At 36.3% G+C, this 144179-nt stretch overlaps 2 protein-coding genes and 1 pseudogene across 2 annotated transcripts; all 3 read left to right on the top strand.

Annotated features, from left to right (window-relative positions):
* Positions 1–40967: 40967 nt before the first annotated feature.
* Positions 40968–108697, top strand: LOC128574126 (ankyrin repeat domain-containing protein 26-like). Its single transcript, XM_053574808.1, has 10 exons — positions 40968–41025; positions 57278–57371; positions 73316–73344; positions 73430–73511; positions 77845–77918; positions 83813–83979; positions 92747–92780; positions 93235–93376; positions 105777–105900; positions 108525–108697. The coding sequence occupies exons 4-10, from the start codon at positions 73451–73453 to the stop codon at positions 108559–108561; spliced, it is 639 nt and encodes a 212-aa protein (XP_053430783.1). The 5' UTR covers positions 40968–41025; positions 57278–57371; positions 73316–73344; positions 73430–73450; the 3' UTR covers positions 108562–108697.
* LOC128574125 (protein lin-54 homolog) lies at positions 62836–65144 on the top strand (annotated as a pseudogene).
* LOC128574186 (ankyrin repeat domain-containing protein 26-like) lies at positions 108606–132306 on the top strand. The gene is made up of 7 exons (XM_053574842.1): positions 108606–109442; positions 110335–110487; positions 117774–117844; positions 118194–118287; positions 119288–119361; positions 119695–119779; positions 132100–132306. Exons 1-7 carry the CDS (start codon positions 108606–108608, stop codon positions 132304–132306), a joined length of 1521 nt encoding a protein of 506 aa, XP_053430817.1.
* The last annotated feature ends 11873 nt before the right edge of the window (positions 132307–144179 follow it).

Here is a 144179-nt window from a genome sequence, read left to right as displayed (position 1 = left end):
CTAGGTGCTGGCTAAGACGCCAGAGATTCAGCTGTGGCAGCTGGGAGGAGAGTGTGGTGGTAGCCGGGGTCCAGGGAGAGGTGCGGTTTCGTGCCTGTCCCCGGCGCCTGGGAGGAGACGCCCGCAGTTCTGCGCTGCTCCAGTTTCCCTCCCCAGAGCAAGGTAGGGGAAGCGCCTTAGCCACCCAGCCTGGCCCTGGACGCGCCGTCTGGCCAGCCTCGTGCTGAGGCGCCGCTGGCCTGACAGTGACAGGCGTTAGTAGCCCCCAGCGCGGGTCTGCCACAGCCCGCCCACCGCCACTTCCTTCCAGGAGTCTGGAGCAGCCGCGGCTCAGGTGGGAGCCGCCAGCTGGGCGGGGGCGCTGGGCGGGGGGCGAGCGCCCCTCGTCGCCGCTCCCGGGGCTGAGCTGTTGCCGCCTCCCGGAACATGGCACTGCTGGAGGAGCGTGTGCCTGCGAGTGTGCGCGGCTGGAGAGGGCGCGCGCGGCTGGAGAGGGCGCCTATGGAGTGCGGTAGCCGGACCCAGCAAGGCGGGGCGCGCTCCCGCCGCCAGTCTAGGTGTCGGCGAGGATGCCCGAGACTCATCTGCGGCTGCTCAGGTCGGGAGTGTTGGAGGTAGCCGGGATCCAGGGAGAGGCTTATGAAAGGGAGAAGAAATTGTTGCCTTAGTAGTCTCACATCAAAAGGAGAATGGCCGCGCTGTCTTAAATGCGGATGTGAGCTAACAATGCTGCATTGGGCAATCAGCTCTCCGCAGTGGTTTTTCTCCTGCCCCTGCAAGTGATGATGAGGCGTCAGGTTCTTAGATCTGATTTTGAGGAGTGATGTGGAATGACCCTTCCTTGAGAATCCCAAAGCGTTGAATAAAGGGTTGTACAAAGAGGTTACCGAAGCCCGGCAGCTGGAAGATGTTTTAATAATAACAGTAGGAAACTGTTTAGGATGGGAAGTTAACAATATTGCACTAGTTGAAATCGTAGGAAACAGTTAAAGCAGTGTAGTCACCAGGTTTGTAATTTCCACTGGGCAACCATGGCTAAACTGCTAACTGGAGTGAAACGTTTTGTAGATCCAGTGATATGTAACTCTTTGGGATTATCTCTAATATTGAAGTTGGAATGAACATGTTTTCTCAGTCTGTATTCCTTTTTTATTTTAAATTATGAAGGAAGGCTAATGAGTGAAATAGGTCTTTTAAGGTAAATTAACTGCTTATTTAAAACCTACTCAAGTAGGCCGTTAAAAATCTTGGGCACCCATCTGTTTCAGTTTCTCAAATCATACAAAGGTTTTCCTGGAGATTAGCTGAGAACTAGGAAAGCATGTACTCTATTGGTGCCAAATGACATAAAAGCAAAATGAGATAGTGTCAACTGTCTAAAATGAAATCCTTATATTTGTTGAGAAAAATCTTTAATTTGGGTTAAAAGAAAAAAACATTTAAAGATTATAAATGTTTCCTGGGAGATTAAGACAGGGGAGGAAAGGTTTTACCTCTTAAGGATCTTGTATAGTTGACAGAAAGCACTGACGAAATTTCTAAAGCTCTACCGGCAGCTTGACTTAGGTCAGGCTTAACTATTTAAAGTTATGTGTTCTATTTTAGAGACAGGCAAGATGTTAGGATGAAGGAAAACCGGAATGTTGAGTGTATTCGTGGAATGAAAATTAAACTACAGGATACCTTTAATATTCTCTATCCCATATAGTTTTTATAGTAGTTGTTAAGAATTAGTTTTTGTTGGACAGTTTCATGAACTAAGCAGAGCTGAGAAAGGAGAAATATCTGGTGTATTCCATGAAGAATATTTGAGCAGAAGTAAAGAGAGCAAAAATCTTTAAATGGGGAAAGAACTTGGTAGCAAAAAATATATTATGCAGTCTCTGGCATTGGTTCTTTATTATCTGAGGAAAAAAGCCTCAGTTTATTTGGAGCCGTGTCCAACTTGTGGAATGAATTTGAAAGGAAGATGTTTTTGTTAAGTTGTCGATTTTACCCATTTTTCCATAGAAGTAGGTCAGAAACATAACATTCTTCTGAGGTAGATTGGAGAACTGGTAGTTGAGATATTTGGAAAACACTTTGTTGGAACACATTTTGAAGAATAATGGTAAAAATATTTGGTTTTTTTTTTGGTATTAGTTGACCCATAAATTTTCTTTAAACTGTTATGTTTTGAGAACACTTTTTCAAACTAAAAAGAATGGTTAGTGAGATTAGTCATTTCCATTATAGTCCCTATGAGATTTAGACTGTTTTCTGTGTATAAACTTAATAATATTGAGGTAACATCTGTTAGGCGTGAAGAATATATTTGATAATTATTTTTATTTATTTATTTATTTTTTTTTTGTAAAGACAGAGTCTCACTGTACCGCCCTCGGTAGAGTGCCGTGGCGTCACACGGCTCACAGCAACCTTACAATAGGTTGCTTAGGAGAGCTATTAACACTATTGTCTGACTTGGAATTTGTTACCAACAATAACTGGCAAAGTAGCCTGTGTGCTTGTAATGGGTGCAATCTTGTAGATTTATCCTTAGGCTGGAAGGGGCCTCTTATTTGCTAATCCATTTCCTTCATTTTACAGATGAGAAAATAAAGGCCTGATAACGTGAAATCACTTACAGCTAGTATGTAGTGAAAGCAGTCTGTAGTTTAGCCTAGAGATTTCTTTTTGGGAAGATGCTTATTTGTTCCTTTCCTTAGAAGTAGCTTTATGGAGTTGTGGAAAGAACCCTGAAATATCAGTGTAAGTGAGAAGGCCAGGTTTTAAATTCTTGATTTGTCACTTCCTAACAGTAATTTTTGACATAACATGTTAACTTTCAGAACCTTGCTGCCTTTATCGACAAAAGAAATTTTCCTACATAATTTATAGTGTTGTTGGTTGGAACAAATGAGAAATCACACTGTAAACTGTAAACTTTTATGTAGATTAAAAAGCAGTGATATTTTAAAAATACAATTCTTATAACAGGGTGTGTAGATTCCTAAGTTTTTGCTTAGCCCTAGCTTTATTTTTTTCAGCATCTGCTATTTTAGCAGATAACTCCCTATAGATACATTTTCTGATCCCTACTTAGTTCTAATTTGAGTAAAGCTGCTTATGAACATTTTAAATATTGCAGTTAGAGCCTGACTTCCCCTGGAGAATATGAAGTTTCTTCATCTAGCATTTGAAAGCATTCTAGTATATATTTATGCATAATCTTCTTCTTTAACAGACAGTGGCTTTTTTGAAAGTAATAGTGAAAGTACCTTGGTCGCAATGTTAATTTGTCTCTTGTTAGTTTCCAGATATGGCAATAGCAGGAGGTAATTTCCTTTATAAAGTCAGCTTTGAATAGTTCATATTAAGGTTATCTGGTAGATCTAAAATATATAGAAATGTAAAATAGGGGTTGTGTTTGCTTTTGCTGTTTTAGAATCTTTTACGGCTTTAAATTGATAATACTAGAAACCAATATATCAATATTGTAGTATTGCATAGATTATCAGAGTTTATCTTTAAAAACAAAGGTCATGATAATCATAGATACTTGCTGAGTACTTAGAATATGCAGTACTCTGTTTTAAGTGAATTATTTTAGATAATTTTTTCTAACAATCCTGTAAAACAGATCAAATTATTCTAACATGGCAAAGGAGACACAGGCTTTGAACAGTTATGTGATGTGTACATATCAACATATTCATACAGCTAAATAAGTAACAGATGTAATTTCTCTTCTTAACCACTGCTGTGTCAAGCTAAACAGCTGGTTTTAAAGAGTTTTAAGGCAGTGTTTCTTAAATTTCAGACTTCATGAAAATATTTGCAGGCCAGCTATTCTACTTCATGTGGGTGGTCAAAAAAGAAAAAGGAAAAGACCTTACGAGAGTCATGGAAGATAGACCAGCAAGGCTTTTTATGAGATGCTTATATATTTGTTGTGTTATTGTTTTTATATCATCAAAAGCAAATTATTTTCAGCAGCTAAAGAGCTATAGTTGTTAATATTGTAAGAGGCTATGCTAACATCACTTTGATATTCATGTCATTGTTCTAAAGAGATGTACTTTGGGCAGCACCTGTGGCTCAAAGGAGTAGGGCACCGGCCCCATATGCCATAGGTGGCCGGTTCAAATCCAGCCCTGCCAAAGACTGCAGAAAAGGAAATAAATAAATAAAAAATAAAGAGACGTACTTTAATTATAGGGGCTAAAGAAAAAAAGATAACTAACCAACGTGATTTAGGACTTTATAAAGGAATAGATCCCAGCAATAAAACATTTGCGTTTGTTCAGGTTAGAAAATATCATCCAAGACCAGCTTTTCTGATTAGTGAGACCCCCTAAAATTTTAAGAAATTTGAATTCAAACTGAAATTCTTAGAAAATTTAGTTTAAACATGGAAATGCTTCCAAATCGAGGCACATAAAGGAGGTAAATTATGAAGCTACAAACTTATAGGGTAGAAGTCACTTCTTTGTCTTTGTCTTGTAAAAATTCTAAAAATTGTGTTTTCTTTAGCCAATTCTTTAACATCTTTATTGCATTAAAATTGTTTCACAATATGTAGTAGTATACCTTTCTGGATATTGGTTTGTATTTAGTCCATAATTAAAGAAAATATGACAAATATTAGTACCCAACTATATTTCTGTTTTGTTTACCTCTTCTGTAACAAAGTAAGGTAGAAGTAAACATTAAAAACATTCTTCATACAGCCTTACTAATTAGTAGTAATGGGGAATGATGGTAAAGACAGTGACATGAGGAACTTAAAATTTCACAGAATATTTTCTATCATAATTTGCACAAGAATATCAGAATTAATAATAGAACTTTGACTGGAATTCCAGTGTTCTATACTTACGTCTTGCAATCTTTCATTTAGAATAAATCCTTTCTACCAGAATTTAATTTTCATTACTTGGAAGTGACTTGGTGATCAAGGAAGAGAACTTTAGTTGAGCTTCTGTACACTAGGTACTGTTAGATACTTTAATACATATCATTTTAATATATGATAAGAGCGTGTTACGTATCTAGTTAAGAAATACTTTAAAAATTGTCATCAGAATATTTCCAATGCTAGATGTTATTATTCAAGAACTAATTTTAAATTTATATATTATATGAACATTAAGTTGATTATGTTCAGAAATTTTTTCTCAAGATCAGCCCATAGTTTAGCCTTCAGAAATTATCCTGTCTTCCAGTATTTATGAAAACATCTCAAGAAGGTAGCCGGGCATTGTGGCATGCGCCTGTAGTACCAGCTACTTGGGGGGCTGAGGCAAGAGAATTGCTTAAGCCCAAGAGTTTGAGGTTGCTGTGAGCTGTGACACCATGGTACTCTACCGAAGGCAACATGGTTGAGACTCTGTCGCAAAAAAAACAAACAAAAAAAAAACAACAAAAAACAAACCTCAAGAATGAAGAATAGTATTCTTTAAACTGCAGTTGAACAGGAGCAAAAAAAATACCTTTTTATCATGTTTCTGTTATATTTGTCTTCATGTTATTGAAGGTAAACAAGAATTATTGACAGCAAATTGTCTTACTCATCATTCTTCCTTTCTTTTGTCATTTTTTTCTCCCTCATGACTCCTCCTACTCCTCCTCTTTCAGGTCTTAATGTTTTAGTGCTTCACAAACCCCCAGTCAAAATAGATCTGTGCTTACACATTTGTGTTAATTAAATTTAAATTTTGCCATTTTTATTTCACATTTTAGGGCTTTTACCTTTAATTGTCATATGAAGGTATGTGACTGTAGCTATAGAAATTTGAGTCATTTGCTAATATATGGGAAATAATTATTTGCATTTTCCCTTCTATGATTTGACACTTCATATCCTTTGGTCATTTTTTTCTCTTTATTCCTTCTTACTCAAAATATCTAAAAGTAGCAATCAAGAATTTGAACAAATAACATTTTACAGTTTTTACATTGCAAAATTAATTATGCTATTGTTACAATAAAAAACATAAGTTAAAAAATAAATTTAATACTCCAGCTTCTTTTTGCATAATCCTTAGCGATTATTAACCTTTGCATGTTGCAAGTATTTTTTCTTACCTTTTTCTTTTGAATGACAACTTTTATAGCACCATTGCCACTTCACAAACCCTCGAAGGATTTGACTTTCTCCATGTACTACCTTATTGGGGTGATTGTTCTTTTAAATTCTTTCATAATTCCATTGACACAGTCCAAGAGTTTCCCCTGCCTATTGCTTTTGTTGTATACTTAGATATTAGGGAGGAGGCAGCAGAAAACACTGAAAATCCTTTGAGCATAGAAGGAAACATGTAGTCTCACACTTTGAGTTATAGTCATTATGAAGTCCTAATAGATGGTAGACACATAATTACAAATATTCTGTAGTAGATAATAGTTTTTCCACATAAATTTTCATTGGCTCCTTGCAGTTATCTTTGTAAAGTTTACCTTATTCTTGTTTTGCAGATGAGATTCCAGTTAAATCATTTAAAGTTACACATACCTAGTGAGTGGTGTTTACTTGGGTCTTTTCCAAACTGAATCTTCAAAGGTGATTAAGAGAAGAAAGGATTAAATCATGAGCAAATTTAAAACTTTTAGGGAACAATACATACATCATTATGATTATGAATTTTTATAGAAAGTGAGATATCTTGAATTGTCCAGTCTGAAAATATAATGGTGGCTAGGGCGTCAGCCACATACATCAGAGCTGGCGGCTTCAGACCTGGCCTGGGCCTGCCAAACAACAATGACAACTACAACAACAAAATAGGTGGCGTTGTGGTGGGCACCTGCAGTCCCAGCTACTTGGAAGGCTAAGGCAAGAGAATCGCTTAAGGCCACGAGTTGGAGGTTGCTGGAGCTGTGACACCATGGCACTCTACTGAGGGCGACATAAGAAGACTCTGTCTCAAAAAAAAAAAAAAGTGATGGGCTTTTTTGAATTCAAAAGTAATTAGAATTTTTTGTCTTCTAAATTCTGAATTTTCCAGTTTTGCCACAATGCACAAGTATTATGTATATAATAAAGTTTTAAACACCTCATAATTAGCCATTGTTAAGGAATGTTCTGCACCCAGCACTGCATTTAGTTTTGTTGAGGCAGGTATGTGGGAAGGTATCAACAAAGACAATATTATAGTTTGTCTTATTAAGGTTTCATACTCAGGGTACAAAATATAGACATATAAGAGGGTAATAGTATTTTTTAATCATCCAAATTGCTTTTTAGTTGATATAGAAGGGAACCATGGTAAGCCCTGTGAAGACATGGATCATGTCTGTCTTTTTCTCTATTCCATCACATTGTGGATGGTCAGCACGGATTTATAAATGAGAATGAGAATCATCTTGATGCCTATGACAGGAGAATGGTCTGTCATAGAGGATGAACTGGGAGAAGAGAAGGATAGCAATTGAGAAGGGCCAGAATTACTAGGGTGAGGGACTTATGATGTAAATGAATTTCAAAGGTGGGAAATGATGTATTACAAATTTTCTTAGAAACTAATTCTGGAAGTTATATGGACTTTAAATTTCGAGATCATTGGTTCTTTGATTTTAAGGTTTTAGTGTCCAATTATTTTTATTTTATTTTCTTTTCGGAGACAGTTTTATGTTGTTGCCCTCGGTAGAATGCTATATGGCTCACAGCAACCTCCAGTTCTTGGGCTTGGGTGATTCTTTTACCTCAGCCTCCCAAGTAGCTGGAACTACAGGTGCCCACCACAATGCCCAGCTATTTTTTTTTTTGTTGTTGTTGTTGCAGTTTGGCTGGGGCTGAGTTTGAACCCACCACCCTCGGTATATGGGGCCAGTGCCCTACTCACTAAGCCATGGGTGTCGCCCTAGTTCCCAATTCTAAGCACATATCTGAAGAAGACTTTCTCTTCTTGAATGCAGCTTAAAATCTGTTAGGAAGAGGTAATTTATTTATTTATTTATTTATTTTTGAGTCTCAGGCTATCATCCTGGGTAGAGTGCTGTGGCATCACAGCTCACAGCAACCTCAGACCCTTAAGCGATTCTCTTGCCTCAGCCTCCCAAGTAACTAGGACTACAGGCACCTACCACAATGCCTATTTTTTTGTTGCAATTGTCATTGTTGTTTAGGAGGCCCGGGCCGGGTTCGAACCCACCAGCCTCAGTGTATGTGGGGCAGCGCCCATAGCTAAGTTGGTAGGGTGCCAGCCTCCCAAGCAGCTGGGACTACAGGCGCCTGCCACAACGCCCGGCTATTTTTTTTTGTTGCAGTTTGGCCGGGGCTGGGCTTGAACCTGCCACCCTCGGCATATGGGGCCGGCGCCCTACTCACTGAGCCACAGGCGCCGCCGGTAATTTCTTAAAACAAAGATCCATGAACTTCTGTGAATATTTTGAAGTAATACTGAAGATTTTAGGGGGTAAATATATATTCAGGGCAAAGGGCCTACACATTTTGTGCTCTAAAAAATAGGTCTTGCCAAAAAAAAGGATAAGAATCATTCACTGATTTGGAAATTTAAGTTCAGTTTTTGATGTAGAATTCTTGCAATCTTAAAATAGTCCAAAATTTCTTATAGCAGAAACAGTCATTTTCCTTTATATATCTTATGTAAGGGAAATACAGACATAGATTAAGCTGTTTCATATTTGCCTCCTCAGTCAGATTTGCTTTTCTTTCCCTAATTAAAAACAGTTTTGTGCTTATAAATCTGGAATTATTTTAAATACAAAACCAAATATACATTTAACTTTTTTAAGTTGGTGTTGGAGATTTCAGAATACTGACCTTTTCATGCTGCTCTGATCTGGTCCCTCACCTCTTAACCATATTTCTGCTTTGGCAGGAAAACAGTCTATAATTCAAAATTGCTCTGGCAGACAAGCTATCTGTGGCACATACTGCTTAAAACCACTTTAGAATGGAATGCCTTGGAATATGCAGTTGTCATTAAATCTTGTGTGTATAGTAGGAAGTAGATTTACATTGGGGAATGGAGATACAAAAGTGACACAGCAGATCAAAAAAGTACTAAAGACCTGGTAGGAAGTCATGGTAGTGACTCTAATTGTAGGCCCTAATTGAAGCAGTGTTATAACTTACATGACAACATTGTTGGGTCAGGGTGGAAAAGGTGTGGTATACAAGTTAGAAACAGCTTAACACTTTCTTTATCATTGCTTTCTTGTAGGGTACTGAATTCAGCTGATTTAAAGAGTTAGGTAGAGTTTTTAGTTCATAGAGTTATTGCAGAGGCAGTGACTGTCATAAACTATGCTGGTTTTTAAAGAAAATTCATGATCTGTCCCAATATCGGTTATTTTATGTATCACTTTTAAAATTACTCCCATTATCTAAGCAATTACATATCCTTTCATTTAAGGCTAAATAGTGTGTTACTTATTTTTAAAGAAACCAGCCCAAGTGAAATAGGGCCCTGTTTCTTTCTTTTTAATTTTTTTTTTTTTGTTAAATCACAGCTGTGTACATTAGTGCAATCAAGGGGTTCAATGTGCTGGTTTCATATACAATCTGAGATATTCTCATCAAACTGTTCAACATAGCCTTCATGGTATTTTCTTAGTTATTGTATGTAGACATTTGTATTCTGCCATTCTAAGATGCACGGTAGGTGTGGCCCCACCCATTAACCTCCTTGCACCTTAACCTCCCCACTCTGTTCCCCTTCCTTGGCCCCTTTCCTCATAGTCTTGTGCTATACTTGGATTATAGCTTTCATGTGAAAGCTAGAATTTAGCTTCACAGTACGGCTGAGTACACTGGATACTTTTTCTTCCGTTTCTGAGATGCTTTACTAAGAAGAATATGTTCCGGCTCCATCATTGTAAACATGAAAGAGGTAAAGTCTCCATCTTTCTTTAAGGCTGCATAATATTCCATGGTATACATGTATCACAATTTGCTAGTCCGTTCGTGGGTCGATGGACACTTGGGCTTCTTCCATGACTTAGCAATTTTGAATTGGGCTGCAATAAAATTTCTGGTATAGAGTCTTTGTTATATTGTGATTTTTGGTCTTCTGGGTATAAACCTAGTAAAGGAATTATAGGATCGAATGGCAGGTCTATTTTTAGGTCTCTAAGTATTCTCCAAACATCCTTCCAGAGGGAGTATATTAGTGTGCATTCCCACCAGCAGTGTAGAAGTGTGCCCTTTTTTCCACATCCATGCCAACATCTCTGGTTTGGGGAATTTTGTTATGTGGGCTACTCTTACTGGGGTTAGGTGATATCTCAAAATAGTTTTTGATTTGCATTTCTCTGATGATTAAGGATGATGACCTTTTTTTCATGTGTTTCTGGATTGTGCATCTGTCTTCTTTAGAGAAGTTTCTCTTCAAGTCCCTTGCCCACCCTGACATGGGATCAGGTGTTCTTTTATTGCTAATACGTTTGAGTTCTCTGTGGATTCTGGTTATTAGACCTTTATCGGAGGTAGAACCTGCAAATGTTTTCTCCCATTCTGAGACCTGTCTGCTTGCTTTACTCACTATGTTCTTGGCTGTGCAGAAGCTTTTTAGTTTGATCAGGTCCCAGTAGTGTATTTTTGATACTGCTTCAATTGCCTGGGGAGTCCTCCTCATAAAATATTCACCCAGGCCAATTCCTTCAAGAGTTTTCCCTGCGCTTTCTTCAACTATTTTTATAGTTCCATGTCTTAAGTTTAAATCTTTTATCCAGTGAGAGTCTATCTTAGTTAATGGTGAAAGGTGTGGGTCCAGTTTCAATCTTCTACAGGTTTCCAGCCAGTTTACCCAGCACCATTTGTTAAATAGGAAATCTTTTCCCCACTGAGTGTTTTTAATTGGCTTGTCAAAGGTCAAATAATGGTAAGTAGCTGGATTCATCTCTTGGTTATCTATTCTGTTCCAGACATCTACTTCTCTGTTTTTGTGCCAGTACCATGCTGTTTTGATCACTATCGATTTATAGTACAGTCTCAGGTCTGAAAGTGTGATTCGTCCTGCTTTATTTTTATTGCTGAGTAATGTTTTGGTTATTCGAGGTTTTTTCAGATTCCATATAAAATGAAGTATTATTTTTTCAAGATCTTTAAAATATGACAATGGAGCTTTAATAGGAATTGCATTAAAATTGTATATTGCTTTGGGTAGTATGGACATTTTAACAACGTTGATTCTTCCCAGCCATGAGCATGGAATGATTTTCCATTTGTTAACATTTTCAGCTATTTCTTTTTTTAAAGTTTCATAGTTCTCTTTGTAGAGATCTTTCACATCGTTTCTTAGCTATACTCCCAAATATTTCATCTTCTTTGGCACTACTGTGAAAGGAATAGAGACCTTAACTGTTTTTTCAGCTTGGTTATTGTTGGTATATATAAAGGCTACAGATTTATGGGTGTTGATTTTGTAGCCTGAGACATTGCTGTATTCCTTGATCACTTCTAAAAGTTTGGTAGTAGAATCCCTAGTGTTTTCCAGATATACGATCATATCATCTGCGAAGAGTGAAAGTTTGATCTCTTCTGACCCTATGTGGATACCCTTAATCGCCTTTTCTTCCCTAATTGCAATGGCTAAAACTTCCATTACAATGTTAAAGAGCAATGGAGACAATGGGCAACCTTGCCTGGTTCCTGATTTAAGTGGAAATTCTTTCAATTTAACTCCATTCAGTATGATATGGGCTGTGGGTTTGCTGTAGATGGCCTCTATTAGTTTAAGAAATGTCCCTTCTATACCAATTTTCTTAAGTGTTCTGATCATGAAGGGATGCTGGATATTATCAAAAGCTTTTTCTGCATCAATTGAAAGAAACTTATGGTCCTCATTTTGTAGTTTGTTTATGTACTGAATTGCATTTGTAGATTTACGTATATTGAACTAGCCTTGAGATCCCGGGATAAATCCCACTTGGTCATGGTATGTAATTTTTTGATGTGTTGTTGGATTCTGTTAGGATCTTACGGAGTATTTTTGCATCAATATTCATTAGTGATTTTGGCCTATAATTTTCTTTTCTTGTTGGGTCTTTCCCCGGTTTGGGGATCAAGGTGATGTTTGCTTTGTAGAATGTGTTGGGTAATTTTCTTCTTCTATATTTTGGAAGAGGTTCATATAGGTACTAGTTCTTCTTTAAAGGTTAGGTAGAATTCTGATGTAAAGCCATCTGGTTCTGGGCTTTTCTTTTTAGGGAGATTTTTATTTAGTTTTGCTATTTCAGAACTTGATATAGGCCTGTTCAACATTTCCACTTCGTTCTGGCTAAGTCTTGGTAGGTGGCGTGCTTCCAGGTATTGGTTGATTTCTTTCAGATTTTCATATTTCTGAGAGTAGAGTTTCTTGTAGTATTCATTAAGGATTTTTTGAATTTCTGGGGGTCTGTTGTTATTTCATCATTACCATTTCTGATTGATGAAATTAGAGATTTTACTATTTTTTCCTGGTTAGGTTGGCCAAAGGTTTATCTATTTTATTGATGTTTTCAAAACACGAACTTTTGGATTTTTTGATGTGTTGTATAAATCTTTTGTTTTCAATTTCATTTAATTCTGCTCTGATTATGGTTATTTCTTTTCTTCTGCTGGGTTTGGGGTTAGAGTGTTCTTCCTTCTCCAGTTGCTTGAGATGTCCCATTAAGTTATTAACTTCCTCTCTTTCAGTTTTCTTGAGGAAGGCTTGCAGTGCTATAAATTTCCCTCTCAGGACTGCCTTTGCAGTATCCCAGAGTTTCTGGTAATTTGTGTCTTGATTGTTGTTTTGTTCCAAAAATTTGGTGATTTCCTTCTTAATCTTGTCTATAACCCATCTATCTTTCAGCATAAGGTTGTTTATCTTTCATGTTTTTGTATGGGTATGCAGGTTCCTGTTGTTATTGAGTTCAACTTTTATTCCATGATGATCTGAGAAGATGCAAGGAATAATTTCTATATTTTAGAATTTGCTGAGGTTAGATTTGTGGCCTAGGATGTGGTCGATTTTGGAGTATGTTCCGTGGGCTGATGAGAAGTATGTGTATTCAGTTTTGTTGGGATGAAATGTTCTGTAGATGTCTGTTAAGTCCAGATGTTGAATGGTTAAGTTTAAATCTAAGATTTCTGAACTGGAGGAAATCAAGTTGCTCATGTCAGAGTTTCTCTTATAAATTGAGGTGCGTTCTGGTTGGGTGCATAAATATTAATAATTGAAATCTCATCATATTAAGTATTACCTTTAACAAATATGAAGTGTTCTTCCTTATTCTTCCTTATTTTGGTTGGTTCAAAGCCTGTTGCATCTGCGAATAGGATTGCAATGCCTGCTTTTTTCTGCTTCCATTTGCCTGGAGTATAGATGACCATCCCTTCACCTTGAGTCTATATTTGTGTTTTAATGTAAGATGCAATTCTCATATGCAGCAGATATCTGGCTTGAGTTTTTGTATCCATTCAGCCAACCTGTGCCTCTTTAGAGGACAATTTAAACCATTCACATTAATTGAGAATATTGATAAGCCTTTTGAGAGTCTGTGGACATTTTTAATCCTTTTGAGACTGTGGAAGTTGGAATTTGATCAAAATTTTCTGGGTGGGTTTACTTTTGTGGAGAAGGATTACGCTGGTCTTTGTGGAAGATAGGTCTGAGAATATCCTGGAGAGCTGGTTTAGTTATGGCAAATTTCTTCAATATGTGAATGTCAATGAAGTGTTTAATATGTCCGTCATAAATGAAACTCAGTTTAGCTGGGTATAGGATCCTGGGTTGAAAGTTATTTTGTTTTAGGAGATTAAAAATCAATGACCATCTTCTTCTAGCTTGAAAGTTTTCAGCAGAGAAATCTGCAGTTATTCTAATATTCTTGCCCTTGTAGGTGATGGTTTTCTTTCGTCTGGCTGCTTTCAGAATTTTCTCCTTCATCTTAACTTCAGTGAAATTGAGTATGATGTGTCTGGGGGATGTCTTGTTTGGGTTGAGTCGTGCTGGAGTTCTGGAACTGTCTGCTATCTGAATTTCAGAATTTCTTGGTATGTCTGAAAAGTTATCCTTCATAATCTCATGGAGAAGAGACTCTGTGCCTTGTGAAGCCACTTCATTGCTTTCAGAGATCCCTATAAGGCGAATATTGATTTTCTTCGAATTATCCCAGAGCTCTCTGAGACAGTGATCTGTTTTTGCCTTCCATTTCTCTTCCTCTTTGAGAGTTTGGGAGCATTCGAAAATTTTGTCTTCAATGTCAGAAATCCTTTCTTCTGCTTGTTCTATTCTGTTACTGAGGGATTGTACTGTGTTTCTCAGATCTTTGAGGGCTGCAACTTCTTGTCTCAATGTGTCAAAGATTTTTTTTGTCATTTTTTCTTTGAGTTGGTTGAATTCTTGAGATATCTTTTTGTTACTGGTTGGAATTCTAATTCGATCTTATTTGCTCTCCAGATTCTGAATTTGATTTCTGACATCTCATAACCCAATTTTTTTTTTTTTTGAGACAATCTTATTTTGTCATCTCTGGTTAAGTATCCTGGAGTCATTGCTGACAGCAACCTCAAACTCTTGGGCTCAAGTGATCCTCTTACGTCATCCTCCCAAGTAACTGGGCTACAGGTGTCCAGCTATTTTTAGAGATAGGGTCTCACTCTTGCTCAGGGTAGTCTTGAACACCTGACTCAAGCAGTCCACCTGCCTCTGACTCCCAGAGTGCTAGGATTGCAGGCATTGAGCCACCATGCCTGGCCCACTATAACCCTATTTTATCATATAGGTTCACTTTTGTGGAATGTTGAATGTGATATACACATGCAAGGTCAGACAATTAAGTTCGCAAACTCGCCCACATATCTAATTGCCGAATGTCACTATTGTCACCAGGTAGCCAAAGGGAGTATTTTGACAATAGCACTTTTTCTAGGACAAGTTCACGAACTTAATTGTCTGATCCCATATAACTAAAGCACATTGACCATTTATAAAATGTTTTTACCTAGTATAGTCTTTTGAATTATTTGCCATGCTCGTGTGGAACTTTTAAAATAGACCATAAAAATTCCTTAAAGACTTTTAAAGAGCATTGTTTTAAGGATGTTGTTGAGGACAGCTTATTGTAAAGGATTGTGGATGCTTATGCTTTTGTCTACCTCTTTTGCATGCTGTTGGTTAAATTTTGTGATTTTTTTTTTTTTTTGTATAGTACTCATTTCTTGGTGTAGAATGCAAACAATAGATTCTTATGGGAAATTGTTACCAAATTGCTGCCAGAAGACACTGTTATGAAAATTAACCATTACTTACTTTGGGAAAATATAATAAAGGAAGCATGTTCCCTTTTCATAGACTGAATTCTCAGTTGAATGTTTTTAAGTAGTTGGTGGGGGGTTTCATTTACTATTTCAGAAGCATGGCCATTTTGAAGCCTTTTTACTATTTTTTCAAAGGCACTTTTAAAATGTGAAAGAATGAAACTGGCCTGTTTAAGTAGGAAATACATAACTGTTTATATCTGATGGTTCTTTTTTGCATGTGGGGAAATTGCAATAAATAAGTCTGTAATAAGTAAAGCTTTCATTTTTGCTTTCATAGAAAAGTATTTGGAGTGAAATTATTCTAAACTTCCTAGATTAGAATCAGAATTTTAGAAGGAGAGGAGATCTTAAATGTCGTCTAATATAATTTACTTTCAAGAAGAAGAAACACATAATGAGAACTGATGCAGGTCAACTGAATAGTCAGTGATAGATCTCAAAATAGAGTCTTGGATTTCAAGCTCCCAGATCAAATCACAGAGAAAAGTTATGGTTACTTTCCTAGCTGAATGACCCTTATGGACCATTGAAATTGATTATTGTGATTTGGTATTTTATTCTAGTTGCCTTTTTTTGGCATATCAATTTTGGTAGAAGCATTTTTGCCCCTAAAACAGCTGCAACTTAGTGGAAGCTTGAACCAAAATAAAAGTTAGGAACTCCCATTCTTTGCTCACAGTTATCTCTTTAAGATGTAAAATTGTTTGGCAAAGTAGAGGGCAAAATTTGAATATTTTATATGCACCAGATACTCTGCTATGATTTCAGTTACTTCTCATAGCATTATGTGTTGAACTTTTATCATTTCATTACACAGGTATAATGAAATTAAGTAATATGGTGTTTACTGTGAAATACAGTTAACCTGAAGTGCATTTTTTTGTGGACTTCTGAACAAAATGGCAGACTGGAAAAGCTCCCTTCTTTTTCAAATACAGTAGAAACTCTGTAAGTTGACCGCCCAAGGGACTATAACAAACTGGTCAAGATAGGGAAGACATTTTGATCTTCCATTGAGTACACATGGTGCATTCCTGTGTATGAAAATTAGGGTCAACTTAAGGAAGTAGTCAGTGTAGACAGTGATCAGCTGCAGAGAGAGGTTCTACCATATATGGAAATACTAGATAAAAATAAAGCTAAATGTAATAAAAGAGTGATCTGCAGATGTATGAAATGAGAAAGAACTCCTAGCAGAAAACAGAAATTGAGACTTTGTCCTGTAGGGAAAATACACACATTACTCCTAATTGTGTGAGTTTTCCTGTAGTGATGGCATCCACAGGCCCAGAAATGGCAGGGAGCTGAGACTGGTCTCCTTGAATGAAAACCCAGTCCAGGAAGAGTGAATTATTCATATAAAGGCCATCTACCAGCCTGTGTTTATGTTCCCTGGATATATCTTCTTTCTTTTTGTTTTTAACGTTCTTTGTGTCTTTTTTAGGTCTCTTTTTTAAAAGAAGTATACTGCTGAATTCTGTTATCCACCCTCAGAGACTTTCTTAATTAGTGAGTTTTATTTATTGCTATAACACATGGAAATTGTTGACATTCTACTTAATACCTTTTAAAAATATTTTTTCTGCCTTTTGTAACATTGAATTTTTTTGTTTTCAAAGGCATACGTTTGATATATTGAATTGAGACCTATATTTCTATTAATTCTCCATAATCAGTTTCTTATGTGTATCTTTCCTGTAAACCAGGTAAATCCTTTAAAGGACTTACTTTCCTCTGATCTCTACAATAGCCATGTACTGTAGAATTTAGTTCTGTATTGTTAGGGGTGTTCTTTTATCCATTCATCCTTTTTCTTTGTGTGTGAAATATACTTTGTGAGGTTACTTTACTCTTACTTTCACATATCACATAGTGTCCTTGCAGATTTCTTTCTTTTTTTTTTTTTCTTTTGCAGTTTTTGGCTGGGGTTGGGTTTGAACCTGTCACCTCTGGCATATGGGGCTGGCGCCCCACTCCTTTGAGCCACAGGCACTGCTCAGATTTATTTCTATTCATATTGGAGTGTCTAGTCAAAAACAATTTTCAAACCTCCCAAGGCCTTTTCAATATCTTTAGTTAACCCTCCCTTTTAAAAAACTAATTAATTTTTATATTTTTTTAGAAATTCTTGCTCTTCACCCAGGCTAGAGGGTAGTGGCCTGATCATAGTTCACTGTAACCTGAAACTCCCGGACTCAAGGGATCTACTCACCTCTGCCTCCCAAAGCACTGGGATTGCAGGTGTGGGCCCACTATGCCTGGCAGCCTAGCTTAGTTTGGTTAATGATTTTGGTTTGAAATACTTTAACATTTTGAAAATGTTACTACATTGTTTTCTTTGGTGTTGCTTTGGGGAAATTTTAATGTCAGTTTGATTGCTTAGCCTATGTGTGTGACCTTATTTGCTCTCTAGAAGATTTTGAAATTTTTGTCTTTTTGAGTTTGACTGTAATATGTCTAAGTGTAGTTAATTTTTCACCTTGTTTGGCCCTTGGATTCATATTTATTCATTCCATAAATACTTAATTTATGAGAAACCTACTGTGTGCCAGGATGTTTTCGAGACATTTTGATCTGAGGACTTTAATCCTTCTTAACTTGTGGAAAGTTACTGATCATTTTTTCAAATTTTGTTTTCTCCGTTGTTTTTTCTTTTTTCTTTCGTTCTTTCTTTTTTTTTTTTTAAGAGACAGAGTCTCACTCGGGTGTCCTCTGTAGAGTGCCGTGATGTCAAAACTCACAGCAGCCTCCAGCTCTTGGGCTTAGGTGATTCTCTTGCCTCAGCCTCCCGAGTGCCTGCCACAATGCCTGGCTATTTTTTGTTGTGGTTTGGCCAGGGCAGGGTTCGAACCCACCACCCTTGATATATGGGGCCAGTGCCCTACTCACTGAGCCATAGGTGCCACCCTGTTTTTTATCTTTTTGTGGGAATTCTTTTAAAATTTGTCATGTCTTAAGTTCTGTCTGTCTCTTTAATACAGGATGGACATAAAGTTCATGTGCAATTTAAATTGTAAACTACTAATTAGTAGAACTTTATGTCTACCTTGTATTTCTCCTTTTTAAAAAATCCCTTCCTGATGCCTTCTGGGACTTTACTATTTGATCTTCTGGCTCACTATTTCATTCTTTGGTTTATTCTTTTATTTATCTAATCTGAAGAGTCTTTTATTTCAACCCTTATATGTTCACCCCTGTATTTCTTCTTGGTTCTTCTTTATAACTGTTTAGGCCTGCTGCATGCTACCAACCTTCTCTTTCTTTGATGATTTTATCCTAAGTGTTTTAAAAAGATTCTTCATGTGTCTATTCTGTTAAATTCTGCTTTGTATCATAGAGAGAATTTAGTTTGAGTTTTGATTTCATTCTCATTTCAGTGGGAAACCAATAAAAAAAATTTTAGGCAAGGCAGTGATACCATTGGATTTTTAGTTTTGAAGGACCATTCAGAGGCATGCTACCACAAGCATGTAGGCCCAGCTACTCAGGAGACTAAGGCAAAAGGATAGCTTTTGGACCCAGAAATTCAAGACCAGCCTCAGCAACATAATTTGACCCTATTATAAAAATCACTCTGGCTGCTTCCTAAAAATGATGGAGTGTGTGTAAGAGGGAGGAGGGTAAGAATGTAAGTAGGGAGATCATTCGAGAATTGTTTGCAGTTGTCTAGTCAAGAGGTGATGTGATATTTATTAGGATAGTAGCAATTGAGGTAGGAGAATGTGAATTTAATTTGGAATACATTTTAGAGCTGGAATGACCATTTTTTTTAATTCTTAAGTGATGGCTGGATGAAGGTGGTGCCATTTATTGAAATGGAAAAGATGGATGTGTGGATGTGGAGGAAAGGTTTGATGAGGAAAATCAAGAATTCTCTGTAGTCTTTTTTTTGGCTTGGTATGCCAGTAGACATCCCTGTGAAGATGTCAAGTAGGCATTTGAATATACAAATCTGGATTTATACATAAGGTCTAGGTCTAGAGAGGACAGATTTATAAGTCAATAGCATGTTAAGTATTTCACACATTATTAACTGCCACGTGAGTTGTATATAAGTCATATGTGTCACCTCTCAAACACTGATCTCAAGGGAATTTTTTTTTTTTTTTTTTTTAGTTTGGCAGTATGTTAAACCCATAAGACCAGATTAGGTTTTCTAACTCACACATTTAGATAATGTAAGTTAGGGAATAGAAAGGGGCCCATAAATAGTGCTGAGACACTCCTAACATTTACAAGTTCTAAAGAAAAGGAGAGGTTAAAAAAAAATGAAGCTTCTTTTTTCTTATTCTTTCTGTCATCTGCATAATTTTCAGCATAGAAATGTACCGTAATTTGTTTAACTATGCATAAATAAATATGTAGATTTCTCCAGTGTTTTGGACACATTAACAATACATTACAGATATTACATATCTGTACAAGTACACTTATGGGATAAATTTCTAGAGATTGAATTACTAGGGAAAAAGGCCGTGCATTTATATTTTGATGTTTCTTGTCAAATTTCTCTCTTAAGAGGATGTCCCAGTTGTCTTCCTGATGGGCAATATGTATAGGAAAACTCTTAATCTTTGTCATATTTTTTTTCTTTTCATCATAGCTGACAGCAACCTTGAACCTGGGCTCAAGTGATCCTCCTGGCTCAGTTTTTCTTTTTTTAGTAGAGGTAGGGTCTTGCTGTTGGTTCAGCTGATCTTGATTGAACTCCTGAGCTCAAGCAATCCACCCACCTCAGCCTCCCGGAGTTGCTAGCATTACAGACGTGAGCCACCGTGCCTGACATTTTGTCAGGCTTTTAAGTGAGAAGTCATGTTATAGTTTTAAAATTATAAATGATTGTGAATACTTCTATATGTTTACTCAGCATTTACATTTATTCTTTGAACTGCTTCTTTTCTACTAAGTTCTTTTTTTATTGGTTTATTATAACTCTGATTATTTTTCATATGTGTTGTAAGTATTTTCACTTTTAAATTCTGTTTATGATATTTGCATTATAGAAATTTTAGATTTTTTTCGAACTTAAAAAAATTGCAAGTAAGCATTTATATCACATTTTGGAATGTCCTTCCACATCTAAGTATTTTTTTCCCCTAGGACTTCCATAGTTTAATTTTTATTTATGTCTTTGACATAAAATAACAGATATCGCCATTGGTAGAGTGCAGTGGCATCACAACTCACAGCAACCTCAAAGTCTTGGGCACAAGTGATCCTCTTGCCTCAGCCTCCCAAGTAGCCTGGGACCACAGCCCCTGTCTCTAAAAATAAACTCTTGCTCAGACAGGTATCTAACTCTTGATCTCAGGTGACCTACCGGTGTTAGCCTCTCACAGTGCTCTTTTACAGGCGTGAGCCACCATGCCTGCCCCTAACTTGTCAGAACTCTTAAATTAATTTGGTGAGAATTGTCAAGGTAATTTTGAAAAAGAAAAATGATGAAGAGGGTCTAAAATTAGTATTAGAAAGCTGTATGATAAAAATATTGTAGTATTGTTGCAAGAATGGAAAGAAGAGTATAGTGGAATGAACTAGAAAGCCCAGAAAGAAATTCAGTTACATAAAGGAGTAGGATTCTTTTTCTGATAAATGAATGAGAAGAATTAAACATTAGAAGAAGTTAAAAAAAGATTGAATATGTTTTTTGGAGAAGCTTTAAATGTAAAAGCAAAGGAAGGATTTGTAAAGAAAATTACAAGCATCCAAAATGTATTTGCATTATACACCCATATTCATAGCAGTATTCACAATAGCCAAGAGGGACCAATAAGCCATTGTCCATCATGGGTGAATAGAACAACAAAATGTGTTGTGTACATACAATGTAATATTACCCAGCTTTATAAAGGAAGGAAATTATGACACTTGGTACAACATGAGTCAAACCTTTGAAGTCCGTACGCTAATTAAAATTAACCCAGTTACAAAAAGACAAATGTGGTGTGAATCCATTTAATATGTAGAACTTATAGCTGTTTGGCTTAAAAAAAAGAGCCCTTAGCAAGTATTGATCCATGTAGCTCTTAGGACACAGGTTGACGTACAAGCAGCTTTTGTAGTAGCCATCAAGAGTGTTACACAAAGAATGGAAGAATATGAATAATTCTTAGTCACATGAAGGTAATACCCAACTGTTTTCATTTACAAAGTAGCTGTACCATTATGTATTTCCCCCCCAACCCCCCCCCCCGCACTACAGGAGAGCTCCAATTTTTCCACATTCTCACCAACACTTGGTCTTCTTAGTCCTTAATTCTGGTGGGTATATATAATAGCATGTCATTTTTTATTCTTTTTTTAAATTTATTTTTTACTGATGCATAATATTCATATATATTTGTGGGGTATGTGTGGTATTTTCTTATATGAATAGAATGTATAATGATCGAGTCAGTGTATATAGTTATCGATTACCTCAAATATTTATCATTGCAATGTTTTTGGAGCATTTCAAGTCCTATCTCCTAGCTACATTGACATATACAATATATTGTTGTTAAACTATAGTCATTCTCTGCTAGAGAAAGTAAGAGTTCATTTCTTCTATCTAACTGTATCAGTTAATCTCTCTTCATGGCTCCCTCGTCACCCCAGCCCCTCTTCACCACCTCTGATATCTGTCCTGTCTTTCTACCCTTTCTCCCCATGAGATCAGCTTAATTTAGGTCTTACACACGAGTGAGGACAGCATCTCATTAGTTTTCCTGGTGACTGAAGGAGGATGAGCATCTTTTCCTGTACTTATTTGCCATTCACTATGTGTTCTTTGATGAACTGTTAAAATCTCTTACTCATTTTAAAATTGGATATCTTACTAGTTCATAAGAGTTATTTATATATTTTGGGCATAAATCCTTTATAAAGATATAATTTGCAAATATTTTCTCCTAGTATGGCTTGTTTTTCGTTTTCTTTTTTTTTTTTTTTCTTTTAGAGACAGAGTATCACTTTATCGCCCTTGGTAGAGTGCTGTGGTGCCACAGCTCAGAGCAACCTCAAACTCTGGGGCTTTAAGCGATTCTCTTGTCTCAGCCTCCCAAGTAGCTGGGACTACAGGTGCCCACCACAATGCCCAGCAGTTTTTCGTTGCTGTTTGGCCGGGGCCGGGTTTGAACCTGCTACCCTTGGTATATGGGGCCCGTGCCCTATTTCCTGAGCAACAGGCACCGTCTTGCTTTTCATTTTTTTAACAGGATCGTTTAAAGAGCAGAAGTTTTTATGAAGTCTTAATTTATCTATTTTTTTTCCTTTTGTTCATAACCTACTTAAGAAATCTTTGGTTCAAGGCCCACTAAAATATTTTGTTTTCTGATAGAACTTGTATTGTTTTAGCTCTTATGTTTAGATGTATGATGTATTTTAAGATAATTTTTGTCCTTTTCTCTCTGGAATGAGGTAGAGGTCAAAGCTCCTGGGTTTTCTTTGTTTGTTTGTTTGTTTGTTTTGACATATGGATATATAGTTGTTAAAACAGCATTTGTTGAAAGGAGTATATCCTTTCCCCAATGAATTGTATTGACAGCTTTTTTGAAAATCAGGCATATATTGTGGATCCATTTCTGGACTTTTCATTTTGTTCCTTTAATCTGTAAGTCTTACTGCTAGTAAATAGTGTCTTGCTCACTATATCTTCTAATTTGAGAGGAAATGATATTTTAATAACAGTGAGTATTCTGATCCAGGAAGATGGCTTATCTTTCCATATGGTTAGGTCATCTTTAATTTCCTTCAGTAGTGTTTTATATAGTCTAACATACATTTTGTTATAGTTAATTCCTAGTAATTTCTTATTTATGATGTTATTGTAAGTCATTGGGGTTTTTTTGCATTTATTTTGGTTTGTTTGTTTGTCTTTGAGACAAGAGTCTTTCTCCGTTTTCTGGGCTGAAATACAGTGGCATCATCATAGCTCACTACAACCTCAAACTCCTGGGCTCAAAGATCCTCTTTCATCAGCTTGTCAAATAGCTGGAACTGCAGGCATGTATCATGAATCATGACCTTGGCTAAGTTTTCTATTTTTTTTGTAGAGACGGAGGTCTCACAATGTTGCTCAGGCTGTTCTCAAACTCCTAGTGTTGGTCTTCCTACCTAGCCTCCAAAAGTGTTCGGATTAGAGGTGTGAAATAGTATTTTGTTGAGGTATTCTTTTTTAAAAAAATCATTATGAGGTATATTGGTCTTTAATTTCTTATAAAAGGCTTGCTCTGGGTATCAGGGTAAGATGGCCTCATTAAATGTGTTCTATCTTTTAGGGGAGGGTCGGGGAGAGTTTGTGTAGAATTGGCATTACTTCTTCCTTAAATACTTTGTAGCATTCACCTTGAAGCCATTTGGGCCCAAAGTTTTGTTTTTAAGAATGAATTTAATTTCTTTAATGAACAGGGCTATTGAGGTTGTCTTTTCTGTGAGCTTATGTTTTTATAGGATCTGTTGTGATGTTCCTCTTTCATTGTTAACATTCATAATGTAGGTCTTCTCATTTCTAATTGGCATGGCTAGATATTTATCAATTTTGTTGACCTTTTTGAAGACCTGGTTTTTAGTTTCATTGAATTTTATTTTTTAGTTTAGAGATACTCTTGTTATCTTTTTATAATTGATTTTGTTTTTCTTTATTGTCAGAGGACAAACTTAGTTAAGTTTGTTTTATGACACAGGAAGTGTCCTGTGTTGGGGAATATTCTTGGGTGCCCTTGATAAGAATGAGAATTGTGCTGTTGCTGGATAGATTTTTCTGTAAATGTCAATTAGATCCAGTTGGTTGATATCATTTTTCAGTTCTTCTATGGCCTTGCTGATTTTCTGTCTTAACACGTAAGTAGTTGAAGTGAATAGATCCTTTTATCAGTGTCCCTCTTTGCTCTGAGGTCTGTTTCATCTGCATTAATGTAGCTACTCAAGTTTTTTTTTTTGTAGAGGCACAGAGTCTCATTTTATAGCCCTCAGCAGAGTGCTGTGGCATCACATCTCACAGCAACCTCCAACTCCTGGATTTAGGCAATTCTTTTGCCTCAGCCTCCCGAGTAGCTGTGACTATAAGCACCCATGACAACGCTTGGCTATTTTCTGTTGCAGTTTGGTTGGGGCTGGGTTTGAACCCGCCACCCTTGGTATGTGGGGTCAGCACCCTACCCACTGAACCACAGGCACTGCTCAAGATGTTTTTTTGATTAGTGCTTGCATAACATCTTTTTTCAGTATTTTATTTTGACCTACCAATTACTATATTTGTATTATGTTTTATTTTTGGTCTTAATTTTTAAAACAGTCTTGACTCTTTTATTCATTTAAATATTCTTATTTTCCCCAATGCATAAGAGTGCAATAGTAAACCTACCTATTACTATATTTGAAGTGAATTTCTTGTTGGTATTTTTTTCCTCTTTTTGGCAATCTCTGTCTTTTGATTGGTATATTTAAACCATTTGTATTTTATATAATTATTACTATCTTTAGGTTAGGCCTGTCATTTTGTTTTTATTCTTTCTGTTTTTCATTCCTCAGGTTTTCCTTTTTGCTTTCTATTTGGTTTTTTGTACATTTTAAAATACGAATTTAGGTAGTATAATTTTTATTATTTCTTCGTAGTTAGTATAGTGGTTGCTACAGTGATTGTAGTATCCATCTTGGACCCAGAACAATTAAATGTTTATAATTGTTGATCAAAGTAGTATTTTTAGATTATAATTGTGGTTTTTATTATGTTAGTACTGAATGTTTTCTAGATAAAGTTACTGAAATATAAGGTCAGTTTTTCCTAACGTAGTCTATTTTAACATAATACCCCTTATAGTTTTCTCCCAAAATGTTATATGACACTCATTTAGTTCAGTAATTTGCTTTATCTGCAAAGGAGGTAATGTTTTATCTTCATAGTCTCACTTAGGCTGATGGCTATAGATAGGTAGCACACAGCTCACTTTTGCTTTTGATTCACTTTTTTAAATATATGACTTGTAACTTTAATAACTCTGCAAGCACTACACATGGCTAACTTTGAGAACAAATGCTGTGTTTAAATGATTCTGCTTTTATAGTACTAGTTGAAATAGTTGAATGGTCTCAAGGTAAGCTCTGCCCATTGGGTATGATATCAAAAAAAGGTTCTTAATTTCTTCAAGTCTATTTCCTCCTTAATGAAAAATTTTAATTATTAGAACTTTGGCATTTTTTTGTGTGTGTTACACATGTATTCTAATTTGGCTATATCCAGACTAATATAGTTTTGACAATTTACAAATTAGTTCAGTTCATTTAAAGGATTTTTGTTTTTGTTTCTATCAAAACCAAACAAATTTTAAAGCACTGGTAGAACAATTTGAAAAGCATGGCAAATTTTACTAATATACTGTTCCAGGTATCTGAGTTTTAATAATTCACATAGATACTAGAATGACTGCTTGTTTAGATCTATGATTATCTGTTTTTAGGAAGTGTATAGTGTAAGCTTGACATGCTTGTTGTGGCCCAAGTAATGCTCCCTTTGGCCAGCATCTTTAATCTTATCCAGTGGTATGCAGTAGAACTTTCTGAGATGACATAAATGTGTATCTGTATAATATAGTAGCTACTTTAATTTTAATTAGTTTTTATGTTTAAATAGTCACATGTAGCTAATAGTCATCAGATAGCAACACAGGTCTAGCCTCACAATTTTCTCCTTTATATCTAAAACCCCATCTTGGAATTTTTTCTGAATCTTTCAAGCATAAGCTTAATAATAATCATAAGCTTCTGAGAGAGTTCTTGACCTGTTTTTTTTTGTTTGTTTTTTTATTAAATCATAACTGTATACATTGATATGATCATCGGGCAAATGGTCTATGAAGCGAGTGTGTGAGTCCTTGACCTGTTAAGTTAGCTTGCAGAGTAGTAGAGAGAAGGTGAACACATTGGTAGGAAAATGGCACATGCAGTGGTAATTACAGTATGATATAAGTATTATATCAATGAATACATAGAGGAAGTGACTAATGCCTGGAGATTTTCAGTGAAGGAAAAGAAACTACTCTGGGAATTTTAAGTAGGTAGTGTTTAAATACAGGGATTTAGGCCAGACTCTATGGCTCACGCCTGTAATCCTAGCACTTGGGAGGCCGAGGCAGGTGGATTGCCTGAGCTCACGGGTTCGAGACAAGCCAGAGCGAGACCCCATCTCTAAAAATAGCTGGGTGTTGTGGTGGGCACCTGTAGTTCCAGCTAACTTGGGAGGCTGAGATTAGGGAATCGCTTGAGCCCAAGAGTTTGAGGTTGCTGTGAGCTATGATGCTCAACAAAGTGAGGGCAACAAAGTGAGACTCTGTCTCAAGAAAAATAAATACAGGGAATTAGATGTTGTAAAATTACTATTTAGATCAAACAAGTACTTGGTTGAGTCTTCGGAAATGACTTCTAGACCAACATAGAACTACCAGTCAGTCTGTTAGGAACTCTCACCTCTGTATTTGTGCTGGAGAAAGATGTCACTGCATCCACTTCTACTGCTTTTGGATACCCAGAAAGCTGGAGATAATTACTAGTTTAGAGAGAGAAATAATTGAAATAATTGTGGTGTGTAAACTTAAGTAGAATCTATTGTATATATGTATATATGTGTGTATATATATATACACACATACAAATACCCTTATATATGTGTTATGTGTATATACACACAAATAACCCTTATATATCCATTATTTACAGGTCCAGGATGAGAAGACTGTTAAAAGAAGCAGCTAGCTGAACAGCTATAAAATGCCCAAATCTGCGTTCACAAAACCAATTCAGAGTGAAAATTCTGACAGTGACAGCAATATGGTAGAGAAACCATATGGAAGAAAGGTATATGATTACACTGAAGATTTGTTGACTCTTTTTAAACTGGAAAAAGATTTTCAATTAAGTATTTTTTAGTAATTCCTCATAAAATAAAAAGCAGTATGGATGCCAGGTAAACTCAAATCAGTTATCTAAGCCTTTTAGAAATAAACTAGATTCTGGGGATGTGATTGTTTTTTATTTCCTAAGGTGAGCACAATTAAGTAAACACAATTGTTAAGATTGCATAGTTATATAAGAAATAATGATGGCAGGGGTGAGGGGGGAACCAAAGACCTCATAGTCGTTTGACATTTCTTTCCATTACAGTTAGTGGCAAAATCCATATACACACTAGATGCTCCATTTTCCCAGTCTGTAACATTGGATAAATTTATGTATGGTCTTCAAACTCAGTGTTTTCCCTTTCTCTGCAGTAGAAGACAATATGCCTTCTAGAATAGAATTGTTGTGACAGTAAATTGGCTTTTAATTGCACTTAATAACAATACTTGGCACATGTAAATGCTCAGTAAATGTTAACAGTTTTTGTTACTGGTAGTCATTGCCTGTGACCTGTGATTCTGTCTTTTTATATCCTTCCTCATTTCTATTTAATTTAAATCTTCAGAATCTTTGTTTGGACTTTACTTTTTCCTTATCTAGTTAGTTTTATACATTATCTTTGGATTTTTCCCTTTGGTTTACTTTTTGTGAAGTCTTTTTTTAAAAGCCATATTCTTACTGAAGGAGGTGTGAGATGTTTCTGGTTTTATAACCATCATCACAATCCAGTTTTACAACAAGTAAGTCATCACTCCCAACCCAACTCCCTTAATCTGCTTTCAAAATCAAGAACTACTAGTTTTCTATTCAAAATAGGAAATTCTGTGTTCTTTTCAAAATTGGAAATTTTAGGATCACTGTGTAGTTTCTACAAAAATATCCTACTGTGATTTTAATAGGAAAAATCTTACTGAGTTTGTACCTTAAATCTGTAGATGATTTTGAGTAGTATTGCCATCTTATTATTGTCTTCCAATCCATGAACACAGAATATCTCTCTGTTTATTTAGCTCTTTCATTTCCCTTAGCAATGCTCTGTAGTTTCCAGTGTACCAGTCTTATACTTCTATTGTTAAATTATTCAAAAGTATTTTATTCTTTTTAGTGCTATTCAGTAGTTTTTGGTATATTTACAAAATGATACGATCATAACCACAATTGATTCTAGAACATTTTCAACCCAGTATAAATGAATGAGAGAATATACAAGAATATGAAAGAAAGATACAGATAACACCTTAGTGTGTTCCCTCAGATGATCACAGGGAGTGTAATTCCAAAACTTCTATACCAGTGTAATAAACATATTAATGAAACTGTTGAGTACAGAGATGGTAGAAAGAAGAGAAGCAATTAATTCTACTTAAGAGGTTCAAGGATGGCCTCAAAGTAGAATACTTCATCTGACTTTTCAAGAAAGAAGTATTTGACCATCAGGAAAGTAAAAGTAAAGGATATTCTAAAGAAAAGAAACAGCAAATGAAAAACAGATGTGAATCTGTTACAGTAGTGCCTGTGAAGTCAGGATGTAGCCTATAAAGGATGGAAACTAGGTAATGAGTCTGTGATATTATACATCATACAGGGGCCAGTTCACCAGTACATTATGGCCTTGTGTGTTTTGCCAAGGGTCTTGAAATTTATTCTGTGGTCAGTGAGGCAGAAAAGAGAGACCATAGAAGAGACTAGTCAGAGTGACTTTTTTTTTTTTTTTTTTTTGGAGACAGAGTTTCTGTCATCCGGGGTAGAGTGCTGTGTTGTTAAAGGATGTGTATATATAGAGAGATCAGGATAGAGGTTTATTAAAACAAAGAGTAACAGAGAATTTCTAATGTACAGAAAGATATGAATATTCAGGTACAAGAAAGTCAAAGAATACCAAACAGATTCAGCCCAAATAAAACTACCTCAAGGCATATAAAAAAAAAAAAAAAACTCACAACAACCCAAACACTTAGGATTGAGCAATCTTCTTGTCCGAGCCTCCCAAGTAGCTGGGACTACAGGCACCTACCACAGTGCCTGGCTAGTTTTTCTATTTCTAATAGAGACAGGGTGTAACTCTTGTTCAGGCTGGGACTTTCTTTTTTTTTTAATTTTAGCTTTTTTTATTATTATTGGGGATTCATCGAGGGTACAATAAGCCAGGTTACACTGATTGCATTTGTTAGGTAAAGTCCCTCTTGCAATCATGTCTTCCCCCAGAAGGTGTGGCACACACCAAGGCCCCACATACCTCCCTCTTTCCCTCTTTCTGCTTTTCCTCCCCTCCCCCCATAACCTTAATTGTCATTAATTGTCCTCATATCAAAATTGAATACATAGGATTTATGCTTCTCCATTCTTGTGATGCTTTACTAAGAATAACGCCTTCCACTTCCATCCAGGTTAATACGAAGGATGTAAAGTCTCCATTTTTTTTTTTAATAGCTGAATAGTATTCCATTGTATACGTATACCACAGCTTGTTAATCCATTCCTGGGTTGGTGGGCATTTAGGCTGTTTCCACATTTTGGCGATTATAAATTGAGCTGCAATAAACAGTCTAGTACAAGTGTCCTTATGATAAAATGATTTTTTCCCTTCTGGGTAGATGCCCAGTAATGGGATTGCAGGATCAAATGGGAGGTTTAGCTTGAGTGCTTTGAGGTTTCTCCATACTTCCTTCCAGAAAGGTTGTACTAGTTTTCAGTCCCACCAGCAGTGTAAAAGTGTTCCCTTCTCTCCACATCCACGCCAGCATCTGCAGTTTTGAGATTTTGCAATGTGGGCCAGTCTCACTGGGTTTAGATGGTATCTCAGGATGGTTTTGATTTGCATTTCTTTAATATATAGGGATGATGAACATTTTTTCATATGTTTGTTAGCCATTCGTCTGTCTTCTTTACAGAAGGTTCTATTCATGTCTTTTGCCCATTGATATAAGGGATTGTTGGCTTTTTTCATGTGGATTAATTTGAGTTCTCTATGGATATTGAATAGGGAGTCTTTCTCCCAAGGTATGTTCTTGTTTGGTTTATTGAAGATTAGATGGTTGTAAGATGTTAGTTTCATTTCTTGGTTTTCTATTCGATTCCAAGTGTCTATGTCTCTATTTTTGTGCCAGTACCATGCTGTCTTGACCACTATGGCTTTGTAGTACAGACTAAAATCTGGTATGCTGATGCCCCCAGATTTATTTTTATTACTAAGAACTGCCTTAGGTATACAGGGTTTTTTCCGGTTCCATACAAAACACAGAATCATTTTTTCCAAATCTTGAAAGTACTGTGTTGGTATTTTGATAGGAATGGCATTGAATAGGTAGATTGCTTTGGGAAGTATAGACATTTTAACAATGTTGATTCTTCCCATCCATGAGCATGGTGTGTTCTTTCATTTGTTAATATCCTCTGCTATTTCCCTTCTGAGGATTTCACCTCTCCTTCGTTAGGTATATTCCTAGGTATTTCATTTTCTTTGAAACTATGGTGAAGAGAGTTGTGTCCTTAATTAGCTTCTCATCTTCACTGTTAATTGGCATATACAAAGGCTACTGACTTGTCAACATTGATTTTATATCCTGAAACATTACTGTATTTTTTGGTGACTTCTGGAAGTCTTGTGGTTGAGTATTTGGGATTCTCTAAGTATAAGATCATGTCATCAGCAAGGAGGGAGAGTTTGACCTCCTCTGCTCCCACTTTGATGCCCTTTATTTCCTTGTCTTGCCTGAGTGTATTGGCTAGAACTTCCAAGACAGTCTCACTGTGTCACCCATACTGGAGTGAAGTAGCATCATCATCACTACTACATCTCAAACACCTGTGCACAAGTGATCCTTCTAATAACTCACAGTTTTGTGTATTAAACTTATATTTTAGTTAACGTATTACACTGTAGTTCTTTATCCAATTTAGGTTCTATTCTAGGTGATTTTGGGTGATATAATGTTTTCAAAGTAATTAATTCATTCTTAATTCTGTTAAGAATATTTGATAACTTGCAGATGAGGACTGTGAGAGAATGGTATTGTTATTTTTATTTTCATTACTCAAGTAATATACCAGTACTTTCTTACTGTAGAGGGAGGGGAATCGGTGGGATCACACCTGTGGTGCATATTACAGGGGTATTTGCGAAACTTGGTAAATGTAGAATGTAAATGTTTTGGCACAGTAACTGAGATAACGCCGGAAAGGCTATGTTAACCACTGTGATAAAAATGTGTCAAATGGTTTATGAAGTGAGTGTATGATGCCCCATAATCATATCATTGTATACAGTTATGATTTAATAAAAAAAAAAAAGAGTATTAACAGTAAAAATATGCCAGGAACAATATAGAAATTCCCTTTAATTTCACATACGACAGTACCCTATCCCCAGTTTCTTTCTCTTCCCCAGAAATGTTAACAATTAGAGGTTATGCTTTCACTGCATTTTCATCATCCTGTATATAAAATGAAGATATATTTAGATAACAGACTTTTCAAAAATGAAATTACTCACTTCTGTATTAGTCTGTAGTTCTGCAACTTTAGCTATTAATATCTTATAGATGTTCCTCCTATAAAAAGAGGCCTACTTCATTCATGTTTAACAGCTACATAATAATTTTGTAGTATCAATTTCTATAGGCAACATGGTAGTAAAAATCCATATAGAAACATCTTTGTATATAGATAATGAAAACCGTTACATAAAAGTGAAATTGCTAAATCAAAAGAGATGTATATTTAAATTTTTGAAATAGTGGCTGATAGCCAACCAAAAACCCTGTATAAATTCATACTATCATTAATAGTATATGAAAGAGCCGTTTTCCTCATACTTCACTAAAACTGGGTATTATCAACTTATTAATCTGAAAAGTATAAAAAGAAAAATCTTAATTTTGGACCTCCTCTACAGATTCATCTTGCTTAAGCCAAAACCCAGCCAGGGGGACAGCAGCGAGGTCAAGACCCCCTCCCTGTGACAGCTGTGCTGGTGAACAGAGAAGGGTGCAGGGGGCAGCCTGCAGCTTACCATGGACAGCCAGCCTCAAGGGGCTGTTGGCCAACAGCCTGAAGAAAGGGAGGAAGCGGTCCAGCTCCTTGCCTCCAAAGGGGAGACTGGACCAAGGGAAAGGGCTGGCCACACCACCCGAGCATGTGTGAGGCTGATTTGGGGTATAAGGGCAGCAGTTTCCATTGCCTCCATGGCACACACCTGTTTCTCTCTCTCTCTCAATGACTTTATTTTGTTTTGTTTTGTTTTATTTTAGGTACAATGTGCTGATTTTATGTAGAATTTGGAATGCTTACATCAAAGTGGTTAACCTAGCCTTCACCTCAGTTAATTATTGTGTTAAGGCATTTATACTCTACTTTTAATAGATTTGACATGTACCCTTGCAATATGCACCATAGGTGAGGTCCCACCAATTATCCTCCCTTCCCTCCCCTTTCCCTCCTCTTCCCTCTGTCATCTTGGCTATATTTGTGTTTTATCATTTGTGTAAAAGTGTGGGGGATTATATATTGATTTCCTAATAGTACTGAGTAAGTTGGATACTTTTTTTTTCCATTCTTGAGATACTATACTAAGAACAATATGTTAAATGGCCTGGGAGAATACTTTATGAGGAGCACCCCCCAGGGAATTGAAGCAACCCCAGAAATATATTACTGATCAAACTAAACAGCTTCTGCACAGCCAAGAGCACACTTAGTAAAGCAAACAGACAGTCCTCAGAATTGGAGAAGATATTTTCAGATTATGTTCCTAACAAAGGTTTGGTGATCAGAATCCACAGAGAACTCAAACTTATTAATAAGTAAAGAACAAGTGATCCCATTTCATTGTGGGCAAGAGACTTGAACAGAAGCTTCTTTGAAGAAGACAGGTGCATGGCCTACAGACAAATAAACACATACTCATCATCTTTAATCATCAGAGAAATGCAAATCAAAACCAGTATGAGATATCATCTAACTCCAGGAAGAGTAGCCCACATCACAAAATCCCCCAAACTACAGATGTTGGCATGGATATGGAGACAAGGGAACAGTTCTGCACTGCTGGTGGGAATGCAAGCTCTAATATGTTCCTTTTGGAAAGAGGTTTGGAGAGCACTTAGGGAACTAAAAGTAAACTTGCCATTCGATCCTGCAATTCCTCTGCTACGTATATATTCAGAAGACCAAAAATCATTTTACAACAAAGTTATTTGCACCAGAATGTTTGTTGCAGCCCAATTCATAATTGCCAAGTCATCGAAGAAGCCCAAGTGCCCATCAACCCATGAATGGATTAATAAATTGTGGTATATGTATGCCTGAAACTGAACACAACCCTCTTTCTGCCAGGCCTTGTTTGAACTGTGAGGGCCAGAGAAGGGGGACAGTCAGAACTTGAGGCAGGCTGGCACTCTGAACAGCCCGGGGGCCAGATAACAGGTGGGTTCTCAGTTTCTCTGGGCCTAGAATGGCACAGGAAGGACCTAACCTTCCTCTGTGCTACTTGCCAGTCTTGGGCTTGGCATGTTAAGCAGAGGGGATATCTGGGTTTGCCTCAGGTGAAAATCTGTTTTTACAATGTAATTTGCACACAAACTCTTTCCTGCTTAGAAGGCTGAGAAGATGCCCTTGGGGTGGGGTGTCAATTACCTCAGCCTTGCTGAGGAAGGCTAGAGCTTGTTTCTTCCCAGGGCCAGGCCAGGCGGGAAGGTTACAGAGCACTCCTGCTGCCCTCTGTCACTGACCAGGGGTAGACAATGCCCCAGCAGAGGGAGGCCCTCTGCCCAGTGTCTAGGCACACTTGGCCAGCCAAAAGCACTCAGAAACCAAGACCTTCCCATTTTCTCCTCCCTACATGGTGTTGAGGCTCCCTGCTGAAATGCAATTAAAGCAATTGTGTTTCAAAAAAAAATTAAAAAGGTAGAGCAAGGTCTTAGGTGAGAAGAATATAATAAAATGAGCTTCCAGTGCCAAAATAACTCAGAGAAGTAGCACAAACTTCCCTGTTCTTCCTATGTTTCTCCCTGTTGGGAAGGCATTAAGGTCTGAGGGCCCTGGTTTTGCAGAGCTGTTGGATGTAGTGTGGAGGAGTGGAAGCAGAGAAGGTGAGCCGTACATGTCTGCAATTTCATGTCATATAAAGTGATGGTACTTCATAGCATTTTATCATGTAATTGAAGGTTTGTGAAGCAGGAAGAATACAGTAGTTGTATCTATCAAGTGCTCAGGGCATCTCTCACCTTATGAAGATTGCACTGAAATCTGTATTATTTTTTATTTCCTTTCTATTTGGAGGATGTGATAGGGAAGAACTTGAGGTTAGACTCTAAATAGGTAAATTCAGGTAAGTTATGTGTTACACCCACTCAGTATAGATCAGAACTGTCAAATTAGAACCGTGCTGGGAATCTTGTTTAAAATGCACATTTTGATTTAGTCGGCATGGGCTTCTGCATTTTTTATACATGTGATGTTGGTGCTGCTGGTTGTTGGGCCACCCTGAGTGGCAAGTGTGCAAACTTTGTTGTAGAGAAATCTGTAGAGAGAGCCATTGGAGAGCACTTTCATGATGTGTTAATCAAGGAAAAGCATTGTTTTTCTGTTATGTCTGAGCATGTTTCCAGCTAGAGGGCACGGAACAAAGAAATGAAGACTTTGAAATAATAGATATCATATATTTCTGCTAAGAGAAAAGACGTGATGAAGATGATCCAGCAGGAGAATGGAGACCTCAAATCTGAAGGTTACTCTGCAAAGGAATAGGCATTTTAAATGGGACAGAGGGAGGCTAGAGGGTGTTATCTGGGTAACAATGCAGTTAATGATGAGAAAACAAGAGAGAACTCACTGCAGATAGATTCAACAGATTTGCACTCAGAGGTAAGATTAGGCTCCAGATATCTCTAGAAGCAGGAGGGAGTGCTAGATTTGGGACAAACCACAATAACCCATTTCATTGCTCCATAGCTATCAGTCATTAGAGATCTGTGTTTCATTAATATTATTTAATTGGAAATTAATTTAAATATATAAGCATTGACTACTATTTTCAGAACTAGCTATTTTAAAGAAATAGCGATGCACTCAACCCTACTATGAAACCAATACATAAGCACCCACACTTCCATATGAGAACTATAACCCAACTACAGCCCAAGATGAAGGGAAAAGAGGAAGGGAAAGGGAGGGGATGGGGAAGGACAGGTGGAGGGAGGGTCATTGGTGGGACCACACCTATGGTACATTTTACAAGGATACATGTCAAATCTGTTAAGTGTAGAGTACAACTATCTTAACAAAATAATTAAGAAAGTATGGTGAAGGCTATGTTAACCGATTTGATGAAAGTATTTCAGATTATATATAAAACCAAGGCATTGTACCCTATAAATGCATTAATATACACAGCTATGATTTAATAAAAATTATACTAGTATAGGAATATTAACTTTGACTAAAGTTAATGAAATTTTCAATGCCTGACACAATACTCTTTGTGGTAGAGTCCTTAAGAAGATTGCAGATGTAATTAAAAGCAATATTATTTAACAGAATTTCATGGAAGACAGAAGAAACTCAGTTCCAAGAATGCACAAAATGTGGATGATATAGCATCTTTTCTGTGTGTGTATCAAGTACAAACACGCAAATTAACCTGAATGTACATAAATGCTCATTTAGGGCAATTTTAGAGATGAAATTCCTTAAAGATCTTAACAAATATAGATAAGTGGTTGTATATTCAAAACCTGGAATTTATCAGCAGATTTCTCTCCAAACTTGCAATCACTTTAAAGAACACAGAACACAATGTAGCAGATGATACTAGTCTTGTAAGTGTCAGACCTCTTTATATGACTTCTACAAGGAAAGGACTTGTAAGATAGCTAAAGAAGAAACAAAAAATATGAACTTATGGTATCCTAAAAAGGACTTAGCTATTATCTTGCCTAGGATTTCCATTCCATTAGGAGGGTACGTAGGAAGATCACTTGCTGACCAAATGATAACTTTGTTTTTTCTTTAATCTTCTTATAAGAAATAGCTCCGTGTTGTGATTATTTTAAATCTTTTTTTTTTTTTAATAAAAGACATTGCTTCAGGTAGATATCATCTAATTCAATCTGGAAAATATTCATCTGACTGCATGTCAAAGTATTTTTTAAACGTACAGATTCCATTAATATTGTATTACATACAATCTATAATCCTATTTATGATTCTTCTTATTTAAGATTTACGTGAGTTTGGGAGATTGCTGATGTTTTTATATTATTAAAATTTGCTAATTTTTAAACTTAAAAAAGAAATAACTATTAAGTCATTAAGACATAGAAATAGTCATTAAGCCATTAAAATGATATGTCTACTCCACTAAACAAATTTTAGAAAAGATAAAATTATATAGGTTATTTCTTGAATTTTTTGTTATTTTCAATTAATTTTCCATTTATCTTGAATTATGGTGGTTATTAATGAAATTTGTATTAATTTTATGGTATTCATTTTCTCCTTTTTGATAAATATTTTAATAATGACAGCTTATTTTATGTAATTTCTCCATTATATCCTATATACCGCTTGATTGGGTCAATGAAAGTCTTTAAAATGACAAAACTAGAGGACATAAGACATGTAGTCCTATTCTTAGTTCACATGAGCATGGGAAAATGTGAATATTTTTCTCTACTGTTATTCTACAAGAATATATACATGCTTGCCAATTAAAAACACGAAACGCAGTATACATTCAACTAAATTGTGATCCCAACTGTGTCCTTCCTAAATAACAGGACAAACTGAAGAACTTATAGTGTAATGGTATAAATAATTCTTATGTGTTGCTCTGAAGATATCCCATAGGCTTCTACCATCAGCCTTGTTATTTATCTTTTAGGGTTATAGTTTGTTCCTCTGATTAAAGATCACTGCTCACATTGGCATACGTTCAGTTTTCTATTTAAATTTTCTTATTTGAAACATAATCTTTCTTTTGAAATCTTAGCTGCTTATTGTATATTATATTCCTATTTTTCTTCTACATATTTCTGTCACATTTCTGTCAGCAGCAAGAAAAATAATAATAATAGAATGATCCAAAACCTAAAGTAATTAAATTATTTTCTTACTTGAGGATTCAGCTCAATAGAAACTTTCCATGAATGTATGTTTGGCTTTGTCATATTTGCATTTCTACTGTCATTTAAATTGATTATATGTTCCTTTTGTTTTTTAGGGTCTTTTAAGAAACATCCATTGAAGGTAATAATATTCATTTTTTCATCTGGAATTATTCATGGCACATTGTGTGCAATGTTCATTATTTATGTTACAATGTGTTTTCAAGGCTATTCAGAGCACTATTAACATGACAGTTTCCAGTCTGAAGAAAGCAGTAGGAAGGAAGAATGTGAAAATATCCAGGTCAGGTAATTGGTTTTTTCTTTGATAAAAATCCTTTCATTGCAATACAGAATTTAAAGTTTATATAGCCATGTTTACTATGAATTATTTTTATTAAAATATCTGTTAGAATATTGAAGTGTTACTAATAACAAATGTTAACATTTTTGTTTTAAATTCCATAGGCCATGACATTTTAATATATGGATAAAATCCCCATTTAAAAGACTTTAAGCATAACTGTACACAGGGAATCTTTTATAAAATGTCATTATTTACTGTTCATTGAGTCTTATAGAAATTTAGTTTTAAAAATGCATTTGTTGTCTTCTGTTTTGAAAAACCTTTTTACACTGTATAGTTCTCACTAGATGATCATCCTTACTCTTCTCCAGTGAGTAAAACAAAAACTCAGTAAATATTTTTTTAAGATTGCTCTTCTTCTAACATATTTTAGGTATATAAAGCAGGAGATTCATAATAATAAAAGCAGCAATATGAGAAAAATTAAATGGTTGTTTCATATTTACTGAACAAATTCATTGTGAAAATTCTACACAACTAGTTGTGGTGGCTTTCTCACATCATTTGTAAAGGAAGGGAGGGAGGAAGGGAAAGAAAAGAGAGAGAGGAAGGGATGGAGGAAAGAAAGTGTAGGAAAAATGAAACAGAAAAAAGAAAAAAATAAGCAAAGGAAAAGAGAAAGAAAGAAATTGCTACAGGTTCTTTTTTTAACCCCTTGCCTTTATTTTTTATTCATTTAAAAAATTTTATTATTGGGGAATCATGGAGGGTACAAGACCAGGTTATGCAGCTTGCATTTGTTACGTAAAGTCCCTCTTATAATTGTGCCCCGCCCCCAAGAGGTGTGTCACACACTGTGAGCTGCCAACACCCTCCCCGCTTCCTTCTCTCTGTTCCCCAACTCCCCACCCCCAAAATCCCCCACCCCGTAATTAATTGTCCTCATATAGAATTGAGTACCTTGCTTTCTTTCTTTTCCATTCTTGTGATGCTTTACTGAGAAGAATGTATTTCAACTCCAAGTTAATACAAAAGATGTAAAGTCACCATCTTTTTTAGTGACTGAATAGTATTCTATGGTGTACATGTACCACAGCTTGTTAATCTATTCCTGGTTTGGTGGGCATTTAGGTTGTTTCTACAATTTGGCAATTGTAAATTGAGCTTCATTAAGCAGTCTAGTGTAAATGTTCTTAAGATAAAATTATTTTTTTTTTTCCTTTCTGGGTAGATGTCCAGTAATGTGTTTGCAAGATCGAAGGGAGGTGTAGTTTGAGTTATTTGAGGATTCTCCATACTTCCTTCCAGAATGGTTGTATTAATTTGCAGTCCCAGCAGCAGTGGAAAAGTGTTTCCTTTTCTCCCCTTCCACACCAGCATCTACATCTTTGAGATTTTGTGATGTGGGCTATTCTCACTGGGGTTAGATGATATCTCAGAGTGGTTTTGATTTGCATTTCTTTGATGATTATAGACAATGAGCATCTTTTCATCTTTCTTATCCATTCATCTATCTTCTTTAGAGAAGGTTCTGTTCATCTCATTTGCCCACTGATATAAGTGATTGTTGGCTCTTATTGTTGTTGCTTAATTTGAGTTCTTTGTAGAGTCTATTTATCAAAGTATTTTTTTTTTTGTTTCTTTTTTTCTTTTTTTCAAGAGGCATAGTTTCACTTTGCTGCCTTGGTAGGGTGCTGTGGTGTCACAGCTCAAAGCAACCTTCAGCTCTTGGGCTTAGGCGATTCTCTTGCCTCAGCCTTCCGAGTAACTGGGACTACCACACCTACCACAATGCCCAACTTATTTATCAAGGTTTTGTCTGATTCATAATATGAAAATATCTTTTCCCATTCTGCTGGTTGTCTGTTTGCTTTGGTTGTTTTCTCCTTAGCTGTGAAGAAGCTATTCAGTTGAATTAAGTCACATTTGTTTTTCTTTTGTTGCAATTGCCCCAGGGCCATAACTGCAAGTGATTTCCCCAGAGTTTCTTCAAGGATTTTTATTGTTTCATGCCTTATATTTAGATCCTTTCTCCATCTTGAATCAATTTTAGTGAGTGGAGAAAGATGTGGGTCTAGTTTCAGTCTTTTACATGTGGATATCCAGTTCTCCCAGCACCATTTATTGAATAGGGATTCTTTTCCCCAGTGTATGTTATTGTATGGTTTATTAAAGATAATGTGGCTATAATATATTAGTTTCATTTCATGATTTGCTATACAGTTCTAGATGTCTATGTCTCTATTTTTTGCCAGTAACATGCTGTTTACATTATGATGGCATTGTAGAATAGCCTAATGTCTGGTAGGTTGATACCCTGACTTTGCTTCTGTTACTAAGAATTCCTCCTTGGCTATCTGGAATTTTTTCTGGTTCCATACAAAATGAAGTACTATTTTTCCCAAATATGTAAAGTATGACAAAGTTATTTTAATGGGGATTGCATTGAATCTGTAGATTGCTTTGGGAAGTATAGAAATGTTAACAATGTTGATTCTTCCCAGCTATGAGATGGTATGTTCTTCCATTTATTAATATTTTCTGCTACTTCTTTTCATACAGTTTTGTAATTTTCTTTAAAGGGTGTTTCATCTTTTTGGTAGGTATATTCCAAGGTATTTCATTTTCTTTGAAGTACGGTGAAGGGAATTATTTCCTTGATTTACTTCTCATTTTGGCTATTATTGGCATATGCAAAATCTACTGATTTGCAGACATAGAATTTGTATCCTGCAATATTACTGTATTTTTGATCACTTTTATGAATCTTGTGGTTGAGGCATTGGGGTTTTCTAAGTATATCATCAGCAAAGAGGGAGAGTTTCACTTCCTCTGTCCCCATTTGAATGCCCTTTATTTCCTTCTCTTGCCTGATTATTTTGGCTGGGACTTTCATCCTGATTAGTAGTGATAGAGGACAACCTTGTCTTCTTCCAGTTGCTGAGTGGAAAAGCTTTCTCTTTTACTTCATTTAGTATAATATTAGCCGTGGGTTTGTAATAGACGAGAACATTTCAGACATAGGAACAGGATATACACTGATGAAGGTATAAAAAGCAACGCCAACTGTGTGAACCATTAATATAAAGAACACACTGGCAATGTTTTTGTACATACAATTATGAAGTAGAGACTAGTATACAGTGATATTTCATATGTTTATGATAATTTTAAATTTTGTTCATTTATGTTGGGTAGACAAATGGAGGAATGAATATTTGAGATGTTGGTATGCCTTGAATCTGGGGACATCTGATGCCTCCCTGAGTGTATTTTGAAAATTTTTATAGAAAATAAATACTCTTCTAAAGATTAATTTCCATTTAAACTATCAATTTATAAAATGAAAAAAATTTTCTCTTCTTTTATAAACACTATAGCTTTTATTGGATCATTCTAAGTAGATTATATTAACTAAATTTATGGTTTTGACAGCAAAACAAGACTTTATGGTAATATCAGAGGAAAAAGAAGAAAAGCAGGATGGAAGCAAAAATAATCATCCACAGGTATAAAAAAGTTGAAATTTTAATTTCGGGTTAACTATGGTTTTATTTGCATTGGTAACATAGAATAGTTGAAAATAAATTAAAATTTGGACTAGCATTTAAGAATTGATAGGTTATAATTTGATATTAAATTTTAAAAAGCCATTTAACTATTGCAAAGTTTAAAATAAATAATAAATTATAGATAAATTTGCCATTGGTATAGAGGCAAGTGTTTTCTGGGATTTTGTGTATTTTATAATTTTTATAATTATATTCCTTGTATTATAAATTTCTTATGTGATAAGGAAGGTAACATCAGCTGTTTAATCATAGTGCTAAGCAATAGAATTTATGAACAATTTTACAGTGGTGGCCACTGAGTACATTAAAAGAATAATCATTCACAGTGTTTCCAAATTTACAATTTTATGTTGCCAGTCAGTAATGCTTAGGCTAAATATTTCTTATGCCTAGTGATCCCTAACTCACTTCAGTGTCTATATTGAAGGAGAGATTTGAGTCATAAATATTGTGTCTATGAAGAGAGTTTGTATCATAAAATATGAGGCCTTAGGTGAAACTTACTAAATGCAGAATATGAATGTCTGAACACAATAACTAAGAAAATGCCATGAAGGCTGTGTTAACTAGTTGGATGAAAATATTTCAAATTGTCTATAAAACCAGCGCATTGTACCCCATGATTGCATTAATGTACACAGCTATGATTTAATAAAAAAAGAAAAAAAAAGAATGAGGCCTTTGGTAACGGGGCTCATTATTCTTGGGGTAACAATAGCAAGCTTATAACATATTTACATGTAGTAAATCAGTAAACAGTATCAAAATGATTTTATTCACTGTCATTAGAGGACATTAGGATGTATTAGACCTAGACTTAAGCAGTTAGGCTGTGTCACAACATAGCACTGTCATATTATTTTATATGATTTTAATTAAAGCTAAATAATTGACTTTTATGTCTGATTGCATTGATTTAGTCTGCTAATAGCATAAAGCTTTCCAAGTCTCCAAATGTTGCCCTTTAGAACAGTACTGAAGTACAATGTAGAGGTTTACTATTGAAGTTAGGTAAAATCATTTTAAGTGAGGAAGGAAGGCATTGTAATATTACAAAATTACCTGCTTATTCAGTTTTGGTAGATTAAAATATAATCAATTAACTTAATTTCAAACAGAGAGTGATAAAGTTGTCTAGTTCCTATTGGAGGCTGAGGAAAACAATTTTTCACTTGTTAGTTGCAGTCCATGATTTGAAAGTAGCTAAATACAGATTTAAGAAATGTGTTAGTTAAAGTTTACTTATTTTCTGAATATCTTTGCCCATATTTGGGTGAGAGGATCATATCATTTTGAAAACCTGTATCCTGACAGAAAACATAACTAAGTAACAAAATAAACACATTAATCTTTTATGTTTGCATCTGCAAACAGTTTTCAAAAACTAGAAATACACAGGGTTTGTGGAAGAGGGGGGATATACTGCATATTATGGATTTCCTTATGTGCAAAAGTTAGAGTAATTGTGGATAGATCAAGGCAAAGTAGAGTGGTGAAATAAATTAAAATTTAAGAAAAATGAGTAAAACCAAAGGTTTGGTTAAATTTTTGAATACATATAACACAAAAGTCCAGTTTGTCCTTAGGCAGTTACTACACAACTCCAAAAGAGTAACAAGCTTATATTAAAAAGAAAAAAAATTGTAATTTGGCAAAATTACAGATTCCTCCTGATTGTGAGGATAATAGATCCACCTGAAGTGTCCATCTCTAAAATATTTCATGCATTCTCTGAACAAAAGCACATCAGTCTCAGAAATGTCTTTTCATCCCATTTCTACTTTGTGTCCCTGAAATACACTTGACACTTATCTTCTAAGCTTTATTTAAAAGAAAACACAGTATATCGGGAATATGAGAACAGCCCTGGCGGACGCTGGGTATGTTGTTGTTGCTGTTTTTTTTTTTTTTTTATTTCATATTACTATGAGGGTAAAAATGATTAGGTTACATTGTTTGCAGATCTTAGGTAAAATTCAGGTTGGAGCTGATCCCTTCACCCACAGAGTGTGCTGTGTGTCCTCACATTGTGTACATTTGATGAGAGCAAATGTGCACACTATGCACTCTCCTTCAGCCCTCCCATTTCAACTCAATTGTATTTTTCTCTCCTGTGGGTGTGTAGTTCTTTATGTAATTGTTTCATATTAGTATTGAGTATATTGGATACTTTTCTATTCATGCACACTTTGCTAAGAAGAATGCTTTTCAACTCCATCCAGGTAAAAGCAAAATATGTAGTTTTCATCTTTTTCTTTTTTATGACTGAAAGGAGGTCCATGGTATACATATACCACCGTTTTTTAATCCATTCCTGGGTTGATGTGCACATGGGTTTCTTCTACATCCTGGCAATTATGAATTGAGCTGCAATAAAGATTCTAGTGTGGATGTCCTTATTGTAAAATGTTGTTTTCTTCTGGATAGATACCTAGTAAAGGGATTGCAGGATCAAATAGAAGGTATACTTTTAGTTCTTGGAGAATTCTCCGTAATTCTTTCCACAGAGGCTATGGAAAATATCTGTTTGCAGTTTTACTAACAGTGTAGAAGTGTTCCCTTCTCTCCACATCCACACCAGCATCTGCATCTTTGGGACTTTGTGATGTGGGCTATTCCACTGGGATTAGGTAATACCTTTATGTAGCTTTGAATTGCATTTATCTGATGATAAGTATTTTTTCATGTGTTTGTTGGCCATTCATCCATCTTCTTCAGGAAAGTTTTTGTCCACTTTTGACATAGGATTGTTTGTTCTTTTCTTGTGAATTAGTTTGAGTTCTCTGTAAATTCCAGTTATCAGCTCTTTGTCCGAGTCATAGTGTGCAAATACCTTCTACCATTTCATAGGCTGTTTTCTTTAGTTCTTGTACCTTTAGTTGTGCAGAAGCTTTTTAGTATGGTTATGTTCAATTTATTTATTTTTAATATTGCTGTAGTTGCCAAGGGGGTCTTGTTCATAAGCTGTTTTTCAGGCTGATTTTGCCAAGAGTTTTTTCCACCCTTTCTTCCAGATTTTTTGTCATTTAGTGTCTTAAATTTAGATATTTTATCCAATGAGAGTCACTTTTTGTAAGTGGTGAGAAGTCTAGTTTTAGTCTTCCCATTGTGGCTAACAAGTTCTCCCAGGACCATGTATTAAATATGAATTCTTTTTCCCAGTGTATGCTTTTGTTTGGTTATCAAAGATCAGATGGTAAGTGGCTGGGTTCACTTCTAGGTTCTCTGTTTTCTTCCATAGGTACCTATTTTTTTGCCAGTATCGTGCTGTTTTGATCACTGTAGATTTTTAGCATTACCTGAAGTCTGGTGATATAATGCCTCCAGATTTGTTTTTATTGTTTAGAATTGCATTTATTATTTTTTTTTCTAGTTCCATATGATGCACAGTATTATTTTTTCTAGATCTTCAAAATATGACATTGATGCTTTGATGGGGATTGCATTAAATCTGTAGATTGTTTTGGGTAGTATGGACATTTTATGATGTTGATTCTTTTCAACTGTGAGTGAATATGGTGTGTTCTTTCACTTGTTAATGTCTTCTGCTATTTCTTTTCTCAGGATTTCATAGTTCTCTCTGTAGAAATTCTTCACATCCTTTGTTAAGTATATTCCCAAGCATTTCATTGTTTTTTTTTTAAGCTACTGTGAAGGAATAATGTGTCTTTGACCTTATTCTCACCTTGACTGTTACTGGCATACCATTCTGGAGGGTCCTGAGTTGTGGACCTTGATTTTATGTACTAAAACTTTTTATTCCTTGCTCACTTCCAGGAACCTGTAGTTGAGTCTCTGGGGTTTCCAAAGTATAAAATCGTATGATCAGCAAAGAGGGAGATCTTGACCTCCTCTGCTCCTATTTCAATGCCATTAGTATCCATCCCTTACCTGATTGCATTGGCTAGATCTTTCAGCACTAGGTTGAGTAGCAGTGGTGATAGTGAACCTCCTTGTCTGGTCCCAATTCTAAGTGCAAAAGCTTTCAGTTTTCCGCCATTCAGTATGCTATTGTCTGTAGGTTTATTGTGGGGTGGTGTCTATCAGTTTAGGAAATGTCCCATCTATGCCTATTTTCTTAAGTGTTCTTGCAGAAAGGGATGGTGACTTTTGTTGAACGCTTGTTCTGCATCTATTCAGAGGCTCATATGATCTTTCCTTCTGAATCTATTTAAACAGTGAATTATATTTATGGATTTATAAATCAACTTTCTATCCCTGGGATAAAACTCACTTGATCATGATGTGTAATTTTTTAATGTGTAGCTGTACTCTGTTGGCTAGGATTTTATTGAATATTTTTGAATCAATATTTATTAATGATATCGGTCTGTAGTTTTCCTTTTTTGTTGGCTCTTCCTCTGGTTTTGGAATCAGGATGATGTTTGTTTCATAGAACATGTTGGGGAAGTTTCCTTCATTCTTTATGTTTTGGAATAGTTTCTACAATATAGGTATTCTTTGAAGGTTTGGTAGAATTCTGGTGTGACACCAGCTGGTCCAGGACTTTTTGAGGGAAGATTTATTGTTAATTGCAGTTCTGGTGCTTTATACTGGTCTGTTCAGAGTTTCTAGTTCTTTATGGTTGAGCTTAGGGGAGATGATATGAGTCCACATTTTGGTACAGTTCCTCTACGTTTTAGAATTTCTGAGCATATAGATTTTTGTAGCAGTCACTGAAGATGTTTTGTATCTCTGTGGTTTCTATTGTTATTTTCCCTCTTTTATTTCTGATTGAAGTTATTAGAGATCTTTTCTGTTGCTAGTCAGTCTGGCCAAGGGTACTTTGATTTTATTAATATTTTAAAAGAAACAACTTTTTCTTTCTCCGATCTTTTGAATGGTCCTTATGTTCTCAATTTCATTAAATTCTGATTTTAGTTTATGTCTTTTCTCCTACTCGGTTTGAGATTGGATTATTCTTTCTTTTCCAGTTGCTTCAGATGGTTTATTGGGTTATTGATTTGCATTTTTTCTGTTTTTTGAATGAGAACATTTAATCCAATAACTTTTACCCTTAGGACTGCCTTTGCAGTATCCCACAGGTTTTGATAGTGTGTGGCTTCATTGTCATTTTTTCATGAAAGATAATGATTTTTTTCTTTATCTCCTCCTTGACCCAGTTCTTTGCTCTAAGGTTACTTCATTTCCATGACTTTGTACAGGCATGCAGGCATAAGGATCTTTTTTTTTTAGTTGAGTTCTGCCTTTATTCCCTAATGATCTGGAAAGATACAAAATATAATTTCTATTCTTTAGATTTTGTTGAGGTTTGATTTGTGTCCATTTTTTTGGAATATAATCCATGAGCTGGAGAGAAGAATGCATACTCAGTAGTTTTTGGATTTATGTTCTGTATATTTCTGTAAAACCCAATTGTTCTAGGCACACGTTTAACTCCCTTGTTTATTTGTTTAGTTTGTGCTTGGAGAGTCAGTACAGTTTTGTCAGAAGTGTGTTGCAATGCCCACTTAATATGGTTTCACAGGATATCATGTTGTTCAAATTGGTTAGGGTTCATTTTAAATGTCTGGGAGTGTTTCAGTTGTGTGCATAGATATTTAGGATTCAAATGTCTCATTGTTATATTGTTCCCTTGACCAGAGAATAGCATCCATCTTTGTTTTTGTTTATTGGTTTCAATCTAATAAACATCTCATAATATTTAAAAATACAATTGTATCCCCTAGTTGCTCCTGATTTCCATTTGCCTGAAATATATTTTTTCCTACCATTCACTCTCTTCTTATCCTTCAGAAATCCCAATGATTTGAATGCTTGATCTTTTGGAGTAGTTTTATAACTTGCTCAGAGAAAGCTGTTTTTGTTCTGCTTTTTTCCCCTGTCTCTTTGAATGATTAGGTTAGTTCAAAATTCTTGTCTTCCATTTCTGAGATTCTTTCTTCTCCATGTTCTATTCTACTGCTGAGACTCCATACTGTTTGAATGTCCTTGAATGCCTCTTTCCATTTCTTAAGCTCTGCTATAATTGTGTCCAGATCCTTGGTGACTAAAACTAAATCTGGTGGGCTGAAGTCAGATCCAGAGGCTCCTGTACGTGGAGTTGCTCACTCTACTTTACACCTAACTATTCAAACAAACTCTTCTTTTTCTCTGAAGTCCCAGCTGTGACAGATTCAAAGTGAGGAGGCTTTTTGACTATGGTAGGGAAAGGAGATCTTGGGCCTACCATCTGCTTCCAAGGCTTTCCTGGATTGGGTTGCCTGTCAGAGACTAGGCCCATCCACCTTCAATTTGGCAGGAGTGGAGTCAGGGGCCAAACCTCCAGGAGGGGCCTGCTAGGCACAGATGCTAGACAATGCCATTCCAATGGGCAGGGAAAGTTCCCCCCTAGCAGGATGGAGACTTATTAGGGACCTTGTCATGCATTGTCAGTGCAGCCAAGCCACCATTTCCTCCAACAGGGTTGAGGCATGCTCAGTTCATTGGGCCACACAATGCAGAGATCTCTCAGAGTCCACATGGCCTGATAAAGACCCTGATGATTCTTGGTGACAGAGAAAGCAACCTCTGTAAACCCTCGCTCCCTCAGTTGCTCTGAGGGGTGGGTAGGGTCCAAAGCACTTTCACCTGTTGTTGCCAGTGGGTGGGTCAACCCCCCCCTCCAGTCTGGGCTGGGCTAGTGCTTCTAGTTGCTGCCACTGGAAAGCAGAGTTCTACAGTGGGGGCAGACTGTTGGGCAACCCAAAAAAGAGAGGGTATGGGCTGTGGTTGAAAGGAAGCTAGTGCCAAAATTGCTCTCTATTCTGCCAGGCAGGATACAGACTCAGAAGCGGATATGCCTTGGTGCAAAAATAGTGGGATGTTTTATCCTTCTTGGGACTTCCTTATCAGCAAGTGATGGTGTGTTTTGCTGTTTGCAGAAAGACTGCAGGTGGGAGAAGGCTCACCCTTACCCTTCTGTTTTCAGGAATCCTCTAGACTGGTCCAATCTAACTCTCCTCAGTTCTCTTCCTTCCTCTTACTCATCTTGGTCCTCGCAGTTTGTCTGTGCAGGGTTACTGAACCCCTTGGTTCTTCTTGCAATCTAGCCCCCAATTACACTACTCTGGGTTACTTCATTAAAATTTCCCTCCTTCTGGATGAGAGTTTCCACAAAATCTGCCTCTAGTTAGCCATCTTGTGTCTGTCCCAGCACTGGGCATGTGAGGATAATATTATAATGACACACACACTAAAAAAGCAAGGAGCTCAGAAGATACAGTTGAAACAAAGGAACACCAATAAGCTTGATTTTGAAATGGCCAAAACAATTTTTTTTGGGAAATTGGACATCAGAAATGTACCTCAGTCAAGAAATCCAAAATTTGTGGCTTAAAAGGAAATGAAGTGTGTGCTTCAAACAAAAAGGTGCAATATTTCTGCTGCTATATCCACTAATAATGAAGGAAAACCAGTACATACTGTACGTGTTCCTGAGGCATTAGATGAGGACAGAGATGCTGAAAAGAAAAAACCATGAAACCTGAATCAGAAAATATGCATCCCTCCCCACCACAGAGTGACAGATCATCAAAAGCATCTGTGTTTATAAAGGAAGAAATATGGCAGGATATGCAAAAGGGTAAGAATGAGGATGACATGTTACCAGTAGAATCCCCACCTTTGGAGAAGAAAAATTCAAGTTCAAAATGAAGTAGATGTTCATTTGTCACTGCTGCTTTTATCCTTTTTCAGTTCTCTGGTCCATTCTGATTTTCCACTTTTGCATGTTGTATTAATCACATCTATTCACCATTTTATTCTGAACTTCTTGAAATGACCAGAAAGCAGAACCTGGGGTCACCATGATTTTTATTTTTATTATTATAATGTGTAGAGAAGACAAAATACAAGTAAGTGCTTGGCATGTTTTATATGCTTCAAAAGCAAATGTTCTTATTCTTCCCTTTTTATTAAGTCTTGCTATGCTTTATTGAATTTATATCTTAATTTAGAAAGAGATGCATACAGCATATACATATATATACATATACATATACATATACATATATATATATATATATATACACACACACACACACACCATGGAGTGCTATTCAGCCATAAAAAGATGGAGACTTTACATCTTTTGCGTTAACCTGAATGGAGTTGAAGCACATTCTTCTTAGTAAAGTATCATAAGAATGGATAAGCAGACTGAAGCCAGCTTTCCACAGAGGCTCCCGTCCATTAGGAGAGTTAAAGGACAAAAATTCAGCAAGTAACCTAGTGGATTTGAGCTGCACTAAGAGAGAAGGTTGAAGAACGCACATCAACCCCGCTGAGGCGAGCTGCGACCCCAACATACAAACAAAAGGTACAAAATCCATCACCATGTGGATGGGAGTCCCCTCCCCCATGAGAACAGCTCAGAGTGCCCCACAAACAATCGGGCAGAGTTCAAAGGTCCTCCCACTGCACTCCACGGGACAGACCCTCTAACAACTGGACCTACCTCCCCTGCTAGGGTGCCACAGTGTTCTCCTGCCAGGCATAAAACTGTATAAAACTGTGTATAGTCTCTACCTGGAATTCTGAGCTCCCAGCACTCCCCTCCACTCACACTGAGGTCTGGAGGCCAGTCCCCCAGGAGCTCAGAGTCTTAGGTGATTTCCCGAGGGGAGTGGACAAGGCCTTGACTGCAGCTGGTCGGCAACAGCTCTGGGCACGGGAGTGAGGAGAGGACGGTCTGCGGAGAGGGGACCACACCGGAGCGGCAGTCCCCTGAGGCACAGTGCAACTGCCATCTTTTGGTGACAATATGGCCAGGCATAAAACTGTGTAAAACTGTGTGTGTTCTCTGCCCATAAGCCCAGGCTCTCAGTGCTCCCTGTGGTCCCCTCTGCTCTCGCTCCAAGGTCTGGAGGCCTGTCCCCCAGGGGTCCAGACTCTTGTGCGATTGCTCGAGGGGTGTAGACAGTGCTGGGCTGCAGCCAGTCGGTGCAGACTCTGGGGCATGGGAGCAGAGAGAGGACAGTTGGCCAGAGGGGTGCTGCACTGGAGCAGCGGTTCCGTGAGGCATAAAACAGCAGCCCTCTTTTGCTAGCAATACAGCTCACTACTGAATATTCTGAAGCCACACCCCCGTCTCCCTGGGCAACCAGACTGTGAGTATAGGGTTTGCCTGAGGCAACTCGAATTTGCAAACCAGGGAAACTCCCAGGGCAGGGCTGACCCAGAGGTACGTTTTACTGAACCTAAGATGCACCTGGCCCTCAGGGGATCGTCAGCCTATAGACAATAAAAGAGCAAAGACAAGCTGATTTGAAACTCAATTCAGCTTCTCTTCTGCAGGGGAACCGAAAATTTGGTCTGTTCTGTTCTGTTAGTAACATTAATCAGGGGCGAGACTGGACCTGAGTGAAAACCCCCCAACCTTCATCAAGTGTCCAAGGTTGTCAGGCCTCACCTCCTCCAGCTAGAGAGAGGCTGAATGCAGCGCCCTAGCAGTCTTCCTTGTGATTCAGGCAGGTGCAAACTCCTGGAGTACCGGTTCACTACAGGCAACTGGATCAGCCAACTGCAGGGCTATGAGTGACAGTGGGTGCAAGATGCTGGGTGCTGCTGGGTGTGACAGTGGTGAAAGATGGGGAAGGAGGCAGCAACCTTACCAGACTGATCTATTGGATGGGTGGCTCCTCCCGACTCCACGCAGCACTGGAGCAAACCATACCAGAGTAGTCACCAGACCCCTGTGATCCAGTTCCCAGAGACCTCTTAAACTCTCTCACCCGAGACAGGTGCAGACTGAGACAATTTATTTGGATCTTTTGAACTGAACCAATCGCCTGAGGACAAATCAGGTGGTGCCGTGGGTTCACAGTGGTAGGAAGGTTTGACTTTTCTTTTCCAATTGTTTGCCAATGTGGGGTGGGGTGACTTAATTGCTGATATTTCTCCACAGCTGAGACTTCAATCCAGAGTATCTGTTTCACTAGGGTGGAACAGAAACCAACTGAAAACAAGACAGAACCACTTAGCCCCACCACACCAGACAGGGCCCCAGTTTCTCAGGCCACAACACTATACAGGCCCTCAACAAAGCCCCAGGGGGGGGAAATCAAAGGGAGTAAAACAACCATTGGGCAGAATCAGCGAAAAACTCTGGTAACATGAATAATCAGAATAGATCAACCCCCCCAAGGAAAGATATGGCAGACGTAATTGAAGATCCCATTCATAAAAAACTGGCTGCGATGTCAGAAATCAAATTCAGAATTTGGATTGCAGATAAGATTAATAAAGTGGAATTAGGAATTCGAGGAGAAATTCAAAAGTTGTCTCAAGAATTTAATGAATTTAAAGACAAAACCACCAAAGACTTAGACACACTGAAGCAAGAATTTGCAGCCCTCAAAGATATGAAAAATACAGTAGAATCCCTGAGCAACAGAATGGAGCAAGCAGAAGAAAGGATTTCTGACATTGAAGATAAAGCCTTTGAACACTCCCAAACTCTCAAAGAGGAAGCGAAATGGAGAGCAAAAACGGATCATTCTCTCCGAGAGCTCTGGGATAATTCGAAGAAGGTGAATATCTGAATCATTGGAGTTCCAGAAAAAGATGAAGTGGCCTCGCTGGGCACAGAGGCCCTTCTGCATGAAATTATGAAAGAGAATTTTCCAGACATGCCTAGAGATTCTGAAATTCAGATAGGGGACAGCTTCAGAACCCCAGCACTACTCAACCCCAATAAGACATCCCCCAGGCATATCATAATTAACATCACTAAAGTTAATATGAAGGAGAAAATTCTCAAAGTTTCCAGGAGAAAGAAAACCGTTACCTTCAAAGGGAAGAATATTATAATGACTGCAGATCTCTCTGCTGAAACTTTTTAAGCCAGAAGAAAGTGTTCACTGACTTTTAATCTCCTAAAGCAAAATAACTTTCAACCCCGGATCTTGTATCCAGCTAAACTGAGTTTCATTTATAATGGAGAAATTAAATACTTTAATGTCATTCATATGTTGAAGAAATTTGCCGTAACCAAACCAGCTCTTCAGGATATTCTCAGACCTATCCTCCATAATGACCAACCCAATCCTATACCACAAAAGTAAACTCACTCATAAACTTTGGATGAAACTGCAATTTCGAAACTAGCGAAAGGATTAAAAATGGCCACTGGGCTTTTGAAAAACTCGATACCCAAAACTTCACCAGACTTATCAATATTCTCCATTAATGTGAACGGCTTAAACTGTACTCTAAAGAGGCATAGGTTAGCTGACTGGATACAAAAACTCAGGCCAGATTTTTGTTGCATACGAGAGTCACATCTTAACTTAAAAGACAAATACAGACTCCGGATGAAAGGATGGTCATCCATATTTCAGGCAAATGGTAATCATAAAAAAGCAGGTGTTGCAATTTTATTTGCAGATGCAATAGGCTTTAAACCAACAAAATTAAGGAAGGCCAAGAATGGTCACTTGATAATTGTTAAGGGTAATACTTAATATTATGAGATCTCAATTATTAATATCTATGCACCGAACCAGAATGCACCTCAATTTATAAGAGAAACTCTAAGAGACATGAGCAACTTGATTTCCTCCAGCTCCATAATAGTCGGAGATTTCAACACTACTTTGGAAGTGTTTGATCGATCCTCCAAGAAGAAGCTGAGCAAAGAAATCTTAGATTTAAACCTAACCATCCAACATTTGAATTTAGCAGACATCTACAGAACATTTCATCCCAACAAAACTGAATACACATACTTCTCATCAGCTCATGGAACTTACTCAGAAATTGATCACATCTTAGGTCACAAGTCTAACCTCAGTAAATTTAAAGGAATAGAAATTATTCCATGCATCTTCTCATACCACCGCGGAATAAGACTTGAGCTGAGTAACAACAGGAATCTGCATACTCGTACAAAAACATGGAAGTTAAATAACCTTATGCTGAATGATAGCTTGGTCAGAGATGAGATTAAGAAAGAAATCGCTAATTTTTTGGAACAAAACAACACTGAAGACACAAACTATCAGAAGCTCTGGGACACCGCAAAGGCAGTTCTAAGAGGGATATTTATAGCACTGCAAGCCTTCCTTAAGAGAACGGAAAGAGAGGAAGTTAACAACTTACTGGGACATCTCAAGCAACAGGAAAAGGAAGAACATTCCAACCCAAAACCCAGTAGATAAAAAGAAATAACCAAAATTGGAGTAGAATTAAATGAAATTGAAAACAAAAGAATAATACAACAGATCAATAAATCTTAAAGCTGTTTTTTTGAAAAGGTCAATAAAATAGATAAACTTTTGGCCAACCTAATCAGGAAAAAAAGAGTAAACTCTCTAAACTCATCAATCAGAAACAACAAAGACGAAATAACAACAGACTCCTCAGAAATAAAAAAAAAAAATCCTTAATGAATATTACAAGAAACTTTATTCTCAGAAATATGAAAATCTGAAGGAAATTTACCGATACTTGGAAGCACGTCACCTTCCAAGACTTAGCCAGAATCAAGTGGAAATGTTGAACAGGCCCATATCATCTTTGGAAATAGCATCAACCATACAAAACCTCCCTAAAAAGAAAAGCCCGGGACCAGATGGTTTCATGTCAGAATTCTACCAAACCTTTAAAGAGGAATTAGTACCTATATTACTCAACCTGTTCCAAAAGGTAGAAAAAGAAGGAAGACTACCCAACACGTTCTATGAAGCAAACATCACCCTGATCCCCAAACCAGGAAAAGACCCAACAAGAAAAGAAAATTATAGACCAATGTCACTAATGAATATAGATGCAAAAATATTCAACAAGATCCTAACAAACAGAATCCAGCAAAACATCAAACAAATTATACATCATGACCAAGTCGGTTTTATCCCAGAGTCTCAAGGCTGGTTCAATATATGTAAATCTATAAATGTAATCCAGCACATAAATTAAAAAACAAAGACCATATGATTCTCTCAATCGATGCAGAAAAAGTTTTTGATAATATCCAGCATCCCTTCATGATCAGAACACTTAAGAAAATCAGTATAGAAGGGACATTTCTTAAACTGATAGAGGCCATCTACAGCAAACCCACAGCCAAATACATATTGAATGGAGTTAAATTGGAATCATTTCCACTGAGATCAGGAACCAGACAAGGCTGCCCATTGTCTCCATTGCTTTTTAACATTGTAATGGAAGTTTTAGCCACTGCAATTAGGGAAGAAAAGGCAATCAAGGGTATCCATATAGGGTCAGAAGAGATCAAACTTTTGGTCTTCACAGATGATATGATAGTATATCTGGAAAACACTAGGGACTCTACTACAAAACTCTTAGAAGTGATCAAGGAATACAGCAGCGTCTCAGGTTACAAAATCAACATTCATAAATCGGTAGCCTTTATATATACCAACAATAGTCAAGTTGAGAACACAGTTAAGGACTCTATCCCATTCACAGTAGTGCCAAAGAAGATGAAATATTTGGGAATTTACCTAACAAAAGACGTGAAAGATCTCTATAAAGAGAACTATGAAACTCTAAGAAAAGAAATAGCTGAAAATATTAACAGATGGAAAAACATACCATGCTCATGGCTGGGAAGAATCAACATTGTTAAAATGTCCATAGTACCCAAAGCAATATATAATTTCAATGCAATCCCTATTAAAGCTCCACTGTCATACTTTAAAGATCTTGAAAAAACAATACTTCGTTTATATGGAATCAGAAAAAAACTCGAATAGCCAAGACATTACTCAGAAATAAAAATAAAGCAGGAGGAATTACTCTACCAGACCTCAGACTATACTACAAATCGATAGTGATCAAAACAGCATGGTATTGGCACAAAAAGAGAGAAGTAGATGTCTGGAACAGAATAGAGAACCAAGAGATGAATCCAGCTACTTAATGTTATTTAATCTTTGACAAGCCAATTCAAAACATTCAGTGGGGAAAAGATTCCCTATTTAACAAATTGTGCTGGGTTAACTGGCTGGCAACCTGCAGAAGACTGAAACTGGACCCACACCTTTCACCATTAACAAAGATAGACCCTCAGTGGATTAAAGATTTAAACTTAAGACATGAAACTATAGAAATACTAGAGGAGAGTGCAGGCAAAACCCTTGAGGAAATCGGTCTTGGCGAGTATTTTATGAGGAGGACCCTCCGGGCAATTGAAGCAGCGTCAAAAATACACTACTGGAACTTGATCCAACTAAAAAGCTGCACAGCCAAGAACACATTAAAGCAAGAAAACAGCCCTCAGAATGGGAGAAGATATTTGCATGTTATGTCTCCTACAAAGTTTAATAACCAGAATCCACAGAGAACTCAAATGTATTAGCAAAACTAGAACAAGGGATCCCATCGCAGGCTGGGCAAGAGATTTGAAGAGCAACTTCTCTGAAGAAGATAGGTGTGCTGCCTTCAGACATATGAAAAAATGCTCATCATCTTTAATCATCAGAGAAATACAAATCAAAACTGCTTTGAGTTATCATCTAACTCCAGTGAGACTAGTCTATATCACAAAATCCCAAGACCAGAGATGTTGGCGCGGATGTGGAGAAAAGGGAACACTTTTGCATGGCCGGTGGGAATGCAAATTAATACATTCCTTTTGGAAAGAGATATGGAGAACACTAGAGATCTAAAAATAGATCTGCCATTCAATCCTGTAATCCCTCTACTGGGCATATACCTAGAAGACCAAAAATCACATCATAACAAAGATATTTGTACCAGAATGTTTATTGTAGCCCAATTCATAATTGCTAAGTCATGGAAAAAGCCCAAGTGCCTATCGATCCACGAGTGGATTAATAAATTGTGGTATATGTACACCATGAAACATTGTGCAGCCTTAAAGAAAGATGAAGACTTTACCTCTTTCATGTTTACATGGATGTAGCTGGAGCATACTCTTCTTAGTAAAGTATCTCAAGAATGGAAGAAAAAGTACCCAATGTACTCAGCCCTACCATGAAACTAATTTAGGGTTTTCACATAAAAGCTATAACCCAGTTACAACCTAAGAATAGGGAGAAGGGGGAAAGGGAGGGGAGGGAGGGGGGAAGTGGTGGAGGGAAGGGGATTGGTGGGATTCCATCAGCGGTGCTTCTTACAAGGGTATATGTGAAACTTGGTACATGTGGAATGTAAGTGTCTTGGCACAGTGACTGAGAGAATGCCAGGAAGGCTATGTTAACCAGTGTGATGAAAGTGTGTCAAACGGTCTGTGAAGCTAGTGAATGATGCCCCATGATCATAGCAATGTACACAGCTATGATTTAATAAATTACAAAAAATAGAATGGATAAGCAAGTATCCAATATACTCAATACTAATATGAAACCAATATATAAACAACTACAAGCCCACATCTAACAAAAATGCTAGTCTCATGAGATGGAGAAGAGAGGAGGCAGAGAGGAGAGAAGATGAAGGGAGGGTGATTGGTGGGATCCGATCTAATGTGCAGAATGTTAAAGTGTTCAGCATGTCTCCTGGGTGAAGGGCTCAACTAAAAAATGAAAATTATTTTAGAAATGAAAACAATGTAATCTAAAAGTTTATGCCCTCATATCAATCTAAAGTTTGAAAAATATAAATTCGTTTTAAAGTATTGTTTACCTAAATAAAGAAGATTTTTTAATGTTCAGTTTATGTTCATAATGACATACTCCAAAGGTTCCCATTTGGCCAATACTAATTTATCACCAACATATTTCTAGAATAAGGAATATCAATTTATTTAATGTTGTAAGTATTATAGTCAGTATATTGTATGTTCTTATAATGTTCACTTATTTTTGGTGGGGAGTGAAGATTAGAGTTATGTATTTTGAAGAAAATTCCTTGTTGACATAGGCATATAAATTTATATTTTCTCAATTAACCATTGAATATTAGGTGAGTCTTTCTTTCTTTCTTTTTTTTTTTTTTTAGCTCCCTGTTTAGTTCACAGAATCAGCCATGAAAAACAGACGTAATACAGGTTTCATCTGGAGACCAAATATGAAGTCTTCAATTGCAGTGTTCTGCTTTTAAACAGATACTGCTTTTATTATAACTGCTTTTTCATAAAAAATTCTGATTGGGAAATTTTCATGAACCTTAATACTTTAATTTAAGGTAGTGATTAGGAAATCTTCAAGGACCTTAGCATTTTAATTTATTTCAAACTCAATGTTGTTATTCATTTTCACAGAGCATTTCACAGAATCGTAAAAAGAAGGATCTTGGGTATTCATCTGAGGCTTCTAATCAAAAAGGAAAAAATACAGTGAATGAACAAGTCGAAGGTAACAATTGTATATTTCTGAAAAAGCTATTTGACACAAAATTTGCTTAAAACGCATTGATATATTGTAAGAGCCAAGGAAAGTCACCAATTGCATGCATACAAGGAGAAGAAAGAGAAGTGAAATGGTGATAAGTTGTACGTGTTCTTTTAATTTTTTTATTAAATCATAACTGTATGCATTTATGGAGCATAATATGGTGATTTGATATACAATTGGAATGCTTAAATCAAACTGATTAACATAACCACCACTTCATTTATTTTTTATGGTAAGACATAATTTACTCTTCAGTTATTTTGAAGTATACATTTGCATTATGCACTTTAGGTGAGATCCAAGCAAATAACCTCCCTCTTCCCACTTATCACCTTCCCTCTTCCCCTCCCATCTCCCATTCCTCTTGTTAGACTGTATTTGTGTTTTGTCATTCATATAGAGTAGAAGTGTTTATATATTGGTTTCATAATAGTATTGAGTACATTGAACACTTTTTTTTGTTTGTTTGTTTCCATTCTTGAGATATTTTACTGAGAAGAATATGTTCCAACTGCATCCAGGTAAAAATAAAAGATGTAAAGTCTCCATTTTAATTCATTTATTCACTTATTTGTTTATTTATTGTTTGTTTGTGATTCATTGCGGGTACAAAGAATAAGGTTACACTGATTGCATTTGTTAGATGAAGTCCCTTTTATAGTTGTGCCCCACGCAGAAGAGGTGTAACATACCCTGCCACCCCAGCCCTTTCCCTCCACCCCTCTTCCCACTTGCTCATTCTCTTAGCCCCCACCCCTGTATTAGGGGCTGCCTTCATATTGGAATAGAGTACATTGGATTCTTGCTTCTCCATTCTTTTGATGCTTTACTAAGAAAACTTTGTTCCACCAAGTCTCCATTTTTTTATGGCTGAATATTTTCCATGGTATAATTATAAATCTCTTTTGCATCCTTTGTAAGATAAATTCTCAGATACTTCATCATCTTTGGCACTACTGTAAAAGGAACAGAATCTTTGATTATATTTTCAGTTTGACTATCATTGGACTATATAAAAGCTACTGATTTCTAGGCATGGATTTTGTGTCCTGAGACACTGCTGTATTCCTTGATCAGTTCTAAAAGCTTTGTAGTTCATTCCCTGGGGTTTTCCAGGTATAAGATCATGTCATATGTGAAAAGCAAGAGTTCGACCTCTTCTGTCCCCATTTGAATACCCTTGATCTCCTTCACTTACCTGATTGAAATGGATGTTGAATAGCTGTGGAGACACTATCCTTGTCTAGTTCCAGATCTGAGTGGAAATGTTTTCAATTTTACTTCATTCAATTTGATATTGACTGTGGGTTTTCTGTAGATGGCCTCTATCAGTTTAAGAAATGTCCCATCTAACCCTGTTTTCCTAAGTGTTCCAATCATGAAATGATGCTCGATTATCAGAAGCCTTTTCTGCATCAATAGATAGAATCATGTGGTGATTTTTTTTTATTTTTTATTTGCTATATTATATTTCTAGATTTATGTATGTTGAACCAAACTCATAACTCTGGGATAAAACCAACTTGATCATGGTATAAAACTTTTTTGATGTGTCACTGAATTCTGTTTGCTAGGATCTTATTGAATATTTTTGCATCGATATCCATTAATGATATTCATGTATATTTTTCTTCCTTTGTTGGGGCCTTACATGTTTTGAGGATCAAGGTGATATTTGCTTTGTAAAATGTGTTGGGGAGGATTTCTTCCTTTTCTATGTTTTGGAATAGGTTATGTAATATAGGTACTAGTTCCTCTTTGAAGGTTTGATAGAATTCTGATGTGCAACCATTTGAATTTTTATTTTGGAGAGATTTTGTATAGTTGATAGTTTAGTGCTTGATAAAGGTCTATTCAAAATTTCTAATTCTTTCTGGTTCCATCTAGGAAGTGATATGCTTACAGGTATTGGTCAATTTCCTTTATATTATCATGTATCTGAGAATAGAGTTATTTTGTGGTAGTCATTGAGAATTTTTTGAATTTTTGTGGTATCTGGGTTCCCCCCTTTATTGTTTCCGATTGATGTTCTTAGAGATTTTATTTTTCTTCTTTTGCTTAGTCTAGCCAAAGGTTAATTAATTTTATTAATCTTTTCAAAAACCCAACTTTCTGTTATGATGACCTACTGAGTGATTCTTTTGTTTTCAATTCTATTTAATTCTGCTCTAAGTTTGGTTATTTCTTTTCATCTGCTGGGTTTGCAGTTGGATTTATCTTTCATTTCCTGTTGCTTAAGATAGCCTATTAGGTTGCTGACTTGCTCTCCTCTTGTTTTCTTTTTTATTTATTTATTTATTTATTTTTTTTTTTTTTGTAGAGACAGAGTCTCACTTTATGGCCCTCGGTAGAGTGCCGTGGCCTCACACAGCTCACAGCAACCTCCAACTCCTGGGCTTAAGTGATTCTCTTGCCTCAGCTTCTTCTTGATAAAGACTTCTAATGCTATGAACTTCCCTCTTAGGACTGCCTTTGCAGTATCCCACAGGTTTTGATAGTTTGTGTCTTCATTATCATTTTGTTCAGCAAATCTGATGATTTCTTTCTTAATCTCATCTTTGACCTAGCTATCATTTATACTAAGGTTATTTCACTTCGAGTATGAATATTTCTTTTGCTAGAAGGTATAATTGGTATTATTTTAAATGCGTTGAGGTTAGACTTGTGTTTGAAGATATGATCAGTTTTGAAGATATGATCTGTGGGCTGGTGAAAAAAATGTGTATTCTGTTTTATTAGGATGAAAGATTCTGTAGTTGTCGGTTATGTCCATTTTTTTCGAGGGTCAAGTTTAAGACCATTATTTCTTAGTTTTTTTTTGATGATCTATCCTGAATAGCTAAAGGGGTATTTAAAATGTCCAGTTATTTATAGTACAGGAAGATATCATATTATTCAGATCCATTAGGGTTTGTTTTGTAAATAGAGGAACATTCAGAAAGGGTACATAAATGTTAATTATTGAAAGCTATTCATGTTGATTGTTGCCCTTGACAAATATTTAGTATCTTTCCTTGCATTTTGTTATTTGTTTTTGTTTTAATTCAATTATATCTGCAACTAAGATTGCTATCCCTGCTTTTTTCTGATGTCCATTTGCCTGATCTCCATTCATTCGCTTTGAGTCTTTCTTTGTCCTTTGAGGTAAGATGAGACCCCATTGGCAACAATTACTGGCCTTAGTTTTTTAAAACCAGTCAGCCATTCTGTGCCTTTAGGGGAGAATTTAGGCTATTCACATTAATTGAGATAATTGATAGGTATGGTAGTATTTTGGTTGTTTTGTTTTTCAAATGTCTAGTGCATATTTTTAACCCTTTGACCATTGTGAAATCTAGGCTTTGTTGTTTAAATTCTGGGTGTATTTCTTTGGGTGGTAGACAACTGTGCTGGTCATTACGGAAAATGGTTCTGTGCATTTCCTGGATAGCTCATCTTGTTATGGCAAATTTCCTCAACATGTGGGTATCAGTGAAGTATTTGATTTCTCCATCACAAATGAAACTCATTTTATCTGGATATGGGATTCTGAGCTAAAAGTTATTTTGTTTTAGGAGATTGAAGGTGCATGATGATCCTCTTCTGCCTTGAAAAGTTTTGGCTAAAAGATGTGCGGTCAACCTAGTATTTTTCCCTTTGTCGGTAAGATTTTTGTTACACCTGGCTGTTTGTAGGACTTTTTCCTTGATATTAACTTTGGCAAAGTTAAATACAATGTATCTAAGAAATGGTTTATTTGGATTGCATTGCGCTGGGGTTCTGAAATTTCTAGTATCTGAAATTTTGTATCTCTTGCAATGCTTTGGAAATTCTCCTTCATAATATCTTGGAGTCAAGCATTTGTACTTTAAGGATCATCATTTTCTTCTTCAGGAATCTCTATACTTTTGATGTTTGATCTTTTGGAATGGCCCCACAACTCTTTCAGAGAATGTTCTGTTCTGATTCTCCTGTTTTCTGCCTGTTGGAATAATTGGTATCATTCAAAAGCCTTGTCTTTAATTTCTGATACACTTTATTACCTGCTAAACTCAATTAGTGAGGAACCCTACTGTATTTCAAAGTTCTTAGAACACTTTTTTCATTTTGTTAAGCTCTGCTATATCTTTCTCATTATGTTCATATCCTTGGCAACTTTGTCTTTGAATTCTTTAGTTTCTTGAGACAACTTTTGAACAGTTTTTTGGATGTCTCTTTTCATCTTTTCCTCCACTCTATTCGTCTTATTTTTCAACCATATTCTGAATTCTGTTTCTGACATTTGAGCCACTTCTCTATGAATAGTATCTTTTGTTGTATCTCCTTTTTCATCCCTTGGTGCAGGTGATCTTCACTGATTTTTCATGTTGCCAAAGTTCTTCCACTGGTTCTTCCTCAGGAGTATTTTCTCCAATATTGCATTTAAAACTTGTGGGGCAAGTTTGGTTTGGTGGCTTCAGGTACTGGTGCTAAGCAGTCCATTACCAATGACCTGGAGCTTGTGATTGTGGCTTTTCCCCTACAGCCTTTGACCATTGTGAAAGGTCAATCCTGTTGAATCTCAGCTGTATAACTATATAAACATCTGGGTTGCCCCACCTCCCCCACACTAGTAACAGCTAGAGGAAGAGAATCTATAACTCTCCACTACAAAACAACTACAACTCAACTTTGGAGGGTCCCCAGGTAGACATTCCAGGTTGAAAGTTCTAATAAGATTGTCCCAGGGAGTACAATCACTGTTCACGAGAAAGAGTTCAGAGTTTCAAGCATTCAGATTGTAGGAATTCACAGGCATTCTGTCCAGCAAACCCATGGGGCTAGACTCTGGTCCCCTCTGGTGGGTAAGGGAGTCAGGAAAGTTGCCCATTAATGTCAGAACTTGGATGTCAGTTCCTCTGCCAGCTGCAAACCATCTCCACATCCCTCTCTCTCCAGACACCACTCTCTCTCTGCAGCCCCCGCTTCCTCACTAGTCGCTGTCCGTGATGCCATCTAGAGGTCTAAACAATGCCTGGGCCTGTGAATTCACCAAACACTCTGGGCTCTGCAGGGGGTATACTTTCAGGCATCCAGGCTCCTGGCAAAGGGTTAACTGTGCATTCAGATTTTCAGGGAAAATATTTGATTGATTTTATGACCAGTCGGATGGCACCTGAGCTCACAGGTGGGAACTCCCGGGAAGAAGACAGGGAGGAAGTACATTAAGGGAAAAGGATCAGGTGGCATGATTCAGGTTGGTCAAATGATACAATTTCTGGAGAGGGTGCATAGGTGGCAAGGGCCTACGTATTATGGGGTGAAGCAGTAGAATGGTTCTGGGTGAATGAATTTGAACAGTCCCTGCCCTGAGTCTCCAAGGCAGCTACTGCTGCTGCCATAGATAGTGGGAGCCCAGAGAGCTGCTGGGTTTGTGCCTGATTAACTTTCTAGCAGGAGAATGATCATGGAGGTGGTCCCTGCCAAAGTGAAAGGTTTGCTTCCAGAGGAGATAATGGACACTGGTATAACTTCAGTTGGTGACCATAGTATTGAAGCTGGGGAAGACCCAATTCCCATAGAGACAGAAGTGGAAGAAATTGTCAACATAAATTTTACTGGTGGCTCTACAGCCATGCCTATTTCCACGGAACCAATCACAGTGGACAGTAAGCACACTAACCAAGTTACAGGGAATGCCACAATTACTAAGGCAAATTGTAACACCACAGTGAAACCAGCTTTTCCAAGTGGCGTTCAGAAATTTGGTGCTCAGATTCCTATGACTGTATCAGTCCATCATATTATGTTAAACAAAGTATCACAGACAGCTGATGTTAAACTGGTAGTCAAAAACTTAAACCAGATGAACAGAGGTTAATTTTAAGCACTTTGGTTAAGTCTCGTTCTAGAACTACCCCAAAGCCAACTACCACAGACTCAGAAATTTACAACTGAGGCCCAATCAGGAAATAGTAAGTTACCACTGCAGCAAATTAAAATAGTTAATCATGGGAAGAAGGCCAGAGTTGAAACCTGTCATTGGAGTCTCAGCACTGACCCCAGGAAGCCAACAGATGAATAGTGTAACACAGCCCTTGTTATAGACCAAACAGTAAAAAACACTACAGATTGCTAAGAAGCCTCAAATACCAACCTCTGGTCCAGTAATCAAGAAGCTGATCTTTGCAAAACCAAGTAATGGAAAAGCAGTTACAGGACAAACAACTCAAGTATCACCTCCAGTCATTGCAGGTAGGGTTCTTTCACAGTCTATTCCCAGAACTCCATCAAAGACCACAACAATATCTGAAAGTGATTTTATTGGATCGCCTTTAAATTATACAACACAGACACTAAAGAAAATAGCCATATCTCCTTTGAAATCACCAAATAAGGCAGTGGAATCAATTGTGCAGAGCATCACTGTTAGGGGAGTAAGCACATCAAAGTTTAAAGCAATTGCACGTCCGGAAACTGCTCTCAATGTCCGGAAGATGCAGTTACCTGGAAGCAAGTTTTATTATGTCTGACTTGTTACTTCCACACAACCAGTAGCTCACCCCAGCTAGATAGAATCCCAGTAAAAACACTCAAAACCAGCAAGCAAAGCCATTGCTTGTGAATACAACCCCAGTTCAGAAGTCCGTTCCAATTATCGTGGCTTAGGTTGTCAAACAAGTTGCTCCCAAGCAATCAATCTAACTTCACAAATCATAACTACTAGCCAGCCACAGGACTGGCTCATCATGCCTGCTGCAACACTGCCACAGATTCAGCCCAACCTCACCAACGGGCCACCAGGCCTTGTCCTGGCAGTGTCTTGGCCACAGCTCTGGGAACAGGGATTGTGGGCTATGCTGTGCTTCCAGCTCAGTACTTTACTCAGCTACAGTAGTCTTCATATGTGTCTATAGCAAGCTATTCTAACTTTGTTGGAATATTTGGTATCCAGATCCAGTCGAGACTTCCATTCAAAGTCATAATCCCATCTGTGTCTTCCATTGGGCCTAGAAAGCCCTGTAAGTGTAAAATATCACTGTGTTTGACATTATATTGTGATTGCATTGCAAATAGTGAATTTTACAACATCCACAATTGTACTAGTTATTATAATAATTTGGAACATGAAAATGAAAGAAAAAAAGCAATAAAAGCATGCCTTGACAGAAATCCAGAAGGCTTCAAGGGAAAAGAAAGGAGGGAGAATCAGATTGATACCATAGCAAAGGATGTAATTGCAAATGATCAGGCTGTCTTAAAAACTATTGTGAATGCTATGAGGCAAAAATAATGTGTTCCTCAATATACAAATGTAATGGGTGTAAAATTTTGAGAAAGCCCAGAAAGAAAGACATTGATGTACTTGGCAGAGGCAGCTGAAGTAAGAGTACAGCAACAAACAGCAGCAAAGACTAAGTTGTCTTCTCCAATTTCAGACTTGTTTACTAGGCCAAAGCAACTTTGAATAGTGGATGAGGAAAATTGTTGTTTACAGTCGTGACTAAGGAAGTAGCTGAAGCCATGTGTGACTACCTTCTTGCCTAGACAGAGCAGGCAGACAAGAGGGAAAATAAAAAGCAGCAGCTGAAAGAGTAATAGGAACACATTTATAAGAGGGATTTGGCTTGACAAATGCAATTAGTGTAACCTGGATGTTTGTACGCTCAATGAATCCCCAACAATAAAAAATGTAAAGGATTTGGATGAGGTTTGATGAGCATCATTAACTTAGCAGGAAAAGCAAAATGTGACCCCTGTGCCATGAATTGCTAACTCTTGCACAAAAGACTGATAAATGAAACAGTACAGAAAATTTAAGGTGCAGGGACACTTGATTTTTTGGAAAATGGTTTAACAATTACTGTGTTTTAATTCACTTCTTGTTTTAAGAGATTCGAATTATAACATTGAAAGAGAAGAGATTTAAAATGAGGAAATTAGTGCATTTTAAATCTTAGTTAAATCTGCTTATGGCCTAAATTTAAGTTTTCTTTCTTGTATTATATAGATTTTTCATTGGCTTAGGTTTTTTTCTTTTTTTCTTTTTTTGTAGAGACAGAGTCTCACTTTTTTTTTATATTTTTTTATTATTAAATCATAACTGTATACATTGATATGATCATGGGGCATCATATACTCGCTTCATAAACCATTTGACACATTTTTATCACAGTGGTTAACATAGCCTTTCCGGCGTTATCTCAGTTACTGTGCCAAAACATTTACATTCTACATTTACCAAGTTTCGCAAATAACCCTGTAATATGCACCACAGATGTGATCCCACCGATCCCCCTCCCTCTACCCACCCCTCCCCTTTTCCACTTCCCCCTATTGTTAAGTTGTAGCTGGGTTATAGCTTTTATGGCCCTCGGTAGAGTGCCGTGGCCTAACACAGCTCACAGCAACCTCGAACTCCTGGGCTTAAGCGATTCACTTGCTTCAGCCTCCCAAGTAGCTGGGACTACAGGCGCCCGCCACAACGTCCAGCTATTTTTTGGTTGCAGTTTTGCTGGGGCCGGGTTTGAACCCGCCACCCTCGGTATATGAGGCTGGTGCCTTACCGACTGAGCCACAGGCGCCGCCCATTGGCTTAGGTTTTTAAACAGTTAGATGGTCTATCCTTCTGATTCTATTGACAAAGGATATTTGTAATTACTATAATTTACAATGTGTGGTGTCACATGATTTTTTTCAGTAGAGAAATTCAAAGTACCAGTGGTTGTTAACCAGTCATCCTTTGAGTATAGATTTAGAGCGTATTCAGACAGAATGTCTAACATAAAAAATTCTTAAGAAACATTCAGATGGCCTTTTGTGTTTAGAAAAGCACCATATTTAAAAAAAAATCAAGTTTTAAGGTGGACTCTGGAATAATATCTTGTTGTTAATTTGGGAATGTCAGAAGGGAACCCTCAGGCACACTCTTAAAATTAAGAGGGGGAGAGGGATAGGGTGAGTGGAGGGAGGGTAGTTTAAATGTCTAAACACATAACTAAGAAAATGTGGTGAAGGCTATATTAACCAGTTTGATGAAAGTATTTCAGATTGTGTACAGAACCAGCACACTGTACCCCATAGTTGCATTAATGTACACAGCTACGATTCAATAAAAAAAGAAAAAAAGACAAATTCTATTTTTTTCATTTTCCCTAGTTATCCCAAATCCTCTTTTCTCATTTTATGTTCAATGTGCAGGACTTTTAACTGGCACCAAGTAGTCCTCCTATAAAACCCAATTTTTTCAAAGTAATCTTCCAGTTTTCCACTTTCCAATTAACCCCACGGAACACATTTAATGAAAGTCATCTGAACAGAATCAATACAATTTGAATCAGAACAAATTAACTTATTTTACATTATGTAGTGACCTATGCAATCAACATTCAATAACATTCAGTGTTCTCAGAACGAAATTTGTCCTTTTAACAAGACAATATATATATAAACTAAATAGTATACAGTGCTCTGAAGTTGGCACTGAAAAGTAAAAAAAACAAAACAAACAACAAAAAAAAACCAACACTGAACTATTTCTTTCAGCCTTAATGTTATTTTCAACTCCTTTTATACCAGGCTGGGCAATGACCTTCAGCAAAAATAACAGAATAATTCTCTAACTAAAAAGTGTTGTTTTCAAATAAACAAAGTAGTTTTACAATGTTCTCACATCCCCAAAAATGACATATGAAAACCCCCCCCACAGAAATTCTTCTGAGGTATTCCATCTTCACTTCTCAAGGGCATCCACTTTTCAACTGATACAGTTAAAAGGCCAGTACTCATTCTAAAGATGTTCCTAAAAACTAAAATACTAATCAGTGTGTATCCTATGAAAAGCGATCTTTTAAAAGAAATAACATTTTCATAATTAGAATATACTTTGATTTAAAAAGGGACAGATATTTCTTATTCACAATGAAAATCCCATATAGACATACATGAAAATAATGGCATGATTGAATTTCAGCAGAAGTAACTATTTATTTTATCTATTTATAATCAAAATATCGTTTCATTTGAAGATGTGTATTACAGTTCCATTTTTGAGTTTTGAGACAAGGATTTTATAACTACTTGAATTTTTACAGTAAAAATAATATAGGGTATAGTCACTTTTTATGAAAACTTACCTCACATTTGTTTTTCTCAGTATTAAGGCTGTTTAGTTGGAAAGATGTTTTTTCTGCCAAGAGGTAGATATTCTGCCATATGGGTATTTATGGTCTATTTAAATGTATGTACACATATGAAAATTGGTATGTTGTCACTATAAAACTATTAAAAGTTATCACCATTCTAAAAAAAAAAAAAAAAGAAAAAAAGAAACATATAAAATATTAAGGGGGGTAGCACCTGTGCCTCATTGAGTAAGGTGCTGGCCCCATATACCGAGGGTGGCAGGTTCAATCCTGGCTCTGGCCAAACAGCAACAAAAAAAATAGCCGGGCATTGTAATGGGCACCGGTAGTCCCTGCTACTCTGGAGGCTGAGGCAACAGAATCACTTAAGCCCAAGAGCTGAAGATTGCTGTGCGCTGTGACACCACTGCACTCTAACCGAGGGTGAAAAGTAAGACCCTTTCTCTAAAAAAAAAAGTAAAAAAGACAGTAAATGATAAATGATACTTAGAGAATTAACAATGTGTTTCTATGATAAGGAATGGCCAACAAAAACTCCCATTTTCTCTCAAAGAGGTGGCATGTATTTGAAATAATAAATTGTCAAAGTGATTATTGAGTGCTATACAAATAAGAGGTCTGTATAAGTAGAAGTAAACTTATCATGTAGTGATTATATAGAACCTCACATTGTTATCAAGTATAAAATTTGGCCTGTGAAGAAATAAAGAATAAGGAAGCTGTAAGAAATGAATTTGGAGAAGGATTTTTCATCTATACAAATTCTTCTCTTTGTAAACTTTTGAACTAAGAAGTTTCAAATCAATACATGACTCTTACTTGATTTACTGAAATGGGCTTCCAAACAAAGCCTTCAAAATTATAATGGGAAAAATTCTTTTTATAACAGTAGTCAGGCATGTTGTCCATTGCTCTATTGGTTTGTTTTTATAATGGAAGTTTACTGTAGCATGATTTTACTCAGTTATTTGGGTAAGTGGAAGGTATGAGTATAATTACTCAAATAATCTAAATCATTTTCGGTAATTCTAAAACTCTGAATTTAGGAGTGTGTTGTAATGGGACTCTTGGTTTATAACAATAAAAAAGACCATGCTGGAATTCAGTAATTTTGTTAGGTACCTTAATCCTCAGTAATTATTCATGTATGATTATTGCAGTTCCTAAAGGGACTCTATAGTGCTTCTGTATGTAGTGAGAATATACGTTCATATGAACAGGCCTGATATAGGCAATAGAAACTAAGTGATCCAAAAGAGGATTCCATTATTCAATAAACAGAATCCTTCCTTTTGAAATTTGGATTTATAAAATTATAGGGCATTAACTTTAAGTATAGATAGAGCACACATTCTTAGCACCTCAATCTAGTATGTTTAATTAAAATTTTTATAAATGTAAATTAGCGTAAGATGATAAAATAATGTCTAGTCAACTTATTTTCAACAAATCGGAATATGTTTTTGGTCTAGGCCTAAATTTTGTTCATTTTGCAAATATTCTGTATTAATTCTAATTGCACATTTGTGATGTGTATTTCTATACAGTGTGAAGAAAATGTGAAAATTTGTGTACAATTGTAGATTATATGTGGTGGCATTGTTTAAGAGTGTTTGCTTATAGAAATTTTGAGGTGGAATCAAATGCTACCAGTTTTTCTGATTTTCAAGAAGCTTTGTAAAATACTAAGCCATTTCCTTCCTCTGTAGTACTTACTGAACATTTTGTATTTAGGCATTTGCATCAAATTGCTGAGCAAAAGAAATAGCTATATTAATTCAACCATTTTAAAAAATACTTGAAGAGGGTTGGGCATATAATTTTTAGCTCTAATTCTATCACAAAGTAGAAAGATTAAATTTATATTTGTTAGAGCTATTCAAAGAATACCCTTTTCTACACTGTAGAAACAGGACAGCCAATTAATAATACAAAAAAAATAACATTTATACTGTCTTAAAAGAAATCAATTTCTTTTTCTTTTTTTAATGTTGAGGATTCATTGAGAGTACATGAAACCAGGTTACACTGATTGCATTTGTTAGGCAAAATCCCTCTTGCAATCCTATCTTGTCCCTAAAAGGTGTGGCACACACCAGGCTCCACCTCCCTCTCCTCCCCGCTCTCTACTATTCTTTTCCCCACACCTCCCTCCTTTCTCTCTCTGCTCTCCACTTTCCCTACCCCTACCATGTCCTTAATTGTCATTAATTGTCCTTAAATTAAAATTGAGTACATAGGAAAAATAGTAATTTCTTAGTGCAAAGTGGACAGGGCATTACAAAGGTGGCAAGAATATAAAGTGAGCTCCCAGGTTCAAAATGTGTCAGAGACAGAGAGCAAATACCTTCGCTGCTCCCATGTTCCTCACTGTTCGGGAGGCATGAAAGACTGAAGTCTCTGATCATGCAGAGGCGTGTTTCATCTAACACAGAGGAAAGGAAGCATAGGGTCAGGCACAAATGTCTATAATTCAGTGGCATATAAACTATTTTACTTTACTGAACAGTAGTATCATATACTTCACAATAAGGAAGCTAGAATGGAGAGAAGAGGGTTAGTTATGAAGATATATTGGAACGTATAGCCTGATAAAAAGTCCATCAGAAACTTGATGATTTGCGATGCCTTTTCATCTTGGAGTATGTTACACAGAGGGACTGGTGGTGAGATTCTAAAGGGGAAGCTCAGGTAAGGAAATGTGGAGGCAAATCACTGCAGACCCGAGCTTCTCAAACTTTCTGATATCTCCTGGATACCTTGTTAAAAATGCACTTTGTGATTCAGTAGGTCTAGGTATCTTCATTTCTAACACACACAAGTGACGCTGAGGTTGCTGGTCCTTGGATCCCCATGAGTAGCAAGGGTATACACTTGCCTATAGAGAAATCTGGAAAAAAAACCTGGAAGAACAGTTTCACCATAGCAGGATCAAGAAAACGCATTATTTTGCTCTTATTTCTGAGCATGAGTTTAGCTGGAGGAGAAGGAGCAAAGAAACAAAGAAATCAAGTTATAAATGTGAGATCGTTTTGCTAAATGAAGAGGGAAGAAATGGCAGAAATAATCCATGAAAACAATGGAAGACCACAGGGTTACAGAATACTTTTTGAAGGGAAGAGACTTTCTGGGTAGAGAAAGAGGGTGGAAAGAAGAAAGTTAACTAGGTAATTTTGTAGTTAATGATGAGGAAACTTGAGAGTACTGACCAAGATGGATTTAGGAAACTGGCAGTCACACAAGGTAGATTGTTGCTGCCCCAGAGATCACTAGAAGCAGGAGAGTGCTGGAATTGGGGTAAACCAGAGAGATCCACGTCTTCTCTCCACGAATGCCAGGCATCAGAGATGCATGTTGCCTTGATATTACATTATCAAATAAGACTAATTTGCATACAAGCAGTGGCTGCTTTTTTAAGACAGATTTTTTTTCTATAAAATGGCTATTTTCCAAAGATCTTAAAAGATTAATAGGATATACCAAAGGAAACTAATTTTATAAAAATGTAATTATCTTCCATGACTTGGCAATTATGAATTCAGCTGCAGTGAAGAATCTGGTGCAAATATCTTAATTGCCAAATGACTTTTGGTCATTTGGATATACACCGAGAAGAGGAATTGCAGGATCAAAAGTCAGGTGTACATTTAGATCTCTAAGTGTTCTCCAAACTTCCTTCCAAAAGGAACGTACTAGCTTGCATTTCCACCAGCAGTGCAAAAGTGTTCCCTTTTCTCCACAACCACACCAACATCTAGAGTTTGGGAATTTAGTGATGTGGGATACTCTTACTGGAGTTAGGTGGTATCTCAGAGTAGTTTTTGTTTGCATTTCTCAGATGATTAAAGATGGTGAGCATTTTTTTCATGTGTCTGTAGACCATGAGCCTGTCTTCTTCAGAGAAGTTTCTGTTCACGTCTCTTGCCCACAATTAAATGAAATCACTTGTTTTTTTTTTCTTAGTCATAATTTTGAGTTCTCTGTGGATTCAGGTTATTAGACCTTTGTCACAAATATAACTTGCAAAAATCCTCTCCCATTCTGACGGCCTGTCTATTTGCTTTATTTACTGTTTTCTTGGCAGTGCAGAAACTTTTTAATTTGATCAGATCTCAGTAATGTATTTTTGATGTTGCTTCAATTGTCCGGGGTATCCTCCTCATCAAATATTCTCCAGGCCAATTTTTTCAAGCATTTCCCTGCACTCTCTCTACAAATTTTTTATAGTTTTATGTCTTAAGTTTAAGTCCTTTAACCAGTGAGAGTCAATTTTTGTTAGAGGAGAAAGGTGTTGGTCCAGTTTGAGTCTTTTATATGTTGCCAGTAAGTATACCATGGAACACTATGCAGCATTTAAAAAAAAAAAAAAAAAGAAAAAGGGAGACTTTACCTCTGTTATGTTTACATGGATGGAGCTGGAAAATAATCTTCTTAGTAAAGTATCTCAGGAATGGAAAAAAAAATCTAATGTACACAGTGCTACTGTGAAACCAATCTATAATCACTCACACTTGCATATGAAAAATGAAACATGGGGCGGCGCCTGTGGCTCAAAGAGTAAGGCACCGGCCCCATATGCCAGAGGTGGTGGGTTCAAACCCAGCCCTGGCAAAAAACTGCAAAAAAAAAAAAAAGAGAGAAAAATGAAACGCAACTTTAGCCTAGGATGAAGGAGGGAAGGGGAGGGAGAAGGGAAAGGAGGGAGATGGGTTGATAGAGGGAGGGTTAGTAGGGGGATCACACCTATGGAGCATATTGCAAGTACAAATTGGATCTATCAGGTGTAGAACACAAATGTCTTAATGCTGCAATTGGGGAAATGAGGTGAAAGCTATGTTGATTAGTAGGGTGTAAGCACTCCAAATTGTACAAATAATCAACACATCGAATCCCATAATGGCATAAATGTACTTATGATCTATGTACAAATGACTTAATTAAATATGTATGTGTGTACATATGTATGTATTCATGTTTTTTCCAAAACTTTTTCTTATTTTTAGTAAAATATTGCTTTTATTTTGAAATGTAAAAGGTTATTAATTTCATATAATTCTGTGACATATCAATTTTTTTCTTTTTGGATAAATGTTTTGATATTTGAAATTTATTGTTCATAATTTCTTTGGTGTATTTTATGTGTCCTTAGGTGAGTGGGTAATGAAACTCTTAGATGGCAAAAGTAGATGGTAGAAGAAATGTAGGTGTATCTGCAGCTTACATGGATATGGAACAAAGGGAATGTTTATATTAACTATTATTCTACAAGTGTACATCCATGCTGCTCTATTAAAAATACTTTCTCTAAGAGAAATATAGATTGAACTGTACTGTCATTAGAAGTGTGTCCTTTATAAATAACAAAACAAAGATCAGATGAATACTTATATGTATAAAGGATGCTTTTGTGTCTCGTTAAAGCTATGCTGTAGGCTTCTGCCATAAGCGTTGTCATTTATCCTCTCAATGGTGTGATTTGCTCCTCTGATTAAAGACACCATTCACATTGCCATATGTGCACTACTGTATTTGAATGGTTTTCCTCTGAAATACTTTAGAAATCTTAAGTGGACGGTGTATTGAATGTATGTTCCCTTTCTTTTCTTTGTTTATTTCTGTCATATTGCTGTCCACAATAAAAAAAGAAAAAGGAAAACAACTTCAGAGCTAAAATAATCATGTACAAAGTCAAACTTGCGGATTAAGCTCAATATTAACTCTCCATAACTGCACGTTTGGCACTATCGTATTTACATTTATATTGTCATTTACATTGATTGTCTGTGTTTCTTGTTTTTTTAGGGTTTTCTGAGAAACATTGCCAGTTGAAGGTAACCACATTTATTTTTTTATCTGGAATTATTCACTGTGTGTCATACGAAATACACATTACTTATGAAACCCTTTATTTTAAAGTCCACTCAGCATGCTATTAAGATGGAAGCTTCCCATGGCAAGAAAGCAGTAAAACAGAAGAATGTGCAACTGTCCAGATCAGGTAATTTTTTGGGGGGAGGGAAATGGATACATGTTCTTGCTATGTGTAATGACTATAGCTCACTGTAACTTCAAAATCCTGGGGACAAGGGATCTTTCTTCTTCTTTAATTTTCAACTTAAAATTCCTGTTTTTGTTAGGGAGTGGAAAGAGATGAACTATGAAACTACACAATTGTCTAGTGTTTCAAAGAATTTATGAAATTCTGACTTTACATAGTGGAATGCTTTATACTAACAAGTTGGTCTTCTTTTAACTTTAGTTATTTTATCCTGTTGTTGCACTGATGATATTAAGGCAGTTAAATGTCTGACTAGCAGAACCTATGTGCATGTGTGTCATCATTAATTATTAAAAACAAGGAAAATAATAAATTATCCTTCCATGGCTATTTGAAAGACATAGTCTTTTAAAATGGCAGTACTAAATGTTTTGGCTTTAGGGTCCTCTTAAACTATTACAAATAATTGAGGGAAGTATCCAACTCCTAGAATTAGCTGTATGTTATGACCTTGCACTGATACGCTGAAAATGTTTTACTTTATAGGTGACATAGGTGTAAAATCATAATTTGTTTCCATGTCCTAAAATTTCATATAAATGATATATACACTGTGTTCAAAATAAGATGATGAAGTTTGTGAACTCATCCTAGAAAAAGCACTGCATACCTCATTGCTGAATATCACCACAGTCACCTTTGTAGTACTTCCCTTGGAAAGTTGTACACCAATACCAGTGCCTTATCCAGGTTCCAAAGCAATTTTGGAACTTTTTTTCTGGAATAGCCATCAGCACTGACATTGTATTATCTTTGATGTCCTAAATGTTATCAAAATATCTTCCTTTAAAATGTTCCTTCATCTTTGGGTAAAGAAAAAGGTCATTGGGAGCCAGATTATATGAGTAGGGAGGATGTTCTAATACAGTTATTTGTTTACTGATTAAAGCTCCCCACAGATGGTGCTGTGTGACTTGGTGCATTGTCACACAGCAAGAGCCATTGCCCCCCTGATGCAAGAGCCATGATTTGGCAAAAAGTTCAGGTCATTTTCATCTAACTTTTCCATGTAGCCTTTTCAGCACTTACAAATAGTAAACTTTGTTAACTGTGCAGTTGTTGAAAATTTTTAATGAGCAATCCCTCTGATATCAAGAAGGTTAGCAATATCATTGTAACATTTTGTTAGAACTAAAGGAATGTTTTGATTGTGGAGAAGACTGACTTTCATTGTGCACTTTGATGATTTTCTTCAGTTCACGCTGGTATGTCTATGTTTCATCACCAGTGATAACATGGCTCAAAACTTCATCTTTCTTCTCTGTAAAGTCTTGTCAAAATTTGACTCTCCTTTCCATTTTTTTACTGGTGATCTACTTTGGGAATCATTTTGTGTAAGTTTTTTCTTGTCAAGATTTTCTATTATGATTTTCCTGATTTTTTTATTAGATCATAACTGTGTACATTACTGCATTTGTGTGGTACAGTGTGCTGATTTTATATATAATTTGGAATGTTTACATCAAACTGGTTAACATAGCATTCAACTCCCACCCCTGCCCTCCCCTGTTTGACTTGGGTATTTTAAAAAAATTTCCCGTGTAATTCCATTAATCCGTATAACCCAACTTTTCATATGACAGACATATGTGTGTATATTGACCTTTCAAACACACTTTATACTACATTTATCTACTATGCTACACTCTTCTTACGTAATTAAAAGTTTGCTGACTAAAATAAAAAAAAAAACATAGCATTCACCTCACTTATTTATTTTCTTTTTCTTTCAGTTTTTTGCTGGGACCGGGTTTGAATCCACCCGCTCTGGTCTATAGGGCTGGCTCCCTACTCCTTTGAGCCATAGGCAGCGCCCACTTATTTAATTGTTGTGTTTAGACATATATACTCTACTGTTAATAAAATATTAAATGTAATATTAATAGCAGAATATGCATGTCTCTACAAATTTTAATACTAGTATTAATATTTAATAGTATTAATATTTAATTAATATTTAATATTTAATAGTATTAATGCTTAACTAATAGTAGAATATAAATGTCTCTACAATACTTAATATAGTGTTAATATTTAATAGTAGAGTATAAATGTCTAAACACAACAATTAAATAAGGGAAGTGAATTCTGTGTTAACAAGTTTGATTTAAACATTCCAAATTATATATAAAATCAGCACATTATATGCCATAAATGGAGTAATGTATGCAGTTATGATCTAATAAAATAAATTTAAAAAAAGACTTTCCTACCTGTTTCTCTATTGATGTTTACTTGATATGCTATGCTTCTCACAGTCAGCTAATAGTTTTGATGCAAAATTCAATGAATTTTTGTAAGGTTTTCATGACTTTCATTCTTATTACTGGGCACCCTTACCTCTCTTCTTCAATGCTGCTTTTTATCCCTTCAGAAAACTATTTAATCTATTTGCAAACTGCTGATTTTTTTGTGACATTATCTGCAAACTAACATGTCCCTGACTTCCCTTTCATGCTTGCTAAGTTTAACAAGATTAACATTTATTCATCGCTCTAATTCAGGTTCTGAAATTCTCATAACAGCACACAATCATGCAGCAATGATAATGAACTCCATTCTGAAAGATAGTCAACATAAACACAACTATGAGACACTGATACACCAAAGTTATGAAACCATAATGAGGGGCTTGTACAGTACTACTGACGTAAACACACGGTTGTGAGTTTGTGAACTTAATTGTCAAGGCTTCATACGTCATTCTGTGACTTTCTTTTATTTGCTCAGTATTCTATTTGTGAGATCAATCCATATTGACACAAGTATATTTGGTTTAATTTATTTTGATTTTTATAATATTCCATCACATAAATGTTGCAACATCAAACTGTTCAAAAGATTTTATATATATATATATATATATATATATTCCTGTATATACGAATGATAGTCCTAATGGCTTTTGTATTATATAGACATATCCACAGATATTTATTGTATTGTTTATTAATATTGAAAAAATTAAAATACAAAACCAATATTTATATGTTTATTTATTTTATAAAAACATCCATCCTATATGGGACACTGATATTTGATATCCAAAATATTTCCATAAACATTCACTTATTTCAGGCCCACATTGCCTTTATTTTCCAATATGTCCTTGTAATTCATTTTCTGCCATTCACTTGTGTTTTTCTGAAATTCATCTTCCATATAGAGTTTAGAGTGATTTACTTCAGTGAAAATGGGATAATTAATATCTCTTTGAAATATTAACATCCAAGCACCATGAAATTTCATAGAAGGATTTCTGCTATCCCTTCTTGTTGGCATTTTTTCCTGGCATTCCTGAGCTTTTAGAATGCCTGGCTCAACACTCCCTCTACTGCAGACAAATACATATACATATGTTTCTTCAGGAATTGTTTCCTCTCTCTCCTGCTTTCTGTCCTGCTCTCATTCTTTCCTGGCCCCTATGCCCTTTAATTTGGCTCATCTTACATTATAAATATCAGCTCAGACATGATCTCTGAAAAACTCATTTTTGACAGTTTTATTTATATTCCTTCCAGCCACAGCGTCAATAATTATTGAGTAAAACAGATAAAGACTGTTCCAGAAGTTTTGAAATATTGTGCTTATAGTCCAGCGGAAAGGGTAGAGACATGGCAAGAAACGACTTACAGTTTAGGTAGGAACATTGCAGTAGAGATGACACTACAGTACTAAGGCAGCCCTGAGGGAGGAGATGCCTATTTATCTGGAGAAACAGCAGGAATCAATGAAGGCTTCATGTTGCAGTTTAAGGCCTTAAAAGATAAAAATAAAATTGTTAAAATATCACAGTAAATCTTTTCACATGTAACAAACAGGATGTACACTGATGAAAATACAAAAAGTAACAGAAATTTGTGAATTATTAATAAAACAACATGCACAGCATGCTTTTGAAAGGTACTATTATGAAATAGAGAATAATCCACAATGTTATTTCATATGTATGTATTGTATATTTAAATTCTGTTTTTCTTCTGACATTATGTGTGTATACATTAGGTGGAAATATCTGTGAGTAAATCTGTGATATGTCTGTATTTGTTGAACCTAGTGACATCTAGTGCCCTCTGGGTTGTTTTGCAAAGTTTTGGATAATTAGAAGTATTATATTTTATTTTTTTTACAGAAGTAAATATTTGGCTAAAGATTAAGCTTAACATAAACTGTCAATTTACACATAAATTACTTTTTTACCCCTTTTTATCAAACAATGTAAATTTTGTTGAACTGTGGTCCACTTAACTAAATGTATCTAAATGTCTATCAGTAGAGCCAGCCTTGCAGATGTCATCAGATGAAGAGAAAGAAAGTCATGAAGGAAATAAAAATAAACAGTCACAGGTATGAAACTATTTAATTTTAGATTTCTGATTTAATATTGCTTTCTTTTGCAATGGTATTTTGAATGGTATTTGCAATGTAGAATAGTCCAAATAAAATGATCTTTTGGACTAACATCTTAGACTGAATAGGTCACAATTTAATATTTTCTTTAAAATATATTCTTAACTAGTTAAAATATTTAAAAATCCTGAAAACTCAGATAGCCTTTGTCTTTGGAATAGAGGTAAAGAATTTCTGGGCTTGGCATGGAGCAAGTTGGGGAACCAGAAAAATCATTCAGTTGAGTTCTCCTAGAACGACTGGGGAAAAAGAGAGAACCCAGCTGTACCTAGCATGAAGACCTTACCCAGAGTCCTAGCTAAGGGAGCACAGTGAGGAGGTGGTGAGATGGATATAGCTTATGATCTGGAGAGGTGGAAATCTGATGAATTAGGTAAGTAATTGAGACTGGCTTGGATCAGCTGGCCACCCACAGAGGTTTGTGACAGAAGGAAGCCTTTCTTGAACTTTCAGTTGTTGGGGCAAGCTGTGTGTTGAGTGGAAAGCTTGGAAGAGAAGGCAAGCTCAAACAGTAAACAGCCTAACCATATTCAAATGCTGGTTGGAGTGGATGTGCCATAGGGTTGTGCCTGGTGAGGCAGCTATAATGAGAAGTTCTCGGTCGCCAGGTGGCTGCCATTGTGGGAAGTCCTGACAAGGTCTTAGCAGGAGCCTAAAGCACTGTTGTCTTAATACCTTCTGCCAAGATCAGAACTCATCTATTGGGGCAGGCTGAGGGACTCCTGCAACCTACAGGAACTAGAGTCAGGGGGCACTGTGAAACCTGCCCCTGAAGGATTCTAGCCAGCTTTAAGATTCCAACTCAGCAGTATCTGAATGCTGAGAAAACAATCAGGTGATTGCCTAAGGCAATAATTTTGGAATTAGGATGATAGAGGTTGCTGCTGTGCTCTCTGTCTCCTGAAGAACCCACAGCACGACCTGATGCCCCAGAAACATACTGTCATCATGAGCAAGGACTTCTCTTTAAAACAAACGAGGTAGTGAGAAGTAAAAAGGAGCATAAGGAGGTAAACAAGAAGAAAGAACACATGAGGAGGAACCAATAGAAAAATTCAGGCAAACTGAAAAATAAGAACAGAGGATCCCCGGCAATGAACCATGAGGCACCTACTGCAAAAGACCCCATCTATAAAGAATTAGTTGACTTCTCTCAGAGCTGGACAGATCCTCTAAACAGAAATTAAACAAAGATATAAGAGATTGAAATGAGACCCTAGCAAAACTGTGCTTGATAGATGTATATAGACCACTCCATCCCCAAAATAAGAATATACATTATTGTCATCATCCCATGGAACATTCTCCAAAATCATCTCATCCTGTGACAGAAAATGACACTCAACAAAATCAAAAGAATTGAAATTTTACTGTGCATCTTCTCAGAGCACAAGGCACTAAAAGTCAAACTCAACTTCAACAAAAACGTTCAACCTCACAAAAAGGCGTGGAAGTTCAACAACCTTATGCTGAATGACAGTTGGGTGCTGGAAGAAATACAAAAGGAAATTATTAACTTCCTTGAGTATAACAACAATGAAGATACAAGTTAAAAAAAAAAAAACAACTTTGGGATACAGCAAAAGCAGAAAAAAAATACCACTTTAGAAGCCTATATTCAAAAAACAGAAAAAAAGAAAGATGGAGACTTTACCTTTTTCATGTTTATTACATGGATGGAGCTAGAACATATTCTTCTTAGCAAAGTATCTCGAGAATGGAAGAAAAAGTATCCAATGTACTCAGCCCTACTATGAAACTAATTTATAGCTTTCATATGAAAGCACATATTAGTGTGCATTCCCCCCCAGCAGTGCAGAAGTGTGCACTTTTCTCCACATCCATGCCAACATCTCTGGTTTTGGGATTTTGTTATGTGGGCTACTCTTACTGGAGTTAGGTGATATCTCAAAGTAGTTTGGAGTTGCATTTCTCGGATGATTAAGGATGATGAGCATTTTTTCATGTGTCTGTAGTCCATGCGCCTGTCTTTTTTAGAGAAGTTTCTCTTCCATTCCTTTGCCCACAGTGAGAAACTGGCTGGCGATCTGTAGTAGACTGAAATTGGATCCACACCTTTCACCATTAACTAAGATAGACTCTCACTGGGTAAAATCTTTAAACTTAAGACATGAAACTATAAAAATACTAGAAGAAAAAGCAGGGAAAACTCTTGAAGGAATCGGCCTTGGTGAATATTTAATGAGGAGGACTCCCCAGGCAATTGAAGCAGTATCAAAAATACACTACTGGAACCTGATCAAACTGAAAACCTTCTGCACAGCCAAGAACATAGTAAGTATAGCAAGCAGACAGCCCTCAAAATAGGAGAAAATATTTGCAGGTTAAACCTCCGAACAAGGTTTAGTAACCAGAATCCACAGAGAACTTTACAATAGTCCCAAAGAAGATGAAATATCTGGGAGTGTATCCAACTAAGGATGTGAAATGTCTCTATAAAGAAAACTATGAAACTCTGAGAAAAGAAATAGCTGAAGATGTTAACAAATTGAAAAATGTATCATGCTCATGGCTGGGAAGAATCAATGTTGTTAAAATGTCTATACTACCTAAAGCAATCTACAGATTTAATGCAATCTCTATTAAAGCACCTCTGTCATATTTTAAAGACCTGGAAAAATTAGTACTTTGCTTTATATGGAAACAGAAAAAAACCTCAAATAGCCAAGACATTACTCAGAAATAAAAACAAATTGGGAGGTATCATGCTTCCAGACTTCAAACTATACTATAAATTGATAGTGATCAAAGCAGCATGGTACTGGTAAAAAAATAGAGAAGTAGATGTGTACTCAGCCCTACTATGAAACTAAATTATAGCTTTCACATGAAGGCTATAACCCAACTAAAGCACAAGACTATGAGGAAAGGGCCAAAGAAGGGAGGGGGGTTATTATGCTGGAGGCAGGGTAATGGGTGGGGCCACACCTACGGTGCATCTTAGAATGGGTACAGGCGAAACTTACTAAAGGTAGAATACAAATGTCTATATACAATAACCATGAAAATGCCATGAAGGCTACGTTGAACAGTTAGATGAGAATATTTCAGATTGTATATGAAACCAGCATATTGTACCCCTTGATTGCACTAATGTACACAGTTATGATTTAACAATAAAAAATAAATAAATACATAAATAAAAGGGGAAAAAAGAGGTAAACCCAGACATTTATTGTCATTTCATTTTTGATAAGCATATTAAAAATATAAATTTTGGGAAAGATTCCTTATTCAATAAATGGTGCTGGATGAATTGGCTGGAAACTTGTAGAAGACTGAAACTGGATCCACACCTTTCTCCTTTAACAAAAATTGACTCTTACTGGTTAAAAAACTCATAATTAAGACATGAAATTATTAATATTCTTACAGAAAGTGCAAGGGAAATGCTTGAAAAACTTGGCCTGGGAGAATACTTCATGAGGAAGACACCCCAGGCAATTGAAGCACCATCAAAAATACATTACTGGGATCTGATCAAATCAAATGCTTCTGCACTGCCAAGAACACACTAAGTAAAGCAAATAGACAGCCTTCAGAATGGGAGAGGATTTTTGCAAGTTATACTACTGACAAAGGTCTAAGAACCAGAATCCAGAGAATTCAAACTTCTTACTAAGCAAAAAACAAGTGATCCCATTTCATTGTGGGCAAGAGGCATGAACAGAAGCTTCTCTGAAGAAGACAGATGCATGGCCTACAGATACATGAAAAAAATGCTCATCATCTTTAATCATCAGGGAAATGCAAATCAAAACTACTCTGACATACCACCTAACTCCAGTAAGACTGGCCCACATCACAAAATCCCAAAACAACAGATGTTGGCGTGGATGTGGAGAAAAGGGAAGACTTCTGCACTGCTGATGGGAATGCAAACTATTATGTTCCTTTTGGAAGGAAGTTTGGAGAACACTCAGGGATCTAAATGTAGACCTACCGTTTGATCCTTCAATTCTTCTTCTAGGTATATATCCAAAGGACCAAAAATCATTTGGCAATAAAGATATTTGCACCAGATTGTTCATTGCAGCTCAATTCATAATTGCCAACTCATAGAAGAAGCCCAGGTGCTCATGGACCCATGAATGGATTAATATATTGTGGTATATGTATACCATGGAGTACTATGCAGCAGTAAAAAAAAAATGGAGACTTTACCTCTTTTATGTTTACATGGGTGGAGCTGGAAAATATTCTTCTTAGTAAAGTATCTCAGGAATGAAAATAAAAGTATCCAATATACTCAGTACTACTGTGAAACCAATTTATAATCACTCACACTTGCATATGAAAAATGAAACACAACTTTAGCCTAGGATGAAGGAGGTAAGGGGAGGGAGAGGGGAAGGGAGGCAGTGGGAGGGATAGTAGGGGATAGAAGGAGGACCACACCTATGGAGCTCATTGCAAGTACAAGTTGGATCTATCATGTGTAGACCACAAATGTCATTATAATATAATTGGGTAAATGAGGTGAAAGCTACGTTGATTAATATGATGTGTAAGTACTCCCAATTTGTATAAGTAATCAACACACTGAAAATGGCATTAATGTGTTTATGATCTATGTACAAAAGACTTAATAAAAAAAAAATCATACATTATGATCAAATAAGATTCATCTTATATTAATTTTTTGAGTGGTGAGAAGTATGGATCCTATTTTATTCTTCTGCATATGGCTATACAAATACAATATTACTGGCACCTTTTATTGAAAGGGAGAGATACCCCAACATATGTTGTTGCCTGCTTTGTCAAAGATAAGGTGGCTTTATGTGGATGGTTTACTGTAAAGGTATTTTGTCTTGTTTCATCAGCCTGTGTCTCCATTTTTGTGTCAAAACCATGTTGTCTTGGTTACTTTATACTTGTAGTATAGTTTGAAGGTGGTAATGTGATGCCTCCAAATTTGTAAAAGAAGTCATTTTATCAAAAAATACATACACTCAAGTGTTCATTGCAACACAATTCACAATTACAAAGATGGGGAATCAACCAAAATGCGCATCAATTCATGAGTAGATTAATAAAACATGGTTCATGTATTCCATAGAATACTAAGCCTCAAAGAATGACTTAATGTCTTTTGCAACAATCTGGATATAACTAGGGACCATTAGAAGGGACAATTATCCTCAGTGAAGTATCTAAAGAATGAAAACATGAATATCACATGTACTTACTACTAAATTGGAATTAAATTGATGGGCACACATGTGAAGTAAACCTCAATAGAAATGAAGCAGGGGGTTACAGGGGGAGGGGACGCAGAAACCTATCTAACAGGTACAGTGAACACTCTCTGGGTGAAAGACATACTTCTATCGATGACTGAAACATTACAAAAGCAATCTATGTAACCAAACTATTTGTACCCCCATAATACTTTTAGATAAATAAATAAGTATATAAATAAATGAAAGGATAGAAGGTGGCATCTTTTGTTTGTCTTTTTATTTCTCAATTTCTGACACTCAAATGGGGTGAAAATTCATTCAATACCAACAGGAAAAGGGAATGACAAAGTTAAGAATGGCCCTTTTTGAAATTTTGAAAAATTCTGTTTGACTCACTCAAAGAGAAATAAAGAAGATTCTCCAAACAATTTAAATAACAATTATAATTATATCTCACAATTATGTGATAATACTCAAATGTAATGCTAAAATTAAAGTAATAACAAAATATTTCGCTGGCTCTAATCATAACAAAGTAAAGTGATAAAATCAATCAAAACAAAAAATTTCTTTTTATGGACTAAAGTAGTAACAATTATCCCTTCTATTAAACTTTTCATCAAGGTTAAAAAACAAAGGAAGAAGTGTGAAGCTAATGAGATAGAAGTATCTAAATACCTCTGTGATTTTGCAACTGATGACAGTGATGATGATGGATTTACTCAAAAAAGAAAGGCTGGAGAAACCTACAATCAGCAGTTTTCTAGGAAGGAGAATGAAAAGTGGGACAGGTGAGCCTGTAGCGATGTTTCATAGTAGATAATTATTACTGTACAAGAAAACTAACATTCACAATTAACAAGTTGTATACTTAACCTAAGGATTTTCAGCCTTTGCCTGCTATTAGAACAATGCAAATTTACAAACAATGGGAGATCATTGTTTTCAGTCATGCTGATATTTTTGTTTAACAAAAGCAGTGCTGAGAAATGTGTAGAAAATTTATTGTCATGCATTATTTGTTGATAAACCGGTAAATCCACGTTGACAGTTAATTTAGCAATGGGCATCAATTTCAAATATGTCATTCATTGAATCGAAGAGGTCCAGTTCTGCAGCTAGATCCTACAGGACAATGTGACCCATGTAAACACACAAACGTGTTAAGAACATTCGTTATCTATGATATATACATAAAATAAACCAATATGTATGTATCTAATATATATATATATATAAAACCTATGTTAAAATACATAGTATTAATTATGTATGTTAAGGACTTTTATATAACTATGTTATCTATATATGTGTATTACAGAAGTTTATTATAACATTGTCATATCAAAAGTTGGAGATAGTCTAAATACGTGTCAGTAAGGAAATACTTAAACACCACACCCATAAAGTAATGTTGCATACAATGATTTTCTAAAATGAGGTGAATCTGTAGTATACTAATGAGGTGAATCTGTAGTATACTAATCTAAAATGAGGTGAATCTGTAGTATACTAATCATTTCCCAATGAAAGTATGCTAAAGTATTTAGTTTAGTGATACATTTAACCAAATTTTGATAGAATTGCTTAAATATCTGCTGAGTTGCAAAAGGCAGCTACATGTTGTTGGAATTCTAGCTTATAACCAAGAAGGTTGGAGGTTATTATATTTTTGGTTTTGTTCTCAATACATGAGTGCTCAACTATTGGAACCTCAAATTAGTCTGAATATCAGCAAATGATTGCACATGGGCACTCGTTTTCCATATATACATTTCAATAAAGTGTAAAAATGATTACATCAGAGGTTGTTTAATCTAATAAAATTAGTCTTGGCCAAATTTTCCTTTAAAAAGCCAGAGAGTAAATATGTTTTAGACTTTGTGGGCCATATGGATTTTGTTATAGTCCAAAATCTGTCATAGAAAATGAAGGAACCGGCATGCCTGTGATCCAATAAAACTTTGCTGACAAAAGCAGGCAATGGGCTGAGCTTCGCTCACATGTGCTAATTTACTGACTCGTGTGGTAAAACCCAGTACTACTAATGCAGCAAGTCTTCTTTTAAAAGATTATGCATTTCAATATGAACCACATCACATTATTCAACAGATCTCATGTTACATTATTTATACAATAAGATTTTTTTGCAATTTTTCCCCTTTTATTTCCATTATGGAATTCAAAATTTTAACATAAATATTTACTTTGTATAGTGAACGAGTATAAAATATACTAAATTTGGATGATTTTTATCACACAATACATACTTCCCTTGAAATTTCAGTCATTCTTTGGTCTTTATTTATATACATGGACAAAATGATAATCAGGTCTTTTCTTTTCCTGTTTCTTTTTTTTTTTAATTTCATGTTAATGTGAGGGTATAAACAATTATTTGTTTACATTATTTTCATTAGTTAGGTAGAGTCCCTCTTGTAGTTGTGTCCCGGACTCAAGAGGTGTTCCATGTACCCTTACATTCTGCCTATTAAGTAGGAGCACACCAATCTCCCTCCAACCTTCTCTTGCCCCTTCCCTTGTTCCCCTTCCTCCCAACTTGAACTGAAACGAGATTTTCTCTTATGTGGACATGTATTAGATTGTCTACTGGCTTTATACTACTATTGAGTATGTTGGATATTTGTGTTTCTATTTTCTGATGCTTTACTGAATAATGCATTTCACCTCCATCCAGGTTAATATCAAAGATGTAAACTCTCTGTTTTAAAAATGACTGAGAAGTATGGTGTACACATACCACAGTTTCTTGATCCATATCTGAGTTGATGGACATTCAGGTTGTTTCAAAATCTCGGCAAATGTAAACTGAGCTGCAGTAACCAATCTAGTGAAAATGTCTTTATTAAAAAATATTTTTTTTTCTTCTGAGTAGTTATATCTCTATTAATGTGATTCCAGGATCAAATAAAAGTTCCGATTTGAGTTCTCTGAAGATTCTCCATACTTTTATCCAAAAAGGTTGCATTAGTTTGCAGTTCCTGCTAGGGTGTAAAGTGTTCCCCATTACCAACATCAGCAACTTTGGGACTTTGTGATGTGGGCTATTCTCACTGGAGCTGGATGATGTCTAGGGCGGTTTTGATTTGCGTTTCTCTATTGATCAGGGAAGATGAGTATTTTTTCATATGTTTGTTAGCCACTCATCGGCTTCCTCAGAGAAGGTTCTGTTCATATCACTTGACCAGTAGTAGATGGAATTTTTTTGCTCTATTGATGTTGATTTAATTTGAGTTCTCTGTAGATTCTAATTATCAAACCTTTATCAGATTCATAACATGTGTAAAACCATTCTAAAGGTTGTCTATTTGCTTTACCTGTTGTGTCCTTAGCTGGACAGAAGTTTTTTCAGCTTAATTAAGTCCCATTTGTTCATTTTACTTGTTGTTGTGATTGCTACTGAGGTCTTTGTCATAAAATCTTTCCTGAGTCCAACATCATCAAAAACTTTTCCCACACTTTCTTCTAAGATGCTTATCATTTCATGTCTTAGATTTAAATCTTTTATCCATCTTAAGTCAATTATTTTAAGGGGTGAAAGGTATTGGTCGAGTTTCGTCTACTACAAGAAATTATGTCTAGAAATTTGGCAATGTGGAGGAAATGGACCAATAGCTGCAATCATGCCATCTTCCTAGACTTAACCATGAAGAAATAGATCTCCTGAAAAGGCAGATATCAAATGCTGAGAGTGCAGAAACAATAACAAAGCTTCTAACACCACCACCAACAACAAAAGCCCAGAAACAGGTGACTTCACAACAGAATTCTATCACACCTTCACAGATGAGCTTCTATCTATACTGAAGAACCTATTTCAAAACATTGACAAGGCTGGAGCCTTCGCAAACACATTCTATAAAGCAAATATCACTTTTGTTTTGATTCCAAAACCAGGAAGGGACTTAACAAACAAGGAGAACTTCAGACCAATTTAACTAATGAATATAGATGGAAAAATACTCCATAAAATCTTAGCTAATAGATTACAGCTACTCATTTCAAAAAAAGCATGCATCACAATCAAGTAGATTGCATCCAAGGGATGCAGGTTGTTTTAACATATGTAAATTCATAAATGTAATACATGCTATCCATAAAAACAAACTCTAAATGATGCTCTCAATAGAGGCAGAAAAAGCATTTGTTAAAATTCAGAATTCTTTACTAACAAGAACATTTAAAATATAGGCATATTTGGTATATTTCTTAAGATGATCGAAGACATCAATCCACAGCTAACATCATGCAGAATGGTGTAAAATTGAATGCTTTTCCAAAGAGAATTGGAACCGGACAAGTATGCACACTCTCACCACTATTACTCAACATAGTTCTAGAAATTCTAGCCAATACAATCAGGCAATAGAAAGAAATAAATGACATCCCAATGGGAGCAGAGGAGGTCCAACTCTCCCTCTTTCCTGCTGATATACTCTTATATTTAGAAAACCTAGAGATTCAACCAAACACTCCTGGAAGTTATCAGGAAATACAGAAATGTCTCAGGGTATAAAATCAATTTCCAAAGATCAGTAGCCTTGTATATGCCATTAACAACTAAGCTGTTCAGCTTCTCTTGATTGAGAAGCAAATCAAGGACATAATTCCCTTCAGAGTATCTTCAAAGAAAATTAAATACTTAAGAATATACCTAACAAAAGAGGTGAACTATCTTTTCACAAAGGATTATGAAACCCTAGAAAAAGAAATTATAGAAGATACTAACAAATTGCAGAACATACCATGCTCTTTTCTGGGAAGAATCAACATTGCCAAAATGCCTATTCTACACAAAGTAATCTACAAATTTGAGGCAATGGTGATTAAAATACTGACATATTTTGAAGAACTGGAAAAAATAGTACTTCATTTTTTATGGAACCAGAAAACAAGCAATATAGCTAAGGCTATTCTTAGTAATAAAAACAAAGTCAGAGGCATCACCCTACCAGACTTTGGGCTATATTACAAATCTGCCATAAACAAAACACCATGGCATTGGCACACAAATAGAGACATAGACATATGGAACCGAATTTGAAACCAAGAGATCAAACCAATCTCCTCTTGCCATCTGATCTTTGATAAACCAAACAAAAATATACAGTGTGGAAAATAATTAATTTTCAAAAAATGGTGCTGGGAAAACTACATAACCACATGAAAAGACTGAAACTTGCCCCACACATTTCACCCCTTATAAAAATTGGCTCAAGATAGATAAGAGACTTCAATCTAAGACACAAAATGATAAAAATCTTAGAAGAAAGCATAGGGGGAAACTCTTGATGATGTTGAGCTAGGGAAAAATTTTATGACAAAGACTTCAGGGCCCATCATAACAACAACAAAAATTAACAAATGGACTTAATTAAGCTGAAAAGCTTCTGCATCACTAAGGACACAACAAGGAAAGCAAGAAGATAATCTTCAGAATGGTAAAAGATATTTGCCAGGGCATGAATCTGACAAAGGACTGATAACTAGAATCTACAGAGAACTCAAGTTAATCAACAGAACAGAGTAAACAATCCCATCTACCTCGGGGCAAGAGATACAAACCGAACCTTCTCTGACAAAGACAGACAAATGGCTAAGAAACATTTGAAAAATGCTCATCTTCCCAGATCATCAGAAAAATGTAAATCATAACTACCCTGAGATACCACCTAAACCCAATGAGAATAGCCCACATCACAAAGTCTTAAATCTGCAGATGCTGGTGTGGATATGGAGAGAAGGGAACACTTTTACACTGCTGGTGGTACTGAAAACCAATACAACCTTTTTGGAAGGAAGTATGGAGAATCCTCTAAGAACTCAAACTAGCCCTCCCATTTGGTCCTGCATTTCCTTAATGAGGCATCTAGCCACATGGAAAAAAAATCGTACTAAACATTTGCACTGAACATTTGCAGCTCAATTTACAATTGCCAAACTGTGGAAACAACCTAAATGCCCATCAACCGAGGAATGGATTAACAAGCTGTAGTTTGTGTATACCATGAAATACTATTGTGTCATTAAAAAAGATGGAGATTTTACATCTTTTATATTAACCTGTATGGAGGTGGAACACATTCCTCTTCATAAAGCATCAGAAGAGTGGAGAAGAAAGAACGCAATGTACTCAATTCTAATATGAAGGCTGTAAGTGGTCTAATAGAAGGTGGGGGGTAGGGAAATGAGGGATGGGGAGAGGGGCGGAGGGAGTATGATAAGGGGTCACAGTGTATGGCACACCTCTTGGGGGTGGGACACAATTACAAGAGGTAGTTTACCTTACAACTTCAGTCAGTGTAACCTAATTCTTTGTACCCTTAATAAATTTCAAACAATAAAAATAAATAAAATAAATACATAAATGAATAAATAATAAAATTGAAGATAGAACAAGGTGCTTTTATAGGATTGCTCAATGCTAACCCCGTGAAGCCCAAGGATGGCTCAGAGAAGGTGTCCTTAGCTATGGATCATCCCCAGAATCTCTTAATTATGGGTGAAGCTCTTGATCTTGAAACCTATAAAGCAAAGAAAAAGAATGGAGAACCTCATGCACAGATGGTTAATTTGTGAAACTCTGAATACTTGAGTGTCACATCCAGGCTCAGTACTGGAAACTCAGTGCACAACAGGCTGACCTGCAGTCCACCTTATCCAGAGGATAAATTCCAAAGAAGTTTGCCTGCAAAGTCACCAGCCTTGAAGAATGGCTATGTCAAGATGGTTTTTACCACTGAGGAGTTTCTTCCGCGTCCTATGTGGCCTCAGTTGCAGCAGCTGTTGTGCCTACGAAGATGATTCAAACCACTCGGAGCAATCTGGTTGTCAAAGGTGCAGACTTGATCATTCAGTAAACAAAACAAATACTCAGAATGCCCCAGAAGAGCTTGTCTTGCTCTGAGGAGTTCAAAGAATTGAGGGATCTGCCACTGAGTGGAGCCAGAAGCCAGTAGCATTTAGTCAAGGCCATGACTACAGGGATCATGGGAGGCCCCAAACCTGCCATGCAGTCTGTATTGCAGACTGCATCGGCCCTCTTAAAACAACAGAAGCAGCAAATGTTGTAGATGAGGGAAAGGAAATCAGAAGCTTTTTGGAGACAATTTCTCCAAGGCTCAAATGAAGTCAAGAGCCTGGCTCTGCCATCCTCATCTTAATAGCCCACTGATCAATCTGCATGGATGGGGACTGATTTCCCCAGGATGGAAGGCAGCCTGACCAGGTGGATGCCCAAGATGGGGTGTGGCATCTCAAAAGGAAATGACGTTCTCTTTTCTGATGAGTCACAACCACCAAAACCAAAACTGAGTGCTTTAGCAGAAACAAAAAACTTGGCTGCTGTCACCAAATTAAGAGCAAAGGCCAGCTTCTTACAGAAACACACCAAAACAGCCTCAAAATGATACAAAAGGATTCCCAGGATACCCTGGGAGTGATGAAATGTGTACAAAAGAACACCATGTTTTCTTCCCAAGCTGAGGATGAATTGGAGCTTGCCATAAAGAAAAGGAGAGAGCAGTTTGCCTGACTGGAATCTGAGTAATTTCAGGAAATTCTAAAAGTAAAGTCAAAGTGCACAGGTGTTCTGAAAGAGGCTGAGGCTGAGCTGCATAAATGCTATTTTGAGGCACTGGTGAAAAAAAAACAAATGGAAGAAAAGATGAGAAACATCAGAGAAGTGAAGTGTCTAGTCGTGACATGAAAGATGGGCACCTACACCGATCTCCATGTGCTGGAGACCTGTGTCAGTGAGCAGCTCAACCTCTACTGGCTCAATGACATGAAAAAGTTTTTCAAGTTTCCCTGTGGGGACAGACTCCCCCACAAGCACTGCAGTAATCATGGCCTCTAAAAAAAAAGGGAGGGAATGCTAAAAGAAAACTCTGGTCCAAATATCAGAGGAGAAATTTTGTTACTAAGAGGAGAACACGCCAAATTTCTAAGTAGCCTCAAATAACCCTAACGTCATTTGCCTCAATCTTTTTTTCTTCATGTGGCTCTGGAAAGGCCAACATGGATTGCGGATTGCCTTTGTTTCTGACTGACACCAGCAAAAACCCATGCACAGATGGTTCAGTTGTGTGGGCTTGACACCAAATTTAACATTGATGTTTAAGTGGAAAACCAGAATATTGTCTTCCCTGTTCTCACTACAGTATTGTGGCAACATTACAGTTTTCACAGAAATTTTTGGCCCCAAACTGGAAGGTAAACCGAGAGGTGTGTTTCTGTACCTCTTGGTTATACACTCCATTACCTCAATGAAGTTCTAGTGTTACATGGAGATAAAAATATACATAGTATAATGACATTAACAATAGCATCATTGTGATTTTATGAGATACTCTAAATTATCAGAGGTATAACCTTTATAGTTTAGACAAGGGAAGATTTTGATTATGTACAATAGAAAAATAAAAGATTACTGCTTTCACAGAAATTTTTGGCCCCAAACTGGAACGTAAACCGAGAGATGTGTTTCTGTACCTCTTGGTTATACACTCCTTTATCTCAATGAAGTTCTAGTGTTACAAGGAGATAAAAATACACGCAGTATAATGACATTAACAGTAGCATCATTGTGATTTATGAGATACTCTAAATTATCAAAGGTATTACCTTTATAGCCTAGACAAGGGAAGATTTTGATTATGTACAGTAGAAAAATAAATGATTGACAGTTTATCGCAGATAACACTTTTTTGTATTATAAATTTATAAAGCTTGAAAACCACGTTTCTTTGTACCAATAGTGTCATGGATGTGTATTGTGTACTCAATAAGTATTTGTTGAATACACGAATAAACAGTTGAATAGATAAGTTAGTGCTGATGAGGAATTTTGTTTAGAAAAATAAGTTTTGAACTTGTTGAAAGTAGGTTTCTGTAATTGCCTAGATACAACGATATGAAGGCTTTTAGTTTCTAAAAAATATGTGAGATTTAGAAAATTTTGTTTATAATTATGGCCATAAAAAGAATGATTGATTATATGGATTTATCTACTATCCTATCATTTAAGCACAATAAATTTGATTTTCACAACAGGTTATGAAGCTCATGTGTTGGAGCCAGAATTCTGGGGTTTGAATGTGTGGTCTCTACTGACCATCTGTATGTGCTTGGGCAAATTACTTGGTGTTCTGAGCCTAGTCTCCTCCTTTATAAAACCATACAGGATGATAACATCTCTAAAAGGGTAGCTACATCACAGAGCTCTGTAAGGATTCACATTAATTAAATACATATACAGTGATTTAAATACTAATAGTAATTACATAGTAAGTTGTGAAAGTACAGATGAAAAACATTATTATTATTATTTTCTTCGTCTCTTAATGTTACTGTTTATACTTCAATCCCTCTTGTAGAAAATGATTGATTTTACATTATGTTATAAAAACCCTAAAAACTCTATAAGTAGGAGAAATAAATGACAAATGCAGATATTTTATTAAACAGCAATTGTTTTAGATATTTTGCATTTTGTATATTTCCTATTTGCTAAAAGGAATTGTTTGTGTTTTTTAGGCCTACAAAGAGAACATCTAAGAACAAGAACAAGGTATTATTAAAAAAATCATCAAACATGTCATTATTTGAAAATACAAAGTTAAAGTAAAAACAGAGTCTTTTGCTATAAAGACATTTCCTTTAAAAACTGATTAAGGAACCATAGCCATAGGTAAAAGTGTCATCCTTTTAGCACACATCTGTACTTTACAAAATGTCTGTGGTTTTGCTCATATAAAAAATAAATAATTTTTTTCATTCCTGAGATACTTTACTAAGAAGAATATTTTCCAGCTCCATCCATGTAAAAATAAAAGAGGTAAAGTGGTACAAATAATCAACACATTGAATCCCGAAATGGCATAAATGTGTTTATGATCTATGTACAAATGACTTATTAAAAAAGAAAGAAAAGAAAAGAAAATGGATAACTACCACTTCTGTACATTTAGACTATGCTGTAAACATTTGGGGGACATTTTGAAGCACTGTTCTTTATTTTATAGGTGAAAAAACAAATACACACTATGGATGACCATGATGACTTAACCTGGTCATCTGAGGGAGCCTCAGAGGATTATGAGTTGCCTTCCGTTAATTATAAGAATTTGACATTTCTTGCTAAACAACATGGAAAGCACTATAAAGGTAGGACCATTGCATGAGTGTAAGACCTTTTTATGTGTCCTACAGTAGCATATGCATTGCTTAGCACTGCACCGTAGAGCACAGATGTATTATGGTAACATTAATCTCCGAAATGTGCTTTATGTTCATGTAGAATGAGAACTACAGTATGTTGTGAACTCAGTCAAAGAGTTCTGAGAATCCCACTGTACTTATCTCAGTGTGAATGACACCCCCATGTGTTGCTGACCCTACTTCTCTCTTACACTTTCCCAAGATCAGGTTGACGTTATCTACCACTGGAATGCTGAGGTAACCTTAGAACTGCTTTCCTCACAACCCCATCTCCTGAGGCCATGCTCTACTCTGCAAACATTATATATATCATCAAACCTCTGTGAGTTGACCACTCAAGGGACTGTAATGAACTGGTCAACACATGAGATGGCCAACATAAGGAACTAGGCCTACTGTACAGATATGTATGTGTCTCTACAAAAACGAACAAACAAACAAAAAGAAGCAAACAAACAAACAAAAAAACAACTTACTGGCCTACTAGGAATTAGGTTGTGCTGATGATGCTTCTATAGGTTAATTTGGAGAAAATTGACTTCTTAACAATAATGAATTATTTCATTCCTGAATAAAGTGCATTAATTTATTTGTGAAGGTCATATTTAATTTTCTCAGCTAACATTTTGTGCTATGGAGTATATATGTCCTCCCTATTTTATTGCATTTATCTGTATTTTATGTTGTTATAAATGACATTTTAAACATTTTTGCTTTTATATTTTAATGCTAATTGTATTTGGACATACAGGTGATTTCTATATGTTGATTTTGTATCATCAACTTAACTCATTTATGACTTGTATTACCTCTTTGATAGATTCATTGAGATTTTCTAAATGGACTCTATGTTGTCAAAGCTTTGCTTTCTCAAACTACTTTCTTCATGGATGTGGAGAAAAGGGAACACTTCTGCACTGCTGTTGGGAATGCAAGCTAATACATTCTTTTTGGAAAGAAGTTTGGAGAACACTTAGGGAACCAAAAGTATATGATCCCCCAATTCCTCTCCTATATCCAGATGACCAAAAATCATTATACAGCAAAGATATTTGCACCAGAATGTTTATTGCAAGCAATGCATAATTGCCCAATCATGGATGAAGCCCAACCGCCCATGAATGGATTAATAAACTGTGGTATATGTATACCATGGAATGTTATGCAGCCTTAAAAAAACATGGAGACTTTAGCTCTTTTGTGTTTACATGGATGGAGCTGGAACATATTCTTCTTAGTAAAGTATCTCAAGAATGGAAGAAAAAGTATCCAATGTACTCAGTACTTTTGAGAAACCAATATGCAATCACCCCCACTTTCATATGAAAGATAAAACACAGCTATCACCCAGAATGAAGGAGGAAAGAGGAGAGTGAGGGGAGGGGTCAGGTAACTTGGGGGGTTTTCAAGGGTACATGTCAAATCTATTAAGAGTAGAGTATAAATATGTCTTAACACAATAAGTAAGTAAGTGAGGTGAAGGCTATAGTAAACAGTTTGATGTAAGCATTCCAAATTATATATAAAATCAGCACATTGTACCCCAGAAATGCATTAATGTAAACAGTTATGATTTAATAAAAAATTATTGAGAAATAAAAAAAGATAGTAAATATTTTAAACCTGTTGTAAAACAAACTCTGATGTAGCTCATCAATTCTGTCATTATTGTATGAGAGTAGTCATAGAGCAGTCAATACAGACATTAATGAACATCTGCGTTATCATAAAACAAAGCTAGCTCACAGGTTGGAGTTCACTACCCTAGTATGTGATCATGGTTGTAAATAAAGATCACGTTTTACTTCTTCCTTCCAATTAGGATGCCTTTGATTCCTGTTTCTGGCTCACTGTACTGGCCAGAATCTTCAGTGCAATGCTGAATGACAGCACTGAAAGCAGCATTCCTATATTCTTCCTGGTCTTAGAGAGAAAGCATTCAGTTCTCCCCATGACATCTGTTAGCTGAAAGTTTATCACAGGTGCTCCTTGTCATGCTGAAGAAGTTCCTTTATATTCTTAGTTTGCTGAGAGTGTTTTTAAATAAAGAATGAGTATTAAATTTTTTCTCATGCCTCCATCTACTGATATGGTCCGATAATTCACTTTTGATTTGTAATATGGTGAATAACAGGGATTTTTGAATGTAAAATTAACCCTGTGTTCCTGGAATAAACCTCATTTGTTTATAAGGTATTATCCTTTTAATATATCTTTGAATTTTATTTGTTAACATTTAGTTTGATTTTTTTAAAGACTTCATTTCTTTTAGAGCCATCTTATTTTATTTATTATTTCAGATTAATATGAGGGTAGATGCCTAGTAATGGGATTGTGAGATCATCTGGAAGGTCTGATTTGAGTTCTTTGAGGATTCTCCATACTTCTTTCCAAAGAGGCTGCATTAGTTTTTACTCCCACCAAAAGTGTAAAAGCATTGATAATGAACTCCATTCTGAAAGACAGTCAACATAAACAGAGTCATGAGACACTGATACACCAAGGTTATGAAACGTTAATGAGGGGCTTGTACAGTACTACCAACGTAAGCACACAGTTGTGAGTTTGTAAACTTAATTGTCAGGCTTTATATGTCATTCTGTGACTTTCTTTTATTTTCTCAGTATTTGTGAGATCAATCCATATTGACACAAGTATATTTGGTTTAATTTATTTTCATTTTTATAATATTCCATCACATAAATGCTGCAACATCAAACTCTTTGACAGTTGTTATGATAATCCTAATGGCTTTTGTATAGCATAGGCATATCCACAGATATTTATTATGTTTTTTATTAATATTGAAAAAATTAAAATACAAAACCAGGGTTTATGTGTTTATTTATTTGATAAAAACATCCATCCTATATGGGGCACTGATATTTGATATCCAAAATATTTCCGGAGGAGGGAGACAAGATGGCGGACTGAAGCCAGCTTTCAACAGAGGCTCCCGTCCAGAAGGAGAGTTAAGGGACAGGAATTTAGTAGGTGTCCTGGTGGACTTGAGCCTCACCAAGAGAGAAGGTTGAAAAACACACATCAACACCGCTGAGGCAAGCTGTGATCACAAGAACACAAACAAAACGTACAAAATCCACCACCAGGCGGATGGGAGTCCCCCTCCCCCATGAGACCGGCTCAAGAGACCCACAATTGAACAAGCGGGCAGAAATTAAAGGCCCTCCCACTACACTCCAGGGAGAGACCTTCTAAAAACTGGACCTACCTCCCCTACTGGGGTGCCGTGGCGTTCTCCTGCCGGACATAGGGCTGAATAAAACTTTGGGAATCCTTTGCCGGCAACCCTGAATCTCTGGCGCTCCCCTCCCGCCCACTGAGGTCTGGAGGCCTGTCTCCCAGGAATTCGGATCCTTGGGTGATTTCTCAAGGGGAGTGGACAGTCCCCGAGTTGGGACTGGTCAGCATTGACTCTGAGGCGCACGAGTGAGGAGAGGGCACCGGGCTGAAGGGGAGTCACGCCTTGGCGGCACTTCCCTGCGGTGCAGTGCACCAACCCTCCCCGGGCAACATTATGGGGCACAAGACTGAATAAGACTCTAGCTTCCCCGCTGAGAGCTGAGAACCCCTACTCTCACTCAGGGTCTGAGGGCCTATCCCCCCGGAGTTCGGATCCTTGGGTGATTTCTCAAGGGAAGTGCACAGTGCCTGAGCTGTGTCAGGTCAGCGCTGACTCTGGGACACGTGAGCGAGGAGAGGGCACTCTGCTGAGGGGAAATCAAGCCTTGGCGGCACTTCCCTGCGGTGCAGTGCAGGAGCCCTCCCCGGGCCGTAGTGTTGCGTAAAACTGAATGAAACTCTAGCTTCCCCCCCCACTCCCAATCGGAGTCTGGGGGCCTATCCCCCAAGAGTTCTGATTCTTGGGGGATCTCTTGAGGGGTGTGGACCCAGCACAAACTGCAGCCGCTCAGTGCTGACTCTGGGGCGCGGGACAGATGAGAAAAGGGTCGCCTGAGTGCCCACACCAGAGCAGCAGTTCCCTGGAGGTAGATCAACAGCCGTTTTTTCTTTAACGGCAGAACGCTCACTTCTGGATATTCTGAGGCCACACCCCCTGTCTCCCTGGGCAACCAGAGGAGGCCACCAGTGAGCGGGGGATTTCCTGACACGGCTCACAAACCCGGGAAGCTTCCAGGGCGGGGCTGACCCAGAGAGGTGTTCGAACGCAAATCTCCAGCAGCAAAGATGTTTGAACTCAAAACAGCCCGCTTCTGTAGGCGATTTCGACAGGAACAGAGACAGAACCCCGCAAAGTTGTCTGTTCTGTTCTGTTAGCAGCATCCATCAGGGACGGGGCTAAGCCTGAGTGAACACCTCCTTCCCATCACCTGCATCAAACACTCAAAGATGTCAGGCCCCATCTCCTCCTGCTAGATAGTGGCAGTCTGCGGGGGCCTGGCAGACTTCCTTGTGATTCAGGCAGGTGCAAACCCCTGGAGTGTCTGTGCACTGCAGGCAACTGGGTTAGCCATCTGCAGAGATACCAGTGACTGGGTCCGACGGAGGGGCAAAGTGGGGAAGGAGACATCAACCTTCCTAGACTGCTCTGTTTGCTGGGTGACTCCTCCTGACTCCACACTGCACTGGGGTGAGCCGTGTCAGAGAAGTCACCAGGCCCCTGTGATCCAGTTCCCAGAGACCTCTTGAACTCCCCCACCCGAGACAAGTGCCGATTGAGACAGCTGATTTGGACCTTTTGAACTGGGCTAATAGACTGAGGACTTTTCAGCGGTGCCCTGGGTGTGCGATTGTAGGAAGGTTTGATTCTCCTTTTCCAACTGGGGCCAGAGGTGGGCAGGCGGGGTGACTTAATTGCTGATTTTTCCACACAGCTGAGACTTCAAGCCAGAGTAGAAGTTGCAATAGGATCGAACAGAAACCAGCTGAAAGCAAGGCAGAACCACTTTGCTCCACCACACCAGACAGGGCCCCAGTTTCTCAGGCCACAACACTGTACGGGCCCTCGATAAAACCCCAGGGGAAAAACCAAAGGGAGTAAAATAACCATGGGGCGGAATCAGCGGAAAAACTCTGGTAACATGAATAACCAGAATAGATCAACCCCCCCAAGAAAAGATACGGCAGATGTGATTGAAGATTCCATTCATAAACAACTGGCTGAGATGTCAGAAATCGAATTCAGAATTTGGATTGCACACAAGATTAATAAAATGGAATTAGGAATTCGAGGAGAAATTCAAAAGTTGTCTCAAGAATTTAACGAATTTAAAGACAAAACCACCAAAGACTTAGACACACTGAGGCAAGAACTTACAGCCCTCAAAGATATGAAAAATACAGTAGAATCCCTCAGTAACAGACTGGAGCAAGCAGAAGAAAGGATTTCTGACATTGAAGATAAAGTCTTCGAACGCTCCCAATCTCTCAAAGAGGAAGAGAAATGGAGAGCAAAAACGGATCACTCACTCAGAGAACTCTCAGATAATTCGAAAAAAAGCAACATAAGGATTATAGGAATTTCTGAGAATGATGAAATTGCCTCCGAGGGCACAGAGGCTCTTCTGCATGAAATTATGAAAGAAAATTTTCCAGACATGCCTAGAGAATCTGAAATTCAGATAGCAGACAGCTTCAGAACCCCAGCACGATTCAACCCCAATAAGTCATCCCCCAGACATATCATAATTAGCTTCACTAAAGTTAACATGAAAGAGAAGATTCTCAAAGCAGCCCGGCAAAAGAAAACTATAATGTACAAAGGTAAGAATATTAGAATAACTGCAGATCTCTCTGCTGAAACTTTTCAAGCCAGAAGAGGCTGGTCGTCAACTTTTAATCTCCTAAAGCAAAAAAACTTTCAACCCAGGATCTTGTATCCAGCTAAACTGAGTTACATCTATGATGGAGAAATTAAATACTTCAATGACATTCATATGTTGAAAAAATTTGCCATAAGTAAACCAGCTCTTCAGGATGTTCTCAGACCTATCCTCCACAATGACCAACCCAATCCTATACCACAAAAGTAAACTCACTCAGAAACTTTGGATCAAACTCCAACTTCCACACTGGCGAAAGGATTAAAAATGTCCACTGGACCTTTGAAAAACTCCATACCCAAAATTCGACCAGACTTATCAATACTTGCCATCAATGTGAATGGCTTAAACTGTCTTCTAAAGAGACATAGGTTAGCTGACTGGATACAAAAACTCAAGCCATATATTTGTTGCATACAAGAGTCACATCTCAACTTAAAAGACAAATACAGACTCAGGGTGAAAGGATGGTCATCCATATTTCAGGCAAATGGTAATCAGAAAAAAGCAGGTGTTGCAATTTTATTTGCAGATACAGTAGGCTTTAAACCATCAAAAGTAAAGAAGGACAAGAATGGTCACATCATATTTGTTAAGGGTAATACTCAATACGATGAGATCTCAATTATTAATATCTATGCACCCAACCACAATGCACCTCAATTTATAAGAGAAACTCTAACAGACATGAGCAACTTGATTTCCTCCAGCTCCATAATCGTCGGAGATTTCAACACTCCTTTGGCAGTGTTGGATCGATCCTCCAGAAAGAAGCTGAGCAAAGAAATCTTAGATTTAAACCTAACCATCCAATATTTAGATTTAGCAGACATCTACAGAACATTTCATCCCAACAAAACTGAATACACATACTTCTCATCAGCCCACGGAACTTACTCCAAAATTGACCACATTTTAGGTCACAAGTCTAACCTCAGTAAATTTAAGGGAATAGAAATTATTCCATGCATCTTCTCGGACCATTATGGAATAAAACTTGAATTGAGTTAACAACAGGAATCTGCATACCCATACAAAAACATGGAAGTTAAATAACCTTATGCTGAATGATAGCTGGGTCAGAGATGAGATTAAGAAAGAAATCACCAATTTTTTGGAACAAAATACCAATGAAGACACAAACTATCAGAACCTCTGGGACACTGCAAAGGCAGTTCTAAGAGGGAAATTTATAGCACTGCAAGCCTTCCTCAAGAGAACGGAAAGAGAGGAAGTTAACAACTTAATGGGACATCTCACGCAACTGGAAAAGGAAGAACATTCCAACCCCAAACCCAGTAGAAGAAAAGAAATAACCAAAATTAGAGCAGAATTAAATGAAATTGAAAACAAAAGAATAATACAACAGATCAATAAATCAAAAAGCTGGTTTTTTGAAAAGGTCAATAAAATAGATAAACCTCTGGCCAACCTCATCAGGAAAAAAAGAGTAAAATCTCTAATCTCATCAATCAGAAACAACAAAGACGAAATAACCACAGACTCATCAGAAATCAAAAAAATCCTTAATGAATATTACAAGAAACTTTATTCTCAGAAATATGAAAATCTGAAGGAAATAGACCAGTACTTGGAAGCACGCCACCTTCCAAGACTTAACCAGAATCAAGTGGAAATGTTGAATAGACCCATATCAAGTTCAGAAATAGCATCAACTATACAAAACCTTCCTAAAAAGAAAAGCCCAGGACGAGATGGTTTTACGTCAGAATTCTACCAAACCTTTAAAGAGGAATTAGTACCTATATTACTCAACCTGTTCCAAAATGTAGAAAAAGAAGGAAGACTACCCAACACGTTCTATGAAGCAAACATCACCCTGATCCCCAAACCAGGAAAAGACCCAACAAGAAAAGAAAATTGTAGACCAATATCACTAATGAATATAGATGCAAAAATATTCAACAAGATCCTAACAAACAGAATCCAGTAACACATCAAACAAATTATACATCATGAACAAGTTGGTTTTATCCCAGGGTCTCAAGACTGGTTCAATATACGTAAATCTATAAATGTAATTCAGCACATAAACAAATTAAAAAACAAAGACCATATGATTCTCTCAATTGATGCAGAAAAAGCTTTTGATAATATCCAGCATCCCTTCATGATCAGAACACTCAAGAAAATTGGTCTAGAAGGGACTTTTCTTAAACTGATAGAGGCTATCTACAGCAAACCCACAGCCAATATCATATTGAATGGAGTTAAATTGGAATCATTTCCACTCAGATCAGGAACCAGACAAGGCTGCCCATTGTCTCCATTGCTTTTCAACATTGTAATGGAAGTTTTAGCCACCGCAATTAGGGAAGAAAAGGCGATCAAGGGTATCCATATAGGGTCAGAAGAGATCAAACTCTCGCTCTTCACAGATGGTATGATTGTGTATCTGGAAAACACTAGGGACTCTACTACAAAACTCCTAGAAGTGATCAAGGAATACAGCAGCGTCTCAGGTTACAAAATCAACATTCATAAATCGGTAGCCTTTATATACACCAACAACAGTCAAATTCAAAAAGCAGTTAAGGACTCTATCCCATTCACAGTAGTGCCAAAGAAGATGAAATATTTCGGAATTTACCTAACAAAAGACGTGAAAGATCTCTATAAAGCGAACTATGAAACTCTAAGAAAAGAAATAGCTGAAAATGTTAACAAATGGAAAAACATACCATGCTCATGGCTGGGAAGAATCAACATTATCAAAATGTCCATACTACCCAAAGCAATATATAATTTCAACGCACTCCCTATTAAAGCTCCACTGTCATATTTAAAGATCTTGAAAAAACATTACTTCGTTTTATATGGAATCAGAAAAAACCTCGAATAGCCAAGACATTACTCAGAAATAAAAACAAAACAGGAGGAATCACACTACCAGACCTCAGACTTTACTACAAATCGATAGTGATCAAAACAGCATGGTATTGGCACAAAAACAGAGAAGTAGATATCTGGAACAAAATAGAGAACCAAGAGATGAATCCAGCTACTTACTGCTATTTGATTTTTGACAAGCCAATTAAAAACATTCAGTGGGGAAAAGATTCCCTATTTAACAAATGGTGCTGGGTGAACTGGCTGGCAACCTGCAGAAGACTGAAATTGGACCCACACCTTTCACCATTAACTAAGATAGACTCTCATTGGATTAAAGATTTAAACTTAAGACATGAAACTATAAAAATACTAGAGGAGAATGCAGGGAAAACCCTTGAAGAAATTGGTCTGGGTGAGTATTTCATGAGGAGAACCCCCCGGGCAATTGAAGCAGCTTCAAAAATACACTACTGGGACTTGATCAAACTAAAAAGCTTCTGCACAGCTAAGAACACAGTAAGCAGAGCAAGCAGACAGCCCTCAGAGTGGGAGAAGATATTTGCAGGGTATATCTCTGACAAAGGTTTAATAACCAGAATCCACAGAGAACTCAAACGGATCAGCAAGAAAAAAACAAGGGATCCCATCGCAGGCTGGGCAAGGGATTTGAAGAGAAACTTCTCTGAAGAAGACAGGCGCAAGGCCTTCAGACATATGAAAAAATGCTCATCATCTTTAATCATCAGAGAAATGCAAATCAAAACTACTTTGAGATATCATCTAACTCCAATGAGACTAGCCTATATCACAAAATCTCAATACCAGAGATGTTGGAGTGGATGCGGAGAAAAGGGAACACTTCTGCACTGCTGGTGGGAATGCAAATTAATACATTCCTTTTGGAAAGATATATGGAGAACACTCAGAGATCTAAAAATAGATCTGCCATTCAATCCTGTAATTCCTCTACTGGGCATATACCCAGAAGACCAAAAATCACAACATAACAAAGATATTTGTACCAGAATGTTTATTGCAGCCCAATTCATAATAGCTAAGTCATGGAAAAAGCCCAAGTGCCCATTGATCCACGAATGGATTAATAAATTGTGGTATATGTATACCATGGAATACTATGCAGCCTTAAAGAAAGATGGAGACTTTACCTCTTTCATGTTTACATGGATGGAGCTGGAACATATTCTTCTTAGTAAAGTATCCCAAGAATGGAAGAAAAAGTACCCAATGTACACAGCCCTACTATGAAACTAATTTGGGACTCTCACATGAAAGCTATAACCCAGCTACAACTTAACAATAGGGGGAAGTGGGAAAGGGGGGGTGGGTAGAGGGAGGGGGATCGGTGGGATCACACCTGTGGTGCATCTTACAGGGGTATTTGCGAAACTTGGTAAATGTAGAATGTAAATGTTTTGGCACAGTAACTGAGATAACGCCAGAAAGGCTATGTTAACCACTGTGATAAAAATGTGTCAAATGGTTTATGAAGCGAGTGTATGATGCCCCATGATCATATCAATTTATACAGTTATGATTTAATAAAATAAATATATATTTCCAAGAAACATTCACTTATTTCAGGCCCACATTGCCTTTATTTTCCAATATTTCCTTGTAATTCATCTTCTGCCATTCACTTGTGTTTTACTGAAATTCATCTTCCATATAGAATTTAGAGTGATTTACTTCAGTGAAAATGGGATAATTAATATCTCTTTGAAATATTAATATCCAAGCACATGAAATTTCATAGAAGGATTTCTGCTGTCTCTTCCCTGTCTGCATTTTTTTCTGGCATCCCTGAGCTTCTAGAATGCCTGGCTCACCAATCCCTCTACTGTAGACAAATACATATACATATGTTTTTTTCAGGATTTTTTCTCTCTTGCTTTCCGCTTCCTCTCCTGCTCTCATCCTTTCCTGGCCCTTACGCCCTTTAATTTGGCTCATCTAAGTGTCAACTCAGACACGATCACTGGAAAACTCATTTTTGACAGTTTTATTTATATTCCTTCCAGCTACAGCATCAATAATTATTGAGTAAAACAGATAAAGACTGTTCCAGAAGTTTTGAAATATTGTGCTTACAGTATAGGGGCAAAGGTTAGAGACATGGCAAGAAACGACTTACAGTTTAGGTAGGAACATTGCAGTAGAGATGACACTAGAGTACTAAGGCAGCCCTGAGGATGGAGATGCCTATTTATCTGGGGAAACAGCAGGAATCAATGAAGGCTTCATGTAGCAGGCTAAGGCCTTAAAAGATGAAAATAAAATTGTTAGAATAGCAGAGGAATTCTTTTCATATGTAACAAACAGGATGTACACTTATGAAAATATAAAAAGTAACAGAAGTTTGTGAATTATTAATAAAACAACATGCACAGCATGCTGTTGAACGGTACTATTATGAAGTAGAGAACAATCCACAATGTTATTTTATATGTGTATTGTATATTTAAATTCTGTTTTTCTTCTAACATTATATGTATATACATTAGGTGGATAAATCTGTGAGTAAATCTGTGATATGTCTGTATTTGTTGAACCTAGTGACATCTAGTGCCCTTTGGGTGGTTTTGTGAAGTTTTGGATAATTAGAAGTATTTTTTCATCAAAAGTTTCTCATAGATCACAAATATCTCAGTTTTGTGAATATTTTCTTTCATGATATCTAATGTTTTGTTTTTTTTTTTTCATATCTGGTGTAGTCTGCCTCTCTGACATTACAATTTACACATCTATCAGTACAGGTTTTTTTAATTTTTAATTTCTTCCATGTCTAAGATTTACATAGGGATAGGGTTGTGTTACTTTAAAACAGCTTGGCCCTTTCTGCTGTTGTTTTTACAATTTGAGATAATACCCTACGCAAGAGGCAAGACCTATTTCATGATTATCTTATGCAGTCTGTGTTTTTCCATCCTTCATTATGAGAATGGACACTTCCTGGCACTATATTAGCACCAGGCTTGGTTTACCTTGATGTTGTTTAGATAATTTTTCTCTTAGTCTCAAATAATTCCTAGCACACATGCACAGTTGACTGCTCTGATAAATACCTGAGAGGGGAATCTCCACACATCTCCAGGATTCTTTCACTATACTGCTTTCTCCTCTTCAGTTGCTATCCTGTGATCACTGTCTGCTTTGGTCTTTTCAGACTCTCCTTACTCAACTACAATTAGGGGAGTCTGGTAGCATGTAGGTCAGGCTTTTTCTTTTTTTTTCTCCAGGTGTGCTTTCCTGAAAACTCTGTTAAGGCAGGGATCTGGGGCATTCCCAAGGCTTCCTTCTCTTGTTTTCTATTTTTCAAAGATCTTTGTCTTTGTTGCCTAAATTCTACTGTCTTAATAATAACTGTTTAATGTGTTTTGTCTTTTTTTTTTTCACTTTACTTCAAGCTAAATAAGAGCAGAGGTCCTGTCTAGTCTGCAGAGCTCAGTATCACATGTCCGCCACTGTACCCACCGAGTTATATATGTATAATGTGTGAGTGAGTGAATGTGAGAATGTGAAGCCCTTTATATATAAAAAGTGTTCCTGTATTCTCTTTCTTTTTTTTCATCCTGATACAGATTCTTTTAACTAATTGGAAATTCAAAACACAGCTGTTCCCTGTAAGAGCCATGCAGAACATAATAAAAATTATTATAAAAAACTTACAGATAATATCAAAGCACTGGAAACTATGATTATTTTTCTAAAAATGAAGCTATCTAAAACGAAAGGAATAAACTTACAGTTATACCATCAAAGATGTGAATGGGAGCAAAAACTCCACAGTTTGAGGTATGAAATCCTAGCTTTAAAGAAACATTTGAACTATTTATTTGGAACTATTTATTTGAAATATTTATTTATTTATATGTTGGAGAATTTTTGACATTGCTGACATATCATCTGGTATTTAATAGGAGAGAAGTCATCTTAGTCTTCTGCGGTATAAAATTCTTGGAAATAATAAAATAAGTTCTTAATTGTAATTACAATTACTGATAATTAAATGTATATTCTTTTAAATCATAATTCTAATAACTATATTAGAAGTTCACCTTAGGGAAATCTCCATTTATTTAACAAATTGAATTTGGAATTTTAAATATCTGTATTATAATTAATATTGTTATGAACATTTTTACACAAGTCTGAATTTTCAAATTATACGCCTTTAACATATTCTTCAATATAGAATTCTTGGGTTAAAGTAATCTTATGACAATGGCTTTGATCAATATTTTGAAATGGTTCTCAGGAATGTTTATGCAAATTTATAACTCAACCAACAGAGTTTTAATTGGCCTTTTTCAACCCAGAAGAAGTTTCTTAAGGAAATTACATAGTTTGTTTTCATAATGCAGGGAATGAAAAGGAAAATGGAAAGTGACTACTGATTCGCTTGTTCAACATCTCTCCTACACAGATAAAATTAATTTAAACTTTTGTGTTGAAAACATATATTATTCTTCATTGTTTAATTAAATATTAGACCTTGTCTTTCCCCAAAAGGAGTTTCAGAATTGTTTATAATATATACCAGCATCAACAAGTACCTTGAAATTATCACTCAAAACAGAAACACAGAACACGTGGGTAGCAAATATAAAAATAGCAGTCTGCAATTATGTGTTGTGTGAGAGACATCGGAATGAGTTCTCTTACACTGCCAGTCACTTTCAGGAATGCTTGTGCTGTTTTGTGGGGATGAACATTTCCCTCCAGTGAATTCATAAACTTATTTATAAATGGTAAATTTTGGTTAGTTTACACTCCATGATCTGTCTCAGTTTGGGAGTAATTATGACTATGTAAAAAAGTAATTTTCAACTTATACATTTGAAAATTTTCAATATCCTTTTCAAGAGTAACTAAACTAACAGAAACTTACCAATTAGGAGAATGTTCTTTCACATCTACCTTTCATGTGTACATGTCTTTTGGGAGAAAATGAAGTGAGATATTCAAAACCTTAGAACTAGAAAAAACAAATATTCAAGAAAACAGACATTTTATTAGATAATCAATGAATAGATGAAGAGGCAGGTCTCAAAATGAACTTTTCGCTAACAAAATGAATTTTAAGATAAGTATAATTAACTGCAGATTCACACTAAAAGAAATGGAAGAGATGAGAAAAAATGATTCTATAGCATTTGAACAAATTAAGGAAAAGTTAACAAGAGAAATAGAGCAACATTGAAAAGAAGTTGTGATAAAAGAAGAATTGGAACACAGACTGAGAGCCCAAAATGTGGAGTTGGGGACCCTTAGAAATAATCTGGAGGTAAATTAATCTTTGGTTAACATCACATTTATTATTTTACTTCATCATTATTAGTTGTGATGTCTCTTTGATTCAATGCTTATTATTTAGTTATAAAACAAACCAAAATCTTGCCTTAAAAATTAATTATGATATTTATAGCTAAAGTTGTTTATTATAAATCTTGGCATCCAAGTAGTATCTTATTTCAATACAAAGAATTTTTGAAAATAATATACCATAATATATACTTAATGATGATTTATTAGGTGTTTTGTTCCTAGTAAAATAGTTCAGTGATTTTTCCCCTATTCACATTTATTACAACTTCAAACATTATGAAGAGGAAAGAAACAAAATGTATTGTAATCTAAAGTAATCTCATGATTTTCTAAGAAGACCTCTGCAAATTTTATCTTATTTGTCATTTGTGTTTTGAAATATAAGGCTTATTTTGCATTTATCTATTTATTCCAGAGAGGTAACTGTGATTTGGTAGATGAGCCTCATGGGTTAGGATCAGAAGACTGAGGAAAATCCTACGAGGGGCTTATACGTTTAATCTCTCCTTTTCAGAATTGTGATCAGTAACTGAGTTAATTGATATATAGAGAAATGCTTTGCACAATGCCTAGATTTGTCATTTATCAATAGATATAATTGTTATAACTTAGGATAAAAATGTTAGAAGAGTAGAATATCTATAGAATGCTCTCAGAAAAAAAACTTAAAGAACATTGGCAAATTTTGCCTGTTCTAGTGTACGCAGAGCTGAGGCTCCTACTATGGAGGGGGATATAGGTTAGACACCAGAGTGTGCACCCAACTTTCTAGTGTGTCACAGTTATTAGAGTTTTGTGCATTTGGATTTGTTGTAATTCAAAGAAAGCCTTTTCCAATTTGGAGATTCATAAAAATTCTTTACTGATTTCTTTTTTGCTTTCACAGATTCATTGCATTCATGTAAATTTTTGAACTTTCAAGAATTTATGCTCTATAAGGTTTGAGGTTTGGATCCAGCTTCTTTGCCCAGTTAGCTGCTTTTTACAACCCTTTCATTTCATAAATGTGCATGTTATTATTTACTTTCTGGGGAAATCATGATATATTATTTTATTGAGTGATAGCTAAAAGTTTCCTTTCTTTTACTTAGAATTGTCAAAGGCGTGAACATGAAAGAGATCTCCTGAACAAAGAAATTGTCAGACTAAGATTGAAAGTAGAAAGAATGAAAATGAACAATGAGGAGATAGACAAGAAACACTTGCAGGACTTGGAAATCATCAAAGACAAGACTGATGATCTTCAAAATGTTGTAAAGCTCAGTGAAGAAAGGTTAATGAAAGTAACAGCCCAGTATAGTGGCCAGCTCAACATACTACGAGACGAGAATAAAGTGCTACAAGCCAAACTGAAGGAAGTGAAAGAAAACCAGGAAAAACTAGAAGCAGAACTTGAATCCCACCGTCTCAGACTGGCAGATGCTAACAGTGAGCGTCACCAAAGTCAGGTCTCCCAAACAGACCTTGCCTTCATTGTCCAGAGAACAAAAGAAGAATGGTCTGGTACACTGGAATATATGAACTCTCGTGCTGAAACCCTTTTCCAACAACTTTGTGATGCAGAAGAGAAATTCAGTTGCCTGCAAGCTGAGTTTTGTCACATGGAAGATGCTCTTCGAGAGAAGAGTTTTGCTCTAGAAGGTGCACAGAGAGACCTGATGGAAACACAGTTTGAAAAGCAGAACGTTCAACTGAAGTATCAAAGTGAACAAAGAACAGTGAGTATGTACATTGTAAAGCAGGAGTCTTTAGAGCAGAGACTGTCCGGACTGCAGTGTAAAACTATGTCACTTCAACAACAGCTGGATGATGTTCACAAGGATTCTGCAGATAAAGAGAAGGCAAAACACACCAGAGACAGCCCGTGTGCTGCAGTGGTGAAGGCTCTTGAAGTAGGGCATGAAAGGTACAGTCTGCTTTTGGAAGAGGAAAACAAGAAGTTGCTTGATGAATGCAATCACTTAAAAGAAAGGCAGTACCAATATAAAAAAGAGAAAGTGAAAAGAGAAGTAAGTATCAAGAAATAAACATTTTTCAAACTTCCAAAAAGAAAAGTGAAGTGGTATTTGTAGTGACTAAGCATCGTATCTGGTTGAATGTGAGAATATCTAGATCTATATTTGTGATATCAGCCTAGAAACATACCTTGTTTCCAGCAAATAAAAGTTAGTACTGAGAGATGTTTTACTTTGAGTAAAGACAGTGTGTCACAACATTTTAAGAGTTTAAGTTATAAATTGTTAATAGACATAGAGTAAAAATGCTGAAATCATAATTTTAGTGTCTTTATGTTGCCTCATTTTAAGACAGAGCCGAAGCAGAAAAAAGTGAGTAGGAAGCTGAGTAGGGGTAGGACTTGCAGGAGTTGTGATTAGGGAGGGAGGTGGAGGCCAGTTTACTTAGGGCCTGCAGGAGCCATTGGAATTTTACTTTTATTCTAAAATAGGGATTATTGGGAGAGTTTGAGCAGAGGATTGAATTTGTGAGAAACTTTGAGGTTGATCTGAGCTTCTAATCAAAAAGAAAGAAACCATTTTACAGGGTAGAATTTGCCACCACTATCCCATCCACATGCATATGAATCTTGTTATGCATTTCACATTCCTTTTAAGCCTTCAGTTGGTTCTTATGCATTTCACATTCATGAGGGGAGGAATGAATAGAGGACTGAATCTGTTGTCTCAGCAGTAGAATACTGACTTGGGGGGGAGGTAGCACTTTCCTTAGTGTCCTTAGCCAAATTTAGTGGTCAACAGGAATGTGTACACAGGAGGAAAAGAAGGTGAGTCAATGCAATGTATGTGATGATAATCTTCAAGTTATATATGTTAAAGTTAAATATTATTAACACATCCTAATAATAAAGTGTTTATAATATCTGCAACAAAAATATCTTACCAGGCAGTTTTGAGACAACTTCGCCAAGAACTGTGTGATACCATGCAAAAACTATCCAGATCGGAGACGTTACTAGAAACTACATCACGTTGTCACATTCATTTAGAAGATGAGACCCAACATTCAATGAGAAAAATAAGTCAGATGACAAACCAAGTATGTACGAAATTAACATGCCACCAGTTAATCTAGAGCTGATCCAATAACATAAAGTGTTTTAGAATACTAGCTGCAGGTGACAGTTTTCTTTTTATATTTTCATTATGAGTAGTTTTGTACCATTTTATTATCTTTATCATGTATTTATTTCTTAAATTCTGACTTTCATTCTTCCACTTTTCCTTAAAATTACATAGAAAAATACCATATTTTCTTATAATATATACCCTTAGGAAAGTCGAGGATTATGCATCATTTTTCACAGAAGTTGTGAGACATTTTTCCTATTAAGCAGTAGTTTTCAGTGATTTCTCTATTGCCATTGTGAGGCAAGCCAGATTAAATCAGGGTAATGTCTAATGAAATGTTCCAGAACATATCTTCAATTTTGTGAATGGATACAAAATCTGTGTATACTTATTTTATGGATTTCAGGTTAACTCATAGAGAAAGGCCTTTATATTCTTGTCTAAAATGAAAATGCTGCTCGGGAGGCTGAGGCAAGATGATCGCTTAAGTCCAGAAGTTGGAGGTTGCTGTGAGCTGTGTGAGGCCACGGCACTCTACAGAGGGCCATAAAGTGAGACTCTGTCTCTAAAAAAAATAAATAAAATAAATAAATAAAATTAAAATGTTTTAGGTTAATTTATAAACTCTTTGCAAAGTTAATTGCCTTCATTTTCATTTCACTTTAATTACATTGTAAAAGCACAGAAATATTCAGGTCTTGGATAGGAGGTACATCCAAAATAAAGAATTAAGAAAATTACCCAGATCCTGCCATTGGATTTTTAAAAGCAAATGTATTGAGGTCTCATTCACATACCATGCAGTTCACCACTTAATGTCTCTTAGTATATTCACAGGGTTGTGGCACCATCATCACAATCAATTTCAGAACATTTGCATCGATGCGAAAAGAAACCCCACATCTTATAACCATAACCTCCACCCTCATCTTATCCCTCCACTTTCCCCAGGCCTGGGCAACCACCATCTACCTTTATCTCCATAGATTTGCTTATCTAGACAGTTCATTTTTGGAGTGGTGGGGTGGGGGTGAGGGAGACTTTATCAATCAAATTTTATTTTATTTTTTTTTCAAGGGGCATATTATACATCCTCACAATGTGCACAATAGGTGAGATCTTGCCTCGTGCCCTCCCTCATTCTGCCAAACGTTCCCCATCCCGCTTCACTCTACCCACAAACTGGACTATAAGAGTGTTTTATTGTTCTTATGAGCATGTAATTGTTTATATATTGATTTCATATAGGTATGGAGGTATGGATTTCATATTGGATATTTATTTTTCTATTCTTATGGTACTTTACTAAAAAGAATGTATTTCAATTCCATCCAGGCAAATGTAAAAGATGTAAAGTCTCCATCTTTCTAATGGCTGAATAATATTCCATGGTATACATATACCACAGTTTGTTGATCCGTTCATAGGTTGATGGACACTTAGGTTGCTCCCATGACTGGGCAATTATGAATTGAGCCACAGTAAACACTCTAGTGCAAATGTCTTTGTGGTAAAATGATTTTTGTTATTCTTGATAGATACCTAGTAATGGGATTGCAGGGTCAAATGGTAGGTCTACTTTTAGATTTTTGAGGATCCTCCATACTTCTCTCCAAAAAGGCTGTATTATTTTGCAATCCCACAGCATGGTAGAAGCGTCCCTTCTCTCCATATCCACAATAGCATCTGTAGTTCTGGGATTGCTGGGGTTAGGTGATATCTTAGAGTGGTTTTGATTTGCATTTCTCTGGTGATTAAAGACAATGAGCATTTTTTCAAGTGTTTGATGGACATTCGTCTGTCGTCTTCAGAGAAGTTTCTGTTCAAATCTCTTGCCCACTTATAGAGAGGGTTGTTTATACTTTCTTATGGTTCAATTTGAGTTCTGTGTACGTTCTAGTTGTCAGGCCTTTGTCATATTCATAACGTGCAAAAACTTTCTCCCATTTGAAGGCTGTCTGTTGGTTTCATTTGCGGTAGCCTTAGGTGTGCAAAAGCTTTTAAGCTCGATCAAGTCCCAGGTATTGATTTTTGGTGTTGCTGCAATTGCTAAGAGGGTCTATCTCACAAAGTTTTTTCCCAGGCCAATGTATTCAAGTGTTTTCCCCCACTCTTTCCTAGAATTTTTATTGTTTTGTGTCTTATAATTAAATCTTTCATCAACGAAGAATCAATTTTTTGTCAATGGTGAGAGGTGCAGGTCCAGTTTCAGTCTTCTACATGTGGATAACCAGTTCTTCCAGCACCATTTGTTAAATAAGGATCTTTTTCCTCATTGCATGCTCTTTGTAGGCTTTTCAAAGATTAAATGGCGATATGTGGCTGGGTTCATCTCTAAACTCTCTATCCAATTTCATAGATCTACATCTTTATTTTTGTGCCAGTACCATGCTGTTTTGTAGACAGTTCTTATAAATGGAGCCATATACTACTTAGTCCTTTGTGACTGGATTCTTTCACAAAGCGTGTTTTCAGGATGAATCCATGTTGTAGTATGGATCAATACTTCATTTCTTTTCATGGTCTGGTACTATTCTATTGTGTGGTCCTACTGGTGATCGATTCTTCACTTGCTGGACCTTTAGGTTTGTTTCTACTTTTTGCCACCAATGCATCATAGTCCCATGAACATTAATTTAAATGATATCAAGCGGACATGTTTTTATTTCCCTGCCATTGACTATCATCCTTAGTTAGTTAGCAGATTTGACCATCTCTCTGCCTTGCTCATGCTGTGCTTCCCGCTTTTTTAACTTCTGATCATCTAACCTCATTCAGACCTGAGCACAATTTTTCCTTTTTCATGAAACTTTCTCTGAGTGTTCTGACTTTCGTTGACTTTATTCTTTAGTACTTGTTATCTAATCTGTGCAGAATAAGTTAGTCCTTCATTTTGCATTGCTTTTTAAAATTTTTTTATTATTAAATCATAGCTGTGTACATTTGTGCAATCAAGGAGTACAATGTGCTGGTTTCATATACAATCTGAAATATTCTCATCAAACTATTCAACGTAGCCTTCATCGCATTTTCATGCTTATTGTATGTAGACATTTGTATTCTACCTTTAGTAAGTTTCGCCTGTACCCATTCTAAGATGCACTGTGATGTGGCCCCACCCCTTACCCTCCGTCCACCGTAACCTCCCTTCTCCCTTCCCTTCCCTTGGTCCTTTCCCCATATTCTTGAGCTATAGTTAGGTTATAGCCTTCATATGAAAGCTATAAATTAGCTTTATAGTAGGGATGAGTACATTGGATACTTTTTCTTCCATTCTTGAGATACTTTGCTAAGAAGAATATGTTCCAGCTCCATCCATGTAAACATGAAAGAGGAAAAGTCTCCATCTTTCTTTAAGGCTGCATAATGTTCCATGTTATACATGTACCACAATTTGCTAGTCCATTCGTGGGTTGATGGGCACTTGGGCTTCTTCCATGACTTAGCAATTATGAATTGGGCTGCAATAAACATCCTGGTACAGATGTCTTTGTTATATTGTCATTTTTGGTCTTCTGGGTATATACCTAGTAAAGGAATTATAGGATCGAATGGCAGGTCTATTTTTAGATCTCTAAGTATTCTCCAAACTTCCTTCCAAAAGGAACGTATTAGTGTGCATTCCCACCAGCAGTGTAGAAGTGTGCTCTTTTCTCCACATCCATGCGAAGATCTCTGGTTTGGGGATTTTGTTATGTGGGCTACTCTTACTCGGGTTAGGTGATATCTCAAAGTAGTTTTGATTGGCATTTCTCTGATGATTAAGAATGATGAGCTTTTCTTCATGTGTCTGTAGTCCGTGTGTCTGTCTTCTTTAGAGAAGTTTCTCTTCAAGTTCTTTGCCCACCCTGTGACTGGATCACTTGTTCTTTTCTTGCTAATACGTTTGAGTTCTCTGTGGATTCTGGTTATTAAACCTTTATCGGAGGTATAACCTGCAAATATTTTCTCCCATTCTGAGGGCTTTTATTTTTTCATGAGGAGTCATTTTGTTCAATTATAAATTTGCCCAAGGTGAGAATAATATCTAAGTTGTATATAAAACGAGCACATTGTACCCCATAATTGCATTAATGTACACAGCTATGATTTAATAGCAAAAGTTGATACGCCTATAAGTTATCCTTATATAAATTGAAAATGTTTTAGATTAACATTTGTTAGAATATAATTAAATACTTTATACCATACTGATAATTGATATAATAAAATTTTATTCTAAATATATTTTAAGCAATAAAATATAAAATTGGAACTTTTTTATTAAAAAACAGAAAAAAACTCTTTCTTGCTATTACTAATTTTCTCTATTTGGGATATATATTTCAGTGACTTTTTCCAAGTTATTTTATAATTAATAGATGGTATTTAACAGAATTTAGTGAAAAGTATTTTGTAAATATGTCTAGCTGTGATTTATCCATTGTAATATCTTCCTAATGAAGTTTGTAATTGGGGAATTAAGGAAATTATATGGAAAGAAGGTGAAGGGGAGTCTCAGGGAAACTTGCCCTTTTCCCCTAGGTTGATTTGCTGAAAAGATCAACTCACAGTTAGAGTAGATTAATAAGAGAAAGGTTTATTTCCAAATACCATGCACATGGGGGGTATGAATGATTGCCCAATGTTTCAGTGATAGTCAGTGGCTTTTAAAGATGCCTTTTAGAAGGGAGGGGGGAGAGAAACTGTAAAATATATGTGTAGCAAGTGGTTGCGAGGGATGATGTGTAGATGGAGGGAAACAGACTGAGTTGCAGTTTAACCTGAGAGACAGGTCTCAGTGCTTCAAAGGACATTAGGGCCAGGCCTATGTGATAAGGACTCCAGCAGCCCCTTTTCTGATTCTAAATCAAGTTATTCAGGTTTTATAGAGGAGAGACTAGTGCATTCTAATCAAAAATGGCCTTTTCATTGAAAATATTCTCTATACCAAGGAATCATATTTTGATTTCCTTATTTCCTTCAAAGATATACATCTGGAAGGTACTCTATGTCTTTGCTTATCTCCTCATGTAATCTTATTTAATATTGATAAAGTTTGAAATATTTCCTGTAGTTCTTTCTTATTGTTCATTGCTGTTTCAACAGTAGCAAGAAAATGTTTTTCTGTTTTTTGTTTGTTTCTTTGTTTGTTTTAATGAGTTAGGGCCAAACCAGTCTGCTTCTTTCCTGCTAGTACTAATTTAATTTCCAAGGAAAGTGTTCAACCAAATAAATAAGTGAATGTAGATGCAACCAGCAGGAAAAAAATATATTCATGTCATTGTCACTATAGAAAAAAAAATTAAATTAGTATTCCTTCATTACAAAGTCAGAATTGGGACTTGTAGATTGATAATTGCCTTTCCAACTGAAAAGCTCTGGCCTTTCTGATCTACCACAGCACATGACCTTAACTTGATCATCAGAGTGCTTGCTAGTGCAGCCCATCATATCCAGTTGCTGGGAATGAAGTGATCAAGGCACCTTGATTTATCAATGGAGTCCAGTGTTTTCAGGTTGAGGCTATTGCCTGGGGTCATGTAAGTTCCATACAACTCACTCCAGAAGATGCTCTGTGCACTGCAGTGCATGGTCATGCATCCCACTGATTGCGACGGAGACAAGTAAGCTATGAATTCTTATGAGTGGACGAAAACACTGGTGGCTACTGGAGTTGGTGACTGTTATCTACAGAATTTGGGACTGTTGTGGGCGTCATGCTCTGCATTTATTGCCCATTTCAGTAGTGTGGAGATCAGTTGAGTGCAGCTGTCGGGGACCATTTTCATTGGCATGTCACCTGCCTAAACTATAAAATTAGAACATAAAATACAACAAGATGTTAATAGTAAATATTATATGCCACTCACCATGTGCCTCACGTTTTTCTACGTGCATTACGTGTATTCCCCAGTTCAGTCTTCCCAACATCCACATGAGGAAATCAGTGCTATTCTGTCCATGTTGTAGATGAAGAAACCAAGTTGCTAATTTGCTAAAGGTCACACAGCTACTACTGGTGGAGCCAGTACTCAAACCCAGATCTTTTGGCCTCTGTAAAGGTCCACCTCTCAAACTATTCCATGAGACATCTGGTTGTCATCTGAAGCATACACACCACTGAGATGTGAGAGAAAAAGGAAAACCTGGTCCCCTTGCTCTGTGGGAAGCTGAAGGGTGCTGTTCCCCTGTGTAGCAGTGCACAAAGTTCTAGCCTTTTCTCTATTTTCCCTGTAAATTGGCTCAGAGACTACAATGTGTCTATGAATATGGACAGTTAGCATTTACCAACTTGTGCCTGTCTACTTGCTCATGTTCACAAAAAGAAAAAAATAAAATAAACATCTGGTCACGATGGTTAGTAAAACATGGCTTTGACGTGACTGGGTAGGTTAAGTGGTAATTTTAACATCATGGCCTCTCCTTTGTCATGTTTAATTGCAAAATTTAATAGTCATCCTCACAGTTTAAGGCGACGCATTTAAATTAAATTCTCTTCTAGTGAAAACTTAAGCCTTGCGACTTAACTTTGGGGTTGACATTCTCTGTTGTACTTTTCTTCCCATTTATTTTTAAAAGTCCTTTTCCTTCTCCTAAAAGGAAAGATGATGGTAAGTGTTAGATGCTGAAAGTATATAAGTTGCCTTGTTACAATAAAATTAAATGTGAATAAAATAAAATAATAAAAGTTGATGTTGTGATCTTAGAATACAAAATATATATGCTTATCATAATGTAATCTTCTCTTTCCCCATTTTATCAATTTTATAAATTTGAGTATTTATCTCATAGAATATAGTTTGTAAAATTAAGAATAATGTATTTATTGAGTATTTAATAGTATTTATGTAATACAATATAATTTGTAAAATTAATAATAATACAATATAATTTGTAAAAGCAAGAATAATGTTGTGTTTTCATCTTATAACAGGAGTAGATAACCTTCTCTGTGAAGGGCCAAATAGTATATTTTAGGTTTTATGATCCAGAAGATTCCTGTTGCAACAGCTCCACTGTGCAGTGATGGCAGAAAAGTATCTATAAATAATATGCAGAATGAAGGGGTGTGTCAGGGTTCCAATGAAATGTAGCTACAAAAATCTCTTCAGGTGATGAGCAGATTTGTACTAGATCATTATTATTTTTAACGCAAATAGTGTGTTAGTCTAAAAACCTTGTTTTCTATATGATACATTTTTTAGCTGTCCATCCAGTGAGGGAAATGTGGGTCATTTCCAAGTGTAAACATTTTTCTAATCTTTGTTTTAGTTTCAAGAAGTAGAGGATCAACTCAAAGAGGAAGGACACCGTGCTGAGAAGATGCTAGACCAATGGAAAAAGTATGCTTTCAAGCAGCAAAAAAGAAAAATAAAAAGACTTGAGTATTATAAAGAAAATAAGTGTTACAGTTTGAGACTAGTGCTAGTTTTAATAGTAACTATATCTGTGTGAATCTTAGGAAAATTTTCAGCTTTAAGCTGTTTTGAAATGCATATTTTTTTTTTTACTTTGTTTCTAAATTTTGCACATTGTGCATGGACATTGCTAGAAAAATGATATAGTTGCTTAATCATCTACTTTTCAAATATGTAAGGATTCACATAAACATACCTTCAAGTGTTTGTTCAAAACTTGCATGATATTTAAAAAAATTATCTGACATTAATTATTTTAAAAATTATATTTTAGGATCAAAATGGCAAATTCCAAATTAAAACTTACTGTCAAAGACCAAGCCGAAAAACTCAACCAGTATGAGAAAGACTTGTCAAGTGCAAGTTTCGTAAGTTAATCTCTTATTTTAGTTCTGTGGCAGAATAGGCTGAGTGTATCTTACTCAAAATGCTTTGGACTAGAAATGTTTTGGATTGTGGAATATTTGTACATGCATATTGAAATATCTTGGGAAGGGAATTCAAGTCTAAACACAAATTTATTTCTAATATATACACCATATTCACACATGCTGAAGATAATTTTATGTAATGTTCTATGATTTTGTGCATGAAGCAAAGATGTTTTCACTGCAACATGGCACATGAAGTTAGATGTCAAATTTTCCATTTGGAATGTCATTTTGACCCTAACAGTGATTAGGATTTGGGGGCATTTTGGATTTTAGGTTCTAATATTAAGACGCTCAACCTGTAGTACAGATGCTCACTGACTTTCAATGGGGTTATATCCCAATAAACCCATCCTCACTTAGCCTAGCCTACCTGGAACATGTTCAGAGCACTTACATTAGCCTTCAGTTGAAAAAATCATCTAATATAAGTCTGTCTATAATAAAGCATTGTATGTCCCTCATACCATATTGCTAGCCTGGGAAGGATCATGAATCAAAATTCAGCATACATTGAAATTGGGGTGTTTCATATCATTTTAAAGTCAAAAAAATTTAGGTGGCCATCATCATTATGTCAAACTTGCAATGGCTTCACATCATTATGGAGTCAAACCAATAGGAAGTTGGAGGATCCCAAGTCAGGGACAACCTGTGTATAAGAATATGGTAGACAATATGAAAAACGTCTCTGATAAAAATATCTATCCCCTTCATAGTGATAGTACTTATTGCAAGTAGTGCCTGTCCCCTTGACTTTACAAAAGAAATTGACTTAATTCCTAAAATTAATGATTTGGGTAGTAAGATTTTAATAAAAACATTGTCATAGCCCAAGAATAATATTTTTATGTATACCACATTTCATTTATCCATTAATTCATTGGTGGACATTTTGTTTTTCCAAGTGTAAATTATTTTTAATCTTTTGTTTTAGGTGCAGAAATCTCTGGAAGATCAGTTAGCAGAGACTATAAAATGTAAAAGGATGATGGAAGACCGCATGCAAAGGTACAGTTAAAAGCAGTACACAAAATAACTTGAGTATTCATAAAGCAAATAGCAGGGTAATATGAGATTGTATCTGTTCAGATAATAAGTATGTTTGTGTGAAGCCAAGGAAAGTTTCAACTTTAAGCTATTTTGAAATGCATGCCTTTGTATATTTTCTCAAAATTTTATACATTTTCCAAAATTACACCTAGAAAAATACCTTTGCCAAATCATCTGCTTTGTTAATCTTTGAGAAATTCTCTAATTATGCCTTTAGATATTTTTTCACAAGCTTTATGGCATTTTAAAAATTTATCTGTGATAAGAATTATTTTATAATATGTATTTTAGCCTTGAAAAAGAAAATTCAAAAATGAAAATAAACTTTGGAAAGGCACTGGACTGCATTGAGAAATATGTGTCATCTTCAAGTTCAGTAAGTCAATCTCTTACTTTCTATCATACTTAAAAGGAACTTTTTTTCTCTACTAGTACAGGCTGTACATTCTGTACCCCAAATGCCCAGAAGTATTTCAGATTTTAGAATATTTATATATACACAATAAAATATCTTGAGGATGGGATCCAAGTCTAAACACAATATTCATTAATGCTTCATGAACAACTTATGCACAAAGCCTGAATGTAACTTGATATAATATTTTTAAGTACTAAATTTTGCATGAAACAAAGATGTGTGTTTTCAATGAAACCTGTCACATGAATTCAGATGTGGAATTTTTCACTTGTGCTGTCATCTTTATATGTAAGATGAATAAGCATTTTGAAGCATTTTGGATTTCAGGTTTGGAGATTTCAGGATAGATGCTCGTCCAGGAGCACAGGGAAGGGCCTAGTCAGTGCCTGCAGGTGGTGCTGAGAGGTAAAGCAAACTAAGACTCAAAGATATGGCCTTGATGGCCCTCTTTTTTAATTGGAAGTGTAGGATTGTAAAAGATTTTAGTTTAAAAAAGTGATGAAAAATAGATCTCTGGATAAGACTGTGTATTAAGGAATATTAATACACAGTCATGCCATGGAATCCCAGCACTATATGAGGCCAAAGTAAAAAGGCCAAGGCAAAAAGATCACCTGAAGCCTAGGCCTATCTCTACAAAAACTATAAACACATTAACCCATCATGGTGATATGAAACTGTAGTCCTAGCTCCTTGGAGGCCCAGTCAGGTGAATCACTTGAGCCCAGGAATTAGAGATTTCATCAAGCTGTGTGGTAGCACTGTACTTGATCTTGGGTGAGAAAGTTATACCTAGTCTCAAAAAAAAAGCAGGGGGAGAAACAGGATGATAGAAAAGCTGTAAGAGGTGATTCATGCCTGTAATCTAAGCACTGTAGGAGGCTTGAAACCAGGAGCTGTAGACAAGCCTAGGTAATGTGAGAACAAAAAGAAAGAAAGAGAGAGAATAAAGAAAGAGAAGAAAGAAATGAAGAAAGAAAGGAAGGAAGGTAGGAAGGACGGAAGGAAGGAAGGGAGGGAGGGAGGGGAAAGAGAGAAAAGGAAGAAAAGAAAAGAAAAGAAAAGAAAAAAGAGAGAGAGAGGAGAGAGAGAGAAAGGAAGGAAGAAAGGAGGGAGGGAGGGAAGGAAGGAAAGAAGAAAGGAAGGAAGGAGGGAAGGAGGAAAGGAAGGAAGGGAGGGAGAAAGGAAGGGAGGACCTGCAGGTGGTGCTGAGAGGTAAAGCAAACTAAGACTGAAAGATATGGCCTTGATGACCCTCTTTTTTAATTGAGGAAGGAAGGAAGGGAGGGAGGGAGAGAGGGAGTAAGGAAGGAAAAGGAAAGAAAGAAAGAAAAAATAATTATCCAGGTGTGGGTTTGGTGATGCTTCCCTATAGTCCCAGCTATTCAAGAGACTGCAGTGAGAAAATAACATGAGCCCTCATATTAGAGGTTGCAATGAGCTATGATCATGGCATTGTACTGAGAGTCAGAGCAAGATCCTGGCTCAAATAAAAGAAAGTTTAAAACAGAAATAAATAAAATTTAAAATAGAAAGTAAAAATAAAAATAAATGAAAAGCTGCAAGAAACAGGGAAAAGGCATGTTTATTATAGAGAAGTCTTAAACTTTGTGGGGGTTTATTTTGTTTTGTTTTTGAGTTTGTTAGGGAAAGTCCCTATTATAATTGTTTCTCACTCTGGGGAGATGTGCCCTATGTCCTTACATGTGCCCATTAGGTGGGACCACACTGATCCCATCCCTTTTCCCCCTTTTTCCTCCCCCCTTAGCTCAACTGGAGTTAAATTGACTTTTTGTTTTGTGGGGGCATGTATTAGTTGGTCTACCAGCTTCATATTACTGTTGAATCCGTTGGATACTTGCTTTTCCATTCTTGTGATACTTTACTAAAAAGAATGTTTTCTAACTATCCAGATGTAAATTCTCCATCTTTTTATGGCTAAGTAGTATTTCATAGTATACATATACCACAGTTTGTTAATCCATTCATGAGTTGGTGGGCACTAGAGTAGTTTCCACATCTTGGTGATTGTAAACTGAGCAGCAATAATCAAATGCAGATGTCTTTATGATAAGGTGCTATTTTTTTCTTCTGGGTAGATGCCTAGTAGTGGCATTGTGGGATCAAATGGGAGGTATAATTTGAGTTCTTTGAGGACTCTCCCTACTTATTTCCAAAGAGACTCTATTAGTTTGCAATCTCAACAACAGTGTAAAGATTTGCACAAGCATCTCCACATTTGCACAAGCATCTCATTTGGGACCCTGTGATGTAAGCTATTCTGAGTGGGGTTAAGTGATATCTAAAAATGATTTTGATTGTATTTCTGTGATGATTAAGACCATTTTTTTCATGTTTGTTAGCCATTCGTCTTCTTCATAGGTTGTGTTCATGACTCTTGCCCAGTGATAGATGGGATTGTTTGTTCTTTTTATGTTGATTAATCTGAATTCCCTGTGGATTCTAATTATCAACCCTTTGTCAGATTAATAACCTGCAAATATCTTTTCCCATTCCAAAGGTTCTTTATTTGCTTTAGTTTTTTTTTATTTTTATTAAATCATAGCTATGTACATTAGTATGATCATGGGGCACCATACACTTGGTTCATAGACCGTTTGACACATTTTCATTACACTAGTTAACATAGCTTTCATGGCATTCTCTTAGTTATTTGGCTAAGACCTTTACATTCCACTTTTACTAGGATTCACATATTCCCTTGAAGATTACTCAACCTGTTCCAAAAGGTAGAAAAAGAAGGAAGAATACCCAACACGTTCTATGAAGCAAACATCACCCTGATCCCCAAACCAGGAAAAGACCCAACAAGAAAAGAAAATTGTAGACCAATATCACTAATGAATATAGATGCAAAAATATTCAGTAAGATTCTAACAAACAGAATCCAGCAACATATCAAACAAATCATACATCATGACCAAGTCGGTTTTATCCCAGGGTCTCAAGACTGGTTCAATATACGTAAATCTATAAATGTAATTCAGCACATAAACAAATTAAAAAACAAAGACCATATGATTCTCTCAATCGATGCAGAAAAAGCTTTTGATAACATCCAACATCCCTTCATGATCAGAACACTTAAGAAAATTGGTGTAGAAGGGACATTTCTTAAACTGATAGAGGCCATATACAACAAACCCACAGCCAATATCATATTGAATGGAGTTAAATTGGAATCATTTCCACTCAGATCTGGAACCAGACAAGGCTGCCCATTGTCTCCATTGCTCTTTAACATTGTAATGGAACTAGGCTCAGTGCCTGTGGCTCAAGCGGCTAAGGTGCCAGCCACATACACCTGAGCTGGCAGGTTCAAATCCAAAGCGGAGGCCCACCAAACAACAATGACAACTACAACCAAAAAATAGCCAGGTGTTGTGGCCAGCGCCTGTGGTCCCAGCTACTTGGGAGGCAGAGGCAGGAGAATCGCTTAAACCCAGGAGTTGGAGGTTGCTGTGAGCTGTGATGCCACTACACTCTACCCAGGGCGACAGCTTAAGACTCCATCTCAAAAAAAAAAAAAAAAAAAAAACATTGTAATGGAAGTTTTAGCCACCACAATTAGGGAAGAAAAGGCGATCAAGGGTATCCACATAGGGTCAGAAGAGATCAAACTTTCACTCTTCGCAGATGATATGATTGTATATCTGGAAAATACTAGAGACTCTAATACAAAACTCTTAGAGGTAATCAAGGAATACAGCAGCGTCTCATGTTACAAAATTGACATTCATAAATCAGTAGCCTTTATATATAACTACAATCGTCAAGTTGAAAAAACAATTAAGGACTCTATTCCATTCACAGTAGTGCCAAAGAAGATGAAATACTTTGGAGTTTATCTAACAAAGGACGTGAAAGATCTATATAAAGAGAATTATGAAACTCTAAGAAAAGAGATAGCTGAGAATGTTAACAAATGGAAAAATATACCATGCCATGGCTGGGAAGAATCAACATTGTTAAAATGTCCATACTACCCAAAGCAATATATAATTTCAACGCAATCCCCATTAAAGCTCCACTGTCATACTTTAAAGATCTTGAAAAAACAATACTTCGTTTTATATGGAATCAGAAAAAACCTCGAATAGCCAAGACATTACTCAGAAATAAAAACAAAGCAGGAGGAATCACTCTACCAGACCTCAGACTATACTACAAATCAATAGTGATCAAAACAGCATGCTGGGCAGTGCCTATGGCTCAAGGGGATAGGGCGCTGGTCCCATATGCCAGAGGTGGTGGGTTCAAACCCAGTCCTGGCCAAAAACCACAAAAACAAACAAACAAACAACAACAAAAAAAAAAAAAAAACAGCATGGTACTGGCACAAAAACAGAGAAGTAGACGTCTGGAACAGAATGGAAAATCAAGAGATGAATCCAGCTAATTACCGTTATTTAATCTTTGACAAGCCAATTAAAAACATTCAATGGGGAAAAGATCCCCTATTTAACAAATGGTGCTGGGTGAACTGGCTGACAACCTGTAGAAGACTGAAACTGGACCCACACCTCTTGCCATTAACCAATATAGCCTCTCACTGGATTAAAGATTTAAATCTAAGACATGAAACTATAAAAATACTAGAAGAGAGTGCAAGGAAAAACCCTTGAAGAAATTGGGTTGGGCGAGTTTTTCATGAGAAGGATCCCCCAGGCAATTGAAGCTGCTTCAAAAATACACTATTGGGACTTGATCAAACTAAAAAGCTTCTGCACAGCCAAGAACACAGGAAATAAAGCAAGCAAACAGCCCTCAGAATGGGAAAAGATATTTGCAGGTTATGTCTCCGACATAGATTTAATAACCAGAATCCACAGAGAACTCAAACGCATTAGCAAGAGAAGAACAAGGGATCCCATCACAGGCTGGGCAAAGGACTTGAAGAGAAACTTCTCTGAAGAAGACAGGCACACGGCCTTCAGACATATGAAAAAATGCTCATCATCTTTAATCATCAGATAAATGCAAATCAAAACTACTTTGAGATATCATCTAACTCCAGTGAGACTAGCCTACATCACAAAATCCCAAAACCAGAGATGTTGGCATGGATGTGTAGAAAAGGGAACAGTTTTGCACTGCTGGTGGGAATGCAAATTAATACATTCCTTTTGGAAAGAGATATGGAGAACACTTGGAGATCTAAAAATAGATCTGCCATTCAATCCTGTAATTCCTCTACTGGGCATATACCCAGAAGACCAAAAATCACATCACAACAAAGATATTTGTATTAGAGTATTTATTGCAGCCCTATTCATAATTGCTAAGTCATGGAAAAAGCCCAAGTGCCCATTGATCCACGAATGGATTAATAAATTGTGGTATATGTACACCATGGAATATTATGCAGCCTTAAAAAAAAGATGGAGACTTTACCTCTTTCATGTTTACATGGATGGAGCTGGAACATATTCTTCTTAGTAAAGTGTCTCAAGAATGGAAGAAAAAGTACCCAATGTACTCACCCTTATTATGAAACTAATGTAGGACCTTCACATGAAAGCTATAACCCAGTTACAACGTAAGAATAGGGAGAAGGGGGAAAGAGGAGGGAGGGCGGGGAAAGGGAGCAGGGAGGGAGATGGAGGGAGGGGGATTAATGGCATCTTGCTTTAGTTTTTGTGTCCTTAACTGTGCAGAATTTCCAGCTTAATTAAGTCCCATTTGTTTAATTTTGGTATTGTCGTGGATTGCCAACAGAGTCTTCATAAAATCTTTCCCCAGGTCTACATCATCAAGTTTTCCCCTACACTTTCTTCTAGGACTTTTATCATTTCATGTCTTAGATTTAAAATTTTATCCATCTTGAATTCAATTTTTGTAAATTGACGAAAAGTGCAGGTCCACTTTCAGTTTTTATGTGAATTATCCAGTTCTCCCAGTACCATTTATTGAATAGTGATTATTTGTTTGGTTTATCAAAGATCAGATAGCAATAAGAAGCTGGTTTCATCTCTAGGTTTTCTATTCTGTTTTATATGTCTGTATTTCTATTTTTGTGCCTGTACCATGCTGTTCTGATAACTGTGGACTTACAATATAATGTAAAGTCTGGTAGAGTGATACTTCTGGATTTGTTTTTATTATTAATAATTTCCTTGGCTTTATGGGTTTTTTTATTGTTTCCATACAACATGCAGAACTCTTTCTTCCATTTCTTCAAAGTATGATGTTGGTATTTTAATGGTAATTACATCGAATCCATACATTACTTTGGGTTTTATAAACATTGTAACAATGCAAATCTTCCCAGTCGTGTACATGACATATTCTTCCATATATTCATGTCTCCTGCTATTTCTTTTCTTAGGGTTTCATTATTCTCTTTGTAAAGATCTTTCATGTCCTTGGTTAAGTATATTCCCAGGTATTTCACTTTCTTTGAAGCTGCTCTGAAGGGTATTGTGTCCCTGTTTGCCTCTCATCTTAATTGTTATTTGCATGCACAAAGGCTCCTGATTTGAGCACATTGATTTTATACTCCACACCATTACTGTATATCTTGATCACTCCCAGGAGTCGTGTAGTTGAATCAGTTGGGTTCTCTAAGTATAAAATGATAACATTGGCAAAGAGTGAAAGTTTGACCTCCTCGGCCATCATTTGTATCCACTTAATGTCCTTCTCTTTCCTGATTGCATTAGTTAAAACTTCCAGAGCTATGTGGAATACCAGTGGTGATGGTGGACATCCTGTCTAGTTTCAGTTCTAAGTGGAAAACTTTATTCAGTGTGAAATTGGCTGTGAGTTTGTCCCAGAAGGCTTCAACCAATTAAGAAATGTGTCATCTCTGCCTATTTCCTTAAGTGTTCTTGTTAGAAAAAGATGCTGAATATTGGCAAATGCTTTTTCTGCATCTATTGAGAGGATTTTATGGTCTTTGTTTTGACTTCTATTGGTATGGTGAATTATGTTTATGGACTTGTGTAGGTTAAACTAGCTTCATCTTAGCATCACTGGGATGAAGCCAACTTGATTATGACATATAATTTTTTAAATGTATAGATAAAATCTATTTTCTAGGATTTTGTTGAGTATATTTCTGTCGATATTCATTAGTGAAATTGGTCTGTTGTTCTCTTTTTAGTGTGGTCTTTTCTTGGTATTGGAAACAGGGTGATATTTTCTTCATAGAACATGCTAGGGAAGGTTTCTTTCTTCTCAGTGTTTTGGAATTCATTCTGCATGGTAGGTATAAGCTCTTCATTGAAGATTTGATCAAATTCTCCTGAAGCCATGTGGTTTAGGGATTTTCTTTTTGTTGTTGGAAGCTTTTTTATTGTTATTTAAATTTCAGTACTTGATATTTGTCTGTTCTAGAGCTCTATTTCTCCCTGGTTAAGTCTAGGGACACAGTGTGATTCCAGGTATTGGTCCATTTCGTCCACATTGTCAAATTTCTGGGCATAGAGTTGCTTGTAGTAGACAGAGATAATCTCTTGTATCTCTGTGGTATCTGTAGTTATTTCCCCTTTTTTTGTTTCTGATTGAGGTTTTAGAGATTTTAATGCTATCTTTCTATTTAATCTGGCCAAAGGTTTATTGATTTTATTTATCTTTTCAAAGAACTAACTTTCCATTTTATTGATTTTCTGAATGATTCTTTTGTTTGCAACTTCATTTATTTCTAATTTAATTTTGGTTATTTCTTTTCTTCTGCTAGGTTTGCAATTGGATTACTCTTCCTTCTCCATTTCTTTGAGATGATTCATTAGGCTGTTGATGTGCTCTCTTTCTATATTTCATATGTTGGTATCTAACGTAATAAATTTCCTCTTATGACATATTTTTCAGTATCCCACAGGTTTTGGGAATCTGTGGCTTCATTGTCATGCTGTTCATGAAATCTAATAATTTCCTTCTTTTATCCTCCTTGATTCAACTGTCGTGTAGCATAAAGTTTGTAGTTTCCAGGACTTTGTGTGTGGATGAAGGTTTTTGTTGCAATCGATTTCTATCTTTATTCCCTGGTGGACTGAAAAGATGCAAAGTATTATTTCAAATTTTCAAAAAAAATTGTTGAGGTTTGATTTGTGTCTGTGGGCTGGAGTATGATCCATGGGCTGATAGAAGAACATATTCTCATTGGCTTTGGGGTTGTGTGTTCTGTGTATGTCTATTAAGCGTACTGATCTAGGGTAGCATTCAAGTTCCTTGTTTCTATGTGTAGTTTCTGTTTAGTGGCTCTGTCCAGTTCTCTTGGAGGAATGTTAAAGTCCCTAGCTACTGTGGTGTTGTAGAATATTATATTGTTCAGACAATTAGTGTTTGCTTCATAAATCTGGGACCATATAAGTTGGGTGTTATATACTTTTAGAATTGAAATGTCCTCTTGTTCTATTGTTCCCTTGACCAGTATATAGTGACCCTCTTTGTTATTACTTACTTTTTTGCTTTAAAAACAATTGTCTCTGAAAATAAACTTGCAACCCCTCCTTTTCTGATTTCCTTTTGTTTTTTAATATTTTAAATATGTTTTCCTTCATTAAATCATAACTGTGTACCTTAATGCATTTATGGGGTATAATGTGGTGATTGTACATGTTGAAGGATAAAACAAGACTCAGGATGAAGGACTGGAAAACAATAATTCAGGAAAATGGTAATCATCTCCTCGCTTACTTAACTGCTGGTTCACCCTGAGTCTTCTTTTGTCCTTCAACATTAGGTGTGTTTCTAGAGACAGCATATAGATGGATTGTGCTTTTTTATCCAGTCACCCAGTCTGTGCCTTGTCAGTGGGGAATCCAAGCCATTCATTGAGAGAATTGTTAAGTATTGTGGAGTTCTATTCACCTTATTTTGTGAAGGTCCATTGCTTAATTTTATTTTTTGCACCAATGTGGAAGCTATGTTTTGTTCTTCAGTTTCTGGGTGTCTACTTTTCTTGGAGGTCCATTGTGATGGTCAGTATGGAGAATGGGTCTGAGTATTTCTGCAGAGCTGGACGTGTAGTGGCAGATTTCATCAATGTTTGCATGTCAATAAAAGATTTGATTTCTCTGTCAAATTTAAAACCTAGTATACAGAATCCTGGGCTGAAAATTGTTGTATTCAAGAAAGTTAAATGTCAATGACCACCTTCTTCTGGATTACAAAGTTTCAGCTGAAAGGTCCACTGTCACCCTAATGGATTGGCTCTTATAATTCAATTGGTGTTTACTCTTGGTTGCGTGCAGAATTTTCTCTTTAATTTTGACCTTGGACAGGTTCATTACAATGTGTGTGTTGAGATGAACCAGAGTTTGATATGCATCTAAGAGGGCTGTGTCAGAATCTTGGTGATGCTTGGGAAATTTTCATTTACAATATGCTCTAGAAGGGCTTCTATACCTTTGGGTTATTTTCCTTTCCCCTCAGGGATCACTTTAATTTGTGTATTTGCATGCTTCATGAATTTCCATAATTCTCTAAGCTCTGCTTTTACTCTTTTCTGCCTCTTTAAATGCCTGAGTTAGCTCAAGAGACATATCCCCTAGCTCTGAGATTCTTCTTTCTCCATGGTCTAATCTGTTATTTGTACTTTCTACTGCATCTTTAACTTCCCTGGGTGACTCCTTTATTTCTTTAAGGTCTGGTACCTCTTTCCTATCTTTTATTCACTTCTTAAGTCAATTTTTGGATATCCCTTCAGTAATTATCCACTTTCCCTTCAATTCCCTTCATCACTTTTGCCATGCATACTCTAAATTCCCTTGGTGTTATTTCCATAATTTCTTTCTAGGTGGGATCCTCTATGGTAGCTGCCTCATGGTCCCTTGAGTTTAGGGTTGATCTGTTTTGGTTTTTCGTGTTGCCAGATTTTTTTTCTTGTTGGTTTTTCCTCATATGTGCTTTCTTCTTTATCCATATCCTTCCCCTACTTTTTCCTCTCACATCCTCCTTCTTAAATGTTCTTGTCTCTGTGCTTGAGTATTGGAGTGGCCTTTTGGTACAGGGACAAAAGGAAGAAAAGAAAAATGAACGAGAAGGGAGAAAAGAAACAGAAAATAAGGGTGAAAGAAAAAGAAAAGAAAGGACAGGAAGAGAAATACGGGAGTAATAGAGGTGTTCAACAGGGTGCATTGACCCATACATTCAATTTCAGGACTCTGAGGGGCCAAGGAAGTTGGGTTCTCCACAGTCAAGAGCTCCTTATCAGCCTGACCAAAAGCAAGACCTTGCCTCCACCATATACAAAAGGAAAACATCTTTGTGTCACTGGGGGGACCTACTAATACTGTCCTTTGGAAGTCTAAAGTGAGAAGGACACCCAAGCCCAGGTTTTAAGGCCTCCTTGAGCCATGCCAATGCCATGGACCCCCAGCCTATGCCCCAGAGCAAGGCTCTGTCCCATAAATAAAATACAGAATGAAAGAGAACAAAGCAGATGAGAATAAAATAAAGAAAATAAATAAAATTATAAACTTTGGGGGGAAAAGGAGGGATATAGGGATACCTTAGTTATCATTTGAAAAATTTATGAAGGAAAGATGAGAAAAATCTAGAAAAAGGAAGGAAAGAAAAAATAGAAAAGTAAGTTTAAAAAGTAAAGAAATGCTAACACAAAATGGAATCCTTATTATACAAGAAATTAAAAATGAAAAAATAAAACACGAGGAAAGAAAAACTTAAAAAAATTAGAAGGAAAAAATTTTAAATATACATACAAATAGCAATATATTACCTGGACTTCAGGTGGCACTCTGGGGGTTGGAGATGCAAAACAAACATGCTGATTCTGCTATATAAGATGGATGTGGGAAGCCACTGTCTAGTTGCTGAGGAAACCCGCTTCCTTCTTTCTGACTTATTATCCCTCAGTCAGGGCATGGTGGTTTCATTAACATTCAGTCATAGCAGGGTGGGGGCCTGAAGCTTTTACCAGACTTTTTAGGATATACACCTCAACTTTCTAAACAGTGCCCCTTGGCCACAAAGCGGCTTTTCTGGGATGTGAGAACCATCCACCTCACCCCAAGGATGGCTACCCAGCTCATCAGGTGCACCACAGCCAGTCACGTGCTGGGACCCTGCAGGCTGTTTCTTCCCAGTGGCCCTCCCACAGTGACAGCCCTCTGATGGCAGCCAACCTAATCAAAGTTACACCCTGCCTGGTAGTTCAATCCCTGCCACTGGGCACCATTCAAGTTCACTCTCTCACGCAGGCTCTCCCAAGGCAGCTGTGGTGAGCACCCAAGTCCAAAAAATCTGCAGGACAGTACTTCCCTGTCTTTACCCCTCTGCCAGAGGGTCGGCCAGCCTCTGCAAGCAGGCACCTGCTTTCCATGCTGGTCCTACACTGCTCCTGACCTCCTTGTGAATGTGTAGGTGATTATATACTGATTTCATACTAGTATTGAATACACTGGATACTTTTTTCCCCCATTTTTGAGATACTTTACTAAGAAGAATAACCTAATTTGCATAATGCAATGAGACATTTCTAAACTATTAAGAAAAGCGTATGAATGCCATACCACATCAAATAAGTAAGCGAGGAGATGGTTCTGTTATTCATTTAAATGTAAGCATTCCATGTTGTCTATCAAATCACGTTTTACTTCATAAATGCATTAGGGTACACAGTTATTATTTGATAAATAAAACAAAAGGAAAATCATTTGATTATTAAGAGAAGTTAACATAGATCCACAGGAAAGAAAAAGCTGTGATTTAGAAATTAGACCACACTCTTGAATTGTTCTTAAGATACACTATTTAACATTTTTAAAATTCAAATTGATTCTAATATTCTTTGAATGATCATATTACATGAGTTCCAACATAATGATTCCTTTTGTATAAGTATATTTAATATTGAATTATATTACCAGCTTACTTTTTTTGTTGTTTTTATTTTTGAGACAGAGTCTCACTCAATAGGGTAGCTCACAGCAACCTCAGACTCTTGGGCTTAAGCAATTCTCTTGCTTTAGCTTCCCAAGTAGCTGGGACTACAGGCACCCACCACAATGCCCAGCTATTTTTTTTGTGTGTGTGTTATAGTTGTCCTTGTTTGGCAGGCCTGGGCTGGGTTCAAACTCACCAGCCCCAATGTATGTGGCCAGCACCCTAGCTGCTGAGCTATAGGTGCTTTGCCAACTTAGTTGATCTTGATGATGAACATTTGCAATGTATGCTTTCTCCCCATGTTTAAACTTACTCAGGGCATCACTGACTCAACACATTAAAAAATAAATATACAATAACTATTCATATTATAGTTCTTTAAAATGTATCCTTTCAATTTGTTTTAGACTGGAGCATCATCTCAAGGAAAATTAGAGCATATTGTTTCAGCAGGAGCTCAGATGAAATCCTGTATTGCTTTTCTGGAATCTGAAATCTCCGTAACAGAAACTTCTCGAGAAGAAATCAATGAAACCACATTTCGGAAATACAAGCAACTCTATCTAAAAGAATTGAAAATTAGAAAATTGTCATACAAAAAACTAAGAGAGTAGGTCAAAACACAAAATCATAGAAAATAAATTAAGTTCATTAATTTTCCTCAAAGCATAATTTTTTAGGGAGGGAAGCTCATGAAATTATTTGGAAATAAAAACAGGTCTTAGTTAACTTAATTTTGAAATATTCATCCAGAGCAGTTTGTTTTTCTCCCTTTTTACGATTTTATATGAAATTTTTTCATATGAATTATTATGTAGTGAACCTGATCTCTTATTCCTTCAGCTAGATATTTTTGTAGCTTTATAATTTAGACAGTGATATTGTTATAAATTTCTTGCCACCATTCCACTAGGTAAAAATATTAATGAGTTTCATTAATCTAATGAACATTACAACTTAAACCCAAATAGTCAAGTGCTACAACTATTCTTTCAGCATCTTCTGGCACCTGGAAAATTAACTTTTCTTGGCTGTGATCTTTGGTCTTGGCACTAGTGGGCAACTTGAGAAAAAATTTCTGGTATAGTTTTTCCATTCAACACAAAGGCAGATTTGCAAAACTTGCATACTTGATTAACACAGAGATAAAGGAATGGATAATTCACGAAGTTCTTAAAAATAATGCCATGGTCAGCCTGAGGTATGGAAGACACAAAAAGGTTAGGTCCCACCACTCATGCCTTGGTAACAATATTAGCAGCTAATTTCCACCGGTGCTTGCTGAAGTTCTTCTTGATCACCAACTCAGCCATCTCATTCTCACATAGAAGTTGTTGCTCTGAATTATCTCTCAGTGCCCAATACTGAACTTTCCCCATATAGTGGGTGAAATGTAAAAGGGTGGCAAAAGCAAGTGCTTCAAGAGGTCTTTGAGAAAAAAATTTTTTTTTTTTAATCTTTGTACTGGCTTAAGAGAATAAGTTTTTTTCTAAATTTTTTGTTGTGGAATGTTTAGTATAGTCAAGCAAATTGATATATTCCCTATTGCACATAGTTGCTCTCTAAACGTAAGTATTTCTAATGATACCCTCACGTGTTTATTATAAAGAGAGCCATTATAGAAGGCAGCGAGTGTTACCTGTTGATCGTTGCATCATTGACAGCCATTCCTTTCCCCTCTGCACTTCAACTATTTTCTTATTAGAAACTATTTTCTTATTTAGAATGGTTTTATAACTGGAGTTGCACAGAGTAGGCCTGCCCTGACACATTTTCAGTTGCAAAACACTGTTTAAATGGAAATTTTATTTACACTTATGCCAACTTCTTTTTTTTTTTTTTTTTTTTTTTTTGTAGAGACAGAGTCTCACTGTACCGCCCTCGGGTAGAGTGCCGTGACGTCACACGGCTCACAGCAACCTCTAACTCTTGGGCTTACGCGATTCTCTTGCCTCAGCCTCCCGAGCAGCTGGGACTACAGGCGCCCGCCACAACACCCGGCTATTTTTTTGTTGCAGTTTGGCCGGGGCCGGGTTCGAACCCGCCACCCTCGGCATATGGGGCCGGCGCCCTACTCACTGAGCCACAGGCGCCGCCCCTTATGCCAACTTCTTAATATTAAATTGCAAGCCACTTAGGAATGCTTTAGGAAAAATGAAATACTAACCACTCATCTTTTGCAATCTTCATAGAATTCATCAGAATCTAACAGAAGACACTGCTGATTTGCTTGATGAAAAAAAGAGTAAAAGATCTTGATGCATCACTCCTGCCATAAGGTCAGTTCTAGATTCACTTGTATTGAAAATATTTATAATGAAACAAGGAGTTGGTTTTTTGAAAAAATAAATAAAATAGATAAACCATTGGCCAGACTAACGAGGAATAGAAAAGTAAAATCTCTAGTAACCTCAATCAGAAATGATAAAGGGGAAATAACAACTGATCCCACAGAGATACAAGAGATCATCTCTGAATACTACCAGAAACTCTATGCCCAGAAATTTGACAATGTGAAAGAAATGGATCAATATTTGGAATCACACCCTCTCCCTAGACTCAGCCAGGAAGAAATAGAGCTCCTGAACAGACCAATTTCAAGCACTGAGATCAAAGAAACAATAAAAAAGCTTCCAACCAAAAAATGCCCTGGTCCAGATGGCTTCACTCCAGAATTCTATCAAACCTTCAAGGAAGAGCTTATTCCTGTACTGCAGAAATTATTCCAAAAAATTGAGGAAGAAGGAATCTTCCCCAACACATTCTATGAAGCAAACATCACCCTGATACCAAAACCAGGAAAAGACCCAAACAAAAAGGAGAATTTCAGACCAATCTCACTCATGAACATAGACGCAAAAATTCTCAACAAAATCCTAGCCAATAGATTACAGCTTATCATCAAAAAAGTCATTCATCATGATCAAGTAGGCTTCATCCCAGGGATGCAAGGCTGGTTTAACATACGCAAGTCTATAAACGTTATCCACCATATTAACAGAGGCAAAAATAAAGATCACATGATCCTCTCAATAGATGCAGAAAAAGCATTTGATAAAATCCAGCATCCTTTTCTAATTAGAACACTGAAGAGTATAGGCATAGGTGGCACATTTCTAAAACTGATTGAAGCTATCTATGACAAACCCACAGCCAATATTTTACTGAATGGAGTAAAACTGAAAGCTTTTCCTCTTAGAACTGGAACCAGACAAGGTTATCCTCTGTCACCTTTACTATTCAACATAGTGCTGGAAGTTCTAGCCAATACAATTAGGCAAGACAAGGAAATAAAGGGAATCCAAATGGGAGCAGAGGAGGTCAAACTCTCCCTCTTTGCTGACGACATGATCTTATACTTAGAGAACCCCAAAGACTCAACCACAAGACTCCTAGAAGTCATCAAAAAATACAGTAATGTTTCAGGATATAAAATCAATGTCCACAGTCAGTAGCCTTTGTGTACACCAATAACAGTCAAGATGAGAAGCTAATTAAGGACACAACTCCCTTCACCATAGTCTCAAAGAAAATGAAATACCTAGGAATATACCTAACGAAGGAGGTGAAGGACCTGTATAAAGAAAACTATGAAATCCTCAGAAAGGAAATAGCAGAGGATATTAACAAATGGAAGAACTTACCATGCTCATGGATGGGAAGAATCAACATTGTTAAAATGTCCATACTTCCCAAAGCAATCTACCTATTCAATGCCATTCCTATCAAAATACCAACATCGTACTTTCAAGATTTGGAAAAAATGATTCTGCGTTTTGTATGGAACTGGAAAAAACCCCGTATAGCTAAGGCAGTTCTCTGTAATAAAAATAAAGCTGGGGGCATCAGCATACCAGATTTTAGTCTGTACTACAAAGCCATAGTGCTCAAGACAGCATGGTACTGGCACAAAAACAGAGACATAGACACTTGGAATCGAATGGAAAACCAAGAAATGAAACTAACATTTTACAACCACCTAATCTTTGATAAACCAAACAAGAACATACCTTGGGGGAAAGACTCCCTATTCAATAAATGGTGTTGGGAGAACTGGATGTCTACATGTAAAAGACTGAAACTGGACCCACACCTTTCCCCACTCACAAAAATTGATTCAAGATGGATAAAGGACTTAAACTTAAGGCATGAAACAATAAAAACCCTCCAAGAAAGCATAGGAAAAACACTGGAAGATATTGGCCTGGGGAAAGACTTCATGAAGAAGACTGCCATGGCAATTGCAACAACAACAAAAATAAACAAATGGGACTTCATTAAACTGAAAAGCTTCTGTACTGCTAAGGAGACAATAACGAAAGCAAAGAGACAACCTACACAATGGGAAAGGATATTTGCATATTTTCAATCAGACAAAAGCTTGATAACTAGGATCTATAGAGAACTCAAAGTAATCCACATGAAAAAACCAACAATCCCTTATATCAATGGGCAAGAGACATGAATAGAACTTTCTCTAAAGAGGACAGACGAATGGCTAACAAACACATGAAAAAATGTTCATCATCTCTATATATTAGAGAAATGCAAATCAAAACAACCCTGAGATATCATCTAACCCCAGTGAGAATGGCCCACATCACAAAATCTCAAAACTGCAGATGCTGGCGTGGATGTGGAGAGAAGGGAACACTTTTACACTGCTGGTGGGACTGCAAACTAGTACAACCTTTCTGGAAGGAAGTATGGAGAATCCTCAAAGCACTCAAGCTAGACCTCCCATTTGATCCTGCAATCCCATTACTGGGCATCTACCCAGAAGGAAAAAAATCCTTTTATCATAAGGACACTTGTACTAGACTGTTTATTGCAGCTCAATTTACAGTCGCCAAAATGTGGAAACAGCCTAAATGCCCACCAACCCAGGAATGGATTAACAAGCTGTGGTATATGTATACCATGGAATACTATTCAGCCATTAAAAAAAATGGAGACTTTACATCCTTCGTATTAACCTGGATGGACGTGGAAGACATTATTCTTAGTAAAGCATCACAAGAATGGAGAAGCATGAATCCTATGTACTCAATTTTGATATGAGGACAATTAATGACAATTATGGTTATGGGGGGGGAAACAGAAAGAGGGAAGGAGGGAGGTGGGTGGGGCCTTGGTGTGTGTCACACTTTATGGGGGCAAGACATGATTGCAAGAGGGACTTTACCTAACAATTGCAATCAGTGTAACCTGGCTTATTGTACCCTAATGAATCCCCAACAATAAAAAAAAAAAAAGAAAATATTTAAAAAGTGTAGTTTTCAACAGAAAGTTTATTTCAAGGGAACCTTGGTGATCTTCTGCCTCAAGCCCAGAGATTTCAGATAACAGCCTAGTGAACTACCTAACCAAAGTTAGTTATGTTATCTTTTTTTCTTTTGAGTTTCAAATTTCTGACGTAACTTTTCTTTTTAATTTGTTGAAATGCTGAGTTGTTTAATTGACTTAACATGTTAAGCAAAGATCATAATTATCTACCTTAATTATGAAAATAAACAAATTTTATTTTAAGTCCCTGGTGCTCTCATTTTCAAGAGATACCCATTTGTTACCTTGATGGGATAAATATAACTAAAGTGATGCATTTTACATTTTTTAATTTTTAATTTTTTTATTAAATCATAAAGAGATAGATCTTAACCTGTATGATGTAAGCATTCCAAATTGTGTATGAAATCAGCACACTGTACCCCATAAATGCATTACTGTACATTTTCTAAAAAGCTACATTTAATTTACATTTAGGGCATTGAACATTATTGCCTAATAATCGAATGAATACCCATAGGTGCTCTGAGTTACTTTGTAATTGATTTCACTGTGACTGTGTTTCATAACACTTCAAGGTTTCCTACACCATCTGAAGTGTTCCACCCCTAATCACAAGGGAATGATTGCCATCCAAAACTTTAACCACATAGGATGTTTACTACCTATAGGAATCCAACATGGACACTTTTTATGAATTAAATAAGCCTGTAATACAAAGAAATATTAATTTCTGTTTCTAATTAATTTCTTTTTTTTTTACTTTATTACATAACCATATGTCCTTAATTAACATTGAACTTATGGTGGTTTTATATCAAGTTTCATAAAATGTATAGATTTCTGGGCAATTGTATTATACTTTTTAAATAGTGAAATCAAGCAACTAATTGAGCTTTTAAAATGAAGTTTACTCATGCCTCTCTATTTGACCATTGCTTGAATGATCGAAGACCAAGATGGCAAAAGTATCAAAGATGTGTAAATAGCAATGACAACCAAAGAGAATCAATTAATTCCTCCTACTCAGAATTTCTTGTAAAGGAACACATGGTTCCCATTTCTCTTGGAGATGTAACAAGAACCTGGTATTACAGCCATTTTATTTTATTCATAGTAAGAATTCATTTCTGCAAATCTCAAAATGGATCCGATGATGACAAGCTATGTCAATTGCAGAGGCCATAAAGAAAAAGTTACTTCAACTGTGTTGTCCCAATTTAAATTGCTTATCTAATGTTTGGCCATTTTTACTCTGGGGGACATTACAAAGGCCATTCACAGGAACACATTCCTGTGGGAGTCTGAGGCAGGATGAGCTCTAGAGTCCAAGCAGTTCAAGCTGTGGCGTGCAGTGATCATCCCTGTGTATAGCCACTGCACTCCAACCTGAGCAATATAGCATGGCCCTGTTTCAAAAAGAATTTACAAAAACCATAAAACATTTGTTTGAACAAAAACAAATAGCAACTAATTTTCATGATGATTTTAATACTTAAATGGCAAAATACTAGCTTACAAATTTTTCTTCATTATTTGGCTTACTTAGTGTTTGTTTTTTTTTAAAAAAAACAAACATGGGGCGGCCCCTGTGGCTCAAGGAGTAGGGTGCCGGTCCCATATGCCGGAGGTGGTGGGTTCAAACCCAGCCCCGGCCAAATAAAAAAAAAAAAAAACATGAGATGATCAGGGTCTGTGTACTTCCAAGTCATGAAATTGAACTACTGGATATAAAAAGAAAATGAGTGTTAAATACTCTGCAAATATAAAATGTCCTCATTGGCTCTTACCAGGAAAGTCAGATAATGTATCATTTTATAGAATAATGATGAAAGAATGTATAAGTACAGATGCAGTGAAAGGGAAGATTTTGGAGGAAATATTCTCCCATAATTTTTCAGAAGGAAAGGAATGTTTATTTTAAATGTGTATATTCCTTCCATTTTCTCTGAGTTATATTTAAAAATCTGTGTGGTTTTATCAATGTGCAGAAAGTAGCTGAAAAAGAACTCCACATTCAAGAAGGTGACCTAAAGCGCATTCCCGGGCTGAAGCTAATTTCCTTTTTGACTTTAGACAAACTACAATCTCTCTGACCCAGTGTTGCCTCTAATATGAATTTAGGGGGTTGATTACATTAATGAGTTTTATGAGTTTTTGGAATTTTTTACAAATATAAAGTTTCTTTAAAAAATGCATGAAACCGTATTATACAAAACAGAAACACAGTCGTCTGGCTAAAGGAGGCATGGTGCCTCTCTAGGTGTGACTTCCTTGACTCTTAATCCTACAGTGTTCTCTCTGGACACTTAGATTTCCCTGGGACATAGATTGTAAGTTACCAGTTATGAGAGAATCTTCTTAATTAGCTAAAATTTGCTGATATATTTGTGTTCTGTGTATAATATTACAATATTCCTATATTTAAGAATGAAAAATTAGAAACAAAGTTGCAAATGTGCTCCTCATATTAATATTGGACTTCAAGCTACCCCTGCCACCTGAAACCTAATCTCCACCTGCAAATAAACAGAAAGAACATGGAGATAGGGGCAGTGCTTTTCCTACAAATAATTGGTGCATTGTACTCCATAGGCAGCTAAGATAGCTTTTGACTTAGTATTATGTATGAAAATATTAGCAGTTCATTAAGCTTTTTTATTTCCTCTGGCAGTCATCAGTTTTTCCTAAGATATTGCTCTACACACTTCACAAACCATTGGTGGTACCTTGTCAGTGATCAATGTCACCGAGATATTTTTCTCCCCCTTTTGCTTTTGTCATCTGTACCAGGCACTGTATTAAATAATTCACTTGGGGACAATGATTCTGCATTTCTATTAAGAGAAGTATGAGGAAAAATACATGACTTAATAGGAACATAAAAATAAAGTGAGAGAGGGCAGCGCCTGTGGCTCAGTGAGTAAGGCGCCAGCCCCATATACCGAGGGTGGCGGGTTCAAACCCAGCCCCGGCCAAAGTGCAACCAAAAAATAGCCGGGTGTTGTGGCGGGCGCCTGTAGTCCCAGCTGCTCGGGAGGCTGAGGCAAGAGAATCGCGTAAGCCCAAGAGCTAGAGGTTGCTGTGAGTCCTGTGACGTCATGGCACTCTACTGAGGGCAGTACAGTGAGACTCTGTCTCTATAAATAAATAAATAAATAAATAAATAAAGTGAGAGAGACTTTTTAAAAGTCCTTTAATATTTGACAATTTTCACTTGTGTATACAGACAAAATAACTGCAGCCTCCCAGCATCTAGTGCAAGACTGGAGTCATCATAGATCCAGATCTTATTCCATAACGTACGTATACCACAATTCGTTAATCTGTTCCTGAGTTAATGGGCATTTGGGTTGCTTCCATGACTTGGCAATTATGAATTGGACTGACAATTTATCATTGAGGTGATGGTTATGTTAATCAGTATGATGTAAGCATTCCATATTTTATATCAAATTAGCACACTGTGCCCCATAAATGTACATAGTTATGATTTAATAAATAAATAAATAAATAAAATATGAAAAAATCAAGGTCTTTCTTGAAGCTTTTAGGTGCCCTCCCAGAGATGCTCCTTCCCTTTGGCCTGGGTCTGTCTCTTTCCCTGTGAGCTCTCACATCTGACCTGATGTCTCTTTCCAAGGACAGTTGCCCTTGCCATCACTTATGTGGGAAAGTATTCAAAAGCCAATGAGAGGCAGGAAGAGAACTGATTCCAGGGTTGGAATAAGAGCAACTACTTCGACCACGTGCTAAGAGTTAGGAGGAAAGATGACCTCTCCTTAAATATGTTATATAAAAAGTATTCTCCATCTAGAGAAAACACTCCTTTAGCACAGAAGTAAGCAATCTGTTGAGAAGAGTATTTCATTTTTATATGGGTAAAATGTATATAAAACAGTTTGTGAATCAGGCATAAAGGAGTTAAAAAAAAATCCACACATAAGTAGCGAATATTTAAAAGAAGAGCTCCCTGGGGAAAGCTAATAAGATTACACTAGTAGTTCCTTAATTCAAGTCATGTAAGGATGTACATTTTACATAGTATTTATTGATGGCAATGTGAGTATTCATTCTGTAAAAGCTTCTCTTTATATTTGGTATTAAAGTTTTACTTTTATAAGACCTAGTTAGTATGGTTTCATTATGTATTTTATAATCCTGTCAATAATATTATCACAGAAATGTTATGGAAAACCATCTATGAAAATATTAGGAAACCATTTTAACTTATCTCGTGTGGGCAAAGTGGCCTGTGATTCCAACACTTTTGGAAGCCAAGGTGGGTTGATCACTTGAGGCCAGGAGTTTGAGTCTAGTTTGCGCAAGATAGTGAGACCCCCAATCTCTACAAAATGTTTTATAACATTTCAAAAAAATTGACTTTATATCTATAATTTATAAATCCCTTGGATATTATGTTATCAACACAAAACATTAACTATATTCAGTAGATTATTTGAGATCCTATTTTTGGCACTTAGTAAGAGAACACATGTTATACAAGAGTTAAATAAGAATACTCAAGATGGAGACACTTGCAACATAGTTTGTTTCACACATTTAATAATTTACCTACCAACTATAATTAATCTAATATTAAAAAAAATGGTAGTTATTTCTGAAAAAACCAAAGTTATGATTAACAAGTTATTTATACTTTTGCATCTAATCCTGTTACACAAAGTCTTGAATCAAAGAAACTAAGTTTGAAAACGAGTTTTAACCTGTATTTATTCTTTTCTTCAAGCAAATTTTCTGAAGTGTTTGTATCTGTATGAATAAGGAAAGGTTAATAATAGCACAGATAGCATAGTATTTACACTTAATCTTTTGTCAGTAGAATTTGGATAGGACATTACGACAATGCCACTTCATGTATATGTTTAAGATTCTGAGATGAAAAGTTATTAGCTTTGAACATACCTAAAAATTCTAATTTTCTAAAACTGGAGGGTGCACAGATCATTTTTAACAGAAAATCAACTAAAGTGAAAAAACTGATTCAACTTTTATAAATAACAGAGTTTTGCTCAGAATTAACAAAAAAAAATACATAGATTACAAAATATGACTTTAGTTGTTTGACCTTTATATTAATAAATAGAAAAATCAGGGCTCTGAAATGATGTATATTCAATAGTAAACCTATGGTAACTGTATTTTATCAGATTATTATAAATAGCATTACATTTTGATGTTCTCTAGTACGTAAAACAGTTTGTAAACTTAAAATAAGCTGGAATTTATTTTCACTCATGTGATTATTCTTTTATTTAAAAATGCTCGTCAGACCTAGTTTCTAAATTTTTTGTTTAAAGGACGCATTTTATAAAAATATGTCATTCCCATGATAATATCTCTTGTTTAAATTAAACATTATAAATGATACTTGTCTTATTTCAGATCTAGGATTTGTTGCCAAAATTTATGAATTAAGTTAAGATTAATTATTGATTTCTGAAATGAACTTGATAGAGCAAGTGGCACCACTCTTTATTGTGTGGTCAAAGGATACTACGTTACTTTTTTTTTTTTTTTCTCACACACATCTACTGAAAACTGTGAACACATAGACACTCATCATGAAGAGTGTACACATGCTTAGTTTAATGCATCATGTTTCACAGCTTTAAACGTCTCGGGAGGGAAGGCTATGCATCTTTTTCTCTGGCTCTACACTTCCTTCACTTTTGCCATTTCTGAGGGATTCTCAGCACACTGAAGTTATTCCTGGAAAGCAAAGGACTCACCAACTTCTCAGGTTTACCTAGTGATTTAAGGCCAAAGTCCCCAGACACATGTAGTAACACTTAGTCAAGCCATTGTAGCTCATTAGCAGTCACTTGACAGGTGACGTTTTCAATATCTGGTCATTTACTTGTCATTAGTTTTCTTTTGCCCTTAGGAAAAGTACCAAATTCCTTAGCATGGGAATAAAAATACTTAAATCAATTTGGTTTATGTGATGTTATTCAGCTTTATCTCTTAGGACTTACTGTGCTCTGCCCCTGTGTTCTAACAACTGGCTCAACTAAACCACTTAGGATTCCCCATGTTCTTTCCCCACCCCCATCAGCTGTGTGCGTTAGCTTCTTCCTCTCCCTTGACCTTCAGGCAACCTACATATTGTCTCCACCAAAAAGCCTATAATGCTGACACAAAACTAGGATGGCTTCTGTGTGCATGTTTCAGTACTGTCCTGATTTGTGCCTGTCATGGTGTCTGTGACTCTGGAAATGGCCTGGATCTTTTTTCAGGTTATTGTAGACATTGGTTGAGGGATGGACTATATTATATCTTGTAATTTCAATGCTTGCCATAGTACCTTAGCATAGGACTATAGAATAGATGAATGAAGAATGAGAAAAGGAGAAACTGATAATTTAACCACAGTGATAATTAATTTATAATTAATATGTAGCATTAGGCATATTATTCTTAATAATTTTTCATTATTAGTATAACTGTGCAGATATAGTTTTAATCCTCTGTAATATTGGATAACTTCTTAATTCTTCCTTACTGACTTATACTCAGTTAATTATGAAATCTTTTAGTCAAAAATTCTTTTTTATTTCCTAGCTGCTTCTGAATATGCATCTGGATTCGACATATCTTCTCCTTTAATCATATGATGTGTTAAATGTAAACCAAGTTCTAGTTGGAAAAGCACATGAGAATATATACAAATTTTGCAGAAAAAAGTTCCATAATCAGAAAGATAATAAAATGTTCTTACTGGGCTGTTTAAATGGTGTACTGTTTTTCATTCAATGTATCACATGGGAGAATCTTTGCGAAAAGAAAATAATTTATACCATATCTTTATAATAAAAATTTATTTATGCTTTAAATAATGTTTCTTGGCCTCTTAACTATTCAGTGAATTTTTCAGTTGAAGCCAGTATTGCTGCGTTTCCATATACAAACTGCCCTCATGCCGGCTGCTTAGCAACCAAACCACCAAGTTGTCATTGATATTTCAGTGGAGTTGAGAGTTAGGTTATTTGTATTTTATAGCTAGTATAATAATATGTAGTAATAGATTCAAATTTAATTTTTTAAATTCTTTATTAAATCATAACTGTGTACATTAATGCATTTACAGGGTACAATGTGCTGATTTGATATACAATTTGGAATGCTTACATCTAACTGATTAACATAACCGTCTCCTTGCTTACTTATTTGTTGTGGC

The sequence above is a fragment of the Nycticebus coucang genome, chromosome 21 (genome assembly GCF_027406575.1).
Source record: "Nycticebus coucang isolate mNycCou1 chromosome 21, mNycCou1.pri, whole genome shotgun sequence".
Classification (NCBI taxonomy): Eukaryota; Metazoa; Chordata; class Mammalia; order Primates; family Lorisidae; genus Nycticebus; species Nycticebus coucang.
Note: the sequence above shows the minus strand (reverse complement) of the source record. Positions and strands in the feature narration are given on the sequence as shown.

Bases quoted from the DNA above. Each gene is read 5' to 3' on its own strand.
- LOC128574186 (XM_053574842.1), top strand. From the start codon at position 108,606: ATGAACAATGAGGAGATAGACAAGAAACACTTGCAGGACTTGGAAATC. The intron at 109,443-110,334 runs GTAAGTATCAAG...ATATCTTACCAG, and splicing joins AAGAGAAAGTGAAAAGAGAA to GCAGTTTTGAGACAACTTCG. The intron at 119,362-119,694 runs GTACAGTTAAAA...TATGTATTTTAG, and splicing joins ATGGAAGACCGCATGCAAAG to CCTTGAAAAAGAAAATTCAA.
- LOC128574126 (XM_053574808.1), top strand. From the start codon at position 73,451: ATGGAAGCTTCCCATGGCAAGAAAGCAGTAAAACAGAAGAATGTGCAA. The intron at 77,919-83,812 runs GTATGAAACTAT...CTTTTCATCAAG, and splicing joins ATAAAAATAAACAGTCACAG to GTTAAAAAACAAAGGAAGAA. The intron at 105,901-108,524 runs GTATGAAATCCT...TCTTTTACTTAG, and splicing joins CAAAAACTCCACAGTTTGAG to AATTGTCAAAGGCGTGAACA.